Source organism: Phyllobates terribilis, unplaced genomic scaffold, assembly GCF_046119375.1.
Source record: "Phyllobates terribilis strain yellow unplaced genomic scaffold, ASM4611937v1 Scaffold_515__1_contigs__length_1257859, whole genome shotgun sequence".
NCBI lineage: Eukaryota > Metazoa > Chordata > Amphibia > Anura > Dendrobatidae > Phyllobates > Phyllobates terribilis.
The window spans coordinates 759,919-904,097 of NW_027363275.1; the positions used below are offsets into that span (position 1 = coordinate 759,919).

The 144,179-nt window shown below is 46.3% G+C and overlaps 1 long non-coding RNA gene and 1 pseudogene across 1 annotated transcript; both read right to left on the minus strand.

Annotated features, from left to right (window-relative positions):
* Positions 1-58,734: 58,734 nt before the first annotated feature.
* LOC141231529 (pentatricopeptide repeat-containing protein 1, mitochondrial-like) lies at positions 58,735-111,839 on the minus strand (annotated as a pseudogene).
* Positions 111,840-127,951: 16,112 nt separating this feature from the next.
* On the minus strand, positions 127,952-143,278 carry LOC141231528 (uncharacterized). Its single transcript, XR_012297865.1, has 4 exons — positions 142,895-143,278; positions 141,329-141,428; positions 136,759-136,977; positions 127,952-128,025 (listed from the first exon to the last, which is right to left on the minus strand). It is a non-coding gene; the product is annotated as an uncharacterized lncRNA (long non-coding RNA).
* Positions 143,279-144,179: the final 901 nt, after the last annotated feature.

Here is a 144,179-nt window from a genome sequence, read left to right on the forward strand (position 1 = left end):
ATGAGGCTGATTATATGGTATTACTATGAGGCTGATTATATGGTATTACTATGAAGTTGATTATATGATATTACTATGAGGCTAATTCCATGGTATTACTATGAGGCTGATTATATCCTATTACTATGAGGCTGATTCTATGGCATTACTATGAGGCTGATTAAATTCTATTACTATGAGGCTGATTATATCCTATTACTATGAGGCTGATTCTATGGCATTACTATGAGGCTGATTATATGATATTACTATGAGGCTGATTCTATGGTATTACTATGAGGCTGATTATATGATATTACTATGAGGCTGATTCTATGCTATTACTATGAGGCTGATTCTATGGTATTACTATGAGGCTGATTCTATGCTATTACTATGAGGCTGATTCTATGGTATTACTATGAGGCTGAGTCCATGGTATTACTATGAGGCTGATTATATGATAATACTATGAGGCTGATTATATGATATTACAATAAGGCTGATTATATGATATTACTATGAGGCTGATTATATGATTCCACTATGAGGCTCATTATATCCTATTACTATGAGGCTGATCTTATGGTATTACTATGAGGCTGATTCTATGGTATTACTATGAGGCTGATTCTATGGTATTACGATGAGGCTGATTCTATGGTATTACTATGAGGCTGATTATATGATATTACTATGAGGCTGATCTTATGGTATTACTATGAGGCTGATCTTATGGTATTACTATGAGGCTGATCTTATGGTATTACTATGAGGCTGATTATATCCTATTACTATGAGGCTGATCTTTGGTATTACTATGAGGCTGATTAAATGGTATTGCTATGAGGCTGATTCTATGGTATTACTATGAGGCTGATTAAATGGTATTACTGTGAGGCTGATTATATGATATTACTATGAGGCTGATTCTATGGTATCACTATGATGCTGATTATATGGTATTACTATGAGGCTGATTACATGGTATTACTATGAGGCTGATTATATCCTATTACTATGAGGCTGATCTTATGGTATTACTATCAGGCTGATTTTATGGTATTACTATGAGGCTGATTAAATGGTATTACTATGTTTCTGATTCTATGGTATTAATGTGAGGCTGATTCTATGGTATTACTATGAAGCTGATTAAATGGTATTACTATGAGGCTGATTAAATGGTATTACTATGAGGCTGATTCCATGGTATTACTATGAGGCTGATTAAATGGTATTACTATGAGGCTGATTCCATGGTATTACTATGAGGCTGATTAAATGGTATTACTATGAGGCTGATTATATGATATTACAGTGAGACTGATTCCATGGTATTACTATGAGGCTGATTATATCCTATTACTATGAGGCTGATCTTATGGTATTACTATCAGGCTGATTTTATGGTATTACTATGAGGCTGATTAAATGGTATTACTATGTTTCTGATTCTATGGTATTACTATGAGGCTGATTCTATGGTATTACTATGAAGCTGATTAAATGGTATTACTATGAGGCTGATTAAATGGTATTACTATGAGGCTGATTCCATGGTATTACTATGAGGCTGATTAAATGGTATTACTATGAGGTTGATTATATGATATTACAGTGAGGCTGATTCTATGGTATTACTATGAGGCTGATTAAATGGTATTACTATGAGGCTGATTATATGATATTACTATGAGGCTGATTGTATGATATTACAATGAGGCTGATTCTATGGTATTACTATGAGGCTGATTCTATGGTATTACTATGAGGCTGATTCTATGGTATTACTATGAGGCTGATTCTATGGTATTACTATGAGGCTGATTCTATGGTATTACTATGAGGCTGATCTTATCGTATTACTATGAGGCTGATTCTATGGTATTACTATGAGGCTGATTCTATGGTATTACTATGAGGCTGATTAAATGGTATTACTATGAGGCTGATTCTATGGTATCACTATGATGCTGATTATATCCTATTACTATGAGGCTGATCTTATGGTATTACTATGAGGCTGATTATATGATATTACTATGAGGCTGATTCTATGGTATTACTATGAGGCTGATTCTATGGTATTACTATGAGGCTGATTATATGATATTACAGTGAGGCTGATTCCATGGTATTACTATGAGGCTGATTATATCCTATTACTATGAGGTTGATCTTATGTTATTACTATGAGGCTGATTCTATGGTATTACTATGAGGCTGATTCTATGGTATTACTATGAGGCTGATTCTATGATATTACTATGAGGCTGATTCTATGATATCACTATGAGGCTGATTATATGATATTACTATGAGGCTGATTATATGGTATTACTATGAGGCTGATTCTATGGTATGACTATGAGGCTGATTCTATGGTATTACTATGAGGCTGATTCTCTGGTATTACTATGAGGCTGATTCTCTGGTATTACTATGAGGCTGATTCTATGGTATTACTATGAGGCTGATTCTATGGTATTACTATGAGACTGATTCCATGGTATTACTATGAGGCTGATTCCATGGTATTACTATGAGGCTGATTATATGATATTACTATGAGGCTGATTATATGATATTACTCTGAGGCTGATTATATGATATTACTATGAGGCTGATTATATGATATTACTATGAGGCTGATTCTATGGTATTACTATGAGGCTGATTCTATGGTATTACTATGAGGCTGATTCTATGGTATTACTATGAGGCTGATTATATGATATTACTATAAGGCTGATAATATGATATTACTATGAGGCTGATTATATGATATTACTATGAGGCTGATTCTATGGTATTACTATGAGGCTGATTCTATGGTATTACTATGAGGCTGATTCTATGGTATTACTATGAGGCTGATTCTATGGTATTACTATGAGGCTGATTCTATGGTATTACTATGAGGCTGATTATATCCTATTACTATGAGGTTGATCTTATGTTATTACTATGAGGCTGATTCTATGGTATTACTATGAGGCTGATTCTATGGTATTACTATGAGGCTGATTCTATGGTATTACTATGAGGCTGATTATATGATATTACTATGAGGCTGATTATATGATATCACTATGAGGCTGATTCTATGGTATTACTATGAGGCTGATTATATGATATCACTATGAGGCTCATTATATCCTATTACTATGAGGCTGATCTTATGGTACTACTATGAGGCTGATTATATCCTATTACTATGAGGCTGATTATATCCTATTACTATAAGGCTGATTATATGATATCATGAGGCTGATTCTATGGTATCACTATGAGGCTGATTATATGGTATTACTATGAAGTTGATTATATGATATTACTATGAGGCTAATTCCATGGTATTACTATGAGGCTGATTCTATGGTATTACTATGAGGCTGATTCTATGGTATTACTATGAGGCTGATTAAATTCTATTACTATGAGGCTGATTAAATCCTATTACTATGAGGCTGATTATATGGTATCACTATGAGGCTGATTATATGATATTACTATGAGGCTGATTCTATGCTATTACTATGAGGCTGATTCTATGCTATTACTATGAGGCTGATTCTATGGTATTACTATGAGGCTGAGTCCATGGTATTACTATGAGGCTGATTATATGATAATACTATGAGGCTGATTATATGATATTACAATAAGGCTGATTATATGATATTACTATGAGGCTGATTATATGATTCCACTATGAGGCTCATTATATCCTATTACTATGAGGCTGATCTTATGGTATTACTATGAGGCTGATTCTATGGTATTACTATGAGGCTGATTCTATGGTATTACGATGAGGCTGATTCTATGGTATTACTATGAGGCTGATTATATGATATTACAGTGAGGCTGATTCCATGGTATTACTATGAGGCTGATTATATCCTATTACTATGAGGCTGATCTTATGGTATTACTATGAGGCTGATCTTATGGTATTACTATGAGGCTGATCTTATGGTATTACTATGAGGCTGATTAAATGGTATTACTGTGAGGCTGATTATATGATATTACTATGAGGCTGATTATATGATATTACTATGAGGCTGATCTTATGGTATTACTATGAGGCTGATTAAATGGTATCACTATGAGGCTGATTATATGATATTACTATGAGGCTGATTCTATGGTATTACTATGAGGCTGATTATATGATATTACAGTGAGACTGATTCCATGGTATTACTATGAGGCTGATTATATCCTATTACTATCAGGCTGATTTTATGGTATTACTATGAGGCTGATTAAATGGTAATACTATGAGGCTGATTATATGATATTACTATGAGGCTGATTCTATGGTATTACTATGAGGCTGATTCTATGGTATTACTATGAGGCTGATTCTATGGTATTACTATGAGGCTGATTCTATGGTATTACTATGAGGATGATTATATGGTATTACTATGAGGCTGATTATATGGTATTACTATGAGGTTGATTATATGATATTACAGTGAGGCTGATTCTATGGTATTACTATGAGGCTGATTAAATGGTATTACTATGTTTCTGATTCTATGGTATTAATGTGAGGCTTATTCTATGGTATTACTATGAGGCTGATTCTATGGTATTACTATGAAGCTGATTAAATGGTATTACTATGAGGCTGATTAAATGGTATTACTATGAGGCTGATTCCATGGTATTACTATGAGGCTGATTAAATGGTATTACTATGAGGTTGATTATATGATATTACAGTGAGGCTGATTCTATGGTATTACTATGAGGCTGATTAAATGGTATTACTATGTTTCTGATTCTATGGTATTAATGTGAGGCTTATTCTATGGTATTACTATGAGGCTGATTCTATGGTATTACTATGAAGCTGATTAAATGGTATTACTATGAGGCTGATTAAATGGTATTACTATGAAGCTGATTCCATGGTATTACTATGAGGCTGATTAAATGGTATTACTGTGAGGCTGATTCTATGGTATCACTATGAGGCTGATTATATGGTATTACTATGAGGCTGATTCTCTGGTATTACTATGAGGCTGATTCTCTGGTATTACTATGAGGCTGATTCTCTGGTATTACTATGAGGCTGATTCTATGGTATTACTATGAGGCTGATTCTATGGTATTACTATGAGGCTGATTCCATGGTATTACTATGAGGCTGATTAAATGGTATTACTATGAGTCTCATTGTAATACCATAGAATGAGGCTGATTCTATGGTATTACTATGAGGCTGATCTTATGGTATTACTATGAGGCTGATTCTATGGTATTACTATGAGGCTGATTATATGATATTACTATGAGGCTGATTCTATAGTATCACTATGATGCGGATTATATCCTATTACTATGAGGCTGATCTTATGGTATTACTATGAGGCTGATTCTATGGTATTACTATGAGGCTGATTATATGGTATCACTATGAGGCTGATTATATGGTATTACTATGAGGTTGATTATATGATATTACTATGAGGCTGATTAAATGGTATTACTATGAGGCTGATTCCATGGTATTACTATGAGGCTGATTCTATGGTATTACTATGAGGCTGATTCCATGGTATTACTATGAGGCTGATTAAATGGTATTACTATGTTACTGATTCTATGGTATTAATGTGAGGCTTATTCTATGGTATTACTATGAGGCTGATTCTATGGTATTACTATGAAGCTGATTAAATGGTATTACTATGAGGCTGATTCTCTGGTATTACTATAAGGCTGATTCCATGGTATTACTATGAGGCTGATTATATGATATTACTATGAGGCTGATTATATGATATTACTATGAGGCTGATTATATGATATTACTCTGAGGCTGATTATATGATATTACTCTGAGGCTGATTATATGGTATTACTATGAGGCTGATTATATGATATTACTATGAGGCTGATTCTATGGTATTACTATGAGGCTGATTAAATGGCATTACTATGAGGCTGATTCTATGGTATTACTATGAGGCTGATTATATGATATTGCTATGAGGTTGATTATATGGTATTACTATGAGGCTGATTATATGATATTACTATGAGGCTGATTATATGGTATCACTATGAGGCTGATTATATCCTATTACTATGAGGCTGATTATATCCTATTACTATGAGGCTTATTCTATGGTATTACTATGAGGCTGATTCTATGGTATTACTATGAGGCTGATTATATGGTATCACTATGAGGCTGATTATATCCTATTACTATGAGGCTGATTATATCCTATTACTATGAGGCTTATTCTATGGTATTACTATGAGGCTGATTCTATGGTATTACTATGAGGCTGATTCCATGGTATTACTATGAGGCTGATTAAATGGTATTACTATGAGTCTCATTGTAATACCATAGAATGAGGCTGATTCTATGGTATTACTATGAGGCTGATCTTATGGTATTACTATGAGGCTGATTCTATGGTATTACTATGAGGCTGATTATATGATATTACTATGAGGCTGATTCTATAGTATCACTATGATGCGGATTATATCCTATTACTATGAGGCTGATCTTATGGTATTACTATGAGGCTGATTCTATGGTATTACTATGAGGCTGATTATATGGTATCACTATGAGGCTGATTCTATGGTATCACTATGAGGCTGATTATATGGTATCACTATGAGGCTGATTATATGGTATCACTATGAGGCTGATTATATGATATTACTATGAGGCTGATTAAATGGTATTACTATGAGGCTGAATCCATGGTATTACTATGAGGCTGATTCTATGGTATTACTATGAGGCTGATTCCATGGTATTACTATGAGGCTGATTAAATGGTATTACTATGTTTCTGATTCTATGGTATTAATGTGAGGCTTATTCTATGGTATTACTATGAGGCTGATTCTATGGTATTACTATGAAGCTGATTAAATGGTATTACTATGAGGCTGATTCTCTGGTATTACTATAAGGCTGATTCCATGGTATTACTATGAGGCTGATTATATGATATTACTATGAGGCTGATTATATGATATTACTATGAGGCTGATCTTATGGTATTACTATGAGGCTGATTAAATGGTATCACTATGAGGCTGATTATATGATATTACTATGAGGCTGATTCTATGGTATTACTATGAGGCTGATTCTATGGTATTACTATGAGGCTGATTCTATGGTATCACTATGAGGCTGATTATATGGTATTACTATGAGGCTGATAGTAATATCATATAATCAGCCTCATAGTAATACCATAGAATCAGCCTCATAGTAATACCATTTAATCAGCCTCATAGTAATATCATATAATGAGGCTGATTAAATGGTATTACTATGAGGCTGATTCTATGGTATTACTATGAGGCTGATTATCTGGTATTACTATAAGGCTGATTCTCTGGTATTACTATGAGGCTGATTCCATGGTATTACTATGAGGCTGATTAAATGGTATTACTATGAGGCTGATTCTATGGTATTACTATGAGGCTGATTATCTGGTATTACTATAAGGCTGATTCTCTGGTATTACTATGAGGCTGATTAAATGGTATTACTATGAGGCTGATTCCATGGTATTACTATGAGGCTGATTAAATGGTATTACTATGTTTCTGATTCTATGGTATTAATGTGAGGCTTATTCTATGGTATTACTATGAGGCTGATTCTATGGTATTACTATGAAGCTGATTAAATGGTATTACTATGAGGCTGATTAAATGGTATTACTATGAGGCTGATTCCATGGTATTACTATGAGGCTGATTAAATGGTATTACTATGAGGCTGATTCTATGGTATTACTATGAAGCTGATTAAATGGTATTACTATGAGGCTGATTAAATGGTATTACTATGAGGCTGATTCCATGGTATTACTATGAGGCTGATTAAATGGTATTACTATGAGGCTGATTTTATGGTATTACTATGAGGCTGATTCTATGGTATTACTGTGAGGCTGATTCTATGGTATCACTATGAGGCTGATTAAATGGTATTACTATGAGGCTGATTCAATTGTATTACTATGAGGCTGATTCTATGGTATTACTATGAGGCTGATTCTATGGTATTACTATGAGGCTGATTCTATGGTATTACTATGAGGCTGATTAAATGGCATTACTATGAGGCTGATTCTATGGTATTACTATGAGGCTGATTATATGATATTACTATGAGGCTGATTATATGATATCACTATGAGGCTGATTCTATGGTATTACTATGAGGCTGACTATATGATATTACTATGAGGCTGATTATATGGTATTACTATGAGGCTGATTATATGATATTACTATGAGGCTGATTCTATGGTATTACTATGAGGTTGATTATATGGTATTACTATGAGGTTGATTATATGATATTACTATGAGGCTTATTCTATGGTATTACTATGAGGCTGATTGTATGATATTACTATGAGGCTGATTCTATGGTATTACTATGAGGCTGATTATATGGTATTACTATGAGGCTGATTATATGGTATTACTATGAGGCTGATTATCTGGCATTACTATGAGGCTGATTATCTGGCATTACTATGAGGCTGATTATATGGCATTACTATGAGGCTGATTATATGATATTACTATGAGGCTGATTATATGACATTACTATGAGGCTGATCTTATCGTATTACTATGAGCCTGATTCTATGGTATTACTATGAGGCTGATTCTATGGTATTACTATGAGGCTGATTCTATGGTATTACTATGAGGCTGATTCTATGGTATTACTATGAGGCTGAGTATATGGTATTACTGTGAGGCTGATTAAATGGTATTACAATGAGGCTGATTCTATGGTATTACTATGAGGCTGATTCTATGGTATTACTATGAGGCTGATTAAATGGTATTACTATGAGTCTGATTGTAATACCATAGAATGAGGCTGATTATATGATATTACTCTGAGGCTGATTATATGATATCACTATGAGGCTGATTATGTCTTATTATGAGGCTGAGTATATGATATTACTATGAGGCTGATTATATGATATCACTATGAGGCTGATTATATCCTATTACTATGAGGCTGATCTTATGGTATTACTATGAGGCTGATTCTATGGTATTACTATGAGGCTGATTCTATGGTATTACTATGAGGCTGATTCTATGGTATTACTATGAGGCTGATTCTATGGTATCACTATGATGCTGATTATATGGTATTACTATGAGGCTGAATCCATGGTATTACTATGAGGCTGATTAAATGGTATTACTATGAGGCTGATTCTATGGTATTACTATGAGGCTGATTCTCTGGTATTACTATAAGGCTGATTATATGATATTACTATGAGGCTGATTCTATGGTATTACTATGAGGCTGATTCTATGGTATTACTATGAGGCTGATTCTATGGTATTACTATGAGGCTGATTGTATGATATTACTATGAGGCTGATTGTATGATATTACTATGAGGCTGATTATATGGTATTACTACGAGGCTGATTATATGGTATTACGATGAGGCTGATTGTATGATATTACTATGAGGCTGATTCTATGCTATTACGATGAGGCTGATTCTATGGTATTACGATGAGGCTGATTCTATGGTATTACTATGAGGCTGATTCTATGGTATTACTATGAGGCTGATTCTCTGGTATTACTATAAGGCTGATTCTATGGTATTACTATGAGGCTGATTCTATGGTATTACTATGAGGCTGATTAAATGGTATTACTATGAGTCTGATTGTAATACCATAGAATGAGGCTGATTATATGATATTACTCTGAGGCTGATTATATGATATCACTATGAGGCTGATTATGTCTTATTATGAGGCTGAGTATATGATATTACTATGAGGCTGATTATATGATATCACTATGAGGCTGATTATATCCTATTACTATGAGGCTGATCTTATGGTATTACTATGAGGCTGATTCTATGGTATTACTATGAGGCTGATTCTATGGTATTACTATGAGGCTGATTCTATGGTATTACTATGAGGCTGAATCCATGGTATTACTATGAGGCTGATTAAATGGTATTACTATGAGGCTGATTCTATGGTATTACTATGAGGCTGATTCTCTGGTATTACTATAAGGCTGATTATATGATATTACTATGAGGCTGATTATATGGTATTACTATTAGGCTGATTCTATGGTATTACTATGAGGCTGATTCTATGGTATTACTATGAGGCTGATTATATGATATTACTATGAGGCTGATTCTATGGTATCACTATGATGTTGATTATATCCTATTACTATGAGGCTGATCTTATGGTATTACTATGAGGCTGATTCTATGGTATTACTATGAGGCTGATTCTATGGTATCACTATGAGGCTGATTATATGATATTACTATGAGGCTGATTCTATGGTATTACTATGAGGCTGATTCTATGGTATTACTATGAGGCTGATTCTATGGTATCACTATGAGGCTGATTATATGGTATTACTATGAGGCTGATTATATGATATTACTATGAGGCTGATTAAATGGTATTACTATGAGGCTGAATCCATGGTATTACTATGAGACTGATTCCATGGTATTACTATGAGACTGATTCTATGGTATTACTATGAGGCTGAGTCCATGGTATTACTATGAGGCTGATTATATGATATTACTATGAGGCTGATTATATGATATTACTATGAGGCTGATTATATGATATTACTCTGAGGCTGATTATATGATATTACTATGAGGCTGATTATATGGTATTACTATGAGGCTGATTCTATGGTATTACTATGAGGCTGATTGTATGATATTACTATGAGGCTGATTATATGATATTACTATGAGGCTGATTCTATGGTATTACTATGAGGCTGATTATATGATATTACAGTGAGGCTGATTCCATGGTATTACTACGAGGCTGATTATATCCTATTACTATGAGGCTGATTATATGATATCACTATGAGGCTGATTATATGATATTACTATGAGGCTGATTATATGATATTACTATGAGGCTGATTTTATGGTATTACTATGAGGCTGATTCTATGGTGTTACTATGAGGCTGATTCTATGGTATTACTATGAGGCTGATTATATGATATTACTATGAGGCTGATTATATGATATCACTATGAGGCTGATTCTATGGTATTACTATGAGGCTGATTATATGATATTACTATGAGGCTGATTCTATGGTATTACTATGTGGCTGATTCTATGATATTACTATGAGGCTGATTATATGGTATTACTATGAGGCTGATTATATGGTATTACTATGAGGCTGATTATATGATATTACTATGAGGCTGATTATATGATATTACTATGAGGCTGATTCTATGGTATTACTATGTGGCTGATTCTATGATATTACTATGAGGCTGATTCTATGGTATCACTATGAGGCTGATTATATGGTATCACTATGAGGCTGATTAAATGGTATTACTATGAGGCTGATTCCATGGTATTACTATGAGGCTGATTCTATGGTATTACTATGAGGCTGATTCCATGGTATTACTATGAGGCTGATTCTATGGTATTACTATGAGGCTGATTCTATGATATCACTATGAGGCTGATTATATCCTATTACTATGAGGCTGATTCTATGGCATTACTATGAGGCTGATTAAATCCTATTACTATGAGGCTGATTCTATGATATTACTATGAGGCTGATTCTATGCTATTACTATGAGGCTGATTCTATGCTATTACTATGAGGCTGATTCTATGGTATTACTATGAGGCTGATTCTATGGTATTACTATGAGGCTGATTCTATGGTATTACTATGAGGCTGATTCTATGGTATTACTATGAGGCTGAGTCCATGGTATTACTATGAGGCTGATTATATGATATTACTATGAGGCTCATTATATGATTCCACTATGAGGCTCATTATATCCTATTACTATGAGGCTGATCTTATGGTATTACTATGATGCTGATTATATGATATCACTATGAGGCTGATTCTATGGTATTACTATGAGGCTGATTCTATGGTATTACTATGAGGCTGATTCTATGGTATTACTATGAGGCTGTTTCTATGGTATTACTATGAGGCTGTTTCTATGGTATTACTATGAGGCTGTTTCTATGGTATTACTATGAGGCTGATTCTATGGTATTACTATGAGGCTGATTCTATGGTATTACTATGAGGCTGTTTCTATGGTATTACTATGAGGCTGTTTCTATGGTATTACTATGAGGCTGTTTCTATGGTATTACTATGAGGCTGATTCTATGGTATTACTATGAGGCTGATTCTATGGTATTACTATGAGGCTGATTCTATGGTATTACTATGAGGCTGATTCTATGGTATTACTATGAGGCTGATTATATGATATTACTATGAGGCTGATTATATGATATTACTATAAGGCTGATTATATGATATTACTATGAGGCTCATTATATCCTATTACTATGCGGCTGATCTTATGGTATTACTATGAGGCTGATTCTATGGTATTACTATGAGGCTGATTAAATGGTATTACTATGAGGCTGATTATATGGTATTACTATGAGGCTGATTCTATGGTATTACTATGAGGCTGATTCTATGGTATTACTATGAGGCTGATTCTATGGTATTACTATGAGGCTGTTTCTATGGTATTACTATGAGGCTGTTTCTATGGTATTACTATGAGGCTGTTTCTATGGTATTACTATGAGGCTGATTCTATGGTATTACTATGAGGCTGATTCTATGGTATTACTATGAGGCTGATTCTATGGTATTACTATGAGGCTGATTCTATGGTATTACTATGAGGCTGATTATATGATATTACTATGAGGCTGATTATATGATATTACTATAAGGCTGATTATATGATATTACTATGAGGCTCATTATATCCTATTACTATGCGGCTGATCTTATGGTATTACTATGAGGCTGATTCTATGGTATTACTATGAGGCTGATTAAATGGTATTACTATGAGGCTGATTATATGGTATTACTATGATGCTGATTATATCCTATTACTATGAGGCTGATCTTATGGTATTACTATGAGGCTGATTATATGATATCACTATGAGGCTGATTCTATGGTATTACTATGAGGCTGATTCTATGGTATTACTATGAGGCTGATTCTATGGTATTACTATGAGGCTGATTCTATGGTATTACTATGAGGCTGATTCTATGGTATTACTATGAGGCTGTTTCTATGGTATTACTATGAGGCTGTTTCTATGGTATTACTGAGGCTGATTCTATGGTATTACTATGAGGCTGATTTTATGGTATTACAATGAGGCTGATTATATGGTATTACCAAGATGCTGATTATATTTTATCACTATGAGGCTGATTACATGGTATTACTATGAGGCTGATTTTATGGCATTACTATGAGGCTAACACTATAAAGTTGACATGGTCATTACTAAGAGGGTGACATGGTATTATTATAATCATGAAAGCGCTCATTATATCATGTGGTGCAAGTGTACCTCTCTATATTCCTACAACTTTCAGAGAGGAATGGTGAGAAAATAACTTTCTTCCTCGAGTAAGACAAGACTGGCATCACCATTGCCAACAAGCATCTTAAGCAAACTAATCCCATATCTCACTGCCAAAAAGTATGTCATCCTTTCTTAAATTATCTTTTTTTTACGCTACTACCACTCTTACTTTAGAAAACCCAATGTTATACAGAATTGTTAAATGTGATCATTCAAATGGCATTAGATGTGATTTTTAGCAGGGCAATAATACACACAAAATACAAGGTTTTATCTCTTTTTTGAGATTGTGAGCATGTGCGACCACCAATCCTATAGTAAATAGAGCTGTGGTCGCACATGCTCACTAAGGCGTCATTCACACGATGCTCTTTGGGATCCTCGTTCTCATGATCGGAGACGGTCCCAGCGATCAGACCCTCATTGATCGTACATTCATCACCTAACCTGTGCATAAGTGATATATGTGTTGATTATGAGATAGCCCCTTTAATAGGCAGCCATATTTGGTTTCAAGATCATTCTAAAATAATAGGGAATCCTTTTTCCTACCGAGACAGAAGAGTAAGAAGACGCAGAGAAGACACAGACCTCCCATGGCGCCCTGGAGTCGTTCTCAGTAACGATTCCAGTAATGTGAAAGCCGCTGGTGAATTTAATGTGCGGGGGAGGTGACACCTGCAAGGCAATAGCAACTGAATCCTCTTAATTGCATTGTATAAAAATTGCATAGAAATCACGTGTCTCATTAAATGTAGAATTTATATTTATTTTCTATTATTTTTTTTTTCTTTTGGATCCCAGCCAGGGAAGAAATGAGTGTGGATCCTTATTTACCTCGAAATCTGATGCAATTTAACCCATGCATGCCCTGGACCATAGGCGGATTATGAGGGCAATCTGGGCTACCGCCAGGGGTCTGATGCTACAGGGGAGCCCATGGCCAGATTGCCCTCAATATGGTGGTGCACATATCCCGGCAGGGAGCTTTCCTGGAGCTCCGCTGCCGACAATACAGAATAGCAGCGCAGCTCCGGGAGAGCCCCTGTCACCTGTGCTGTGACGCGCCGACTCAATGACATCATCAGCCTGCACGTGCCATGCAAGGGTAGCATCTGTTTTTTTTTTATTAATATGTGTATGAAATGTGTGCCTATATATATGGGCTATGTGAGGGCTCGTACTGTATATAGGAGCCTATGTGGGTGCTTATTCAATATAGGAGGCTATGTGGGGGCTTATACTGTATATAGGAGGCTATGTCAGGGCTCATACTGTATATATGGAGGCTATGTGGGGCTCATACTATAGATAGGGAGCTATGTGCAGGCTCATACTATATATTGAAGGCTATGTGAGGGCTCATACTGTATATAGGAGGCTATGTGGAAGCTCATACTGTATATTGAAGGCTATGTGGGGGCTCATACTGTATATTGGAGGCTATGAGGGGGCTCATACTGTATATTTGGGGTTATGTGAGGGTTCATACTGTATCTAGTGGGCTGTGCGGGGGCTCATACTGTATGTAGAGGCTCAAACTGTATATAGGGGGACTGTGTGTGGGCTTATATTGTATGTAGGGGCCATGTGGGGGCATACTGCCCTGGGCTTCTGAGCTGTTATCCTTATTGCAGTACGGCTTATGGTGGTCTCCTTTTCTTGTCCTGATTGAAGGAATTCCCTGATGAACCACTGAATGACCAAAAGAGGGGAAAACGCATCGGAAGAAGATGCCATTAAGCTAAGTACACAACTGTTTAGGCCATATAGGGTATATATGTATATGTATGTAAAAACACATCTGTTTAGACAAGCCTATCACCTCAACTCACCAACCTAACTCTCCCCTGTCCCCTCCTAAATGTTAATCTTAATCTGCTCCTGCCTATTCACCTGTCTCCACATCCTCCATGCCCCCAAATACCACAGGGTAACTGCCCTTAGACAAATTCTAGCTGATGACCATGTTCTTCCTATTGTGTCCCCCTATTTCCATATAGATTGTAAGCTTGCGAGCAGGACCCTCACTCCTCCTGTAAGTGTTGAAATGTCATACATTGTATTGTTTATATTGTCTGTACATACATTATATATATATATATATATATATATATATATATATATATATATATATATACATACACACACACACAGTACAGACCAAAAGTTTGGACACACCTTCTCTTCTGCTAAGGACAGGCAGCAAGCAGAAGAGGCTTGTTTGGGCTAAAGAACACAAGGAATGGACATTAGACCAGTGGAAATCTGTGCTTTGGTCTGATGAGTCCAAATTTGAGATCTTTGGTTCCAACCAATGTGTCTTTGTGTGACGCAGAAAAGGTGAACGGATGGACTCTACATGCCTGGTTCCCACCGTGAAGCATGGAGGAGGAGGTGTGATGGTGTGGGGGTGCTTTGCTGGTGACACTGTTGGGGATTTATTCAAAATTGAAGGCATACTGAACCAGCATGGCTACCACAGCATCTTGCAGCGGCATGCTATTCCATCCGGTTTGCGTTTAGTTGGACCATCATTTATTTTTCAACAGGACAATGACCCCAAACACACCTCCAGGCTGTGTAAGGGCTATTTGACCAAGAAGGAAAGTGATGGGGGCTACGCCAGATGACTTGGCCTCCACAGTCACCAGACCTGAACCCAATCGAGATGATTTGGGGTGAGCTGAGGGGGGAAGTGTAGGGCAGGCAAGACAGGTTCTGGTAGTGGGTGACTCTATTATTAGGGGGACAGACAGGGCAATCTGTCACAAAGACCGGGATCGCCGAACGGTGTGCTGCCTCCCTGGCGCTCGAGTCCGGCACATCGCGGATCGGGTTGACAGGTTACTGGGTGGGGCTGGCGAAGACCCAGCGGTCATGGTCCACATCGGCACCAATGACAAAGTGAGTGGTAGATGGAGGGTCCTTAAAAATGATTTCAGGGACCTAGGTAGGAAGCTTAGGGCAAGGACCTCCAAGGTAGTTTTCTCAGAAATACTACCAATCCCGCGAGCCACACAGGAGCGCCAACGGGAAGTTAGGGAGGTGAATAAGTGGCTAAAGAGTTGGTGCAAGGCAGAAGGGTTTGGGTTCATGGAGAACTGGGCCGACTTCGCGGTCGGCTACAGGCTCTACCGTAGGGACGGGCTGCACCTCAATGGGGAGGGTGCAGCGGTGCTGGGGAAGAAGATGGCTAATAGGTTGGAGGAGTTTTTAAACTAGAGACGGGGGGGGGGGACCAAGGAAATAGGTGGGATGTGAGGCAAGCAAGGGGGAAGGGGAGAAGTGAATATAATGAGGGTGTAGAGGGGGGTGGGGATAGTACAGTTAGATCGTTAGAGAAGAATAGGATGCTAAATAACCCCAAAGTTTTATCTTGCATGCTGACCAACGCAAGAAGCCTGACCAATAAGGCGGATGAGCTGCGGGCGCTTATATCGGAGGAGAGGTATGACATCGTATGTATAACAGAGACTTGGCTAGACGATAGCTACGACTGGGCGGTAAATTTATTAGATTATAGTTTATTTAGAAGGGACCGGAAAGAGGGGAAAGGCGGAGGAGTCTGCGTATATGTAAAGTCATGTCTAAAACCCAGACTAAGGGAAGATATAGGAGAGGGAGAAGAGGGGGTCGAGTCCATGTGGGTAGAGATAGAGGGGGCAAAAAATAATAATAAAATATTACTGGGGGTCTGCTATAAGCCACCCAATATAACAAAGAAGAATGAGAATCTGCTATTAGGACAAATAGACAAAGTAGCAAAACATAATGAAGTGATTGTAATGGGGGATTTCAACTACCCGGATATTGACTGGGAAACAGAAACCTGTAGATCTCAGAAAGGAAAAAGGTTCTTGACAAATATTAAGGATAATTATCTCTCCCAACTAGTGCAGGAACCAACGAGAGGGAAGGCCGTGTTGGACTTAATATTGACTAATAGGCCTGATAGAAAAACTGAGGTACAGATAGGGGGGCACCTAGGTAATAGCGACCATAATATTATCGCCTTCAAAATGCCCTTCAGTAGGGTTATCAATAAGGGAACAACAAAAACATTAAACTTTAGGAGGGCGAAGTTTGATCAGCTGATAGAAAACCTTCAACTTATTGACTGGGACAAAGTACTTAATCAAAGGAATACGAATAGTAAATGGGAAACCTTCAAAAGAATTCTGAATACTCAGTGCGAGAGGTATATACCGTATGGGAATAAAAGGGCCAGAAATAAGAGGAAACCAATATGGTTGAACAAGAACGTAAAAGGGGCGTTAAATAGCAAAAGAGAGGCATTCAAGAGATTAAAACAGGAAAACAGTAAGGAGGCACTAATGTGTTACAAGGAAAAAACGAGAACCTGTAAAAAACAAATAAAAATAGCGAAGGAGGAAACAGAGAGACGTATTGCTAGGGAAAGTAGATCAAATCCCAAACTGTTCTTTACGTATATAAATAGTAAAAGGATTAAATCGGATAATATTGGACCGATAAAAAGTGAGGAAGGCAAAATCATAGAGAAAGATGAGGATAAAGCTAATCTATTAAATAATTTTTTTTCGACAACTTTCATAAGGGAAATCGAACTAACAGGTGAAATGAGAAGTGACAAGCTTAATCCTCCACTAAGTATGACAAATCTAACCCAAGCTGGGGTACAGAAACGCCTCAGTAACATTAAAATAAACAAATCACCAGGACCTGATGGCATACACCCACGGGTACTAAGGGAACTAAGTAATGTGATAGACAGACCGTTATATCTTATATTTAAGGACTCTGTTGAGACTGGATCTGTACCACTTGATTGGTGACAGGCGAATGTAGTGCCAATATTCAAAAAGGGAGCGAAAAGTGACGCCGGAAACTATCGGCCGGTGAGTCTGATGTCCGTTGTGGGCAAAATTTTTGAAAGCTTCATTAAAGAGGCAATTACGGAGCATCTTGACGCTAATAATCTATTAACCCCGAACCAACATGGATTCATGAGGAATCGCTCCTGCCAAACAAACCTGATTGACTTCTACGAGGAGGTTAGCTCTCGAGTAGATCAGGGGGAACCAGTGGATGTCGTGTATCTCGACTTCTCAAAAGCGTTCGATAGCGTGCCACATAATAGGTTGGTATACAAAATGAGAATGATGGGGCTGGGGGAAAATGTCTGCAAGTGGGTAGCTAACTGGCTAAAGGATAGAAGGCAGAGGGTGGTTATAAATGGAATATACTCAGATTGGGTAAGCGTCACTAGTGGGGTACCACAGGGGTCTGTACTAGGCCCAATGTTATTTAATATCTTTATTAACGACATAGTCAACGGGATAAATAGTAAAATATCAATATTTGAAGATGACACAAAGTTATGTAAAACAATTAATACAAAAGAGGATAGTGAAGACCTACAGAGGGATTTGGATAAGCTGGGTAGGTGGAGCATTAAATGGCAAATGAGGTTTAACGAGGAGAAATGTAAGGTCATACATATGGGAAGGAAAAATGGAAGTCACCAGTACTCACTGAATGGGAAATCATTGGGGAATTCAGAGATGGAGAAGGACTTGGGCATCTTGATTGATAGCAAACTAAATTGGAGTGCCCAAAGTCAGGCTGCTGCTGTAAGGGCAAACAGGGTAATGGGATGTATCAGAAGAGGTATAGCTGCAAAGGATGAGAACATTGTTCTTCCACTGTACAAAGCACTGGTCAGACCACACTTGGAATACTGTGCTCAGTTATGGGCCCCAATATATAGAAAGGATATAAATGAGCTTGAAAAGGTACAAAGGAGGGCAACAAAATTAATAAGGGGAATGGAGGGACTGCAATACCCAGAGAGGTTGGCAAAACTAGGACTATTCAGCCTGGAAAAGAGAAGGTTGAGGGGGGACATAATAAATGTGTACAAATATGTTAGGGGACAGTATAGAGATCTTGCCCGGGATTTGTTCAAAAGGAGGGATATTACGGTAACAAGAGGGCATTCACTAAGACTGGAAGAGAAAAGGTTCCAGCACCAGCATAGGAAGGGGTTCTTTACGGTAAGAGCAGTGAGAATATGGAATTCACTGAGTGAGGAGACGGTAATGTCGGATTCACTAAACCAGTTCAAGCGGGGACTGGATGCTTTTCTAGATACCAGGCAGATTTCAGCATATACTTAAAAATAAAATAAAATAGTAGGTTGATACAGGGATTTATTCTGACTGCTGGTTTCAGAGTTCGGAGGGAATTTTTCCTCAGGTGAAGATTGGCCAAATCATTTGGGGTTTTTGCCCTCCTCTGGATCAACTTTAGCAATTACAGAACTAACAGGTCGAACTTGATGGACGCAAGTCTTTATTCGGCTTTACAAACTATGTTACTATGAGCTGGACCGCAGAGTGAAGGCAAAACGGCCAACAAGTGCTAAGCATCTCTGGGAACTCCTTCAAGATTGTTGGAAGACCATTTCCGGTGACTACCTCTTGAAGCTCATCAAGAGAATGCCAAGAGTGTGCAAAGCAGTCATCAAAGCAAAAGGTGGCTACTTTGAAGAACCTAGAATATAAGACATATTTTCAGTTGTTTCACACTTTTTTGTTAAGTATATAATTCCACATGTGTTAATTCATAGTTTTGATGCCTTCAGTGTGAATGTACAATTTTCATAGTCATGAAAATACAGAAAAATCTTTAAATGAGAAGATGTGTCCAACCTTTTGGTCTGTACTGTATGTATGTACAGTGGGGAAAAAAGTATTTAGTCAGCCACCAATTGTGCAAGTTCTCCCACTTAAAAAGATGAGCGAGGCCTGTAATTGACATCATAGGTCGACCTCAGCTATGAGAGACAAAATGAGAAAACAAATCCTGAAAATCACATTGTCCGATTTGGAAAGAACTTTTTTTTTTAAATTTTGGATATCATGGATGGCTGAAAGATAAGGGTCTGTTGATGACAGTGGATGTATGGATGAATACATGGAAAGATTGAAGAACTAGGAGACGGATGTTACAGACTGACAAAAAAAACAGTATGCCAATAGGACCAGACCCGTAGATGCAGAACCCAATAATGCAGCGGCCGGAGTCCTATTCGCAGCAGCGTTGGTAAAGGCATGTAAAGACAGACAGGCAGAGAGGCAGGTTACACTAGAAGACCGGGTTCAAGGTAAGGAAGAAGACCCCAAAGATTACTTTTGGGCATTAAGGAGAACTTGGTCAGAAATGGGATTTATTCCCGAAAATAAGACTAGTGAGAGGGTATTAGCAAGTGCTTTCATGAATGGACTAAAGAAGGAGATTGCAGAGAAGGTAAAAGCAAGTAGACCAGACTGGAGATCAGTGAAGGCACAAGATTTAGCTAGAATAGCTCAGGGGGCACAGCATGACATAGCGCAGGCAAAGAGAGCTGCCAGAATACATATAGCAGAGACGACCCCCAGAAAGAACAGAGGCAGAGGACGGACTGAAGGAGGAGCACAGAAACTGTGTTATGGATGTAAAAAGCCAGGACATTTTAGAAAGGACTGTAGGACCAACCTGTATCCAAATGCTCAGAGTACGGGTCCTCCAGCCAACCAAACAACACCCCCACAGGATGAGGGTGGCTTGCACATGAACCCCCTCATCTCCTTACCCCCCACTCCCAGTTGTATAGTGCAGGTGAACCTACCAGGGGGACATGAAATCGATTTTCAAGTAGATACGGGGGCCGACAATTCAGTAATTAGGCAAGGTGATTGGCCATACACTGACACTGATTTTTCACATCATGTCATTGCCACCCCCTTCAATTCCCCTTCTGTCCTGCTCCCTGTCACTAAGAGAATTCCCCTGCAAATTCAAGGAGCTACTGTACATAGCCAGCTCATGGTATCGCCCCGAGGCCAATGTAATCTTTTGGGAAATGATGTGTTGTCCCAATTACAAGCACATATTGAGTATCATCCCGATGGCACTGTCACCATGACCCCAGGTTTAAAACCAAGTAGCCTTTTCAAAATTATGTCACTAGATATTGCCAGCATAGAAGAGACAAATGAGTTTCCCCCGATATTGGAGCATGCTGTACCACATGATTTTTGGGCCTCAGACAAAACAGATGTCGGTAGGTTAAGAGTTCAACCAGTAATGGTGAAATTAAAACCAGGAGCAATCTTGCCTCAACTGAAGCAGTATCCCCTTAGCTCGGCTCAGGAGAATGCCATAGCCCAGCAAGTCCAAAAATTACTACAGAGGGGAGTCCTAGTCAAAACCCAGTCCCCTTGCAACACTCCCCTGTTCCCAGTAAAGAAAAAGAGCGTGCCAGGACAACCAGCCGCATATAGAATGGTCCATGACCTCCGGTTGGTTAACAAAGCCACAGAACTTCTAACACCAGTTGTGCCCAACCCGCATACTCTTCTGTCACAGATACCTTCTAACTCTCTTTGTTTTTCAGTGGTCGATTTGGCAAATGCATTTTTCAGTGTACCATTACATCCTGACTGCCAGTACCTGTTTGCTTTCACGTTCCAGGGTAAGAGCACATACCAGACGCACCGACTAGGTGAGTAGAGGAAACACGATGGCAGATGCTGCAGCAAAAACAGCAGCCTGTAAGCTGCAACAAGGGCCAACAGTACGTCAGTTAAGTGCCCCTAAAAACCCCTTTGTGTCGGAGGACATCTTATCCCAAATGCAGGCTCAGGCTCAAAAGGAGGAGGTTGATAAGTGGTTAAAGGAAGGTGCATGCCTGAATGAAGCGAATGGGGTATGGGGGAAAGGGACACGACGATGCCTTCCAAGGGCACTGTACCCAGCAGCTGCCCAGATGCTACATGGGCCGGTACACCAATCTAAAACGGCTGTGATGAGTGTGATGCAGAAACATTGGGTGGCACCAGGATTCTCCACCTGTATTGAACAACTAATAAATGGGTGCATGATATGTGCTACACATAATCAGGGTAGAGTAGTTAAAACACCACCCAAACACCCCCCTCCTGGCCCCTCTATCCATTCCAGAGACTGCAAATTGATTATATTCAGCTGCCAAAGTCAGGATCATGGGAATATGTGTTGGTCTGTATTGATTTGTTCTCAGGATGGCCAGAGGCTTTCCCGATTGCCAAAGCCACGGCTGCGGCAACCGCAAAGAAACTGCTTGCGGAGGTGGTCTGCAGGTATGGGGTACCAGAGGTAATTGAGAGTGACAGAGGTACACACTTCACAGGTGAAATAATGAATGAAGTCATGTCAGCTCTAGGAATTCAACAAGCCTTCCACACCCCATATCACCCGCAAAGTAGTGGTAAAGTGGAAAGACTGAATGGGACATTGAAATTAAAAATTCAGAAAGCCATGGCTGAGACAGGAAGACCATGGCCGGATTGTTTACCGCTTGCTCTGTTTTCAGTAAGATACACGCCTAATAGAAAGACTGGACTCTCTCCATATGAGATATTGTTTGGCAACGTACCCAGCCTAGGGTGTTTCTATCCGCAAGCATTAGAAATGAACAACCATGTGCTAAGTTCCTACGTGAGGGCTTTACACAAAAAGATCAAGCAAATACATGATAATGTCTTCAGTTCTCTTCCAGATCAAGACTCTAGCAGCCATACGCTGCAACCTGGAGACTGGGTGGTTATAAAAAGGCACGTGAGGAAAAGCCTAGATCCACGGTTTGACGGACCCTTTCAAGTTCTGCTGACCACAAGTACAGCCGTTAAGCTAGAGGGAAAAGAGACCTGGATCCATGCGTCCCATTGCAAAAAGATACTAGGAGAACCAGCGGACAAAGAATGAAGACATTGTTTATACTTACCTGCATCCTTGCGACCACAGGTGCATGGACTACGTTGGGCACTACAGATGGAGGCGACAATAGATTCATTAAACACCATCTTGCTCTAATCGATGGACTAAAGGAGCAAAACCAGACTATTGCTAATTGTTGGATATGAACACATGCCCCTGTGACATCCACTAGCATACCCTTTCTCGCCGTCCCAGTCTCATGGGAAGAGATAAACTTTTGGGTGAACTGTTCAGATACTTGGGCCAATAATGCCACACAGAGACTGTGGAATACCACTGTTGAGATTCCCGTAGTAGGATGGACAAAATTTCCCAGGTGGCAAGGGAACCTGACGGGTCAAATAATTCCCAGGTTGTATATAGCATTTAAAGGAGGGGAGTGGGTACCTCGTAACAAAACAAAAATTACTGATCTAGGGAAAATACCTGAATAAGGATTAAAAATAAGTTTTAATGCCACTTCAGGAAGCAGTGATGCCTTTAAACCTTCCCTGTTGGAAAGATATCTACACACTTCTAATTGAGTGAATAATGTTTATTTTAAAAACGGGACAAGTGATACCTGTGCCAAAATATCTGGCAATCTACAGTGTAATGAAAGCTCAAGTTATCAGAAAGGTGCACCTACGTGTGGCAATCCTGATGCTGGCTATTGCTCCCCTATAGGTCAAGGGCCTGGGTGGTGTATGATGTCAAATGTCTCTAAGTTTGTTGATTTAGTTCACCGTCTAATACTGCAACATTCAGCATTATGGAATCTCCCCTTATCCATGTATTGGGTATGTGGAGACAAGGCTTTCAAGTGGCTCCCAGTAGGAGTAACAGGAACTTGTACCTTAGCCAGATTGACACCCGCAACTTATATTGTTACTCCAGACCAGCTAGATCCTTTGTCTATCCCAAAACATACACTGCATAAGCAATCAGCAGACAATAAAGAAAGACCAAGTGGGAGACCCCATATAGTTCAAATGGGAGGGGTAAACACATTTTTCAGTGCATTGTTTATATACCCTATGTTGACACAAATGTGGGATAAATTAGTAGAAGCTACAGACTATCTTGATGATCAGATTTGGGATATTTTAGAAGTAGTTAACGGATCTCTTGCAGTACAGAATCAATTGATTATTGTCACGAACCAACATACCCTTGTACTAGATTATTTAACAGCAGCACAAGGAGGGATGTGCCAGATAATAGGGCTCGCATGCTGTCATTATATAGACAATCCTAGTGTATTGACGCTGAAACATAAGTTAGAGGACGTTGTAAAATTGAGGAAGCTTTATGATGAGGCCAACCTCAAGAATCAGGATTCCTGGTGGGCAAACACCTTTTCCTTTCTAAATCCTGCTAATTGGTTTAAAGGTATCGGTGGGTGGGTGGCTGGTATAGTGTAAGCTATTATTCAGATTTTGCTAATGTGTCTTGTGGTTTATTTGGTTTTTAAGCTTTTTCTAATGTGTATTCAGTGTTGTACTAAAAGAAAATATAGAGATTCATATTGATAAATGAAGGAACCAAAGGATGGAATGTTATAGCAGAAGATGAGGCCCCTTAAGTTCAAAGACCCCATCTATGCTATATAAGTCTGAAAGTTACTTTAGGTAAAAAAAAACACCAGCTGTGAATGTTCCTTCTTGAATCAATAATGCGTCCTTGCTAGTCATCAGAATGTATCTGATTAAATGTGTCTAATCAAATGCGTCCGATTGAATGTTTCAACACAAGCACGAGAATAGAAATCAGTCTTTGTGTGCTAAAATTGTATAATCAAACCATATATGGTAAATCCGTTTTCTGCCTTCAGGGTGAATATAAAACCCATGCTTTGTAATAAAGTTTAGAGCTTGTTTGACACACATCCTGTCCTGTGTCTCAGTCTCTCTGAGCTCGTAATCCAAAGGATAGAAGACTCAGAATGCAGTGACCACAACAGTGACTGGCTGGCAATCCCTGCATGTTCATTGGCTCTGTAAAGAGCGCCAAACATGCAGGGCGGAGACCCGAGCTCACGCCCGAGTAACCCGAAAATGCTCGGTGCTCGCCGAACATCCCGAATAGTGAGATGCTCGAGCGAGTACCGAGCAGTGTCGAGCATGCTCACTCAACACTATTTGCTCTTGTCCTCCTCCTTCTCCTGATCCTCCACCACCATATCACCAGGGTGACCGTGGTCCGTGATGCAACACCCACAGAATTTTTTTAAAGAGTGTTTATGATGCCCGTAAAATTTTTTTTTTATACAGTATGTTCATGTATACCCCCAGGACTAAATGTTGGTCAGCCCATACACTTAGTGCATGGGCATTACAAGTATAGGACGCCAGCTCCTTTCTAATGGAAATATTTTTTTATGAGGCCCTCCTCCACGACTCTTCCAAGGGGCATTGAAGTGCCTCCAAATTTTTGGCAGCCCTTGCATTCACTGCATAGGCCAACACTATGGGAGACTCTCTCCTTTCTAATGGGAATTTGTCGTTACTGTGGCCCTGCTCTATGTGTCTTTAATTTCTTAGTGGGGTTTTTCCCAAATTTGTTCAGCTGTTAGACTCTTGCATACCCTATAACTGTATAGCAGACCCTCTCCTTTCTAAGGGGAACATGTCGTACTCGTTACTGTGGCCCTGCTGTATGTGTCTTTAATTTCTTAGTGGGGTTTTTCTAAATTTGGTCAGCCGTTGGACTCATTGAATACCCTATAACTGTATAGCAGACCCTCTCCTTTCTAATGGGAACATGTCGTACTTGTTACTGTGGCCCTGCTCTATGTGTCTTTAATTTCTTAGTGGGGTTTTCCTAAATTTGGTCAGCCGTTGGACTCACTGCATACCCTATAACTATATAGCAGACTCTCTCCTTTCTAATGGGAATTTGTCGTTACTGTGGCCCTGCTCTATGTGTCTTTAATTTCTTAGTTGCGTTTTTCCTAAATTTGGTCAGCAGATGGACTCACTGCATACCCTATAACTATATAGCAGATTCTCTCTAATGGGAATTAGTCATTACTGTGGCCCTGCTCTATGTGTCTATAATTTCTTAGTGGGGTTTTTCTAAATTTGGTCAGCCGTTGGACTCATTGCATACCATATGACTGTATAGCAGACCCTCTTCTTTATAATGGGAACATGTCGTACTTGTTACTGTGTCCCTGTTCTATGTGTCTTTAATTTCTTAGTGGGGTTTTTCCTATATTTGGTCAGCCGTTGGACTCACTGCATACCCTATAACTGTACAGCAGACCCTTTCCTTTCTAATGTGAACATGTCGTACTTGTTACTGTGTCCCTGCTCTATGTGTCTTTAATTTCTTAGTGGGGTTTTTCCTAAATTTGGTCAGCCGTTGGACTCACTGCATACCCTATAACTGTATAGCAGACTCTCTCCTTTCTAATGGGAATTTGTCGTTACTGTGGCCCTGCTCTATGTGTCTTTAATTTGTTAGTGGGGTTTTTCCTAAATTTGGTCAGCCGTTGGATTCACTGCATGCCCTATAACTGTATAGCAGACCCTCTCCTTTCTAATGGGAACATGTCATACTTATTACTGTGGCCCTGCTCTATGTGTCATTCAGAGTCCCTCCATCATCAATGAAACAGGATGTGTCTGATGATGTGTCACACACCACATTGCCAGATATGGTTGTAGAATGTAAATATGACATTTCCCTGTAAATGCATTTGCCTTAAAAATAACGTAAAACAAAACAAAACAGTAGGATCTTTCTTTAGTATAAAAACAAAGTCGCCAATGTAACCTCAATGTAATCACATTGTTCAGCTCCTGCACCTCCTCCTCCATCTCTGAAATTACCACATCAGTCACAAGCTGAAAGCACTGCAGCACTGCCTTGGCCAAGCGGCAACAGGCTGTGCTGAAGATAACATGCTTAATGCTTAGGTGACAAACCACCTAGCGCTGTAGAGATGTTGAAAGCTGTAACACAGCAGCTTGATGTGTTGCTCTCACCGCTGAACATACAGCCAGGCATGGTCGTGTGTGACAATGGGCGGAACCTGGTGACGCAGAAATGACAGCCGGAGTAGATACAGATTCCCTCTATGCCAGTCCTTTCACCGAGCTAAAGAATATGGCTGTGATGAAATACAACTCCCACTGAGAAGCTGTTTCAGATTGAAAAACATTGGGCCCACCAGAGGATTTGATTCTGAGGGTTCACCTTTCTCCCCCGCTCAAGAGCCCCATAGCAGCTGCAAAGTTAGCGCTATCATGAACTCTCCTGATGTAGAAGCCAGGGCACACCAGAGGATTCTTCGTGGGACCGTCCAACCCTGCCAAGAAGCAGTCCTGGCTAAAAAAAAGTGTGTGGGAAGATTCCCGGACACTCTATGGCTGCTTTTTTACTGAGGTGGAAACCCACGCAAACACGGGGAGAACATACAAAATTCTTGCAGATATTGTCCTTGCTGGGATTTGAACCCAGGATCCCAACGCTGCAAGGCTTCAGTGCTAACCACTGATCCAATGTGCTGCCGTTCACCCTCTGATATCTAACAGGCTGGGGAAACTTGCACCTACTGCCACTCTATCTTCAGCTCCTTTGTGAGAAACTAATGTATTTGGGCAGCCACTCAGTCTACCAAATAAAATTCCTGAGAAGGAAATTGTGGAAGGCTTCGCTACTGGTACTGGGACAGTGCTAATACCATGGTGTTGTACCATAGTTTACTGGAAATATTCCAGGCTGGTAGGAGGTAAGCAGATTCCCACAGAAAAGTACCAGCAGTAATGTTCAGGGACCCGCGCTTGTAGAAGGCGGAGACAACACCGGGAGAAATAGTGACGACTGGGGACAGAGTATGGACACGAGGCATGAGGTTGTGAAAAGCTTCCGCCTTCACGGGCCTAAAAGGCCACATTTCAAGTGAAAGCAGCTTTAGAGGACTTCCTGGGAGAAATCACAGCTGGAGTAGATATGGTTTCCCAAGTCCTTTCACCAAGCTTAAGAATATGGCTATGGTGAAATACAACTCAGCAAAAGAAGCTGTGGACTGGCTCCATACCGTCCCTGGCCACATTCACTTGACCACGTGTTTGTGCGCAGGCGGTCCTTCCCAGTAAGTGCACTGGGAAGGGCACGGGTAATGTTGTGGGACCCGTGCTTGTGGAAGGCGGAGACGATACCGGGAGAAATAGTGGTTGCTGGGGACCGAGTATTGACGCCCGGACGCCGCCGGCATGAGGCTGTGAAAAGCTTCTGCCTCTACGAGCCTAAAAGGCTCCATTTCAAGTCCAAGCAGCTGCCCAGAAATCTGGCAGTTTAGTATTGCAGCCTGTGGGTGGGTGGCTGGCTGCATACTTGCGCTTGCATTCCAAGTAACAGAAAAATAAGCAGATAGTGGCCTCTATCATTATCATGGCCTCACCTCGGCACTAAGAACTCTCCTGAAGGAGAAGCCAGGGCCCACCGGAGGAGTCTCCGGTTTTCAGGTGGTTCCGTCCAACCCTGCCGAGAAGCAGCCGTGGCTAAGAAAAGTGTGGGGGAAGATTCCCGGACACTCTATGGCTGTTTTTTTAATGTGGATTGGACGTGCTTGTGCATGTTATTTCTTAAACTGGATTGCAGATCAGGCCATTGCCCAACTCTGTAGTCCTGAAATTAAATGCGCAAAGAAAGATGTTTGTGTGTCAAAGCACCACCGAGAAGTGCTAGTTGATGTTAGATGGGCTGCCATTCCTTCTGCAAAAGCTGCTTCAGAGGACTTCCTGGGAGAAATGACACCCAGAGTAGATAGGGTTTCCTTTTATGTCAGTCTTTTCACCGAGCTAAAGAATATGGCTGTGGTGAAATACAACTCAGCAAAAAAAGCTGTGGACTGGCTCTGTACCGTCCCTGGCCACATTCACCTGTCCACGTGTTTGTGGTTAGGCGGTCCTTCCCAGTAAGTGCACTGAGGAGGGCACGGGTAATGTTGTGGGACCCGTGATTGTGGAAGGCGGAGACGACACCGGGAGAAACAGTGGTGGTTGGAGACCGAGTAAGGACACCCGGCCGCCGCCGGCATTTGCTTATGAAAAGTTTCCGCCTCCACGAGCCTAAAAGGCCACATTTCCTGTGCAAACAGCTGTCAAAAATTTGGCAGTATAGTATTGCAGCCTGTGGGTTGGTGGGTGGCTGGCTGCATACTTGCGCTTGCATTCCAAGGAATGGTGTAGGGACAACTGAACGCTGCACTGGAACAAGGACGTGGACGGTGATTGTTGCAAGTCTGCAACGACAGGTGCATGGCGGGAGGCATCTACGCATGCGCCAAGGAACACTTATGATGGGCACACTTTTAGGCAGTGACCTGGGAGTCAGAAATGCTTCCAGAGGTCTTCCCCATGCTGTTCCCATGTCTTTTCAGCACTGTATGCATGTGTCTGATGATGTGTCACACACCACATGGCCAGATAAGGTTGTAAAATGTTAAAATGACATTTCCTGGTGAATGCATTTGTCTTGGTTGAAAGCAATGCAAAAGTGCAAAAAAGCATCAAAAATGCTACGTGTGAACATAGCCCAAGGTGTGGAGGAGTATTTTTGGTTACTTATTTTGCCTTATATACAAGTCATTACCCTGGAAAGGATGTTCCTTAACATATTTCTCAGGAAAATCCATTTTGGTTTCGTTTTTGTATGTTTATGAGTCCGTAAAAGTGGCATAATACTCTGACATTGTTGTTGACAGCAGTGATATGAGAGTCAGAGATGCTTCCAGGGGTCTTCCCCATGCTGTTCCCATGTTACTTGAGCTCTGTTCCCATCGATTTGGGCAATTTTTAGGCCCTCTGCAGACCGAAGGGAGGAGCCGCCTGAAAAATGCTCGAGATTCCCATAGACTTACATTGGGCTCGTTGCTCAGGTCGAGCACCCGAGTATTCCAATGTGCTCGACCCGAGCAACGAGTACCCGAGCATTTTAATGCTCGCTCATCACTACTAGACACTTATAAGAAAGGGGACAATATGAACAATCTGTCTTCAGATATTTCTTGGCCAAGTCTAGATGTTTCCATTTCTGTGTCTTGTTCAGTGGCGGCTGGGTTTCGGCCTCCTCACCTTGGTTATGTCTCTGAGCGCCTTGTACTTCTGGTCCTCCAGGGAGGTTGCAGATCTGGAATATGACAGCACTGGAGGACAATTTCTTCTTTGTCCCTTCATGTTTGATTCTTCTCAAATATTTGGTAGTTAATGTGAGTCTTATTTTTCTCACCATGTTTTTTGTGTCCCTGTTGACTATAGGCAACAAAACTTTTGCTGGTTTTGTGATCGTACCTCAATATCTTAGCAATTTTAAGAGTGCTACATCCCTCTGTAAGACTTTTCAGTCAGTTAAATCTCTTTTTTTAGCCCATTTTGTCTGAGGAAAACAAGCTGCCTAATAATTCTGCACACCTTGATAATCGTATCCTTAGTCCGCACCCCCCTCATTACAGAAATACACATCACCCTGAGCCATAGTTTTTTTATTATGATGCAGGGTAAACCTGTATTTATTACCTTTGGGTGTTTCTTCTAAATATGCAATATACAAATGTTCCTATCCGAGAGTGGCTTCGTGATCCTGCCTTGCAAATGGAGGCAAAGTTGTTGCTTCAAGAGATGTAAATTTTGAATTAATAGTTCACATTTATCGAGACTCCAGAGATTAATTTTCTGTACATCAAAATGTTCATATGGTCACCTAAGCACCTTCAGCCCTGAATTGATTGAATGACCAAACACCATTGATCCTTTCCAACCATTGGATTTACTGGTGACATATGTTGGGAGCGGGCTCAGGATATGAACCTGCTCTGTACTCTGCAGGTGTCATCTGTGTTATACAGTCAGTGCCTGTGTGAACAGCAGCAACCAGAGCTAGCTTAGACAGCTGCTGATTTAACCATCTAAATGCCGCTGACACTCACACAGCTGTAGTAAAATATAACTTCTGTGGCGCAATCATCAGCAGATGATATAAGGAGAGCATGTAGGAGGGACGCATATGTGGGTGTATTTAAAGGGGTTGTCCAGTCAAAACTGATAAGTCTGTAATCACACAGAATGACTCCAGACTTATGAATTATGCAGGCACTGTGCGCTGTGGGGATTCGCCGGTTTCAGACTCGGGAACAGAGGGTATGTATGAGTTATACATGCCCTCGACCAGTGGGTGCAGCTTCGCTCTCCATACACTTGTATAGAGCCAAGGCCGCACCCCATCTAGTGACACGGATGGCCAATAAGCGTGTCCGACTAGAGGGGGCAGCCTTGCTCCTTACAAGTGTATGGAGAGCGACTCTGCGCCCACTGGCCAGGGGTATGTATATCTCATACATGCCGGTCTGAAACCAGCCAACCTGGGGGATTCATAAGTCTGCAGTCACACAGAGTAACTGCAGACTTATCTAGTTTGACCAGACAACCCCTTAAAGTGAAAATTGCAGGTGTTGTGGGAAGAAGGCTGTTATAATTACTTTTTGGAGGCTCTTGTGACAATTCTGGGTAAGAGGCTGCTTGTAACCACCATGGGGTGGGTGGAGGTGGCTTTGGCTGCTTTGTTGGTGGGAATAGAAATTGCATCTAGTGACTAAGACCATTTTGTTATAGTGCTGCTGAGATTACCTAAGGGTAACTAACTTTTTGAGGAGTGGGATATAGTACTGTGATATGAGGGTAGCTGAAATTCCTCAGTGTGCATTATCAAGCACTACAAAAAAGAAAAAGGAAAAAATATAAGGCCCGGACACCTGAAGTGTTAAATTAATACACAGGTGCACAAATACGCTACACGGCCAATATACACACATATACTGTATATTTCTTCCATACGGCACTGTTGGTTTGGTATGAGTCGGACATATTTCTGTGTATAATACATGAACCATGAGACTGTTGTCTTTGTGGCAGCTCTAGCGTGATCTATATATACTAGTGTCTATCAATTATTTTTACAGATGGTTGTTGTGGAGGTCCTGCTATGTGGGATGTGCTCTTCTTTCTCTGACTGTTTTACATCTGCCACTATTGGTCATTTCTCTCACCTTAGCCACTTAGTGGACCGTATATATCTTTCTATTTTGTGGATAATAAATATATATTTTTATTAATAGCTCTATCTCTGGCAGTTTTTTTTAGATCAGCGCCATTTACAAATATTGTTTATATATTGGCTACAATTCTCTCTCCTTCGGTATTATATTCTGATAAGAGATAACTGTAATAGGTCTAAATGAGCCGGGAGAAGAGCTGAGTCGAGACGGGACGCAGGACAGTCCCGCCGAATACGGGACGGTTGGGGGCTATGGCTCCTGTCAGTCAGCTTTCCCACACTCTGTAATATGAAATCTACCCAACTAAGCAGGTAATGTGAGGGGACGTGTCATTACACCATGTACTATTCAGGATGTATGAGAGCTTAGTGATGCCCCCTGTAAGAGCAGTAATGGCAGCCATATTGGTTGTCATCCTGCATTCCCAGATAGAGATACCTGGGGAATGAAACAATAACTGCTCCTATCATGTACCTCGCTGTGGACGCCTCTCTACAGGGGATTCTCCTTCTTCATGAATGTTCTCTGGAGGATCTGATCATGTGGCGTCAATGATATGTGGGGTCCTGACTGCAGGGGGCAACATTGTTGCAGATCCACCATCTCCCACTGAGCCACATCCAGCGTATCCAGTCCAGGCAATGCTCTGTGAGTTTCATAGTTCCCAGCTGCACTGACACATTGTAACAAACCCTCTCCCCTATTATATGAGCAGTGCAATTACTGTCTGGTTTAGAAAACCCATTCTTTCCAATGTCCTTTGAGGAACATCTGGGTAATTAATGGAGGAACCCAGCTCAGTGTTCTCATTTATTAGCCAAAATGGAGAAAGGTAACAGCATCTCCTGCTCCGGACCCAACACTCCCAGGAATCACAGCAATTAGCTGATTTATCACCATAGGATAGTAACGATATCAGGGGCGTTCAAGCAAATTTATTCTAATGTGTATTGGGCCTTAAGACATAAGGGGCAGCATAATAATGACTACATGGACGTCCAATGAAATAAAGACAAGCACAAAGATATAAGGGGGGTAAAAAGAAGATTTTATTTATAGATTGAATTATTTTATATTTTAGTATTATGTATATGTGAAAATTATTCATCTATCAGACTTAACCTATTTATGGGCCGTGTTGATCCAGAGGAAGGCGAAAACCCCCTGTGAGGAATAAGCCAATTGTCCTCATATCAGGGGGGAAAATTCCTTCCTGACCCCAAATAAAGTATGGCGGTCAGAATATATCCCAGGATCAAAGGCTGATACCTAATGTAATGTAAATACAAATGAAAAAATATATAAATTATTTTTGTAGGTTTGGATTTGATTATTTCAATGTCTGAAATTACATATCTTTTCAACTAAAATTATTGTAATTTTATACCTTTTTTGTTCTGCTACTATAGTGTGAGTCTCCTTACTAACCTAACATACTAAATGTATTATTATTTATTGTATTTATTTATTATTATTTATTACTTTTTGTATTTATTTATCAGACTTAACCTATTTATGGGCCGTGTTGATCCAGAGGAAGGCGAAACCCCCCCGTGAGGAATAAGCCAATTGTCCTCGTATCAGGGGGGAAAATTCCTTCCTGACCCCAAATATGGCGATCAGAATGAATCCCAAGATCAAAGGCTGATACCTAACCTGTGTAATGTACCTAACCTGTGTAATGTAAGTGTGATATATAAAAATCATTTTAGTTACTTAGACTAATTATCCTTTTTATTTTTGAGAACTAATTTTAATTGTCAACAAAGAAAATTTAAATTTTTCTAAAATTTCTCTTTTGCTACTAGTGTGTGAATCTACTTATTAATTTATGATACCAAACCTATTTAAGGCCGTGTAGATCCAGAGGAAGGCGAAAAACCCCTATGAGGAATGGGCCAATTGTCCTCATATTAAGGGGAAAAATTCCTTCCTGACCCCAAATATGGCGATCAGATTAAATCCCAGGATCAAAAGCCAATCTATGTCCTATATCTATGTGCGGAAATGTACGGTGTGCTATATGTATGCCTATAGTAGTGTGGGTGATGTGATGTGTGATGGGTGCGGTACTTACCAGGCCTGTGCTAAGGTGATAATGGCCGCTCTATACATTCTTCTGCTCAGCTGCCCAGGACTATTGCTTTTGAACACATCAGATGGAAACTTAGCACAGGCCATTCCTGGGGTAGAAGATCTTCTGGATGGAGGGATGTCAGTTGCCAGCCCAGTATTAGAGGAGGCCAAGTCAAGGGTCTGGGGCAGCAAAACAATGGCAGTGGTCCGGCATGAAGATGTTTTGGAGAGATATGATGTTGAAGGGCAGCCGAGGTGAAGTACACCAGCAGAGACGAGGTACGGGTCAGGAGGCATGAAGTTCTGGGCAGTTGGCAGGGGCTCATCCTGCAAGACAAAAAAGGAAGACATTGATTATTCTCTCTGCCAGATCTTCTGTTATATTAGGGGAATGGTCTTTATAATGAACCATTCCCCTATGTAACATCAGATACAATGTACTGATATCATAGGTGTCCTGTGTGAACAGAGGTCACTCACCAGATGGTCGTGGATTCTTTTACAGTCCAGATCTTTTCATCCACCTAAGAGAAACAGAGACATAAAGTCATTGTTAGAAAATGTGAAAAAAGACAAGATGAATGATGATGATTACCACAATGTGAGAACACCTGATGGGAGTTATCCCCAGATGAAGAGATCCTTACCGGGCCCAGCTTGGTGACATGTACGTAAATCTGTCCACGGGGTGAAGGACTGTATGCTCCGGCCACTGCAGATGATGGTTCTCCAGAACTTGCCTGAATGGTGAAAATGGTGGCTCTGCTCTCCTTTCCTCCAATTCCTCCCAGCCGATGGTGGTAAAGAATGGATGCTCCCGGATGTTCCCGCTCACACCCAGGCGTGTCTGAGGGTCTTTGCGCAGCAGCTTCTTAATGAGATGTTTCACATGAGCATCAAGCCAAGATGGAAATTTTGGCTTTTCAATGATGATAGCTTTGAAAGCCATTTGCTTGATGGGGCCGTTGTAAAATGGGAATCGTCCTGCTGCCATCCTGGAAACGACAATCCCCAGGCTCCACCAGTCCACTGCTGCGCCGTATCGTTTTCTACGAAACACCTCAGGGGCCATGTAGTGGAAAGTGCCCGTCACTCCAGAGATGTTTTTGGAGGAGGTAACGCCATCTTGGGCGAGCCCAAGGTCGATTATACGGATGTGGCCATCTGCATCCAACATGATGTTATCTGGCTTTATGTCTCTGTAATGAAAAAAAAAAAAGAGAAATCTGTCCAGTGATAAAAGAGATGGAAATTGAGTCATTGCAAGATCAGATAGAATAAGTGGCAGGACACAAGGAAAGCTGGGGGTCATATCTCTAGAATGTAAAGGGGACAGAGAGAAGGAGGAACGTCCTGCTTACCGGTGGACGATGTTGTGTCCATGGAGGAACTGGAGGCCACATACGATCTCTGCTGTGTAGAATCTGATGGAGAGAACAGAGTGTAGTATCAATGTCATCAAATCCTTCTCTAGCAATCCCCAAATACCATGGCACCCCACCTGCTGCATCCAGCACACTAAATACTGTATATGACCTGCCATTGCTACCTTAGCTACATCCTGACCCCAGATTTTTTTTCCATCTCCTTAGTTCTCTTTTACATACATTCTCCACTTTCTCACCTCACATTGCCGATGTTCAGGCAGCCGCACATCCTGATCAAATTCTCTAGGCTGCCACCGGACAGATACTCCGTGATGAAATATGCCCTCTGCAGAGACTGGTGTGCGGAATAGAGGTGGCATAAGAATGGGCAGTCTCTGGCAGCCAGGAGTATCTGCCGCTCTCTCATGATGGTGTCCTCATTGTCCTCTTTTTTGGTTATCATTTTGACAGCCACTTGGATGTTTCGGCCGGGGACTGATGCCAGGACCACCTAAGAGAGACAAATGGAGAATATTTAGAAGGCATCTGCAGGGAGTGGAAGTAATCTGGATTTTATAGCATACAAGGCACATGAGTAAACTGAATGGTCGCTCAGTCTGCTGGTAACCAGGTCTAGGTAGAGGAGCAAATCCATCTATCAGCATAATGCACTGCCTGCTCCATGGATGGGCTATGGAAAGGTCTTAAAGGGAACCTGTCATTCCCTGTGCAGAATCTAAACTGCTCCTATTGCGTTAGTGATACAATGTGTATCACTAACACGCTTTTTTCATTAAAATTGGCGCTAATATAATATGTAAAATCCACTTTATATGTTTGTATCATACCTGCTCTTTTAGTCATAGAGGTGCGATTCCTCGCATTCAGTCAGAGTTTGTGCCGCCCACGTATTTAAATTCTGCTCCTGGCTTGTGCTGATGTAAGTATGGGGCGCTTGCGCAGTATGTCATGCCAGCAAAGCTTGTAGCGCTGGGAGCCGCACATGTGCTGTGACGAGCGTCTCCGGCCGCACACAGTGAAGCTGGGAACTACACAGCAGTGTCACTGTGCAAGCGCAGGGAGCCGCTAGTCACAGCGCATGTGCGGCTCCCAGCGCTACAAGCTTTACTGGCATGACATACTGCGCAAGCGCCCCATACTTACATCAGCGCAAGCTGGGAGCAGAATTCAAATGCGTGGGTGGCACAAACCCTGAATAAATGCCAGGAATCACACCTCTATGACTAAACGAACAGGCTCCTAGCCTTTCATCAATGAGAAGCAAAGGAGAGCCAGGCTGAAGTTTGCCAAGACCATAGGGATTGGATCATAGAGGACTGGAGTAAGGTAATCTTCTCTGATGAGTCTAATTTTCAGCTTTGCCCAACACCTGGTCGTCTAATGGTTAGATGGAGACCTGGAGAGGCATATAAGCCTCGGTGATCGGTGATGATCTGAGGATGGTTCAGCAAGGCTGGAATTGTGCAAGTTAATCTTTGCGAGGGACGTATGAATCAAGCTGCATACAAGGTTATCCTTGACAAACACTTGCTTCCTTCTGTTCAGGCAATGTTCCCCAACTCTGAGGACTGTTTTTTCCAGCAGGACAATGCCCCATGCCACACAGCTAGGTCAATCAATGTGTGGATGAAGGAGCACCACATCAAGACCCTGTCATGGCCAGCCCAGTCTCCAGACCTGAACCCCATTGAAAACCTCTGGAATGTAATCAAGAGGAAGATGGATAGTCACAAGCCATCAAACAAAGAAGAACTGCTTACATTTTTGTGCCAGGAGTGGCATAAGGTCACCCAAAAGCAGTGTGAAAGACTGGTGGAAAGCAGCCAAGACGCATGAAAGCTGGGATTAAAAATCATGGTTATTCCACCAAATATTGATTTCTGAACTCTCCCTGAGATAAAACATGAGTGTTGTTGTTTCTAAATGAATAAGAACTTGTTTTCTTTGCATTATTTCAGGTCTGAAAGCACGGCTTCTTTTTTATTTTGACGATCTCTCATTTGCTACAAATAAATACAACATTTTTAGCTTTGAATTTTGGAGACATGTTGTCAGTAGTTTATAGAATAAAACAGCAATGTACATTTTACTCAAAAATATACCTAGAAAGAGAAAAATCAGAGAAAATTAACATTTTGCAGTGGTCTCTTCATTTTTGCCAGAGCTGTATTATATTAGCGCCAATTTAAATGAAAAAAGCGTGTTAGTGATACACATTGCATCAATATCAACGCAATGGGGGCAGTTTACATAGTACACAGGACAAGACAGGTTCCCTTTAATGAATAATTATCATTTTAATTTGTATTTCATAAATCAATAGCACACATGAAAATAAGCAACTTTGCAATAAATCTTTTCAGAGAAATCTGTTTTTTCTCCGCCAGGACTGATTTTTAGCTTTCAAAATTCTCTATTTCATGGTAAAATCTATATTCAGCGAAGACAGATTGTTACATTACTGAGATAGGAGATGACAGTTGGTGCTGAAAATATTCTATGTAAGAGGGATGGGTGAGGAGGGGAAAGTGGAGGGAGGAGTTCTGCATTTAGCTCCTCGATCTCCCTCCCTCCCCTTTACATGGAATACTATCAGCACCAACTGTCATGCTTTGAGTTGCCATTAGTGTGGTCAATATCAATGTCTATCTATATTTAATAAAAACACAGAGATCAATGTCATTCACAATATGGCAGCCTGATTGTAGCCTATATTGACAATGACGTGAAAAAAAACAATGTCCCATACCCCCTACAGCTGTGACCCCTGAGGAAAAACATCCAGCATAAAAAATACCATGTTACAGCAGCACTAGACCTAACTATGGTGATATCTTAAATGTAATCTCACAGAAGAACGCTACAATGACAAACAACAAAGCATGACATGGCTGACAGCAGAGAAGAATACATGGGGATATAATAAATGCTTCAGATTTCAAATAAATAAAAAAAGATGCAGGACTTACTTTGCCAAAGGCGCCCCTACCCAAGACTTGGTGGATGTTGAAGCGGCTGATGTTAAGCCTGGCATAGGGGCTGGATGATCCACGGTCTCCGCTGCATCCAGGTGTTGGCTCGTCCAATCGCCTCTTCTTGAATCCGGTCACGCTGGGCTCTTCTCTCGCTCTCTTCCCTTCGTTCTCTTGTCCATGTCCAGTAGACGCCATTCTCATAATTATCTTCCCGCCTGCAGACCTCGGTCAGATCGCTTCAGTCGACAGTTGAAAGTAAATGGCAGTTGGTCGTGTGCAGGTGATGCTAGAGGTGACGGAACCCTCCTGTGCTACCTACCAGGCAGCGGCTCATGGCCTGCTCTGCCCTATACACTGATGTGGGCATCATGGGTGACAGTTTAGAGTCCAGAGGAACGGCAGAGAACTTCATGGCGACTGGTAGTGATTTTTTTTTTTATATTTATTCCCATATACATCAGAAATAAAAAAAAAATCATATAAAAAATAATACTATTAATTTACTAGCTCTTCCCCTTACCAATATAATTATTCCATATTCCAGAATTTTTTTCTTCTTTTCATCTCATTATAAGATGCCACTTTTTATATGTCGTAGTTAGAGATTATTTTTCTATACACTATGTGGACAATTATTAGGCAATTTATATTTTTGATGATTACTTTTAATATTAAACAACTACAGTGCTGTCGGTCAATGCAAAAGGTTAATAAAAGTAAAACCTGAATATTTAAGAAAGTAAAAGTGCGGTTTTGTCTTTCTTTGGAGAACAATGTGTGCAGAATTATTGGGCAACTAAATAAAAAAATATATATTTTCCATCTCAATTACAGTGTACTTATTTTCATCTGTTAAAATAGAATAAGAACCAAACAGCTCAAAATGTACAAAATATATATCAGATGTTCAAAAATAATATCAGTGACCAATATATTAATATAGTCACCTTACGTCCTTGGAGTCTGTCAGTTTTTTAATCTGTTGATGATTAACTTCATAGGCGACACCAACCAGAGTTTTCTAGACACTAGTGATGAGCGAGCATGCTCGCTACTGCTCGGTGCTTGCCCGAACATCTCACTGCTCGAGATGCTCAGCGCTCGCCGAGTATTTCCGGGGTTGCTTGGCGGGAGCTCGGGTCCCCTTCCTGCATGTTTGGCGCCCTTTAGAGCGCCAATCAACATACAGTGATTGCCTGCCACTCTTTATAATGCCGCAGCCATGATGGTTGTGGCATTACAGTGATTGGCTGGCCGCACAGCGTCATCAGGTCTATATCAGACCTGGCGCCGCTGTGCTCGTCACAGTCACTCTGTAATCAGACAGTGTAGGGAGAGGTGCTGCTGCGTCACGGAGAGATTTGCTTGTGTATTAGGTAGTGTAGGGAGAAAAACCGTACATTACGCATATCCATCTTATCAAACAGTCATTTTGAGGACTAACTAATCCATCTGCAGAGATATCAGGCAGGCAGTGTATATAGGCAGGCAGGCAGGGTATATAGCAGACTGCAGTGCATATAGCACAAGAGGCTCCATTCCAATTCTGCGTCCTGCTGCTGTTAGATATTTCTATACTAAGGCCCAGGTCTCAGAGGCCAGGAATGCTTTTTTTGGATCTTAATCCTCATTATTTGCTTAAAAAGCAATCCAGGGAACACCATTTTTCTGTCCTTTCCATATTACAGCGCTAAAAATCCAGCTATTTAAAACTGTGGTTTCTCCGTCAAACGGATCACATATACGTTGTCAGAAAATACTGCCATTTCTGGCCTCCATTAAAAATTTCTTTCAGTGTGTCAGTGAAGCAATTCACAGCAGTTTGCTGTTCACACTACTTACCTACAGGCCAGGTATTTAAAACTGTGTTTTTCTCTGTCACACGGATCACATATAAGTTCCCTCCAAACTCAGTCATTTGTAGTGAGCGTGGAAGATACTGTCCTCCATTTAAAATGGGCAAGGCACGTGCAAGGGACGGGGTACTGGATGTGATGGTGATGGTGCATGCAGAGGCCGAGGACAAGGCCGTGGGCAAGCTGAAATTGTGCCACAACAAACACCCACATCTTCTCGCCTGACCTTCCTGTCCCAATTTCTAGGGGACCGCAGCACACCACTATTGAACCCAGAGTAGTGTCAAAAGGTTGTTGGTTGGATAGCGGATAATGCTTCCAGTCACTTAGCCACCACCACCACCCTGTCTTCCACATGGTCAAGTCTCAGTAGCCGTGAGTCTGGACAGCATATTCCTCAACCTGATCCTCCTTCCTCCCACCTTGCCGAGTGCCCGGAGACAACTGATCCCACACTTGGACACTCTGAAGAGCTGTTTACTTTTACATTTATAGATTTGGGCCTCTCGCCCGGTCCACTTGAAGCGGGGCAAGAGGAGATCGCGTGTAGCGATGCCCAAATATTTGAGCAGCCACGGTCACACAAAGGCGACGGTGGGAAAGTGTCACAAGAGGTGGACGATGATGAGACACAATTGCCAGAAACTCAGGAGGAGGACCAGGGTGCGGAAGTGGAAGACGAGGTGGTGGATGATATAGTAACTGACCCAACCTGGCAGGAGGACATGCAGAGCGAGGACAGCAGCACACAGGGGGAGCGAGGCAGAGCACCCCAAAAGGCAGGAAGAAGCAGTGTGTTGGCCGCAGACAGAAGGCAGGCAACCGTTCCCCATAACACCAATATGAAGGAAGTTGCCAGTACAACTGTTAGGTCTTCCCAAGTCTGGTTGTTTTTAAAAGACTCTGCCGATAACCCCAAAAGGCCATTTGCACCACCAGCCAGGCCAGCATCAGCAAGGGTGGCAAAACGACCAGCCTGACCACCACCAGCATGATCAGGCACATGGCAGGAAAGCACCTGACTTTGTGGGCCGAACCCCAGAGTCCAGGAACAGTGTCTGCAGGTGACACCATTGCTTCTTCCACTCTTGTGCATTCAAGCCAATCCCCTGTCCATGGTGCATGCGAAGATGCCTCCTGCCCTGCACCATTCGTTGAGCACTCTCAAGTAGCAGCCTCAGTAAGCACGTCCATGTCCTTGTCCCAGCAGCGTGCGTTCAGTCGTCCATACCCCTGTCCTTGGAACGCAAGAGTAAATATGCAGCCAACGCCCCACAGGCCACACTACTAAATTCTCACATTTCATGACTGCTTGCGCTCGAAATGTTGCCTTTTACGCTCGTGGAGACGGAAGCGTTCCCCAACCTGATGGCGGCTGTCCCTCGGTACTCGGTCCCCAGCTGCCACTATTTCTCCTGGTGTGCCGTCCCCGCATTACACAAGCATGTGTCCCAAAACATTAGCTGTGCCCTCAAATACGCAGTTACTGGGAAAGTCCACCTAACCACGGACACGTGGACAAGTGCTTGAGGGCAGGGACGGTACATCTCGCTGACGGCACACCGGGTTAACATAGTGGAAGCCGGGACCCAGTTGGACCTTGGGATTAGAGATGAGCGGTGTTCGAATTGAACTGTTTGCCAATCTCAAATTCGAGCTGTTTTGGGCGGTGTTCGAGCCGTTCGACGAACCCGAAAGATTTGAAAAAAATCCGGCTGTTCGAGGTTATGTTCGATAACTGTTCGTGCACCAAAATCGTAACTGGATTTTTTCACAGTAATGCTGATAATCAATGTTAATACACAGTTTGAGTGTACAGCGGGGTGGGGGGAGGGGCATGGGATGGATCTCTGCAGAAATAATGAAGATCTCCATTTTTTTTTCTCTTTCCCGCATTTACAGTGGGGAGGTGCAGTCTGTCAGCCTATCAGCAGCGCACACACGGAGCAAAGTGCTTTTTTTCACACAAGCAAGGGCATGTGTCATTGGCTGTGTATGTCACATGTCCTTGCCCTATAAGACACAGCCATTTTCCCCGTCGCCACCATTTTCTCACTGCTGCAGCTGAGTGTTAGCCCGCACCGCTGCTGCTGTGTGCGCGCTATACAGTATAACTGTGAGAATTGCAAGCGAATTTTATCTGAAATAGACAGATAGCTTGGAAGTAGGGACTAGTTCTAATTGCAGCCCTATTGAGGGCTAGGTTACAGCATTTCCTACGACTTTTAGCAGGCAGGTCTGTGCTCTTAAATAGACAGATAGGTTGGGAGTAGTGACTAGTTGTAATTGCAGCACTTTTGAGGGCTAGGTTACATCAGTTCCTATCACTTTTTCCTAGGCAGGTCAGTTTTAGTGCTGTGCAAGTGTTTTTCACAGCATTTGGCTAAAACTAGCTAAGCAAATCCTTTAGGGCCTGTAATACACATTTTTTACTGCACGTAGCCAAGTAAAACCTTTTGGGCATATTAGCAGTGTGTGGTACTCATTCTATCAGGCCATCTATACTAAGCTCCACCAGCTTTCAAATTACTAATAATTTTTAGCTGCATCTTGCCTGGAAAATAATTTTGGGCCTGTAGCAGTGTGTGGTACTCATTCTATTAGGCCATCTATACTAAGCTCCACCAGCTTTCAAATTACTAATAATTTTTAGCTGCATCTTGCCTGTAAAATAATTTTGGGCATATTAGCAGTGTGTGGTACTCATTCTATTAGGCCAGTGATTTTCAACCAGTGTTCCGCGGCACACTAGTGTGCCGCGACACATGGTCGGGTGTGCCGCGGGGAAAGTTCCCCAAACTATGGTGCCCCCTGTGTTTTGTTTCCCGGCAATGCGCTCGATGCGCAGTCACGCCTTCTTACAATGTAGGAGACGTGTACAATAACACATGCGCAAGCTTTGAACCTCGTGCGACTTAATGACGTCACCGAGGCCGGTGCGTCATCCTGAGAGCGGAGAGACTCTCGCATTTGCCCGCCGCCAAGGTAATGCCCGCCAATAATGCTGACTATATGAGCTTTTGCCTGAGTATATGAACTGTTGGCAGAATACTCAGCATATGAGCTGGTACTTTTAGTACTCCAGCAGTATACTGCATATAACAATGAGAAATGTAAAATGAGAAATACTATAGTCATGAGGCTGGAGTACTACAAGTACCAGCTCATATGCTGAGTATATGAGCTGGCACTTGTACTCTGGCCTCATGGCCATAGTACTTCTCATTGTACCCCTTTATATTGCAGTATATGAGCCACATAATAATCAGCACCATATACTGTGGCGCTGTACAGTGCACATCACCACAGTATATGATGCTGATAATCATGTGCTCATATACGTGGGACTGTATTTATGAGGTTACATGGGATTGAATATATGAGGGGGTTATCCTTTTTTATTTCACTTTTTTAAAATAAATAATTTATTGAAAGGACCTTTGCCAGGCATATTTCACTCTTGAGGGCTAAAAAAGTAGCTCTTGTGGTGGTAAGAAGCTGATTTAAAACCCCCAAGAGTGAACTCCGTGAGAGTTGTATGTATGGAATAATAAATGATATTAGTACCGTTCTTCAGCAGTCATGTCCTGCTTGAATTGACTCTAGTGGCGTAGCACTTGGCAGCCGGCTCTATTCTACTTATAGAGAAAGCTGAATGCTACGTCACTAGTGTCAATTCAAGCAGGAAATGCAGACCGTAGTAATAGAAGTTATTATCACACACATACAGCTCTCGCGAAGTTCACTCTTGGGGGGTTTAAATCAGCTTCTTGTCACCACGAGAGCTGCTTTTTAAGCCCTCAGGAATGAAATATGCCTAGCAGAGGTCCTTTAAGTGTGGCAGATAATGTAATACTCTTCTATTTTAGTGTGTGGCTGCGCACACTATCTCAGCAGTGATGGAGAAGTATTTGAGAATGGAAAGGGCGAATGCCGAACAGGACCCTGGACACAATTCTAACCCAAATGAAGGCCCTAGTATGAGAGTTCGACAAAAGAAAAAAGACAAGACGGTGAGCTCAAGGCAATACAGTGAAAGCTATCTTTCATTTGGATTTACTTCCACTGGGGATGCGACAGCACCAACACCACTGTGCTTGGTGTGCGGTGAGAAGCTTTCCAATAGCGCTATGGTGCCAAGCAAACTTAAACGCCATCTCCAAACGAAACACCCTTCCGTTCAAAATAAACCGATGGAGTATTTTGTACGCTTACGTACAAACAATGAGAAAGGGGCAACTTTTTTGAGAAAAAGCACAAAGGTAAATGAGAGAGCCCTCAAAGCTAGCTACCTTGTTGCTGAACTCATAGCTAAATCAAAAAAGTCCCACACTGTGGCAGAAACATTAATACTACCAGCTTGTAAAGCTATTGTAAATGAGATGCTTGGCCCTGAAGCAGCTAAAGAGATAGCTAAAGTGCCTCTCTCTGATAACACAATTGCCAGACGGATTGATGACTTGTCTGCGGACATTGAAACAGTTGTTTTGGAAAAGGTGCGCATCAGTAAGAAATTTGCCTTGCAACTTGATGAGTCGACAGATATCAGTGGACATTGTCAGTTGTTGGCCAATGTGTGTTTTGTGGATGGTGAAGCCATTAGAGAAAACTTCCTATTTTGCAAGGCACTGACAGAAAAATCAACAGGAGAGGCAATATTCCAAGTCACATCGGAATATCTTGATAAAAGTGGACTTACATGGGAAAACTGCACAGGTGTCTGCACTGATGGAGCCGCAGCCATGGTCGGGCGCATCAAAGGCTTTGTAAGTAGGGTTAAAGAAAGAAACCCAGATGTTCTTGCTACCCACTGTTTCTTGCACCGTGAGGCCCTCGTTGCAAAGACCTTACCAGCAGATCTAGCTCCTGTGTTGGATGATGTTGTGCGCATAGTGAACTTTGTGAAGACGCGACCTTTGAGATGTCGCTTATTTGCGTCTTTGTGTACAGAAATGGGAGCGGAACATAAAATCTTATTGCTCCACACGGAGGTCAGGTGGCTGTCACGCGGCAAAGTGCTGGCCCGTGTGTATGAGTTGCGAGAGGAACTTAAAATATTTCTTACAAACGAGAGGTCCGATTATTCAAAGCTGCTTGCAAGTGATGAGTGGTGTGCAAAGCTGGCATACCTGGCTGATATATTTCAATATCTGAATGAACTAAACACACGGATGCAAGGTCGAAATGAAAACCTGCTTACAAGCACTGATAAAATGAACGGATTCCGTTTAAAGGTGCAGCTCTGGCAACAACATGTGCGGGATGGCAACCTTCAGATGTTCCCACTCACCGAGAAACTGCATGATGACAATACTGCTGCAATGTGCGAAGCGATTGGCAGACATTTGAAAACTCTTGAGGAGAAGTTATCGTTCTATTTCTCTTCAGCCTTCACAGAATGCCTTGACTGGGTTAGGGACCCATACAGCTCATTATCCATTGCTGGAAAGGACATGACTTTAAAGGAGCAAGAGGAACTTGTTGAACTGAAGCAAGATCGCGGTTTAAAGCTAAAGTTTGCTGATCTTCTTTTGGACAGTTTTTGGTTATCTGTTGCCAAGGAGTTCCCCATTCTGGCCAACAAAGCTATTTTGACATTGCTCCCATTTTCAACCACATATCTATGTGAGCTGGGCTTCTCAAGCTTGACTGCGATAAAAGCTAAAAACAGGGAGAAACTGAGAACTGTTGAGGAAGAGCTTCGTGTGTGTCTTTCCACCATTCCTGCCAGGATATCCCTTTTGTGTTTATCGAAACAGGCCCAGGTTTCACACTGAGTGAGTAAAATAAATTTAGAATCTATATTATTAACTATATGTATAATATGACTGTTTTAGTGTCATTTTGTGCTATTTTGTTTGGTGGTGTGCCCCAGGATTTTCTAAGTATAAAAAGTGTGCCGCGGCTCAAAAAAGGTTGAAAATCACTGTATTAGGCCATCTATACTAAGCTCCACCAACTTTCATATTACTAATAATTTTTAGCTGCATCTTGCCTGTAAAATAACTTTGGGCATATTAGCAGTATGTGGTACTCATTGTATTAGGCCATCTATACCAAGCTCCACCAGCTTTGAAATTAATAATAATTTTTAGCTGCATCCAGCTCGGAAAATAATTTTGGGCATAGTAGCAGTGTGTGGTACTCATTGTATTAGACCATCTATACCAAGCTCCACCAGCTTTGAAATTAATAATAATTTTTACCTGCATCTAGCCCGGAAAATAATTTTGGGCATAGTAGCAGTGTGTGTGGTACTCATTGTATTAGGCCATCTATACCAAGCTCCACCAGCTTTGAAATTAATAATAATTTTTAGCTGCATCCAGCTCGGAAAATAATTTTGGGCATAGTAGCAGTGTGCGGTACTCATTGTATTAGACCATCTATACCAAGCTCCACCAGCTTTGAAATTAATAATAATTTTTAGCTGCATCCAGCTCGGAAAATAATTTTGGGCATAGTAGCAGTGTGTGGTACTCATTGTATTAGGCCATCTATACCAAGCTCCACCAGCTTCGAAATTAATAATAATTTTTAGCTGCATCTAGCCCGGAAAATAATTTTGGGCATAGTAGCAGTGTGTGGTACTCATTGTATTAGGCCATCTATACCAAGCTCCACCAGCTTCGAAATTAATAATAATTTTTAGCTGCATCTAGCCCGGAAAATAATTTTTGTTCCCAATAGTGGTAGCAATAGAAATATGGGGCGCGCGCCTGGCTAACAAAAATATACGCTTCATAACAAAAAACACCAGCCTAGCGCACTGCATTAATAAGATGGCATCATCGTCTCTCCCCGTGCTAGGCCTACTACGCCGGCTAGCATTCCTGTGCCTAAAACACAATGTATGGGTCCGCGCTAGCCACGATGCTGAGGGGTCTAACCCTGCTGCTAACGCTTTATCACAGTTCAATTGGCAGATTTTCACAGAGCTCCCCCCCAACGCCCACCCATAGGGCAATAGTTACCCACCCTCCCTATGGGATCTAGTGGCGAATAGTTGATGCCATTAATCAGAGCGTCAGTTGCCCCGTTGACGTGGCAAGCATACGGTAAGGCATGGGAAGAGTGGACACGACTACTAGCAGGCAGACGGGTTGACCAATGTGAACAAGCCAGATTACAAGTCACCATAGAATTTCTCCACCAGCTAATGATGATGGGCATATCAGGGGCGTGAGCACAGCGGTGTCTGACCGGAGTAGCATTTCACTTCCAACTACTGAATTGGGGAGATGTGACAAAGAGATTCATCATCAGACAATCCATAAAAGGGTGGAAAAGGGGTCAGCCAAGTCAGGAGTGTAGACGTCCCGTCTCGTGTCACTAAAACTGATTTCTCACATCATATCCCTAACACCATTAACATGACACTCACAATTTGAAGCAACACTACTGTCTACTGCATTTGTGATCGCCTTCTTTGGGGCTCTATGCATAAGCGAATTAGTCCCTCAATCCAAAATTACCACCAGTGGAAGCTTATTACAGCAGGACGTAGTCATAGCCAATAATGCGATACGTCTACGCATACGCAAATCGAAAACGGTTCCAGCGGACAGGGGCACTTGGGTACTTCTACAACCCACAAACGGTACACTGAGTCGGGTAACAATAGTAAAAACATATATAACCATCAGATCACAAGTAATTTCTTCCTATCACACATTGATGGAACGCCATTATCAAGATACCAGTTCCAAGCTATATTTAATAAATGCCTAACATCGGCAGGGAACCACCCGAAAGATTATGGGACACACTCATTGAGCATAGGCGCGGCCACGGAAGCAGCAAGAGCAGGACTGTCAGAAACGGAAGTTCAGAGGACAGGGACATGGCGATACACATGTTTGGCGAGGTACATAAGACGGGACTTGTTATCCTAACGTGGTTTGTTTCTTTTACAGGTGACGCTAAGCCAACAGTGTGGGTGATAGGCCACTCGTATTTATATTGGGCAGAAAAAAGGGCGAAAGTCCGCCCAGGTGGGAGGAAATTAGAATTTCATAACACATATTTCAACTGGAGAGGTATTAGAGGCCTGCAATGGCCACAGGTACTAATGGAGGTAATCAAGGTAGGGAGAGAGGCAAGAGGTCCGGTCATCTTAGTCATACAGGCCGGGGGAAACGACCTAGGTCATCACAAGAGCGCATAATTAATGGCAGTAATGAAACTGGACACTGAGCGCTTCAGAGAATTTTTCACAAAACTAACTATAGTATGGTCAGAGATTGTGCCGATAGCGGTATGGCAAGGTGCGCAAAACATCACGGCCATCGAATGGACAAGGCGGGTAATAAATATTTGGATGGCAAAATTTAGAAGAGACAGAGGCGGTGTAGTGATACGACACCGACAACTGGAAGGAGATAAAGCAGGCCTCATAAGGCCCGATGGTGTTCACTTAATGGATATTGTACTGGACATATTCCTGTCAGGACTCCAGGACGGAGTGGAACAAGCGTTAAGAGTGATGGATGGGGGTCAGAGTCCTGCATACGAGTACGCAGGATCCTTCGTGGCCTGGAAATAGAAAGGACATGTTGGAGAGTTACACTTGTTGACCAACTTGCCCATGTGGAGACACAGGGCATGCTGCAACAAGCTGAATTATTTTAGAAATAAAATGCCTGTCTAATGGAATGAGTAAAAAGAGTTAATAAAGCTGTGACCGATCCTCACCCATCCAGTTGTAAGAGTTACATTATTGTATTGTCAAGGAAAGGGGGGCGGTAGGGGGGCTGAGCATCTGTATTTGGTCGGGGGTCCCCACAGTCTGCTTAGGCTAGATGCAGTTAAAAATTCTTATTAGATACACAGGCGGTGTAGCTTGCTTCAGAGCTGGGCTACTACGCTGATTAGCAGACACTGAAGCTTTGGAGCAGACATCTGAGTAAACAGTTCTTCAGACTCAACCATCTATGTTACCCCAAGCCATAGTGTATGTAGTTTCTTACGGTTAAAAGAGGGGGGCGACCCAACCCACCTGGAATTGACGATGCCAACGTCACGTAAAACACAGCAAGGGGACTCCAAAAAGAGTCTCCATTTTTTCCAAAAATTGTGGCACAGACACCACTTAAGTGGCATCAATTGCCCCAGAGTTGCTTAAAACGGTTGGTGAGGTGATTTTACCAAATCCTCAAGCTTTTAGTCTCCCCAGGATGACACAGGGGTAGAAAAGTCCTTGCGGATCCATGATTTGTTCATCTTTATGAACGTGAGTCTGTCTACATTCTCAGGGGACAGCCCGATGCGCTTATCTGTCAGCACACCACCAGCAGCGCTGAACACACGTTCAGAGAGAACGCTGGCTGCAGTGAATGACTAGATCTCCAAAGCGTGAGTGGCGAGCTCCGGACATGTTTCCAGATTAGAAGCCCAAAATGAGCAAGGGTCCAGTGACACAGTCATGGCTTTGATGTTCACTTGGAGATACTCCTGTACCATCCTCTCTAGGCGTTGACTATGTGTCAGACTTCTTGTCTCCTGTGGCCTTGCAAAGGATGGTCTAAAAAAGTGGTGAAACGATTCCACAAAATTGCTGTTACCAGCAGATACTGTGATACTGTTACGGTTTGAGTGATGAAGACTTGACAGTCCCACGGTTTGCAAGTTAGAACTGTGAGATTCACTACGTGCACCACTGATGTTTTGTGGAAAAGCACATGTAAGATACTGCAACAGCCTCTGCTGATACTCCTGCATGCGTGAATCCCTTTCTATGGCAGGAATTATTTCGGCAAATTTACTTTTGTACCGGGGATCTAAGAGTGTGGCAACCCAGTAGTCGGGATTACTTCGAATTCTGACAATCCGAGTGTCATGTTGCAGGTAGTGCAGCAAGAAGGCACTCATGTGTCTTGCGCATCCAGGAGGAACAAGTCCTTGTTGTGTTGATAGCGAGGTAAGAATCATGCTTCCTTCCTCTGCCCTCTCCCCCCAACCTCGCACAACAGAGATGTGATCAAGGTCTCCCTCATCTGATGAGTCTTCCATGCCCATCGCCAGTTCGTCCTCCACTTCTTCCTCGGCTCCTGCACCTTCCTCAACAGTTTGGCTGCTACCTTGCGCCCTGGTTAATCCCTCTCTCCCACCCTCCCATGCCTGCCGCCTTGGTGCTGCCGACCGTCTGGACCTTGGAGATGTTATCCCTTCCGCATACGACTCCTCCTCTACTTCCTCCACCTCCTCTTGTCCCACCACCTGACTCCGAATTCTGTTTAACGTGTCCTCCAGCATGTAAATCACCGGAATAGTCATGCTGATAATGGCATCGTCAGCACTAAACATCTTCGTCGCATTTCAAAACTGTGCAGAAGGGTGCATAGGTCCCTGATCTGAGACCACTCCTGCAGCGTGATTTGCCCCACCTCTGGATCTCGTTTGCCCAGGCTATACGTCAGAACGTATTGCACCAGGGCTTGTCGGTGCTGCCACAGTCGCTGAAACATGTGCATTTCAGCCGGTGAACTGGCAGGCCCAACGACTTCTTTAGAGATGTAAGTTGTTGAGCTGCGAACGGCGGAAGTGAGCACACAGCGACCGTGCCCTCTGCAGAAAGCCATCTAGTCCGGGATAGTGGGCTAAAAATTGCTGGACAACCAGGTTCAACACATGAGCCATACAAGGCACGTGTGTGACATTGCCCCGGCGAAGGGCCGCACCCAGGTTTGCAGCATTGTCGCACACAGCCTTACCTGGTAGCAGGTCCAGTGGAGACAACCATTCATGAAACTGGGTCTACAGAGCTAACCACAACTCCTCAGCTGTGTGACTCACATTTCCCAGACATTTCAAAGTAAACACCGCCTGATACCGTTGAGTCCTGCTGCCAGCATCGTAAGGAGGTGTGCAAGATTCCTTCTGCGCAGTTAGAAAGCGGGTGGCATTACCAGACAGGCTTTGGGTGCAGGTGGAGGACCGAGAGGAGGCTGAGGAGGCAGAAGCAGTGGAGGAACTTCTAGATAAAGAGGATTGACGCACAACTCGTGGGGACGGCAAGACTTGGACAGCAGCCCCTTGTCCTGCTGTCACCATAGTTACCCAGTGCCCTGTCAGCGACATGTAACGCCCCTGTCCATGCCTACTCGTCCAAGTGTCTGTGGTGAAATGCACCCTATCACACACAGAGTTTTTCAAAGAAGCAGTGATGTTGTGTGCGACATGCTGGTGTAGCGCAGGCACACCTTTCTTTGAGAAGTAGTGCCGACTGGGCATCTGGTACTGGGGCACTGCGACAGACATAAGGTCTCGAAAATCCTCTGTGTCCACCAGGCGGAAAGGCAGCATTTTTGTAGCCAACAGCTTGCAGATGGTGAAATTCAACCTCTTAGCTTTGTCATGGCTAGGAGGAAATGGTCTTTTACTTGTCCACATCTGAGGGACCGAGGGCTGGCTGTTGTGCATAGACTAGGTTGAGAAGGGTGTCCCCAGCAAACTGCCGGTCTGTGAGGAAGATGCAGGCAGAAAAGTTAGGTTGCCTTGATCCAAAGGTGGTGCTCTTGATGTCTGAGAGCGCTCAACACCAGCTGGTGTTTCCACTTCCAAATGAAATGATGACCTGCCAATCACACTGGCTGTTGCGGGTAAAGAGTTGGCAGGTCTGCGTCCAAAAACATGTGACTGCTGACCCCCCAGTCACAGATGATGAAGAGGCCGCGGATGCACAAGATGGGGCAGACGGTGGTTGGCCCAGCCCGCTAGGCTGCATTGTAGCACAGTGAGCTTCCCACTGTAACTTATGCTTCATATCCATTTGACTTTTCATGCATGAAGTACTCAAACTATGGATTTTTTGGCCTCTACTTAGCTTTTGGTGACAAATATTACAGATAACACGAGTTGGGTCATCCTTATCGATCTGAAAAAATGCCCAGGCTATGCAAGGCTTAGAGCCCATGCGACCTGAACAGCCACCACGACTTCTGGTCAGAGGCAGAGTTGTGGTTGAGGATGCAGTAGTTGACGTGCTTCCAGTACTCCGTCTCTGTCCAGTAAGGCGCAACCTAACCTCGTCGTCAATAGCATCTGTGACGCCCAGCTGCGCTTGGTATCACAGATCCTAAAAGAGTGCATTGATGGAATCCTCCACAAGAGGCCCCCATAAACATTCACACATCTCCACCTTCCACATCAGCCGAGCAGAGGAAGCCCGTTAGGGATATAAATAGGGAAGGTGGAGCTAGGCAGTTCAGTTCGTCTGAAGAGTTCCTGCAGTAGAGAAGCCTAAGAGAGGTCAGTGTGCAGTGGAGCTCAGTCCAGTCTAGAGAACTCAGTTAATAGTTCAGCAGTGGAGCACGAGGCTCCTGCTAGCTAGATTCAGGGAGCCCAGTTAGAGCTTAAGGTGTGCCGGTGCCATAAGATCGGTGAAGCGCGGCAAGCTGCCGTTAGTGTGTATAGCTTAGTGAGGGCCTGAGTAGGCCGAAGGCGAGTGGAGAGTTAGTACATAGGGGGCAGAGGAGCTTAACCAGCTCACCCCAAAGCTTTACCGGACACCGGATCCGAGTTTACCGGGATCTCTATGACCCAGTAAGGCATAACCGGAATCCCTGGAGAACTACAAGTCCCAGGATTGCTAAGGTGCTGATACGTAACAGAGCCAGGAGACGCTTAGGCCCCGCATACTGAGAGCGTGTACTCCAAGACAAGGCCCTACCACAAGGTCAGCCATCGCAGGACAGAGACAAAGTTAGGCCTAGCTCCAGCAAGGTCAGAAACTTACTACGCAGAGGCAAGAAACAGGAGGCCCTACACCCGCTCATTGGGTAGGATCCTGATATGCACCCTTCACCCTACAGTGCTCCCGGATGTGCCTGAATTTCCACCAGTAAAAGGTACTGAAGTGACTACCGTGTCCGTTCCCATTCTTGCTCTGACCCAGCTGGGTCTCGCCTGTCCGGCATTCCCCCTGCATAAGCTGCCCTGAGGCCTAGCTTCACCTGTGGGGAGCTATACCATCGAGCTGCCTTATCACCGGCCTCAGTGGACTGCTGCAGCGCTGGGGCTTCTCACCAGATACCACAGGTGGCGTCACGAACTCTTATAAAAGTAACAATTATCCACCCTTTTAAAGAGTGACCCCAGGGTACAGGCCCGGGAGCCGACCACCGCGACATCCCCAAGGCCAGGCAAAGGCCCGGGTACCGAGTCATCCCCATCCCTTGGGCTAGTCACATTCTCCTCCACCTCCTCTGCTGACCTCATCGACTGGCTGACTGTGGGTTGACAGTAAGTGGGATCTCCAACCTCGTCATCATCACCCTGTGTGTTGTCACACCCATCGTCCTCAGAGCCAACCTCTTCCTGCCCTGACCGAAAAGTCAAGTTGTCGCTCCAATCAGGTATTTGAGTCTCATCATCGTCTTCATCGCTGTCTCCACCAACAGGAGTTACAGTTTGGGAACGAGGGTCTACATTATGCTCAGAACCTTCTTCATCTGGTCCTGGATCCGACTCAAAGATTCTGGGCATCAGTGCAGATCATTTCCTCGTCTGGATTAATAGAAGCTCTGGAGCAGACCTCCGTTTCCCAGGCTATAGTATGAGTAAACAGCTGTGCAGACTCAACCATCTGTGTTACCCCATACTCAGATGGGCAGCTGGAGACTTGGGAGCTGTGAGGAAGCCAGTGCGATTGGGGTGACACCTCTGAGGACTGGAGTATTTGTGATGTTGAAGTTGAGGTGGAGGAGAGCCCACTTGAAGGAGCACTTGACATCCGTTGAAGCACCTGCTGTTTTTGTGCCTCATCTGGAATTTGTAGCGATGGGCGTGTCCGTAAGAAAGGGATCGTACCACATTGTCCACGAAAAGAAGTAGACATCTTAGTTTGGCTGGAAGATGGTCTTTCTTCTGCAGATGTTACCCCCCCCCACCGTGGTTGGGCTCGACCCACCAGCGGACAGACACCAGTATTGGGAGAGGGGGCTGGCTGTCAGGGTCCACCGCGGCTCTGGCACAAACCTGGGGACACGGAGGTCGCATGGGCAGGAACGGACTGGCCGTGTCGGCTTCGCACTCCAGCGTAGTCCCTCTGCCCGCTCGCTCCCGTAACCTCAAAGGGATGCGCAAGCGGCTTTTCTTCCCAGGGCTGTTCCCCGTCCAGCAGGAACGTGGGTGAGCTCAGGTCGGCCTTCCACTGTACTCCCTTACCTCCCTCGCCCTCTTTCCTTCTTTCATTCTCCATCTAACCCCTCGGCTCTGTGGTGTCCGCTCTCCCTCCAGCTCTCTCCTTCTCACAGGTGGACTACCACGTGTATTCACACTGTGGCAAATCTTTTGGGCCCAGACATAAGAAGTTGTCGAGGTAATGGATAATATGTGCCCCCTTAGAAACGTCCATTACAACCCATTCGAGGAAGCAACTAAACGCCTCCAATAGTGACCAGGATCTGGAGCACCCCATGGGCAAACAGCGATCTATATAGTATGCTCCTTCCCAGAAGCAGCCCAATAGGTGGACACTATTCGGAGGCACAGGTAGTAAGTAATCGGAACTCCGCATCTATGTCTGTTTTGGCCATTAGGGTGACCCTTCCCAACTTCTTGATCCGCCTGATTGCCTTGTCAAAGGATGTACAGTATATACTACTGTACTTGGTTCCGCGTCGATGTTGTCGTTTACGGACCTGCCCCTTGGATATGACAAATGGTGGATTAGTCCGAATGTATTGGGTTCTGTTTTTGGCACAACTCACAACGGGGATACCACTACGTCTTGTAAGGAAAGTGTTCTGAATGGAACCGCCATTCTACCTAAAGATATTTCTTTTTTAAATTTTCTTGTCACGACGTCTGGGTGTTGGTAGGCTGATTTTAGATTTTTTCTCCAGCCTTTCTTGATTTTAGAATGTCATGACATGCCTATATCTGTGTCTCCCCCTCCTTTTACTCCTCCACCTCTTTTCTTTTCGCATGACTATATGTACTTGTCACTTTTCCTTGTGTTAGTTGTGTCTTCTGAGCAGTTTGTCAGCTTTTGGACACCTTTGAAGTGTTTTCTATGTGTTTTCTATGTGTTTCTATGTGTTTTTGTTTGCCTGCCATTGGTTTTAACAGTGTTCGAAGGTGTTCGACGAACATACAGGGGTGGCTCAACACTACTTTGGATGGAACACATCCTCCCGACGCCAAGGATTGCGGGCCGTAGGTCAATCAGGGTTGCCCCCACGGTCTACAGCTCCTGCACCTCATCCTTCTTAGCCTCCTCCTCTTCAGCCTCCATCTCCGAAATGACCACATCAGTTGCAAGCTGGAAACACTGCAGCACTGCCTCGGCCAAGCGGCAATAGGCAATGCTGAAGCTAATATGCTTAGATGACAAACCGCACAATGCTGAAGAGTTGTGGACAGCTCTGAAAGACCAGGCAGATCTGTGGCTCACACCGCTGAACCTACAGCCAGGCATGGTCGTGTGTGACAATGGCCGGAACCTGGTGGCGGCTCTGAGACGAGATGAGCTCACACACGTACCATGCCTGGCCCATGTGCTTAACCTCATGGTTCAGCGGTTTCTCAAATCCTACCCGGAGCAGCTGGATCTGCTTGTTAAAGTACGCCGCCTTTGTGCCCATTTTAGAAAGTCAGCTACAGCTTCCGCCGCCCTTGCCGTGTTTCTGCAGCGTTTGCAGCTTCCGGCTCACAGACTGGTGTGTGATGTCCCCACGCGTTGGAACTCTACACTGCAGTTGTTGGGAAGGATATTTGAGCAGAAGAGGGCAGTTGTTGAGTACCAGCATCAATAAGGCCGTCAGTATTCAGTTCAGACTCCACACATAAGACCTCTGGAGTGGACCTGGATGTCAGACATATGTACCATCCTCCAAAACTTTGAGGACTCCACCACGATGGTGAGCGGAGATGACGCCATAATTAGTGTCACCATCCCGCTTCTCTGTCTTCTGAAATGCTCTCTGCTCACAATCAAAGAGGATGCATTGCAGGTGGAGCACAATGAGATGGAGCAAGGAACCATACAGGTTGATTACACACAGCCAAGCCTCATCTCATCCCAACGTGGATTGGGTGAAAATGAGGAAGAGGAGGAGGAAGGACAGGAGCTAGTTTCATGCACTATAGACTGTTCTACCTGCACAGCTGTCATACCGTCTGTTCAGCGTGGATGGCCAGAGGACAGAGAGGAGGATGAGGAGGAGAGCATGGTCAGTCATCCTCTTTGTGAGGACACGGAAGTCTTGCCTGTTAGTAGTCTGGCACGCATGGCTGAGTTTATGTTACGCTGCCTTTCCCATGACCCTTGCATTCTCAAAATTTTGGGTGACAGTCATTAATGGTTGGTGACACTTCTAGACCCACACAACAAGGAGAACTTTATATCTCTTATTCCTGAGGTGGACAGGCCTGCAAAAATGGGGCTGTACCAGAAGGCCTGTGTTGCGGCACTATTAAAAAAATTCCCATCTGAAAACGCTGGCAGCAGAGGGCACACTTCATTGGACAACCAAGGAGTACAAGCGAGAGAGACGCAACTTCAATCCAGCAGAGGCAGGGGAACACTGTCAAAGTTCTGGGAGAGTTTTCTCAGACCCTCCCATCGCAGAGGGCCTGAGGCGCGGGGTACTCTCACAAGGAGTTCAAAGTTTGGGAAGATGCTGAGGGAGTACCTTGCCGAACGTACCAACGTCCTCTGTGATTCCGCTGTGCCTTATAATTATTGGGTATTCAAGCTGGATATGTGGAATGAATTGGGTCTCTATGCCTTGGAGGTCCTGGTCTGCCCTGCCGCCAGCGTTTTATCAGAGCCGGTTTTTAGTGCCGCTGGTGGAATTATAACTGATAAGCGCATCCGCCTGTCAACTGAAAATGCTGACAGGCTGACTCTTATAAAAATGAACAAGTGCTAGATTGGGCCAGACTTCTCAACACCACCGAATAATAGCAGCGTAACATAAACTCAAATCCAGTGTCTTTTCTTGGGAGGTGTATTCCCATGCACCTTTTCACACCCACACATGGGTATACACTTCCTGATTTTGACTATTTGCTCTTGTCCTCCTCCTTCTCCTCATCTTCCACCACCATATCACCAGGGTGACCGTGGTCCGTGATGCAACACCCACAGAATTTTTTTGAAGGAGTGTTTATGATGCCCGTAAAAAAAATGTTTTATACAGTATGTACATGTATACCCCCCAGGGGAGAATGTTTGTCAGCCCATACACTTAGTGCATGGGCATTACAAGTATAGGAGGCCCGCTCCTTTCTCATGGGAACATTTTTTATGAGGTCCTCCTCCACGTCTCTTCCAAGGGGCATAGAAGTGCCTCCAAATTTTTGGCAGCCCTTGCATTCACTACATAGGCCAACACTATGGGAGACTCTCTCCTTTCTAATGGGAATTTGTCATTACTGTGGCCCTGCTGTATGTGTCTTTAATTTCTTAGTGGGGTTTTTCCTAAATATGGCCAGCCATTAGACTCACTGCTTAACCTATAACTGTATATGTGGCGCCCTGCTGCGCTTGGTGCCACAGAACCTAGAAGGGTGCATGATTGGATTTCTCCACAAGAGGCTCTCACTACATCCAAACACCTCCACCTTCCACCTCTTACCAGCAGAGGGAGCCCAGATAGGGATATATAAAGGGAAGGTGGAGCCAGGCAGCTCAGTCAGTAGTTAGAATCTAGCTAGAGTTGAGAGTTAGTGCTCAGACAGTGTCACCAATCTGTACACAGTAAGCAATGGTTGTAAGCACGCCCCAGCCCTTTGACTGACAGCTAGCTCTACAGTACATCAGTGCAGAGCCACCTGTCAGTGGCTCACGGGAGGAATAAAGTTAATTTACTCCCATGTGCTACACATTCAGTATAGTGGCCAAGCACTTCCTAATGGTATTACCCTGCAGATTAACCCTACATCAGCAGGTTAATAGCGTTATCCAATGTGACAGGTTCCCTTTAACTTAAAGGATCATGTTCACAACAGGAAAAGTCTTCAAACGCTTGTTTCTAATCTATTACTAGTTATTGGACTTCTTGGTTGATGGTGTGTGGTGTGGAGTATTTTTATCGAATACAATTTTCCATTTTGATAAAAAACAACACATTTTTACCCACATGGAGGCGAATTCCCTCCTCTTCACCAGCCTCCATTATTGGTTTTATCAGATCGTATACTCACTTTATCAAAGTTTAGTGGGTACTGTGCTGCAAACTCCAGCTGACGGACCACCACTTCATTAGGAGCCACGTTTCTGTTCCTCATGTCCCGCAGAATATTGGTCAAGTAGACGTCATCTAACCTCTTTATGGCCGCATTAATCAATGTGCTGTATACATTGATATTTGGATGGAATCCACAAATCTGTAAAACAAGTTACCGATCAGATATGCAAAAAGATCCTTGTCACTTGTTTTCTATAAAAAGGCAAATCAGTTTAAAAATGACATTATTTTCTAGACTTTATCAAGTAGGAGTAAAAAAAAAAGACATTAAATAAACTATGTAAACCAGCAATGTCATTACCGCCATGTCTTCCAGGAGCTGTAAACCATCTTTTTCTTTAAGGCATGCCCTAGCGAGATTGCAAAAGGTATGGATGTTTGGTGCAATGCCTCTCTGTGCCATCATAGGCAACAGCTGCTGTAAAGAAACCATTCAGACGATCAGTTTTTACACTGTACGTGTGGCATGAAGTGTGGAAGAATCTGCACTAAGTTTCAGAATGTGTCAGTGTTCTCCATGACAGCCAACCAGATGCCACGTTTCATTTTACCAGGGCAATAAAAGAAGAGCTCTGATTGGTTGTTATGGGTATCACTGTCCGTTTCGACAAAAAGTTTGTTTCTGCATGAGGCCCGACGCATTTTCAGAAAAAGGGAAATGCTAAAATCTGTATTAAACAGTATTCACACATAAAATATTGCTGCGTCCAACTGAATGTTGCATTTTGGCGGCAGCGCACAAAACGCCTTCATATAGGCTCAGTGCACAATTCCCTGCCGAAGCGCAAATTCACACAAGCACAATGCTTTGTGTTCAGGGGAAAAAAAGGCCATTTTTGATCCGTACAGCGTCCATTTGTCATCCATAACTAAAAAAAAACCTAATAGAAGGCCAGACACACTTTCCTATGTAATCTATGCAGTGCGTCCGGTAAAACATACCTGCCACACGGATTGTGTCTGATTGTTGTGCAGCCTTTGAAATCTACGGTTATATCTCATTAAAAAAACGGATGGATGAGATAAGCGCCTGTAGCCATTATTCCCCCACAGTCTGGTGGTCAATCCATTCATGTGGAATATTACACTGGGTGACATGGACATCACACCGACCAAAAACACAAATGGAGGAAATCTTCCTTGATGGTGCGGCCAGAAAAAGCAAAAGGCCTCATTCACACATCATGTTGCACGTGGAGGTTGATCCCTTTTTTTCATGGATACATCACATACCCAGTATAATCTATGGTGCTATTCACATGTCCGTCTGTCTGTCTTTTTCCGATATCACAGATGAAAAGAGCCGATACAAGTCTATGGGTCTGTGCAAAAACATTCAGCACCCGGATGGCAAAGAATAGGAGAAGCTCTGTAATTCAAGGATTTATTTATCCATCCGTCAAACATTGATGGGAAAAACGGACACACAGACCAAACACTGATGACACACGGAACAAACACTGCTGACACCAGGGCCATTTTTTCCATGTACGTGGTTAAATATGGACATGTAAATGAGAAAATGTGTCATACTTTAGACTCTTTTGCTGGCTTGCCTTGCATCACTTTTTTTGCCCCCCAATTTTCAAACAATTTAGTGCATGCTGTTGTATTTAAAGCCATGCCCCTTCTGTCAAAGCCATGCCCCTTCTGTCAAAGCCATGCCCATCTTTCAAAGCAATGTCCCTTCTTTCAAAACCATGCCCCTTCTTTCAAAGCCATGCCCCTTCTTTCAAAGCAATGCCCCTTCTTTCAAAGCCATGCTTAGAAACAATTAGGCCGATATAAAAAAGTGTAGTTTCTATATGAATCGGTTGGAACTGTGGCGTCCCAGAGGGTTCAGTCGCCACAGGGGTACTGCACCTCAGATCGAGGTGTGGTATCTCCTCTCCGAGGTAAGGATGGAGCACCACACGGGACCCAGCCTCAGCACTCAACACTACACCACTCCTGTCCTGTGGGGGGCTTATATGCACCAGGGTGCTGCCCCAGCCAGGATAGAGGAGATGGGGGGGAGACCAAAGATAGGGGGAACCATGTAGTGGGTGAGGGTGGAGGACACACTTTTAGGTTACACTTACTGATACATATTTAATACATGGCCATCTTAGGTTCAAGGTCTTTGATTGTGATCTTCATCGCTGATAGTGGCTTTCTGCTGGAACCTGCAGCTTGTTGAAGATACACGGTCCTCGTACTCTGGGCTTGAGGTGAGGAATGGGTTAGAGTTAACCGCTGTCTCTACCTGGTCAAGGTCCCTACCTAAGAAGGCCTGGAGGGGAGCGGAGGAGTAAAGCTCCACAGGCAAAAGGATCCCAGGGGATACGGACGGAGCAGCATACACCACCTGTATTTCTTACTCTGGCCTAGTCAGAGGGATTCCTGCTGCAAGAGGGGTACCGGCCCCCGATATCTGACTCTGTTACTTCACGTCTCAGTCGGAAAAGCCCAGAGGCCTTCTGGATCCCTAAGGGGGATATGGACGGAGCGGAGTACGCCACCCGTATCCCTTAAACTGCGCTGATGCAGCGGGAACCGGCGTTTCACCAAGTTCATACCACACACACAGTCAGGAGGAGACTTAATGGGAGAACTCACCAAGGAGAGGAACATTCTGGTCCAGGGGTCTCGTTAAGTGCACCTAAACTACCCGGAGTGTGCTGAACCCCTTCCTGGTGGTCGCAGCGCGCCGTGAGGAGCAAGGAGAAGCTTTGTGCTTACTACTGAAACAATGCGAGTAAAGCTTGGAAGACTTCACCCCTTGCCTCCGTTATCCTTTCCTGCGCGGCACCGCACACACACCACCAACCTCCAGACTTTCCTCTCTCTCTGCCCTGAGGCCCTGCTCCGCCTGTGGGGAGTAGTACCAGCTGAGCTGCCACGACACCCGCCTCAGAGGACTGACGCAGCGCTGGTGGTACGTGAAAAAAGGGAAAAGAGGTGTGCTATGAAGCAGTGATCACCCAGCAATACTTCAATAAATTATCAAACGTTATAATAAGTGACAATAAATTTTATTCATTACAAATATAAATACATACAAACAACGTAAAAAAAACCAAATTGCTAAAACACAAGTAAAATCAATATAGTGGGGTTACCCACTAATTTGAAGCCCACCTGCTCCAAAAAAAACATCCCTAGTTACAACAGAACAAGCAGTACCATAATACAAGTGCCAGTATTATCCCTGGTGATCAATATCGTACACATGCAAATTAGTTATGACTGCCTGACATTAGTATACAAGGAGGTGTACTATAGTCCAGAAAGATGAAGAGGGAAATATGTGCCTACTACAGCAGAGTATATATTGAAAAATACAAAGAGTCCCAAACATAAATGAAGCCCATATAGAATATCTGAGCTGACAAATACTATATACTCACATACCACAAAAAGTACTATTCAGGGTATAAATAAATACAAAACCCTTTCATGCTGTAAGTATCCCTCCTGCACATAATAGCGCTACGATCAATCACCTCCCTGAGCACAAAATCCTATGCTGGGATGAAGCAGGCGGGCATTCAGTGCCCAAGCGCTGGTGGTAATCACCGGGAACCACAGGTGGCGTAGTCGACAAATAACCACTCATCTGCTAGCCCATATTTTTAATGTGTGCGCCCTGGGCACAGACCGGGTCAAGGCTACGACTGCATCCCCCTCTTCCACCGGCCCATCGTCCAAGTACACCTTTCCCAGGGAGGGCTAACGCTATCTGAGTAGTAGTGGGTCACACAGAACCATTTGCTTTGGATCGTTATTAAGCCATAGTAAAAAAAAAAAAGGTATTCACTTTTAAGAAAAAAATATATATAAAAAGTCAGGCAGATCTGTCACACGCTTTACAAATGATTTCATGCAGCAAATATAATCCCACAATGCGGTAACATCATTCACCTACTGTACCTCAGCCTCTTTACTGTCAGATAGCGTGGATCTTCTCACAAGCCGTGTTAATTATTTTATGATGGCTTTTTAACATTTAAATGATAAAATAAAAACCATTCCCTTACCAAAGCCGACTGCAGCTTCAGAGTTTTACTCCTCTTCAACACCAAAGTGTTAAAAAAGGTGAGATCTGGCTGTACTCCGTAGGCGTCCATAGTGGCCCGGACGGCAGATTCTGACCCCACTTCTGCTCTCATGACTGCCGCTAGGAGGGTGAAGGTCTTTATTGTAGGACAGACGTTGTCTTCTTTCATCTTCTGAAGAACGCCCCCTAAGTCGCCAATCACTGCCAATCGGTCAGATGGGGTATTGACATTTACAAGTGACACAATTTTTCCCGTATTTACAGACAGGTCCAGGAGGTTTGGCACATTACTGGCATCAAAAGAGGGCACGCTGGGAAAATGGTCAGCCGTACTCACCACGACCAGTGCCTGTGAGCCTGCCAAGTCCTCAGCTGTGCCATAGTTGCCACTTGGAATTGAGGAATGGCCCAGGAGCATGGGCTGCCCACCTCTCCAGGACTATCCTTTCTTTTCTTCACTTGCTGGCTTTTCCTGTCTTGCTTCTCTTTGCCTGCACTTAAAGTCAGGGCTGCCAGTTCCTTAGAGTGCGTGAGTAAATGTAGAGCGTCAGCGGTGTCTCCAATCCCACAGTCTCGGGGGGCACAAAGAAGCAGGTTATAGGTGATTACATCCGACTTTACCCCCATGTGCCGCATCTGCCTCCAGACCTGAAGCACAAGATGGCGTATACAGTCATTATCCACATTACATTCACGCAAATATGTACACCCCGTCACAGAGAAAGCAGTAACTGGACACGGACTAGCTGGCATGTAAAGGCAGTACCCTATTATAATGATGCTCCCATATGTCAGAGGGTCACATTGGTAAAGCCGGTGCCCTCCAGGATGAAAAGCTTTGTGGAGGGCTTGGGCCATCTACTTATGTCATTTCCAAACGTGTGTCTACATAATAAATAGGCAACTCCTACTAGTAAATTCTGTGCTATTTTCTGTATCTGTGAAGCCTTGCCCACTGGTTTTCCCATTGTCTCCGAACAGCGCGCTTACCCGTGTAATAAGACCCCGATGCCAGAGCGCCTACCCGTGTAATAAGACCCCGATGCCAGTGCGCCTACCGGTGTAATAAGACCCCGATACCAGCGCGCCTACCCGTGTAATAAGACCCCGATGCCAGCGCGCCTACCGGTGTAATAAGACCCCGATACCAGCGCGCCTACCCGTGTAATAAGACCCCGATACCAGCGCGCCTACTCGTGTAATAAGACCCGATGCCAGCGCGCCTACCCGTGTAATAAGACCCCGATGCCAGCGCGCTTACCCGTGTAATAAGACCCCGATGCCAGTGCGCCTACCAGTATAATAAGACCCCGATGCCAGTGCGCCTACCCATGTAATAAGACCCTGATGCCAGCACGCCTACCCCTGTAATAAGACCCAGATGCCAGCGCGCCTACCCGTGTAATAAGACCCCAATGCCACAGCGCCTACCCATGCAATAAGACCCCGATGCCAGCACGGGTATTCCGACTGGCCGTTACAGGTTGCAGATGGAAGTGCCGTTGGGAAGGGGGGGGATATGCCAACCGAAGACAGCGAAAATCATGCAAAACGTCAAAAAATAACTTATCAGCATGCTGCCTACTGTAACAGTCCACCTAAAGTGGCCGACCGCTGTATTCCCTTTGTTACTAAAAATCTGGCACAAAATCCTTATCTACTAGCCAGTCTAATCACCGGCCAGTCTAATCACTGGCCAGTCTAATCACTAGTCAGTCTAATCACCAGCCAGTCTAATCACCAGCCAGTCTAATCACTAGCCAGTCTAATCACTAGCCAGACTAATCACTAGCCAGACTAATCACTAGCCAGTCTAATCGCTGGCCAGTCTAATCACTGGCCAGTCTAATCACTGGCCAGTCTAATCACTAGCCAGTCTAATCACTGGCCAGTCTAATCACTGGCCAGTCTAATCACTAGCCAGTCTAATCACTAGCCAGTCTAATCACTAGCCAGTCTAATCACTAGCCTTGCGCCAAACTTCTAACAGAAATCTCCTATCAGAATCGCAAGAAAGGAATCAGCAGGCGATCTCTTAGACCAGTCTGAACTAGGACTAAGTAAAGGAGCTAATACAATATAAAGAGGTGAAACTGTTACCAAAGCCTTGTTATTCCGCTCACAGTAACGTCTGAGCCAGCGTCGCTGACACCTCTGCAGGCCGATTTATGCTTTTAGAAAAGTCACATGAGTATCACTACACATGAGACTTCTGCAGCCGGACAGGAGTCCTGCCCCGGCTTCTGCCCTCCGCCACGCGTCATCTACAAATATGACAGGCGGGTGGGAGACGCCACATCACTACTTAGATAAATGTCCTGCTTTATCTCCTGTGCATTGGCACAAGGACGGGTATGTGCCTGCGGGCCGTCAGCATCTTCCCTGAGGAGAGCGGGCACCTTCCCGGCCGCCGCACACCGGAGATGCAGGTCCGGTGCAGGAATAACTGTGCTCCTTTGGCAGGATTGCCAGAACTTGTTCCCTCTACTTGTCGGCACCACCTGGACTAACTACACAGCAATAAATCTCCCCTCCTGGCAGTGATGTGGAGCAGGTTGCTCTGTAGCTGCACGCTCCGGCCCCCCAGAGCCTGAGTAGTACAGACATACACTACATGGCTGCACTGACCACCAGAGGGAATAACGGACATAATAAAGGTGGACAGGATAGGGGGAAAATAACCACATGGATGCAATTAAAGGGTTATTGCCAAAATAGAAAATCATCTCTTATCCAAAGGTTAGGGGATAACTTACTGATCACTGAGGGTCTGACTGCTGGAACCCCTAGCAAACCCAAGAACAGGCAGCATGCTCAGCCTCCCCTCCATTCACTGTCTATAGGACTGCCCAAAAATAGCCAAGAGCAGCGCTCCACTAGTTCTGGCAGTCCCACAGACGATGAGTACGACGCGCCCAGGGGATGGGGACGACTCGGTACCCGGGCCTTTGCCTGGTTTTGGGGATGTCGCGGTGGTCGGCTCCTGGGCCCGTACACTGGGGTCACTCTTGAAAAAGGGGATTGAAACTTGGATAAAATAAATAAACAGTTTGTGATGCCACCTGTGGTACTTGGTAATGATTACCAGCGCTGCTTCAGACCTCCGGGGGGGTGATGGGATGGCAGCTGAGGTGTTTCTGCTCCCCACAGGTGGAGCGGGCCCCCGGGGCAGTGTGGAGTTTGGTGGGTGGTGATGCTGGGACTTGTAGTGCAGGCGGGATGGCGCAGCAGGAGTAACTGACAGAGACAGGGGATTCGCTTCAATATCTTTACTGGTGCGGATGTCAGGTACGCTCCAGGGTACTCAGTAGGATGGGTGCACTTCAGGACTTCTCACCAGTGAGCGGGTATAAGGCCTCCTGGTCCGTGTCTGCCTCTCTGTATGCTCCTGGCCAGCCTGCAACTGGGCCTAGCTTATGTGTCGTGCTGTTCCTTCACCTGTCGCTCAGTAGTAGGACCTTCTGCTGGCAACCACTATCCCTGGTCGTCGGGGCCATCATGGTTCCTGGTCCTGTAATGGGTCTAGCTTCAGGTCTGCCGGTGGTCCCTACTGGGTATAAAGGACCCTGTAGGCGCGGACCCGGTGTCCGGTTTGTATCTTTGGGGTGAGCCTTGTGATGCTCCTCTGCCCCCTCAACTCCTCTCATCTCTCCTCTTTACCGTCGGCCACACTCGTGGCCCTCAGAACCCAGCAGCAGACGCGCCGCGTCTTCGCTGCTCTCAGCGTCAGCACGCTCTCAGACTCTCTCAGTCTGACTACTAACTCTGACTGAACTGCCTGGCTCCACCCTCCATATATATATATATCCCTAACGGGCTCCCTCTGGTGGTATGAGGTGGAAGGGTGGAGGTGTTTGTATGTAGTGAGGGCCTCTTGTGGAGAAGTCCATCCATGCACCCTGGGTCCTGTGGTACCTGTTGTAGCAGGGTGCCGCAAATGGAGTGGTGGTTGAGTATACGCACTGCTCCGTTCATTCTTAATGGGAGTGCTGAAGACCAGCCAAGCACAGAGCTTCAGTCGTCCCATAGAGAATGTATGGTGCAGCACTGATCGACCATCACATCAGTCACAAAGGACTCTTCAAATCCCCAGTTTTCAGGATTGGTGAGGCTCCCAGCAGTCAGACCCCATCCATCGGGAAGTTATCCTATGGATAGGAGATATCTTTTAAACTTTGTACACCCCCTTTGAAGGATTATTCAATCTAATTCTAAAGTCGGGGGATACTGACAGCCGCCCTCCACTAATCACACCATGTTGGCATATTGTAGTGATATCCCACCGCATTGTGATGGAAAGAAGACTATAACTGTATACAGAATAACATGGAGATGTTTGATAGAATCCAGCAGCCCGGAGGTTATGGGAGCGCCGCCAGCTTCTGTACCTCTGTACTAGATGGTATACAGCAGTGACCGTCCCTACACGGGACCCTGATCATCAGGAATATTGCCTCTTACACCCGAGCCCAGGGAATTCTAATTACTAGTGTACACTGTTATATCAGTTTATTATCACCTCCGGCCATGAAAGAATTGTCAAATTATTTATTTTATAGAATTTTGTCTAGCATGGAAGTTATGAAACCTTACAAATCCATGCTCAGTACTCTCTATATACATGTATAAATTAGATACATTGTAAATGAAAACATCATATATTTAGGAGTTTGTGAGCTACATATCCATATAATAGATGGTGGCCCGATTCTAATGCATCGGGTATTCTAGAATAGGTATGCGGCCGACCGGGCGCAGTCAGCAGAGCTGTGTTTAAATTTTGCACCAAAATCGCTGATTGGTCACGGTTGCCGGCCTCGACCAATCAGCAAAGCGGTGTTTAAATTTTGCGCCAATACTGCTGATTGATCTCGACCGGCGGCCTCGACCAATCAACGATTTTGGCGCCAAATTTAAGCAACGCTCTGCTGATTGATCTCGGCCGGCGTCCTCGACCAATCAGCAGAGCGTTGCTTAAATATGGCGCCAAAATCGTTGATTGGTCGAGGCCGCCGGTCGCGACCAATCAGCGATTTTGGCGCAAAATTTAAACAACGCTCTGCATCGCTCTGCTCATTGGTCGCGGTCGCCGGTCTCGACCAATCAGCAGAGCGTTGTTTAAATTTGGCGCCAATCTCGCTGATTGGTCGCGGATGGCGGCCGCGACCAATCAGCAGAGCGCTGTTTAAATTTGGCGCCAATCTCACTGATTGGTCGCGGCTGGCCGCCGCGACCAATCAGCAGAGCGGTGTTTGAATTTTGCGCCAAAATCGCTGATCGGTCGCGGGCGGCGGCCGTGACCAATCAGCAAGCCATGTTAGTGAGGACTGGAGAGCGTGTTTAAATTTGACACCAAAATCGTTGATTAGTCGCGACCGCGACCAATCAGCATAGAGGTGTTTAAATTTGGCGAGAATACTGCTGATTGGTCGCGGCCGGCTTCCGCGACCAAACAGCAGAAAGATGCAGAGCGGGGTTTAAATTTGGCGCCAAAATCGCTGATTAATCGCGGCTGACGGCCGCGACCAATCAGCAGAGCGTTGTTTAAATTGGGCACCAAAATCGATGATTGGTCGCGGTCGGCGGCCTCAACCATTCAGCAGAGCGTTGTTTAAATTTGCCGCCAATTTCGCTGATTGTTCGAGGCTGGCGGCCGCGACCAATCAGCAGAGCGGGGTTTAAATTTGGCGCCAATAATGCTGATGGGTCGCGGCCGGCTACCGCGACCAATCAGCAGAGCGTTGTTTAAATTTGGCACAAAAAACGCAGATTGGTCGCGGCCAGTGGTTGCGACCAATCAGCAGAGTGAGGTTTAAATTTGGCGCCAATACTGCTGATTGATCTCGGCCAGCGACCGATCAGCAGAGCGGTGTTTAAATTTGGCGGCAAAATCGCTGATTGGTCGCAGCTGGAGTCCGCGACCAATCAGCAGAGCGTTGTTTAAATTTGGGGCCAATCTCGCTGATTGGTCGCGTCCGGCGTCCGCGACCAATCAGCAGAGCGTTGTTTACATTTTGCGCCAATACTGCTGATTGATCTCGGCCAGCGACCGCAATCAATCAGCAGAGCGCTGTTTAAATTTGGCGCCAATCTCACTAATTGGTCGCGGATGGTGTCCGCGACCAATCAGCAGAGCGTTGTTTAAATTTTGCGCCAAGCCCGCTGATTGGTCGCGGCTGGTGTCCGCGACCAATTAGCACAGCAGTGTTTAAAAGTGGCGGTAAGATCGGTGATTGGTCGTGGCGGCTATTTAAATGTAGCGCCCAAATTGGTGATTGGCCGCGGGCAGCGGCCGCGACCAATCAGCAGAGCGGTGTTTAACTTTAGCGCCAAGATCACTGATTGGTCGCGCTCTCCGCACGCGACCAATCCGCAAATCGTATTGGTGAGGAGCAGGGAGCGTAATCGTATTAGTGAGGACCGGTGGACATGAGCGGGCGCTCGGAGCAGAAGTATCCCGACCCGCAGCGCCGCTGCCCGGTCCTCTCTTCACACCCTAGCCGCTGATGTCCCCACAGTATCCGCATGGTGTTACAGAGGTCCAGACATTTGTGTTAAAAATCGGTGATTGGTCGCGGGCAGCGTCGGCGACCAATCAGCACAGCGATGTTTAACTTTTGCGCTAAGATCAGTGATTGGTCGGGTCCGAAGACCGCGACCAATCATCGAATCGTCTTGGTGAGGACCGGCGCTGCCTCTGCGGCTACTTCCGCTGCGAGAACCCGGGACATAGCGGGCGCTCGCAGGAGAAGTATCCCGACCCGCAGCGCCGCTCCCCTGTCCTCCGTTCTGCATGGAGGTCAGAGGCGCCGGCGGTCCTTCCGCTGATACCGGCCGGGAGATGAGCGCCTCGCGCCGCTCATTTCCCGGCTGCATCTCCGTCCCGCAGATGGGTCCGGCGGTCGGGGTCCTTCTGCTGGTACCGGCCGGGAGATGAGCACCTCGCGCCGGTCATCTCCCGGCTGCATCGCCGCTGAGCTCCGTCCCGCAGATGAGCTGCTAACGGCCGCCATCTTTTTTCAGAAATCCCGCGGCGCTGATTGGCCGCTGGCGGACCAATGAGCAATGCGGGATTTCCTGGACAGACAGACAGACAGACAGATGGGATAAGACGATTATATATATAGATACTCCCTGCAACCACTTTGATGTTGCACTTTACTGCAATGCTGTGGCAGCCAAAAAAACGTCATTCTGGCATTTTGATTTTTTCCCCATTACAATGTTTACTGATCAGATTAATTAGGAGACTTGAAGCGGCGATCGTCTGATCGCTTGTGCTGTACATACACTGCAATCTATAGCAGAAATCACCATCTTCTATGAACGCCGGCCCATAGGAGGGTCATAATGACATGTATGGGAGGTCATCAGCAGACCCCCAGCTGTCATGACAACCCATCGGTGCCCCACAATCACGTGGCAGGATGTATGACGCGCTTCCAGCCGACGTGCGTTAAATCCCGCTGTCAGTGATTGGTTAATAGCAGCAGGCGGAGCAACAGTACATCAGCAGCTATTAAAGGCAGATGATGGTTGATTAAATCAGTCATCATGTGCAGGGAAATATGTGGGCTCGGTGTGCGAGATCACATCAAAGGCAGGGACACGACCTTTGACGTAAATATACGTCAAAGATGGTGAAGCGGTAGAGCAAAGCACAGGTTGCAGCCTCTTCTCTAATATTCAAAGACTGGCTAAAAATACTCCTGAAAAATACTATGAGGAGGATTTTTACTCTTCTGTAAAAAATGTAGAGCGACCTCTGCAATGCGGTATACATTTCTTTACAATGGGTCCCAATAGTGGACGGATGCCTCATCATCCATCCTGACAGTGGCCACTAGGGGGCCACACACCTTCTATGTGTATGCGCCCAACAATGGCCACAAACGTAATGTGCACCGAGCCCAACAGAGTCATCAGAGAATCCAAGAGTCCCACCCTCAGCCGGCATGCCCCATCGTCACTTCAGCAGAAATACTGCAGCAAGAAATATCTGTATTAGTAAAATGAACAGTTGCTCCATGATTCCTCAATGTTTTTGCGTATCTCATCATGTCGGAAGTGTGAGACATAATTCCCAGATAAGTGTGCACTGTACGGATATAGGATGTAGGATGTGTGCAGCAAGCCATACCTGCAGAGCTTGTAGGAAGCCCAGCTCTTCATCCCTTATGCATCCCATAAACAGGACGCTGAATGTTTCAGGGCCAACGACACGGAATTTTTGTGCAATTTCCTATAAACCCAAGAAGACCATATTAGCTTGTTATTATCCAGCTCGCGACATCACTGCTTGAGTATTGCAAGAAAAATCTAACAAAAATCAAAATCTCAGGGAAAGCGTCACTTTGCCGTTCCCAGAACAGCCGGGTGGCCAGTGAAAAACACAGTGAAGGGGGCGCAGTGCTGCACCAGTGCCCAGGATCAGTGGGGTCCAGCGCCGGACTGGAGTACCTGGGGCCCACCAGGAAAAAATCAATCTTGGGGCCCACCAGCACCATGCAGATACCGTATATAGGAATAACATAAGTCCACAAACTCTTTCAAAATGAATCAACTTTATTAACCAATAAATAACCAATATAACGAATAAATAACAAACTAAAGAAACACTCCTGGCGAAAGAGGAACACTGTTATCTTATTCACACCAGTGTGTGATAAAGTGCCATAACAGAACAATAACAAGAAATACTTTCAAGGTACATTCTCTTAAAGTGTAAGTGCCACAAATTGAACCTGCATCCATCTGGCATCCCAGCAGCCGGCATCATTGTAGCAGCACCAAACTTGGCCGCTGGGAAAAGTAAAAGAATTCTGTAAGCATTTTGGAAGTTTGTATTGCACGATTTCCTCTCCTCTATAATACAATACCATTCAATTGTTAGTGAAAGGCCCAAAACAACAAATAAACTCACACTAACAGTCAATCAGCAGCAAAATTACAAACGTTTTTTTTCAGAACAGAAGATGACATTGCATACGTATTAATAATGTCATCATAGTCTAAGTTCCTTGAAATGTCACACTCAATGTTCAACAGAAGGAGGGACTCTAAAAGCTCCTGTCCAATCGAAGCCCTCAGACGATTTTTTACAATTTTCAGCTTTGAGAACACTCTTTCACATGAAACCTGGGTGCAAGCAAGTGTAAGAAGGGTCTTGTAAACTGCAAAAATGTTTCCATAAGCAGCAGAATGTAAATTGTAGTCATATAAAAGTCTGTAGCAGCAGGAAAGACAGTTTTTTTGCGGGACGAGTTGTACTTTCAGATGCAATCATTTATTTTACCATATAGTGTACAGGGAAATGGCAACAAAAATTCCAAGTGCAGTAAAATTGCAAAAAAAGTGCAATTGCACGTTTGTTTATTGGGTTTTTTAGTCACCATGTTCACTATATGGAAAAACCGATGTGACAGGGTGATGCCTCGGGTCAGTACGAGTTTGTAGATACCAAACATGTATACCTTTACTGGTATCTAAGTGGTGAAAACAAATTCATAAGTTTGAAAAATCACACTTTTCACGCCATGTTCTGCGCACCGTAGTGTTCTCATTTTTTTGGATCTGGGGCTTTGTGACGGCTTATTTTTTGCGTCTTGAGCTGACGTGCATCTCTGCTGCTCTGTAGTAGTCACAACACAGGGAGAGGTTAACCATCCAAGTATTTAATATGTATTGCAAATAAAGAATGTTCCCATTCTTAATATCCGAAAAAACAAATGACTGACAACTATCCCTAGACTAATAATACCATATAGAAGAGAGAAATACCGCCACACCATGACCAGAACACATACCACCACATAGTGATGAAATACTACCAAGTACAAGGTATATATACTGCCACACCATGAGAAGACGACATATTACCACCACATAGTGACTGTCCGAATAATACCACATACAAGGGACAAATTCCGCCACGCCATGACCATGGCACATAATGGCACCAGATAGTGACTGATAATGAAAATGTAAAAAAGCTCTGTATATAGTGTCAGTGTACAGATAATGTAGAGATTATCAGTGACATTATGCACAGGACTCCTGTGTATAGGGTCAGTGTAGAGGTAATACAGTGATCACCAGTGACATTACACACAGGAGCTCTGTATATAGTGTCAGTATGTGTGTATAGGTAATACAGCAATCACCAGTGACATTACACACAGGAGCTCTGTATATAGTGTCAATGTGTGTGTACAGGTAATACAGTGATCACCAGTGACATTACACACAGGAGATCTGTATATAGTGTCAGTGTGTGTGTATAGGTAATACAGTGATCACCAGTGACATTACACACAGGACCTCTGTATATAGTGTCAGTGTGTGTGTATAGGTAATACAGTGATCACCAGTGACATTACACACAGGAGCTCTGTATATAGTGTCAGTGTGTGTGTATAGGTAATACAGTGATCACCAGTGACATTACACACGGGAGCTCCGTGTATAGTGTCAGTGTATGTGTATAGGATGTACAGAGATCACCAGTGACATTACACATTGGAGCTCTGTATATAGTGTCAGTGTGTGTGTATAGGTAATACAGTGATCACCAGTGACATTACATACATGAACTCTGTATATAGTGTCAGTGTGTGTGTGTACAGGTAATACAGTGATCACCAGTGACATTACTCACAGGAGCTCCGTGTATAGTGTCAGTGTGTGTGTATAGGTAATACAGTGATCACCAGTGACATTACACACAGGAGCTCTGTATATAGTGTCAGTGTGTATGTATAGGTAATACAGTGATGACCAGTGACATTACACACAGGAGCTCTGTATATAGTGTCAGTGTGTGTGTATAGGTAATACAGTGATCACCAGTGACATTACACACAGGAGCTCTGTATATAGTGTCATTGTGTGTGTATAGGTAACACACATACTCACCAGTGATGTCTCTAGGTGAAGTTCTTTATCTGCCGCAGACCGATATATCTCATCTTCTATGCAGGACTTATCTCTGCAGAAAATAACATAGTTTGCTATAACTGATCACTTCCAGAGCACAATCTACACTTTTCTCAAGATTTCTACACTGCATGAAATGACAAAAAAAGAAATCTAGTGCCGCACTACACAGTAACATTGCTCCGGTGTCATTCTGTGCCGGCTCATCTCTGTCAGCAGACATATTGTCAGATGGCAAAGATGCAGCAGAGCTGAAGACAGAAGACCTATGGATTACGTTGGATTGAGGATTTTTCTTTATTAAAAATGGAGTCCCTAAATGTGTTTTATTTTTAATAGAAAAAAAAAAATTCTGTCTTTTTTTTCTGTTTACTAGAAATTCATGGTGGCTATGTCTAATTTGGCGTGACACCATGAATTTCGGGCTTAGTACCAGCTGATAATACAAAGCTGGCCTGGTACTAACCCGATTATTACCCAGGGTGCCACTCACCACCAGGGCCGCTGGAAGAGCCGGGTAAAGCACCTGGAAATGGTGCTATGAGGAATGCGCCACTTTCAGGGGTGGCTGCGGGCTGAGATTTTCAGCGTGGGGGGCCAAGAACGCTTGGGCCTTACCATGCTGCGAATCCCAGCCCCCAGCTGCCTTGTTTTATCTGGCTGGCGATCAACATATGGCGGGAGCTGGGCAATGGGCATGATTATCAAATAATATATACCTGACAGGGGCCCATAGATTCTGCTGCCTCCAATAATATATACCTGACAGGAGCCCATAGATTGTGCTGCCTCCAATAATATATACCTGACAGGGGCCCATAGATTCTGCTGCCTCCAATAATATATACCTGACAGGAGCCCATAGATTCTGCTGCCTCCAATAATATATACCTGACAGGAGCCCATAGATTCTGCTGCCTCCAATAATATATACCTGACAGGAGCCCATACATTCTCCTGCCTCCAATAATATATACCTGACAGGAGCCCATACATTCTCCTGCCTCCAATAATATATACCTGACAGGAGCCCATACATTCTGCTGGCTCCAATAATATATACCTGACAGGGGCCCATAGATTCTGCTGCCTCCAATAATATATACCTGACAGGGGCCCATACATTCTCCTGCCTCCAATAATATATACCTGACAGGAGCCCATAGATTCTCCTGCCTCCAATAATATATACCTGACAGGAGCCCATAGATTCTGCTGGCTCCAATAATATATACCTGACAGGAGCCCATACATTCTGCTGCCTCCAATAATATATACCTGACAGGAGCCCATACATTCTCCTGCCTCCAATAATATATACCTGACAGGAGCCCATACATTCTGCTGCCTCCAATAACATATACCTGACAGGAGCCCATAGATTCTGCTGCCTCCAATAATATATACCTGACAGGAGCCCATACATTCTCTTGCCTCCAATAATATATACCTGACAGGAGCCCATAGATTCTGCTGCCTCAAATAATATATACCTGACAGGAGCCCATAGATTCTGCTGCCTCCAATAATATATACCTGACAGGAGCCCATACATTCTGCTGCCTCCAATAATATATACCTGACTGGAGCCCATACATTCTCCTGCCTCCAATAATATATACCTGACAGGAGCCCATACATTCTCCTGCCTCCAATAATATATACCTGTCAGGAGCCCATACATTCTGCTGCCTCCAATAATATATACCTGACAGGAGCCCATACATTCTCCTGCCTCCAATAATATATACCTGTCAGGAGCCCATACATTCTGCTGCCTCCAATAATATATACCTGACAGGAGCCCATACATTCTGCTGCCTCCAATAATATATACCTGTCAGGAGCCCATACATTCTGCTGCCTCCAATAATATATACCTGACAGGAGCCCATACATTCTGCTGCCTCCAATAATATATACCTGTCAGGAGCCCATACATTCTGCTGCCTCCAATAATATATACCTGACAGGAGCCCATACATTCTCCTGCCTCCAATAATATATACCTGACAGGAGCCCATACATTCTCCTGCCTCCAATAATATATACCTGACAGGAGCCCATACATTCTGCTGCCTCCAATAATATATACCTGACAGGAGCCCATACATTCTCCTGCCTCCAATAATATATACCTGTCAGGAGCCCATACATTCTGCTGCCTCCAATAATATATACCTGACAGGGGCCCATACATTCTCCTGCCTCCAATAATATATACCTGACAGGGGCCCATACATTCTGCTGGCTCCAATAATATATACCTGACAGGAGCCAATACATTCTCCTGCCTCCAATAATATATACCTGACAGGAGCCCATAGATTCTGCTGGCTCCAATAATATATACCTGACAGGAGCCCATACATTCTGCTGCCTCCAATAATATATACCTGACAGGAGCCCATACATTCTCCTGCCTCCAATAATATATACCTGACAGGAGCCCATACATTCTCCTGCCTCCAATAATATATACCTGACAGGAGCCCATACATTCTCCTGCCTCCAATAATATATACCTGACAGGAGCCCATAGATTCTCCTGCCTCCAATAATATATACCTGACAGGAGCCCATACATTCTCCTGCCTCCAATAATATATACCTGTCAGGAGCCCATACATTCTGCTGCCTCCAATAATATATACCTGACAGGAGCCCATACATTCTGCTGCCTCCAATAATATATACCTGTCAGGAGCCCATACATTCTCCTGCCTCCAATAATATATACCTGTCAGGAGCCCATACATTCTCCTGCCTCCAATAATATATACCTGTCAGGAGCCCATACATTCTGCTGCCTCCAATAATATATACCTGACAGGAGCCCATACATTCTCCTGCCTCCAATAATATATACCTGACAGGAGCCCATACATTCTCCTGCCTCCAATAATATATACCTGACAGGAGCCCATAGATTCTCCTGCCTCCAATAATATATACCTGACAGGAGCCCATACATTCTCCTGCCTCCAATAATATATACCTGACAGGAGCCCATACATTCTCCTGCCTCCAATAATATATACCTGACAGGAGCCCATACATTCTCCTGCCTCCAATAATATATACCTGACAAGAGCCCATACATTCTGCAGCCTCCAATAATATATACCTGACAGGAGCCCATACATTCTGCAGCCTCCAATAATATATACCTGACAGGAGACCATACATTCTCCTGCCTCCAATAATATATACCTGACAGGAGCCCATACATTCTCCTGCCTCCAATAATATATACCTGACAGGAGCCCATACATTCTCCTGCCTCCAATAATATATACCTGACAGGAGCCCATACATTCTCCTGCCTCCAATAATATATACCTGACAGGAGCCCATACATTCTCCTGCCTCCAATAATATATACCTGACAAGAGCCCATACATTCTGCAGCCTCCAATAATATATACCTGACAGGAGCCCATACATTCTCCTGCCTCCAATAATATATACCTGACAGGAGCCCATAGATTCTGCAGCCTCCAATAATATAAACCTGACAGGAGCCCATACATTCTGCTGCCTCCAATAATATATACCTGACAGGAGCCCATACATTCTCCTGCCTCCAATAATATATACCTGACAGGAGCCCATACATTCTCCTGCCTCCAATAATATATACCTGACAGGAGACCATAGATTCTGCTGTATATACCTGACAGGAGCCCATACATTCTCCTGCCTCCAATAATATATACCTGACAGGAGCCCATACATTCTCCTGCCTCCAATAATATATACCTGACAGGAGCCCATACATTTTCCTGCCTCCAATAATATATACCTGACAGGAGCCCATAGATTCTGCTGCCTCCAATAATATATACCTGACAGGAGCCCATACATTCTGCTGCCTCCAATAATATATAATATATACCTGACAGGAGCCCATACATTCTCCTGCCTCCAATAATATATACCTGACAGGAGCCCATACATTCTCCTGCCTCCAATAATATATACCTGACAGGAGCCCATACATTCTGCTGCCTCCAATAATATATACCTGACAGGAGCCCATACATTCTGCTGCCTCCAATAATATATACCTGACAGGAGCCCATACATTCTGCTGCCTCCAATAATATATACCTGACAGGAGCCCATACATTCTCCTGCCTCCAATAATATATACCTGACAGGAGCCCATACATTCTCCTGCCTCCAATAATATATACCTGACAGGAGCCCATACATTCTCCTGCCTCCAATACTATATACCTGACAGGAGCCCATAGATTCTGCTGCCTCCAATAATATATACCTGACAGGAGCCCATACATTCTCCTGCCTCCAATACTATATACCTGACAGGAGCCCATAGATTCTGCTGCCTTCAATAATATATACCTGACAGGAGCCCATACATTCTCCTGCCTCCAATAATATATACCTGACAGGAGCCCATACATTCTGCTGCCTCCAATAATATATACCTGACAGGAGACCATAGATTCTGCTGCCTCCAATAATATATACCTGACAGGAGCCCATAGATTCTGCTGGCTAAAATAATATATACCTGTCAGGAGCCCATACATTCTGCTGCCTTCAATAATATATACCTGACAGGAGCCCATACATTCTGCTGCCTTCAATAATATATACCTGACAGGAGCCCATACATTCTCCTGCCTCCAATAATATATACCTGACAGGAGCCCATACATTCTCCTGCCTCCAATAATATATACCTGTCAGGAGCCCATACATTCTGCTGCCTTCAATAATATATACCTGACAGGAGCCTATACATTCTGCTGCCTTCAATAATATATACCTGAAAGGGCCCATACAGTGCTGCCAATATGATTAGCGAACCAGGGGGGCCCTCTGTTCTCTGTACAGGGCCCAGGGGGGGTAGGGGGCGGGGCTTGGGGGCGTGGCCAATGGGACCCAGGGCCCACCGGTGGATTTCCTGATCCTCCGTTGGGCCAGAACGCCCCTGGTGGGGTCCCTGTGCCCCCCTAACAGGTGACATACTAACTAGCTGAAAATTTACACCCCAGCATCATCTTTCTATCTCTTAAGCTGACAGTGGATGTGTTGGTAGTGTGGCGCCCCTGAGGGTTCAGTCGCCACAGGGGTACTGCACCTCAGAAAGAGGTGTGGTATCTCCTCTCTCAGGTAAGGATGGAGTATCACACAAGACCCTACTTCACACTCAACACTACACCACTCCTGTCCTGTAGGGGGCCTAAATGCACCAGGGTGCTGCCCCGGCCCGCGATAGAGGAGATGGGGGGGAACCAAAGATAGTGGGAACCATGTGGTGGGTGAGGGTGGAGGAAGCACTTTACTTTAGCATCATATATATATACAGTGGCCATCTTTATAACCTAGTCTTTTGCCGTGGTTCCTTGGGAAAGTCAGTCAGCACAAAGCTGCGGCCGGCTCAGGGGTCACGGTTCCCGGTCTCAGGCCTCGAGACGGGGGGTTGGGGCAGAGTTGAGTTATAGCTAGCTCTGTCCCCGGTCAGAGTCCAATCAAGAAGGCCCAGGAGGGGAGCAGAGGAGATAGGCTCCACAGACGAAAGGATCCCAGGAGGGTACGGACGGAGCGGAGTCGCCACCTGTATTCTTCACTCTGGCCTAGCCTGAGGGACTCCTGCCGCAAGAGGGGACCGGCCCCCGATATCTGACAGTGTACTTCACGTCATCGTTAGAAAAGCCCGGAGGCTTAGTGGATCCCAGGGGGACACGGACGCAGCGGAGTCGCCACCTGTATCTCTCAACCTGTGTATATCCAGTGGGACCCGGCCTTACTCCACGTTCACATCACATACCGTCAGGAGAGGACTAAGTGGGAGAATCTAGGAAAGAGAGGAACACCCCAGCGGGGTCTTGACAGGTGCTCCTGATCTACCTAGGAAGAGCTGAACCCCCTTCCTGGTGGACGCAGCGCGCCGCGAGAAGCAGAGAGAAGCTTCGCAGCTGCTACTTCATCAAAGTGAGTAAATCTTGGATGACTTCACATACTGCCTCCGTTTGCTCATTCCTGCGCGGCACTGCACCCACCACAACTCCCCAGATCCTCCATACTGCCCTGAGGCTTACTCCGCCTGTGGGGAGTAGTACCAAACAAGCTGCCAGAACATCAGCCTCAGAGGACTGCTGCAGCGCTGGTGGCCATCACCAGAAACCACAGGTGGCGTAGTCGAACATCCACTCATCCAATAGCCCATTCTTTTTATGTGACAGCCCTGGGCACGGACTGGGTCGCGGCCACGACGACACCCACATACCCCCACCATATATTGACCCAGCACCGAGTAACCCCACCGCTCAAGGAGGGTGTCGCAACGTGGCGTAGTCGGCAGGATCGCGTGCCCGCAGCAACGGAAGAAGATAATCCCATTGCCGCCGGGTACTGTGCGCCTTTCACAAAAGACTGTCGTTACACACTCAATGTGGTGCCCGCCCAAGAAGAATGGACACCATTAGGTGCCAAAACAACAGCAACTTAAGACCTCCTATCGTGGGCCAGGTTTCCCAATGGTGCGTAGAGCTAAGACCGCTCCTTGCATTAGAGACTGTCCGCATAGTTGTGTCCGTCAAAACGGATGGGACTTCCCAAGGAGTGCCCGTCAGCCAGCCGCCCGGGAGCCTCCCAAAAAGGAGGAGGCAAAAAAGGCCGCACCTTGCAGCAGAGATGGACGCAGCCAAGGAGATGTCCTCCGACGCTGGCCCACCAGCTGCCACCTCCCTCGGTATGGAGGGAATGTACCTGACCCAGGAGGAGGCCGAGTTCCTCCGCGGTGAAATCCAGGACCTGACCCGGAGGGTCGAAGAGGCCAAGCGACTGGCCGCTGCGGAGTGGAGAGAGGAGGTGCTGCAAAAGATCCAGGCCTGCCGCCAGAGCTTGTCATGCCTGTCTACAAAGGCCTTGGCCCAGGGGGAGGAAGCCCCGGAGGCCTTGTGCAGCCCAAGAACGGGTAAGGCGGAAACCCCTATCCCGGGCGCGGGGCGCACCAAAGCCCTCCTCGATCTCCTGCCGGCACCCCTTTCCCCGGGTGCCATCATTTGGGAGCAACTCTTGGCTCTGACGGCTGAGACCCAAGCCACCGCCATCACTGGAGGCCTGATATGCCACACGACTCCCGGTCCAGAGATCCCTGCACTTTCTGGGGTGTCCACCTGCCCCAACCCGGACTGGTCCGCACCAGCAGAGGGCCCGCAGCAACCCCTCCTGTCGCCGCTGCCCGCGCCTCCGGTCGCCTGCCCGGCGGCAGAAGAGTTTGCCTGGGACAACCAGGAGGGTGACCTGATGGGCTTCCCTCGGGAGACCCGGTCTGAAACGCGGAGGCGGGAGGAGTTCTGCCGCAGGGAGCTTCTCCAGCTCGAGAAGGAGCATCGACAGAGGGAGATCCGCTGCGAGCACCTGGAGGTGCGCGCCAAGGCCGCAAAGTCGCAGGCCCGCCAGGCAGAGACCGCCCGTTCAAGCCCCCGGGAAGAAGGCCTTATTGTGCGCTTCCACCAGGAGGCCGGATGGGGCTTCATTCGCAGCCCACAGTTCCACCGGGACGTCTTTGTCAACCGGCGGGACGTTGAGCCGCGGCTGGAGCAGGGCCACTAATAATTTTTTTATGTACAATCAGGAATTTTATCTCCAATGTAGAGGAGTATCCATGGGATCTAGCTATTCTCCATCGCTAGCAAATATGGTAATGTCCCATTCGGAATATGTTGCACTGTACACTTTCGCTAATCCATGGGCCCGTGATGTTTTCTGGTATGGCAGATACATAGATGATTTGATCTTTATCTGGCGTGGGGATGTGTCTGCCATACCGGAATTCATCAAGTATTTAAATAACAATGAATTTAATCTTTCTTTCACTTACACCTCTGATTCTAAGTGTATATCATTTCTTGATCTAAAATTGGAGATTCTTGACGGTTCCATCACTACTTCCACATTTTCCAACCCATATCTGGGAATACCATTCTACATGCCAAAAGCGGACATCCGCGCCATACTATAAAAGCTATACCTGTGGGGGAACTGACAAGAATCAAACGTAATTGTAACAATGCCAACAAATTGGATGAAGAATTCATCAGGTGTAAAAATAAATTGAAATCTAGGGGTTATCCGGATTGGTCTCTAAAGAGAGCAGAAAAAATTGTGGACAGTAAAAATAGACTGGATCTGATTGATCTGTCTAGGACAAGGATTAATCGCAATGATATTACAGCACATAAAAATCGAAATGTTATTTCCTTTAGATATAGTTCACAATTTCAACTGATCAAAAATATAATACTGAAACATCTTCCTATTTTATATGAGGATACTGTATTATCTAAAATTCTTGATTCTGGAGTTTTGGTGGTGGCAAAAAAAGCGCAAACAATAGGGGGGCTATTGGCATCTAGTCGCCCAAATAATCTACAAAAACGGCATACCTGCTTAATTGTAAAGGGTTTTACAAGTGTGGTTACACCAGATGCGGCATTTGTCGCTATGTAAAAATCACTAAAAACTTCCTAATGCTGATTCTAGTGAAACACACAATATAAAAAGCTGTCTGAATTGCAACAGTAATTCTGTGGTTTACATCATAAGATGTGCCAGTTGTGATCTGTTATATGTGGGATGCACCATAAGAAAACTAAAACAGCGAGTGGCAGAACATCTTTCTGATATTTTTAATGTCACTAATCAGAACATTTCTTGCGCCTCCAGACATTTTATTGAGCAGCATAATAGAGAGACATCCTCATTTCAGGTCTTTGGCATTGAAAAACTTACCTTTGATCCTCGAGGCAGGGATAATAGGAGACGCCTACTTGATCGAGAAGCATTTTGGATGTATCATCTGAACACTTGCCAACCAAATGGACTAAATTTACGGAGGGAACTGCTGTTCCATTACAGCGAGTAACTTTTCTATGCATATGTGATTTCTTCTTTGTCATGTGATTGTTTTTACTATGCATATACTTTGGAAATCGGTTTTATATTTCTGTATGCTAATATATGCATCATGTGACTTCCATTTTGTATGTGATTGGTGAACAATGGTTTATATACCATGGGTATGCCATTTGCAAGCCAGTCTTGACAAAGAACGCATCTTTAGCGTTCGAAACGCGTTGCCCTGGCTACACTATGTGACTATGGAATCTGTTTTTAAAGAGCTTTTTTCACAATAAAGTAACCTAATTTTTGAACTATTCATGAAGCTGGTAATCCTTTCTCTTTATGCTTTGTTTGCACCCGGTTTATTTAGGATGACATTGTGCCTGCGGATGATGAGCAGTCTACAGACTGGATTGTGGATGGTTTGCACCTGTTTAGGTGATCACTATTGGTTTTATACAAAGCCTCTGACCTCAGAAGTAAAACCTGTCTGGAGTGGCTCTCCTGGAGGTCCAACTCAGGATCTCCATGCCCTGCAGCCACCCCCCCAGGGCCTACGTTGAGGGTTTTGGGCAGGTCCTTCATGCTGCTGAACTGACACTTTTGTACAAGTATTCTATATCTATAATGTCTTCCTAATGTTTTATATGTTTATACTATATCTATATAACCTGCAACGTTAAAAGTATTTGAGCCTCCCATAAAGGGAAGATAGTTATTTGTTTAAAAAGCATTTAAAAAGTTTGAATTTCTGTACCAATCTTTTGCTCTATTGCAGCCCGCGGACATGCTGTGTTTCACCAGGGGAGAATGTGGCGCCCCTGAGGGTTCAGTCGCCACAGGGGTACTGCACCTCAGAAAGAGGTGTGGTATCTCCTCTCTCAGGTAAGGATGGAGCATCACACAAGACCCTACTTCACACTCAACACTACACCACTTCTGTCCTGTAGGGGGCCTAAATGCACCAGGGTGCTTCCCCGGCCCGGGATAGAGGAGATGGGGGGAACCAAAGATAGGGGGAACCATGTAGTGGGTGAGGGTGGAGGAAGCACTTTACTTTAGCACCTTAAGCATCATATATATACAGTGGCCATCTTTATAACCTGGTCTTTTGTCGTGGTTCCTTGGGAAGGTCAGTCAGCACAAAGCTGTGGCCGGCTCAGGGGTCACGGTTCCGGGTCTCAGGCCTCGAGACGGGGGGTTGGGGCAGAGTTGAGTTATAGCTAGCTCTGTCCCCGGTCAGAGTCCAATCAAGAAGGCCCAGGAGGGGAGCAGAGGAGATAGGCTCCACAGGCGAAAGGATCCCAGGAGGGTACGGACGGAGCGGAGTCGCCACCTGTATTCTTCACTCTGGCCTAGCAAGAGGGACTCCTGCCGCAAGAGGGGACCGGCCCCTGATATCTGACAGTGTACTTCACGTCATCGTTAGAAAAGCCTGGAGGCTTAGTGGATCCCAGGGGGATATGGACGGAGCGGAGTCGCCACCTGTATCTCTCAACCTGTGTATATCTAGTGGGACCCGGCCTTACTCCACGTTCACATCACATACCGTCAGGAGAGGACTCAGTGGGAGAATCTAGGAAAGAGAGGAAAACCCCAGGGAGGTCTTGACAGGTGCTCCTGATCTACCTAGGAAGTGCTGAACCCCTTCCTGGTGGCCGCAGCGCGCCACGAGAAGCAGAGAGAAGCTTTGCAGCTGCTACTTCATCAAAGTGAGTAAATCTTGGATGACTTCACATACTGCCTCCGTTTGCTCATTCCTGCGCGGCACTGCACCCACCACAACTCCCCAGATCCTCCAAACTGCCCTGAGGCCTACTCCACCTGTGGGGAGTAGTACCAACCAAGCTGTCAGAACATCAGCCTCAGAGGACTGCTGCAGCGCTGGTGGCCATCACCAGAAACCACAGGTGGCGTAGTCGAACATCCACTCATCCAATAGCCCATTCTTTTTATGTGACAGCCCTGGGCACGGACCGAGTCGCGGCCACGACGACACTCCCATACCCCCACCATATATTGTCTGGTACTGAGTAACCCCACCGCTCAGGGAGGGCGTCGCAGTAGCAGATAGTTCAAAGCTGTCCACCTTTCTCGAATTTAGTAAGTGACCCCCTGGTCCCCACAGAAGAACTGAACTCTGGTGGTGCCATCTGATGGCTGCTAAGTCCCCGGCCAGACATGGTGCACTGGTGATTCCCCGTGGAATGATTACAATGATGCTGTTCCCTCCCGGTTAATCTACGATACGGGCATCTTATAAGGACTCCATTGTGGGTGAACAGGACTGTGACCTTGACTTACCTTAAATAGCTCACAGCTCCCCTGCAGTCCTGAGCTCAGCGTGCAGACCTTCAGCGAGCTCCGGTAAGTGATGGGATTAAGCTCAATGTTCTTGTCCATCAATTCTTTCCGCAGCTTCAGTGCGTGCTGCAGACCCGAGTCTTTCCATGGCGACTCCGCGCAGGCGTTGAACAGGGCAGTATATGTGGCATCTGTGGGAACCAGACCTCGCTTTTTCATCTAAATGATGTAACAAGAAATGAGTCTGTACTGTAAAAACTGTATGTAATAATAGCAATAATAATGTAAGTACATAATATACAGGGCATTATCAGATAATGTAAAGGTAATTTACTGTATTACGTTATTAGTCCTCCCAATTAACAGAACAAATGGTCCATGGTGCTCACTGGGGCGCTGACGCCCCTTCACAGCAAGATCCATATAAGTGTGTGCGCCTCGTACTGCCGGCCTCGGCCAGATCCCCACAGCTTGTACACTGATGGACAGCGTACACAATGAATGTTATATTGAGGGCATAACAGTCATGTCAGGTGGCTACTGCTATGTGTATATTCTATTCTGGCCCCTGTGTGTCCTGCAATTGTCACCAGTTCTCCCCTCTGCAGGCTCTAGCGCTAAGCTTCAGTTATCTCTCAGCTAGTGGGTAGAGAATGCTGCACTGACTGCTCACGTACACATCGCACACAGGCGGGAGGGATTCCCGCTTTCCATTCAGCACATGTTCAGAAGCAGTGGCAGTGATATGGTTGTGTAGAAGTGCTCAGCACTGAAGTGAGATAAACTCCTTACTAGAATAAGCTGCAGCACGATCTGCCCGTGTCTCCCTCTGATTGTCCTATCACTGTGCTCCTGCTCCAGCCTAACCTGATTTCATTAATCAATAGTGCAAGTAAAGATAAGACACTTTGTAATATACATTATCAGATAAACCTTCTTCTTTTGTCACTTAAAAGACATTTTTTGGTCTCCTGCACTAATCATTCACTCTCAATATCTGCTAAATCTGTGGGAGAAGGGAAGGGAACCTGTCACGTGAAAAAACGCTATCAACCTGTAGATATGGGGTTATTCTGCAGGTTAATAGCATTCTGAAACTGCCCGGTGCCGGCATTTAGACTCCCTCTGCCAGGAGGAAATTAACTTTATTGTACCTGGTAGTGTTTGGGTATCAGTCATGGGGGCGGCACTGGTTCAGTCACCTCTCTGTGTATAGAGAGTGACGGCTGTCACCGTGCCCTCAGCCCTGATTGACAGCCGGCCCTAATGCTGAGCTGCCGTCAGTCACTACAGGGGTCGCAGTTACAGGCGCCACTTTCTATACACAGAGCAGTGCCACCCCGGTGACTGGAAGTCGAACGCTACCGGGAGGAACGCGACAGGTTCATTTCAACAAAAATGTCTGCGATGCCCCTATAAACCTATGGAAGAGGGAGCTGGAGGGAGGAAAAGCAGAGCACAGAAAAGGTAAATGCTGAGGCTTATAATGCAGAGAAAAAATGCAGGATACCCATCATATAATGTACACTCCCCATACATTCATGTACACTCAGGAGCGTATAATGAGTGGCAATTATTCCTTATATAGTTCTCCTTATTCTAAAAAGTCATCTGAAAGTGCTGTTAAATCGTAAGGGAATCTGCCACCCGGTTTTAGATGCCCCATCTGAGAGCAGCATGATATAAGGGGTGAGACCCTGATTACAGTGATATCTCACGCTTTTTGCTGCTTACTGCTATTTTGATAAAATCAGTATTTTATCTGCTGCAGCTCTAGTAGTTCTCTGAATGCTGAGCTTTGTATAACCCCACCCACACCACTGATCGGCAGCTTTACTCCAGTCAGTGGTGGGGATGGGGTTATACAGAGCACATGAATACCGAGGACTACCTAGCAGCAGGCTTACTAGTCCTCTAGTGATAATCTCCTGCTGATAAAACTGTGATTTTATAAAAACTACAGCAAGCAGCCCAGTAAATGACACATCGCTGGAATCAGGGTCTCTGCCCATACATTATGTTGCTGTCAGATTAGATAACAAAAACCTGGTGACAGATTCACTTTAAGGGGGTCATCCTATTTCAGACAACCCCTATTCCAACACAGCATTTTTTTTTTTTTAAGAAACAAACCGTGCTTCAAGCCACATATCCAAGCCCTTTCCACTTCCTGCCAACGTCAACTCAAAAACATCTCCCGGATCCGCACATTCCTCAACCACGAATCTGCAAAAACACTAGTGCACGCCCTCATCATCTCCCGCCTCGACTACTGCAACCTCCTGCTCTGTGGCCTCCCTTCCAACACTCTTGCACCCCTCCAATCTATCCTAAACTCGGCTACCTGACTAATCCCCCTGTCCCCCCGCTGTTCCCCGGCCTCTCCTCTCTGTCAATCCCTGCACTGGCTCCCATGTACCCAGAGACTCCAGTTCAAAACCCTAACCATGGCATACAAAGCCATTCACAACCTGTCTCCCCCATATATCTGTGTTTCAATGTTTTTTATTGAATTTTTTTTTTATAAACCTTCATACATCTCTGACCTAGTCTCCCAGTACTTACCTGCACGCAGCCTCCGATCCTCACAAGATCTCCTTCTCTACTCCCCTCTTATCTCCTCTGCCCACAATTGCATACAAGATTTCTCCTGTGCTTTCCCCCTACTCTGGAACTCTCTACCCCAACATGTCAGACTCTCGCCTACCGTGGAAACCATCAAAAGGAACCTGAAGACCCACATCTTCCGACAAGCCTACAACCTGCAGTAACCACCGCTCCACCACACCGCTGCATGACTAGCTCTACCCTCACCTGCTGTACCCTCACCTATCCCTGGTAGACTGTGAGCCCTCGCGGGGAGGCCCTCTCTCCTTCTGTAACAGTTTGCCGTTGCGTTTTTGTTCAGGATTATTGTACTTGTTGTTTGTTATGTATATCCCCTTTTTCACATGTTAAGCTCCATGGAATAAATGGCGCTATAATAATAAATAGTAATAATAATAATGCTTTGGTGTCAGTCATTGTCTGCAGCGCTGACGTGACGGTGAAAGCACTGCAGTCAGTCAGTGAGCTCTGAAGGTCGGCCCGAGTTAACGGCACGAGCCGCTGAGCGTAGCTACAGGCTGCAGAGCTGTAGATGTGTTGTCAGCGCTGCAGACAATAACAGACAGCGGGAGCAGCAGGAGAAACTTTGCGCTGGACCTGGGGAGGATGAATAGAGAACAGACGGTTTTTGTAATTTCTTTAAACAAACTGCAGCCAGGAACAGCGGTTTTGTGAAACAAGAAAGTCCCTTTAAAGGTTGTTTCACAGAGTAAATAAGATCATTTTAGTATTAAATCATTAAAAAGCTACAAACATGCCACAGTTAATGTGACCATTATCTGGGCTTTGTTATAAATATTTCAGAATAAGCTGCAACATGCTGTACAGATCTGACTAATGTGTCCAGGGCCTGATGAGCACAGCCACCACGGCATGGACCCCGGCTAATCTCATCCATGTGAACACAGGCAGAAGGACTTTACTGGCCACTCCTTGGAGCTTACCCAATGCTGCTTTATCATGGCTCATTATCAAGGGGTCACAGATCAACCTTATAAAGCCCGCCACACACATTAGATGGCTCTTGGATGAAAGACGGCCCGCGCTTAACAGTTGTCTGGCAGCCATCTCTCCCATACACTCCTGTGTTCTCTATGAGAGTCACCACCAGACATGTCTACTGGCACCTTATCTCCAGAACATAATGATCAGCCAAATTAAATGATCAGTTATGCTGTATCATTAACTCCCCCAAAAAATTGTCCGGGACCCCATACATATTAGACTGTCAGACAGAGCCGTCAATACGTTATATATAGGATATATCCAACTCTTCCGCAGCCTCCGATGAGAACAGTGTAGTTACTTTCCTCCGGCTGCAGCCGCTCCTCTTTCAGCATCTGTTCCTGGAAGAGGTCCAGGGCTTCGGCCAGCTGCACACAAGAGGGACATGTCTTCAGAGGAGAGCAATAGAAGTGCTAGAAGCAGTGCAGGATATACAAGCAATCAGGACCCAGCACTTCACACTTATGTCCTTACTCACCTCCTCCCTCTTTACTCTACTAAATAAATAGATGAGACCCCAAGACAACTCTGACACATACAGACATGTGTATGATTTTTTAGGTGCATTTTCTAATGGTAAAATTTATAGAAAAAGTAAAGAAAGAAAAAAAAATAAGTAAATCACGAAACTTAGAACATGCTGTGATTAGCAACAAAAGAAAAAAACGTAAAAATGCACAGATGCAACAAAAGAAGCAAAAAGACAAAATAATGCAAAATAATGCAAACATAAAAAAATAAATAAATAATCCAAGCAAAAAAAAACCAGTCGCAATTTCTTAAAAACACTTGTGAATATTTTTCTTTATTGCTCTTGGACATGATTTCCATAATCGCAGCAGAGCCGGGCTGTGTTGTGAAGACTGCAATAGTTTTGCTGTGATTACAGACATTGCTTGAAAAAAGGAGAACAACATGGCACAAGGGCGACTGATGCAAATGCTATAACAGTCATGGCTATGATCCTAGAAAATAATGCTTCTCATCAATGGCTATCTCCTCCGTCCGGACACTTACCAGGCTTCACTGTGTTTCTTAGGTGCTAGTGGTGATGTGGCACCCCAGGGGTCTGGTTACCACAGTAATAGAGATATTATGTCTGAGAGCAAGTGGGAGGTTTCTCTGGCCAGGAGCCCTAAGCATGCAACACGGTCCGCCCAGACCTGGGAGGGGAGGAATCTGCCCTTATAAACTGGGTCTGGTGCGGGATTAGTGAGTGAAGCTAGAGATAGAGCCTGCAGAACAAGCAGAGCAGTCAGAGCCTGGAGAGGGAAAGTGAGAGCAGGAGCTCTGTAGGAGCAGCAGCTGAAGGCCAGGGGCTGTGAGCAGAGATATAGCTCGCCCTGGCTGAAGTTACTAAAACCGGACACAGGAGTCCGAGGCTGTGGGGACTGATATATACCCAGCAGCAGAAACCAACCAGCAGGGGATTCCAGGTCCTCTGGCCATAGAAGCCCGGAGGCTCAGTCACAAAGAAGGGACCAGCGCCGCCATCCAGGAGCGGAGGCTAACAGAAGGCCCCAAGTCACCAGCCATACGGGTGAGCACCACACGGTATACTCAGGGACGTGGGCTACTTGTAACCGCTGACATCAAGGTAGCCAGGAAGAGTGCAGATAAACGGGGAGGCCTACAACTCCACCTGGCCAGGGGAACTCCTGCTTGCTCGCAGACTGACCAGGCCCCTTATACTAGCCAGTACTCCCGGGAGGGTCTGCCTTGTACCATCAGTAAAGACCCTGAACTGCACCTCACGTCTCTGTGATTCCTTGCCGCACCAGCACCATTAGCACTGGGACCCTCACATCATCACTCCCATCATCTCTCACATTAGCTGCCCTGAGGCAATACTTCTCCCGTGGGGAGTTATCCCATACTCGGCTGCGCAAACAACATCAGCCTCAGCGGTCGGCAGCGCAGCGGCGGTCCCCACTGACCGCAATCCACGGGTGGCGTAGTCGGACATTTGCTATACATTAAGACTGCCACTGGTTTGACCACCCTGGGCACGGACCGGGTCACCGCCACACGGAGACTACAACCCCCAGCATTCTACAATAGGCCCGGTTCCGGGTTCCCCTGCACAACACAGGCCCAGGGGGCGCGTCAACTTTGGCGTAGTCGGCAGGATTTCGTGCCCGCAACCACCGGGTACTGCGTGCCTGAAAAAGAGACTTTTATACTTACCTGTGGTGAAGTTTCCCGCCGTCCGGAGTCGTTTCCCGCCATCCGGAGCCGATTCCCGCCATCAGACGCCATCTTGGATCGTTTCCCGCTGTCTTCTGCCTTCTTCCCGCCATCCGCAGCTGCTTCCCGCCTTCGGACGCCATCTTCGGGAAGCCGCACGGGAAGAAGAGGGGCGTGGACGCCGAAAGCGCGCGAGATCCGAAGCTCCGCCCCACGCTCTGACGCTGCGCAAGGTCCTGGAAGGGAGGAAGAGCGACGCTGACGTCATCGGAGCGCGACGCCAGGTCCTCAACCCCGACGATCGACTGCGGAGCCGCGGCCTACGGAAGAAGAGCATCGCAAGGTAGGCCACGGTCCACTAGGGGGGAGGAGGATGCCGGATACCGAGGGGAGCTCCACTGCCACAGCCACCGCCAGCGCAACCGCTGCAGCAGTCATGCCATTCACCATGCCTTATATCCCGGGGGCAACCTGGCTACCCCAGTACTCAGGGGAGTCACATACTCTAAATGACTTTAGAGAAAGACTGGATAGCCTCTTCCAGGTGTACCCCCTCACAGAAGAGCAAAAAGTGAGCATCCTGGTGGCCCAATTAATCGGGGCAGCCCAAAGGGAGGTAAAGTCCTGGTCACCTGGGAGGAAGAGGACTGTCAGGGAAATACTAGCCCGGCTGATACCCGCACCTCAGCCGAAATAAAGCTCAGATTTTACGGGTGTAAACAACGGGCACATGAGAGTATAAGAGACTATGCTCTAAACCTACAAGAGGCCCTGAGAGCCATTAAGCAGGCAGACCCTGACAGCGTGGGAAATGAAGATAAGCTGTTGACTGAACAATTTATTGAGGGTCTACTGTGCAATGCCCACCGAACCCAGTTGCGGGCAATGGCCTTACAGGACCCTGACCTGGACTTTGCACAGTTCAAGGACAGAGCCATCCGGGTGCTCCGAGAACCGGCACCAGGTGGCGCTGTGACCCACAGGCCCCCTGCTATCACTTACCACCAGGAGACGGCGCCCTTGTCTGCAGGGCCTGTGGGAGCTGATGCGCAGGCTTTAAACAGTGACCCGGCTACAGACCTGCACCATCAGGTCCAAGAGCTGACTAAGAGCGTTGCCGCGCTAACCAGAACTGTGCAGTCTTTACAGGTCTCTTCTCCAGGAAAGATCCAGCTGGCATCCGGACTGGAGGACGTCCCGTGGCGCCGACTGAGGAGGACCCCACCGGCCAGAGGAAGACCCAGCGACAGATACAACGAGGACGGACGACCCATCTGCCGCCGCTGCAATTAACCCTGACATGTGGCAAGGTACTGTCATTTAAACGGGCACAACCTGGGGTAGAGGGCCAACCCCCAGGCATAAGACCATCAGGCCCATCAAACTGGCGTGATAAATACATAGGGGGACGTCCAATCTTGCCTGTGGTACTGGATGGCATTCCTATGAGTGCCCTACTAGACACTGGGTCACAGGTGATCACAATCCCGTACGTGCTCTTTAAACAGTACTGGAATGACTCGGACATAACCCGCTACCCAGATGACGACCTGAGTATCATCGCCAGCAATGGTCAGCCCGTGCCGCAATTGGGATTCAAAGAGGTGACCATTAACATCGGTAAAGTCGAACTGGCGGTACAAGGACTGATTATAGTGGACATAGACCGTCATGAGAGTCACCCTAGAATAACCTTGGGAACTAATGTGATTGAAAATTGTCTTGCAGAGGTGATTCTCATTTTACAGCAGGTTGCCAAGAACGCCAGTTCCGGCCAGCAGCGTGTGCTCCAAAAAGAGATCCGGGCACTGATGAAGCGGCAACAGGTGGAACTATCTGGTGGTGAGATAGGTAGCGTGAGAATGTGTGACCCGTTCCCTATTGCCATGCCCCCAAAAAGTGAGATGATGATTTGGTGCCGGGCAGCTATTGGTCTAAGAGGTAGAGACTACCAAGCAATGGTAGAACAAGTCTACTCAGACAGTAGGCCCACCATTTTGACGGCACGAGGGGTGGTCGATGTACGCCATGGGAGGGAGCCCGTTCGCATCATAAATATCGGGGAGAGAGAAGTACACCTGCCCCGGTATGCCACGCTAGCCAAATTGTTCACCATAAAGCAGAATTCTGTACAGGCCGTGGAACCCTTGCCTCCATCTCAACCAGAGGAAGGTAACGGCTCTAAGAAACCAATGGAGGACTGGAGTCAGCAACTGCATTTGGGTACTGACTCCACTCCCTCACACCAGAAACAGGGAGTCTATCGGGTGGTTCAAGAGTACGAGAGAGTGTTTAGTAAACACCCGCTGGACTTCGGGCGAGTAACGGGGGTAGAACATCACATCCCCACGGGAGACCATCCTCCCATAAAGGAGAGATACCGACCCGTACCCCCTGCACACTACCAACACGCCAAGGGGATGCTAAAAGACATGAAGGAGGCTAGGGTAATTAGGGACAGCTGTAGCCCCTGGGCAGCTCCACTAGTCTTAGTGAAAAAGAAAGACAACACTATGAGAATGTGTGTAGACTACAGGAAGGTCAACCGTATCACACACAAAGATGCGTACCCGTTACCAAGGATAGAAGAGTCCTTAGCTGCATTAAAATCTGCTAACTTCTTCTCTACTTTGGATCTCACTAGCGGGTACTGGCAGGTTTCTGTAGTAGAGGCAGACCGGGAGAAGACCGCATTCACCACCCCGATGGGTCTCAGCGAATTTAACTGTATGCCGTTCGGGCTCTGCAACACACCAGGAACCTTCCAACGGTTGATGGAATGCTGTCTGGGACACCGGAACTTCGAGACGGTCCTGTTGTACCTGGACGATGTCATCGTCTATTCCAAGACCTACGAGGACCACCTGAAACACCTGGCAGAAGTGTTTGAAGCTCTGGCAAACTACGGCCTAAAAGTGAAACCCTCCAAGTGTCACCTCCTGAAACCAAAAGGTGCAATACCTGGGACACGTGGTGAGTGCTGACAGAGTGGCTCCTGACCCTGATAAGATCACCGTGATTAAGGACTGGCCAAGACCCTCCAGCATAAAGGAAGTGCGGCAGTTCCTCGGGTTGGTAGGCTACTACCGAAGATTCATTCCCGGTTTCACCAAAATGGCAGCCATAGCAGGACCTCCTGATAGGTCAATCGCGGAAAGCCAAAAACCAGAAGCCGCCCTTTAGGTGGGAAAAGCTGGAAGAGGAGTCCTTCTGCCAGCTGAAGATGGCCCTCACGGGGGATGAAATCCTGGCATATCCAGACTACAGCCAGCCCTTTATCCTCCACACGGACGCAAGCAACATCGGGCTAGGAGCCGTACTGTCCCAGATCCAGCAAGGGAAAGAACGGGTAATCGCTTAAGCCAGCCGAAAGCTACGGCCCACGGAGAGGAACCCTGAGAATTATAGCTCATTCAAGCTGGAGTTCCTGGCAGTAGTGTGGGCAGTGACCGAACGTTTCAAGCATTACCTTGCCTCCTCCAAATTCACCGTGTACACGGATAACAACCCGTTGACACACCTGGACACTGCAAGGCTCGGTGCCCTGGAACAGAGATGGATGGCCCGCCTGTCCAACTTTGAATTCACCATCAAATACCGGGCAGGACGCTCAAATGCCAACGCGGATGCCCTGTCTAGAATGCCGAACTTACCGGACGTAGGGGAAGATCCAGAAGAAGTTGAGCTCCCTGCATTCCACCGTCATGGGATTACCCTGTATTCCCACCGTGTGAAGGACAGGCGCTCCGTGACGTTCAATCCCTTGCCCCACTACAACTGGGCAGAGACGCAAGACAGTGATCCCGCAGTCCATTTGGTGAAGGAAATGCTGACCCAGGCCGATGCTCGTCTTGACCCAGATGCTCCGGAGGAGACCAAGCAACTGTGGAAGGAGAAAAGTAAGCTGTTCCTCTACAGGGAGAAGCTGTGCCGGAGAATGGTTAACTCTCGAACACATGAGTTGACCTGGCAGGTAGTGGTCCCAAGACGAGACGCGGCTATGGTTCTGGAGGCATACCACAACGGAGCAGGGCATTTCGGATGGAAGAAGCTGGAGTTCTTGTTGCGTGAACGGTTCTACTGGGTAGGCATGAGAGGAGCCATCGAGAGGTGGTGCAGAGACTGTGGCCCGTGCCACCTGAGAAGAAAAGACCGAGCCAGCCAGAAGACTCCCCTGCAGCCCATCATCACCAGACAGCCACTGGAACTGGTAGCCCTGGACCATGTGAAACTGGCTCCAAGCAGATCTGGGTATGTCTACGCCCTCACAATCGTAGATCATTACTCCCGGTTCCTGGTGGTGGTCCCGGTCAAGGACTTAACGGCTCAAACAGCAGCTAGAGCCTTCCAGCAGCACTTCTGCCGTCCACACGGGTACCCGGACCAAGTGTTGACAGACCAAGGACCAGCCTTCGAAGCGGAGGTCTTCCAGGAGTTCTGCAACCTGTATGGCTGCAAGAAGATAAGAACAACGCCCTATCACCCTCAAACCAATGGACTCTGCGAGAAGATGAACCAGGTGGTGATAGATCTGCTAAAAACATTGCCCCTGGAAGAACGCAGTCTGTGGCCTGAGAAACTGCCCGATCTGGTGGACCTGTATAACCACATCCCTGTAGGTTCCACCAACTGTACCCCGGCTTACCTAATGAGAGCAAGACCTGGTAAGCTGCCTATTGACCTGGATATGGGAGTCCTGACGCCTGAGGACACCTCGCCAGAGGCAGACTGGGATACAGAACGGCAGCAGCAGTATCGGAAAGTACAGGAGAGCGTCGAGCGAAGTCTGTCTCAAGCTAGAGAAAGGCAAGAGAAGGCTTATAACCAGTATGCTCCCGCTGTTCCCCTGGTACCTTGAGATCAGGTCTTGAAGAGGAAGAGGCGGCTCCACAAGTTGGACGACCAGTGGGAGAAGGACCCGTACACCGTACTGCCATCAAGCCATGAGAACCCAAAAATCTGCGTAATCAGTAAGGATGGAGGAGAAACCACAGCCATTGTCTCCAGAGACCACCTGAAGAAGTGTCCCGAGCAGCTGCAAAGCCCTGAAGAAGATCAAGGAAACCCTCAACCCGCAGAGGAAAGGGAAGAAATGATCAGTACCGTACTCGGAGACTTCCCCCGGTCTTGGACACAAGTAAACGGCGCTGTCGTGGTACCCGTCCTCACCTTTCTCCAGCCAGCCCCGCAAGTGCCTACAGAGGAACCAGTAGAGCTGGAAGAGCAGCCGGCCCAAGAGGCAGAAGAGTCCACACCAGCAGTACAGGAGGATCAACCCTCTGCTAGTAGTGAGCCTGCCGTGCCCCTAGTGAGCCAAAGAGTGCGCAGACAACTGCCCAGCTTACCCATAACACCTCCTACACCCTGTAGTGCAGAACCAGTTAGTGAGCTCCGTAGGTCCACTAGAGTCACTAGAGGTCAGATGCCCGCTCGCTGGAGAATCTAAACTAATGCACTGTGAATTTATCTGTTAACTGTTTATGGTTTATGTTTGTTGCCTGTTATTAATTATGTTTCTCAGTTACCCTGCAGATTTTTATGGACTAACAGGTTATGGACGCTGGATAACCGGAACAGTTTTGTAGATAGTTGCACCTTGGTGCCTCTTGCGAAGACGGCCGCGGAAGAGAAAACCTGTCTGGCGTGGCCTCCTTGCGGCCCAAAGTAGTTAGTCTACCCTTGCAGCCACACCCAAGGACAACGCAAGGGGTTTGCTTTGGACAGGTCCCCTACTTCGCTTAAAGCTTCACCTTGGGTGATATGGACACCCGGTTGCGGACACGCCGTGACCTTTAAAGAACTAAAGCTTCTTGTAAATATGTTATCGTATTATTGTTTATACCCTGTTATTATGTTTCTTTAAAAATGTGTTTAGTCCCGGAGTACTAAAATTTACTAGGGGGGAATGTGGCACCCCAGGGGTCTGGTTACCACAGTAATAGAGATATTATGTCTGAGAGCAAGTGGGAGGTTTCTCTGGCCAGGAGCCCTAAGCATGCAACACGGTCCGCCCAGACCTGGAAGGGGAGGAATCTGCCCTTATAAACTGGGTCTGGGGCGGGATTAGTGAGTGAAGCTAGAGACAGAGCCTGCAGAACAAGCAGAGTAGTCAGAGCCTGGAGAGGGAAAGTGAGAACAGGAGCTCTGTAGGAGCAGCAGCTGAAGGCCAGGGGCTGTGAGCAGAGATATAGCTCGCCCTGGCTGAAGTTACTAAAACCGGACACAGGAGTCCGAGGCTGTGGGGACTGATATATACCCAGCAGCAGAAACCAACCGGCAGGGGATTCCAGGTCCTCTGGCCATAGAAGCCCGGAGGCTCAGTCAAAGAAGGGACCAGCGCCGCCATCCAGGAGCGGAGGCTAACAGAAGGCCCCAAGTCACCAGCCATACGGGTGAGCACCACACGGTATACTCAGGGACGTGGGCTACTTGTAACCGCTGACAGCAAGGTAGCCAGGAAGAGTGCAGATAAATGGGGAGGCCTACAACTCCACCTGGCCAGGGGAACTCCTGCTTGCTCGCAGACTGACCAGGCCCCTTATACTAGCCAGTACTCCCGGGAGGGTCTGCCTTGTACCATCAGTAAAGACCCTGAACTGCACCTCACGCCTCTGTGATTCCTTGCCGCACCAGCACCATTAGCACTGGGACCCTCACACCATCACTCCCATCATCTCTCACATTAGCTGCCCTGAGGCAATACTTCTCCCGTGGGGAGTTATCCCATACTCGGCTGCGCAAACAACATCAGCCTCAGCGGTCGGCAGCGCAGCGGCGGTCCCCACTGACCGCAATCCACGGGTGGCGTAGTCGGACATTTGCTATACATTAAAACTGCCACTGGTTTGACCACCCTGGGCACGGACCGGGTCACCGCCACACGGAGACTATAACCCCCAGCATTCTACAACAGGCCCGGTTCCGGGTTCCCCTGCACAACACAGGCCCAGGGGGCGCGTCAGTGACGCTACCATCATACCGTTAAGGTTACGATCAGCAAATACAATCATTTAGGACAATGTAATTGCATAATATTTGCCACAATAGGAAATTATATGAGGATATATTATAGAAGGACATATATTGTCTGGTATGCTTCATTGTAAACTAGCATTGTGATGTGCGATCCCTCCCCTGCGGATCCCCAGTAGAATAACAATATAGACATTCTTACCTTGCCCTCCTTTATATTGGCCTTACACTGGAGGAAGTACCAGTACGGAGTGTTTCTTCTTCCCCTGTACCTATTATGAGCGGGTTGTGTGCCCCAGTAATGTCCTCAACCTCTTCATATTTCAAGTCCTGGACCTCTGGAGACTATTTCTTAAACACAGTTCTTGAGGAGTATGTCTTGGACAATGTCCCAAAGTTGTCCTCCTCTGGTACCGGTGAATTATGACCAGCACCGGCATGGTCGGAGATAGTCCTGAATCGCAGTACTCTCTGCTGGGATCACAGCCGATGGTTGCTGGAGTCCGGTAAGGAGTCAGACAAATCTGTCTGCACATGGGTTGTACTGTTATTAACCATCCTGATGCCAGGGAGTAAGATGGCAACTTAGCGAGGATCTGCAGCATGCCCATGGTAGATGGCGAGCAATGGTCTTCAGGCAGCTGAAACTATTCACAAAAATAAAAATACATCAGCTCTAAAGAGCACGGCTGCTCCGTGGTCAGTAATGTCGCCTTACTGCACTGAAGTGGTGCAGACATACACAGTATATAGTGGGTGTACATATCCAGGCACAACCTAGAAGGAGGTAGATGCATACAATCTACATACTGTATATATATATAATTATATACACAGTGGGGGAAATAATTATTTGATCCCCTGCTGTCTTTCTTAGTTTGCCCACTGACAAAGACAGGAACAGTCTATAATTTTAAGGGTAGGTTAATTTTAACATTGAGAGATAGAATATCCAAAAAAAAATCAAGAAAATCACATTGTATAAACTAGATAATTTTTTTGCATTTTGCAGTGAGAAATAAGTATTTGATCCCTCTGGAAAACAACACTTAATACTTGGTGGTAAAACACATGTTGGCAGCACAGCAGTCAGACGTTGTTTGTAGCTGATGATGAGGGTTGTGCACATGTCGGGAGGAATTTTGGTCCACTCCTCTTTGCAGATCATCTCTAAATCATTAAGATTTTGAGGCTGTTGCTTGGCAAATCGGAGCTTTAACTCCCTCCATAAGTTTTCTATGGGATTAAGGTCTGGAGACTGGCTAGGCCACTCCATGACCTTACTGTAGTTCTTTTAGATCCACTCCTTTGTTGCTTTGGCTGTATGTTTTGGGTCATTGCCTTGCTGCAAAGACCTAGCCACGACCCATCTTCAATGCTCTTACTGAGGGAAGGAGGTTGTTGGCCAAAATCTCGCGATACATGACGCCATCCATCTTCCCTTCAATACGGTGCAGTCGTCATGTCCCCTTTGCAGAAAAGCACCCCCAAAGTATGTTTCCCCCACCATGCTTCACGGTTGGAACGATGTTCTTAGGGTTGTACTTCCTTCTTCTTCCTCCAAACACGGCCAATTGAGTTAATGCTAAAGAGCTCAATTTTTGTCTCATCTGACCACAGCACCTTCTCCCAATAACTCACAGAATCATCCAGGTATTCATTGCCAAACTTCAGATGGGCCTGCACATGTGCCTTCTTGAGCAGGGGGACCTTGCGGGCACTGCAGGATTTTAACCTTTAAAGCGTAATGTGTTACCAATGGTTTGCTTGGTGACTGTGGTCCCAGCTGCCTGGAGATCATTAGCAAGTTCCCCCCTGTAGTTTTAGGCTGATCTCTCACCTTCCTCATGATCAAGGATACCCCACGAGGTGAGATTTTGCATGGTGCCCCAGATCAATGTCGATTGACAGTCATTTTGTATTTCTTTAATTTTCTTACAATTGCACCAACAGTTGTCTCCTTCTCACCCAGAGTCTTACTTATGGTTTTGTAGCCCATTCCAGCTTTGTGCAGGTCTATGATCTGGTCCCCGACATCCTTAGAAAGCTCTTTGGTCTTGCCCATGTGGTAGAGGTTAGAGTCTGACTGATTAATGGAGTCTGTGGACAAGAGTCTTTTATACAGGTGACTATGTAAGACAGCTGTCTTTACTGCAGGTAACGAGTTGATTAGGAGCGTCTAACTGGTCTGTAGCAGCCAGAACTCATAATGGTTTGTAGGGGATGAAATACTTATTTCTCACTGCAAAATGCAAAAAAAAATATCTAATCTATACAATGTGATTTTCTTGATTCTTTTGGGCAGGGATATTCTATCTCTCAATGTTAAAATTACCCTTAAAATTATAGACTGTTCATGTCTTTGTCAGTGGCCAAACTTAGAAAAACAGCAGGGGATCAAATATTTATTTCCCCCACTGTGTATGTGTATATATATCTGTAGCTTTGTCGCCATAAAAAGATGGGGGCTCGGACACATTTCTTGCACTTGGGCCCCAAGCTGTTAATGTCCACCCCTACTTTTTTCAATCTATGTAACTATGTAGAATGCACATTAGGAAAATGCTTGAAATGCAATTCCCAATAATATTATTTTACAAGTAATTTCCTCTTTTTTTTTTTTCTTTGTAAAGTGCTAGTAATAAACCCAATCTCTGGATCTAGAAAGTGCAAAACACTCATGACAAACTTGCACATTTAATTTGTAATCTGTATTTCTTATGGTGCCTAAGGGAAGCAATAATGATAAGGTCCCTGCTTGGTAACAAGTGCAGTTATCTGCCTCTATAACAATAGCAAATTACCAATGATGAAAGGGTTAATACTTGTGCCCTGCATCAGTAATAGACCCTGTAGTCACCATGACAACTGTTATGAGGTCATAAACCAGTGTCATAAAGAAGATTCCATAAAAGAATTCCGCGCTGCCACGATCAGCGCCATTACTGATGCGCCTGAGGACCTTGAGCTTGACCACCCACGTAATGTGCCAAACTTGGTGTAATTTGGAGGTTCTAGCAGGGAAAGGGGTTGTCTGCTTTAGACACCCCTAGGGCATGGGAAGGTAACAAAGGGGGGTCCCTAGACCAGGATCCCCTTCTGTTACCCTCTATATAGAGCAGCTCTCCTTTGGGAGTTCATGGACTGATCTATGGCTCTAATGGGTGATAAATTGGGAGGGATTATTTATCCTATTAGGGATTAGGCATAACGAACTGTAACCAAATGTCCAATTTTTTGAGAGGCGGACCTGGATCTGTAAGGGAGAAATTATACATCCACCTGGCCAATCAGATCAACCAAATTCGCTCCATCAATCAATGTGGTGACAGATATCGCAGCCAGATCTCTCCCACATCCGCTTTATCACATTTATAGTCTGTATTTGTTATGTCATTCTCTGTAAATCTGGTAAAATGTACAAATTGTACAATTCTGCAGTTACATCTGTTATATATTGGCACTAACTCTCTAAGCCCAATGGAAGGGCAGCCCTCCATCCATGGTTCCATAGAGGTTTCCTCCACAGGGGGTTTTCCTCTCCTGAGTGCTGGAGGGTGACTCTTCGTGAGTCGGGGGTTGTGCTATTTTCGGTGTCATGTAAATTTAAATAAAATTTTGACCATTTGACACCTAATTGCAATGCTTCGTGTATTTATTTTGTGTGCTTCTGTCTGATTAATTTTGTTTGGGGGTCGGGGTCTATCACATACGGCTGGACATCTGCCGGCTGCACAGAACCCAGTAAGCACATTTTGCCCCAGGGGTCGCCCCTGCTCCGATGATGATGGTGAAGAGGAGACAAACATTACAGCACAACTCCTGGACGCATGCTCTCATCATTGGATAAAAGAATTGTATTACAGCAGTATAAGCAGATTACTCATCTATTCCTGTAATTTCCGTAGTCTTCAATGGAGAAGGCTGCAAGCAAGATGGTCTATAGGAACAGAGGCTACACAGAATCTTCTTTATCCTGATAGGTGATGGTTCAGTGTCATGTAAATTTAAATAAAGTTGAAAACGCTTGACACCTAATTGCAATGCTTCATGTATTTATTTTGTATGCTTCTGTCTGATTTTGTTTGGGAGTCGGGCTCCATCACATATCACTGAGTGACACGTCTGACATCTGCCGGCTGCAGTTTTGCCCCAGGGGTCGCCCCTGCTCTGGGGAGTATGATGGAGCAGAGAAGATAAGCATTACAGCACAGCACCTGCAAGTGAGCGCTCATCCTCAGAATAAGGACTTATATTACAGGATTACAAGCAGCTTCCTCGCCTCATTCACACAGTGAGCATTTTGGGCAGTAATTTACATTAGTATTTGTAAGCTAAAAACCAGAGGGGAACAAACACAGAGAAAAATAATAACTGTACCACTCTCACCTCTTCTGTGTTTTGGATCCACTCCTGGCGTCTGTTAACAAATACTGATGCAAAATATCGCCATGTAAAAGGGCCCTAAATCCTTACTGACTGATTTGACAATTCTTTACAAAAAAACAATATATGCCTCACCATGCATTTAATCCATCCTGCTGCTCATATCTTCTGGGCTCAGACCCACAATGCCGTGACTCTCGGCCAGTGTACATAAGGAGAAAGTGGGGAAAGTCTCCAATAAAAAATAATTCTCACTTTATTGGTGCAAAATATTAAAATATATAAAAGTCCATGATAGCGGAGATGCAATCTCGACGCGTTTCTGGTTACGTCCTTAGTCAGTGATCCTGTTGTCATGACAACCCGAGCCTCCAGGTATCCCAGCGACGGTGGCCTGCTTAGACCGAGCTAGGAGCATGGTCTCAGAGGCTTCTATCACTGTAACACTGACAGGTAGAATTCATTGCAATGCTTTATAACAGCGATTATACTAATAAAAGCTAGTCCCATAGAGGGACTAAATGAAAAAGTAAAAAAAAGAATGTGAAAAAATATTTAAAAAAAAAAACCTAATCAAAAAATAAACTGAAAAGAAAATGAAAATAATGTTATATCAATAAATGGGTAAATTCATACAAAAACTAAAATAAACCAAAAAGGTCCACATATTTGTTATCATCACTTCCACGGCCTATAAAACGGTCACACTACTTAACGCCTTCAGTGAACATTGAAAAAAAAACTATTCTTTTTCATCTTACCACCAAACAAAGAGCGGAATAAAACACGATCAAAAAGTTGAATGGAAATAGAAATGGTATAGCTGAAAACTAGTGACGAGCGAGCGCTAAAATGCTCGGGTGCTCGCTGCTCAAGTCAAGCAAATTGGAATACTCGGCTGCTCGGTCCAAGTAACGAGCCCAATGTAAATCTATGGGAAACTCCAGCATTCTTTCAGCGCCTCCCCCCCCCCCCGGCGGTCTGCAGAGGGCCTAAAAATTGCCCAAATCGATGGGAACAGAACTCAAATGACATGGGAACAGCATGGGGAAGACTCCTGGAAGCATTTCTGACTCCCAGGTCAATGATGTCAACAATGTTGTCAGAGGTATTACGCCACTTTTACAGACTCACAATAAAACATACAAAAACTAAACTAAAATAGATTTTCCTGGGAATTATGTTAAGGAACATCCTTTCCAGGGTAATGAATTGTATACAAGGCAAAATAAATAACCAAAAACAAAAATGCTCCTTCACACCTTGGGCTATGTTCACACATAGCGTTTTTGATGCATTTTTGCATTGCTTTCAACCGTGACAAATGTATTCACCGGGAAATGGCATTTTAACATTTTACAACCTTATCTGGCCATGTGGTGTGTGAAACATCATCAGACACATCCTGTTTCATTTATGAAGGAGGGATTGTGAAAGTCACAAACACTATTTTTACTGCCTTACTATTCTTAAAGGGCCAGCAGTCGGCTATGCTTTGTTGTTCCCATTATTAAAGAGTGGGTCTCCTATACTGTTATTGCATATGCAGTGACTGCAAGGGCTGCCAAAAATTTGGACGCAACCCAATACCTCTTTGAAGAGACATAGAGGAGGGTCTCAGTAAAAAAAAATATTCCCATTATAAAGGAGTGGGTCTCCTATAGTGGTAATGCCCATGCTGTGACTGCAAGGGCTGCCAAAATTTGGGAAAAACCCCACTAACAATTTAAAGACACATAGAGCTGGGCCACAGTAATGACATGTTCCCACTATAAAGGATAAGGATCTGCTATACAGTTATAGGGTATGCAGTGAGCCCAATAGCTGTAAAAATTTAGGAAAAACCCCACTAACAATTTAAAGACACATAGAGCTGGGCACAGTAACAACATGTTCCCATTAGAAAGGAGAGGGTCTCCTATCCAGTTATAGGGTATGCAGTGGGTCCAACGGCTGCCAAAATTTAGAAAAAACCCTATTAACAATTTAAAGACACATGGAGCTGGGCTACAGTAATGAGTACGACATGCTCCCATTAAAAAGGAGTTGGTCTCCAATACTATTTGCGTATGCAGTGAATGCAACAGCTGCCAAAAATTACGAGGCACTCCAATGCCCCTTGCAAGAGATGTAGAGGTTGGAGGGCCTCCTGAAAACAATGTTCCCATATTTAGGAAGTGGGTCTCCCATACTGTTTGCCTATGCAGTGAATGCAACGGCTGCCAAAAATTTGGGGGCACTCCAATGCCCCTTGCAAGAGACGTAGAGGTCGGAGGGCCTCCTGAAAACAATGTTCCCATTATTAGGAAGTGGGTCTCCCATACTCTTTGCCTATGCAGTGAATGCAACGGCTGCCAAAAATTTGGAGAAACTCCAATGCCCCTTGCAAGAGAAGTAGATATGGTGATATGGTAGATATGGTAGTGATATGGAGGAGGATGTGAAGGATGAGGAGAAGGAGGAGGACAAGAGCAAATAGACAAAATCAGGAAGCGTATACCCATGTCTGGGTGTGAAGACAGAGGTGCATGGGAATACAGTTAGACCTCCCAAAAAAAAGACACTGTATTTGAGTTTATGTTACGCTGCTATCATTCAGTGGTGTTGAGAAGTCTGGCCCAAACCAGCCTTTGATCATTTTTGTATGAGTCAGCCTGTCAGCATTTTCAGTTGACAGCGGCAGGGCAGGCCAGGACCTCCAAGGTGTAGAGAGCCAGTTCATGCCACGTGTACAGCTTGGATACTCAATAATTATAAGGCACAGAGGAATCAAGGACTACGTTGGCACAGTTGGCAAGGTACTCCCTCACCATCTTCCGAAACTTTCCCCTCTTTGGGAGAGTACCCCGCGCCTCAGGACCTGTGCGATGGGAGGGTCTGAGAAAACTGTCCCAGAACTTTGACAGTGTTCCCCTGCCTCTGCTGGATTGAATTTGTGTCTCTCTCGCCTGTACTCCTCCTTGGTTGTTCAACGAACTGTGACCTCTTTCGCCAGCATTTTCAGATGGGAATTTTTTAAATAATTCCGCAACAAAAGCCTTCTCGTACGGCACCATTTTAGAGGCCTGTCCTGCAAGGGAATAAGAGACAGAAAGTTCTCCTTGTAGCGTGGGTCTAGAAGTGTCACCAACCAGTAAGGACTGTCATCCAAAGTTTGGACAATGCAAGGATCACGGGAAAGGCTGCGTAACATAAACTCAGCCATGCGTGCCAGATTGCTGACAGGCAAGACTTCTGTGTCCTCACCAAGAGGATGACTGACCATGCTCTTCATGACTGGAAGCCATGGGATTTTATGAGCTGTCCCAGGCCAAGGGTATAGATTGAGAAGAGTAGGGGTCCTAGTCCTAGGACAGAACCTTGAGGGACTCCAACAGAGAGGTGGCGGGATGAGGAGGTAGTGTGGGAGGGGGGGGCTAAATGTGCGGTTGGAAAGGTATGAGGAGATCCAGGATAGGGCAGGGTCTTTGACTCCAAAGGAAGACAGGATCTGCAGTAGGAGGCAGTGGTCAACTGTGTCGAAGGCAGAGGACAGGTCAAGAAGAAGGAGTACAGTGAATTGTCTGTTAACTTTGTTGGTAAGTAAGTCATTAGTAATTTTGGTAAGGGCAGTTTTGGTGGAATGGTGGGGGCGGAAACCAGATTGTTGGTTATTGAAGAGAGAGATAGATGAAAAGTGAGAGGAAAGTTCAGCGTGAACGTGTTGCTCAAGGAGTTTGGAGGCAAATGGGAGAAGCGATATGGGTCGGTAGCTGGACAAGGCGGTTGGGTTGAGGGATGGCTTTTTGAGGATGGGAGTGATTGTGGCATGTTTGAAGGCAGAGGGGAAGGTACCAGAAGTTAGTGATAGGTTGAAAAGATGGGTTAGGGATGGGATGAGTGTGGGGGTGAGGTTGGGGGGGATGGGGTTGAGTGCACAAGTGGTGAGGTGTAATTTGGAAAGGAGACGAGTGAGTTCTCCTTCCATGATGTTGGAAAGGGAGGTTATGGGGGAAGAGCAATGGTCTGGGAAACAAAGGGGTTGTGGTGGTCGGACAGTAAAGATTTGCCGTGTTTGGTCAATCTTGTTTTTGAATTGTGTGGCAAACTCCTCAGCAGGGATGACGGAGTTTGGAGGGGGCAGTGGTGGGTGGAGGAGAGAGTTAAAAGTGTTGAATAACGGTTTGGGGTTGTAGGATAAGAAAGATATGACGGTTGTGAAGTAGGCCAGCTTAACAGAGGCGAGGGTTGATTTGAATGCGAATGTTGTTGTTTGAATGCAGTGAAGACATCTTGCGAATGTGTTTTCCTCCAACGCCGTTCCGCAACCCTGGACGCTTGCTGAAGCGGTTTAGTGAGGGTGTTGTGCCAGGGTTGCCTATTGACTCGTCGCGCTCTGCCATGCACAAGAGGGGCGACCGAGTCAATAGCTGATGCGAGAGTGGTATTGTAGAAAGCAGTGGTGCTGTCAGTGTCGTGGAGTAAAGATGTCAGTGGTAGAACAGAGTCAGAGAGTGTGTGAGTGTCTAGATATGCAAGGTTTCTGAGGGGGTGTGCTAGTTGCTGGACATGTGTGACAGGTGAGGAGGATAGGGGTAGGGGGGAGGTTGTAAGGTTAGATAGGGAGCAGAGTTGGGTGAAGAAGATGAGGTCTAGTATGTGTCGGTCTGTGTGGGTGGCTGAGGAGGACCACTGAGTAAGTCCAAAGGATGAAGTAAGTGACAGGAATTTGGATGCTGTTGACTGGCGAGTGTCAGTGGGGATGTTGAAATCGCCCATGATGATTGTGCAACGTCAGCAGAGAGAAAGTAAAGAAGCCAGGTGGAGAATTGGTCAATAAAGGCAGTGACTGGGCCTGGAGGTCGGTATATGACAGCTACTTGGAAGGAGAGTAGATGAGGACAGAGTGGACTTCAAAAGAAGGGAGAGTAAGGGAGGGTAGAGGTGGGATAGGGCTAAAGGAGCAGTTGGTAGAAAGGAGAAGACCCACTCCTTCACCATGTCTGTTACCAGGGCGAGGAGTGAGCGTGTGTGTGAAGTGGTGGCCACCGTAACACAGCGCAGCAGGGGAGGCAGTGTCGGAGGGTGTCAACCATGTCTCTGTGATGCCCAGGAAAAAGAGATGACGAGAGGTAAAGAGGTCGTGGACAAAATGGAGCTTGTTGCAGACATAGCAGGCGTTCCAGAGTGCTCCAAAGAGAGGGAGCAGGGTGGGTGGTCATCAGCGGCACGGGTTTTACGTAGGAGAGGTTGCTGTAGTTTGCAGTTGGTTGGAAGCAATAGGAGGGGGTATTGGTGGGAGGTGTGAGCTGTTTGGGTCCAGGATAGGACTGGATAGGACTGTCGCCAGCAGTGAGGAGAAGCAGAGAAAGGGAGAGCAGGTGGGAGAAGGAGAGTGTCCGGCTTGTTTTATGTTTTGGTAGGATAGCTCTGAGTTTGAGGAGCAGGTCTGCAGATGAGGTCAGGTGGGGAGGTAAGAGGGAAGGAGAGATGATTATTTGGTTAGAGGGTGCTGGGGTTTGAGGACAGCAAAGGAGAGTAAGGTTTAGTGGTGCCAAGAAACTAAGGGCGTATGTAAGCATAATGAAGGTTTAAGCGTGAATGAGAAAGAGAAAGAAAAGAGGATCATATCTCATTAGACTACCATTCACTGGTGTACACCACCATAATTATATCGAGTATAGACTGGGAAGGGAAAAGAGGAAAAGATGTGAATGGAAAATAAAATATAATGTTTATTGAAAATTACTTTATTTACTTATTTTCTAGACTTTATCAAGTAAGGCTGAGTTCACACGATGCGTATTTCATGCGTTTCCGCGGCGTTTTTGCAGTTGCGTAAACGCCACGGAAACGCATGAAAAACGCATGGTAGAAGGGAAGCAATGTTCCCCAATGGAAATCCGCATGTGCTGTGCCCATGATGCGGATTTTTCCGCAGCGTAAACGCTGCGCTCAAAAATCCGCAGCATGTCATTTAATCTTGCGTAAACGCGGCGTTTTCGCCGCCATTGACTTGCATTAGAACGCGCCAATACCGCAAGACTGCATCTGTACTTGTGTAGCACCCCGAGGACTCGGCTGCTACAGGGGTATTGCACCTCAAACCAGAGGTGTGGTATTCCACTCCCGGGTAAGGATGGAGTGTGGAACAGAGCTCAGATAGCTGCATGCACTACACTCACCCCATTTCCGGGGGACAGAACAACGGTACTCCCACCAGGTAGATGTGCAGGTACGACAGCGTCTGTCCCTGGCTGGAGTGGGGAGGAACATCCTAGTGGTGTAGGAGCAGATAGGGGAGGGACTCTGGGCATAGGTAGGAGCCCATTGGGTGCTAGTCACCTGGGCTCGGGTGTCAGAGGGAGTATATAAGGTGGGCACCATCTTAAGACAGGGTTCAGTTCAGCCTGGAGGAGTTGTGAGAGGAGCTCAGCCAGAGAGGGCTGACAGGGAGCTGTGGCTCCGTCTGGGCCCAGCTCCAGAGCCAGGCCTGAAGCCGAGAGAGAGAGAGAGAAGGAAGAAGAGGAACACAGAGAAAGGCCCAGAGACGCAAGCATAGAGGGAACCCTGAGATCCCACGAGAGAACCAAAACGGGTGAAGGGTTGGCAGAGAAGGGTACCGGATCCCAAACTGGTGGAGGCCAATTATCCTTAGCCAGGAACCGGAGGTCGTGGTCAAGTTTTGGCACGACCCCTCACCACATCCACCAGGAAGGCACGCCACATAGGGTCAGGGAAACCGGAGAGAGGTTTTACCCCCATAAGGCCCGAGGAAGCCGGACAAAGGTGGGTCCCTGGTGGGGACGGCCAGTAGGAAGGAAGAGAGGGGAGCTCTGGACCACGCTCTGGAATTTCCTGGGAGTTGGCCGAGTCCCTGACCTGGTGGACGCAGCATGACTCGGGTGGTCCTACTGTGCACAAGGACCTGATAAAGAACTGTGAGTAAAGCTTTTGAAACTGCACTTCCCGCCTCCGTGTTCCGTCGTCACACCTGCACCATCGGCACTGGGACGCCCGCACCATCACTCCCATCATCATCTCTAGCATATCTGCCCTGAGGCCATACTCCTCCCGTGGGGAGTCATCTCATTCTCAGCTGCACAAACAACACCGGCCTCAGCGGTCTGCCGTGCAGCGGCGGTTTCGTAACCGCAATCCACGGGTGGCGTAGTCGAACATTCTAACATCTACTGCTAAATACTGCCACTCAGTTTGACTCCCTGGGCACGGACCGGGTCACCGCCACGAGACTACTACCCCCATCTGATCCGGCTCCGGGTAAGCCCCCGTGCGCGCGATGCCGCACGACACAGGCCCAGGGGCGCGTCAACTTTGGCGTAGTCGGCAGGATTACGTGCCAGCAACCACCGGGTACTGCGTGCCTGAAGAAAAGTTCACATTTACCTCAAAAAGGAGTCTCCCGCCAATTCCGGAGGGTTCCCGCCATCGGACGCCATCTCGGATCGTTTCCCGCCGTTTGCCCGCCATCTGCAGCCTTTTCCCGCCATCCACGGAGTTTCCTGCCATAAGGAGACGATTCCCGCCATCTGAGACGATTTCCCGCCCTGGCAGAGCGGACTCCATTATGGGCGTGCCAGAGGGTGGCAAGAAGCCACCTCCCATCGTGGGCCAGGTCCAAGAATGGCGCCAAAAGCGGAAACCGCCCCCGCCAGCAGAGACTGCAATGATAGAAATGTCCATCAGCGTGAGGGGGCTGCCCCTGGAACTGACTGTCACCAAGTTGCCCCGGGACCACCCTCAATGGGGGCGGATACCGAACAAAAGAGAGAAGATGGATGCGGCCTGGAGGAGTCTGGACAGATTGCACCCGGAGATGGAGGAAGAGTCGATCAGCACCGACCCTGTGGTCCGGAACCTGTTGCAGGCTGCCACCCCAGAAGGCCTGGTGGAGATCCTGGCACAGCTCCCCAGAGATCGGGAGCGTGCACAGACCGCGCTGGAGGCCTTGGCCCGGAAGATGGCCCGGGTACAGCAAGAAGCGCTGGCCGAGTGGAGAAGAGAGATGGTCCAGCAGGCTGGAACCCGCCAGCAGAGGACGCCACCCGCAACGTGGAGCATGTCTGCCCCTGAGGATGGTGCAGGAGGGACGAAGGCCGGAGACGACGCCGCGGAGGGAGCCGCAGGGATGGAAGCAGGTAATGGGGACGTCATCACCCCGTGCCCAGTAGCCGCAAGCATGCCCCAGTTCCCCGTCGCAGAGCCCGAAGTTCCACTCACCGCGCCCGTTGCTGCACCGCCGCTGCTCCCGACTAGGCCTCAAGCGGAAGGAGCCGCGGTCGCGCCCTCTGTTACGCCACGCCCCTTGACCCAAAGCGCGGCAAAAGAGGAAGTACCCCCGGCCTGGTCGCAGGGCCGAGTACCCCCGGGCGCCGCAGTCTCCACAGCGCCCTCTACCTCCACAGTGCCACCGGCCTGGTCGCAAGGCCTAGGGAATCCGGGCGCCGCAGCCCCTCCAGCGCCCTCATTCCCAAAGGTGCCATACCTGGATCCAAAGAGGATGCCCACGTCCTGGACGCAAGGACGAGTACCTCCGGGCGCCGCTGCCCCCACAGCGTCCTCAATTTCCACAGTGCTGCCCCTGGGTGAAGATCTGTTTGCGCAGCATACTTGCCCGGATGGACAGCCCTTCGTGTGGCCACCGGAGTACGTAAACCCCCGACTCCGGAAGGAATGGCCCCTGTGTGAGCCTCTGATCCCGGCTCCGGCACCCACCAACATTGTCCCGCTCCCATTGGAAGAGGCCCAATTTGCATGGGACCCCACCGGTGAAAACCTCATGGGGTTCACCCAAGAGACCCGGGCGGCCGCAGCCCAGCGTGAGGAGTGTTGCCGTCAACAGCTGGAGGTCTTTGGGAGAGAACGGCGAGAGAGGCGGATCCGCGAGGAACAACTGCAGGTCCAAAGCGCGGAGCAGAAACGCCGGGCCCGACGAAACCCCCGTACGGCCCACGGTCCCCGCGCCACCGGGACTGTGATAAAGTTTCAACTAGAGAACGGCTGGGGCTTTATCCGGGATCACCGAACCCCCGGCGACGTCTTTGTTACCCGCAGGGATGTCGAGAGCCACCTACCGGAGGGACACCGTGGACGTGATCTCTACCCGGGTGACGTGGTCACCTTCACCCGGCACCAGTGTGCCAAGGGACCGTACGCCCTTCACGTACACCGGTTAACCGAGGAGGAGCTGCAGTACGAGGAAAGCCAAGAGGACCCGGACGGGTCTGAAGACTACCCTCAGGAGGGAGCACAGAGAGGACATAGCTACTGAAGGGAAGTAGCATGAACAAAGAACTGTATATAGTTACCCGTCGGGGTACCTAAGTTGCTGCTAATCGGAGTGTGGTCCCCGTTGGGACTAGTATGGAACTATTAAAGAACTGTTACCTGTGTGCCCCTAATCCCTTACCAGGCTGAGGACTGTGAGCAGCCATTCCCCTGTTACCACTGGCCGAGGACTGAGAGCGGCCATACCCTGTAAATAGTTGCGCTTCCTTAAGCGTCCCCTTCTGGTTTTATAAGAAACTGTTTTTCTCTAGTGACTGTTGCACCTTACCTGGTCACAAGTTGCACCGTGGCCAGAGGATCAAGAACGTTTTATATGGAAAAAGTTTTATATTGCAAGTTTACGCTGCTAAAATAATAATGTTTTCGTAATGTTTATACCTGTAACGTTCTAAGAGAAAAGTAACTCCCATAAAGGGATGAGTTTAGTTAATGTTTTATATGTTAGTGTATATTTTAAAATTTTGTATGTTTTATTATGTTTTGCTCTTTTCCAGCCCGAGGACGTGCTGTGGTTTACCGGGGGGGAATGTAGCACCCCGAGGACTCGGCTGCTACAGGGGTATTGCACCTCAAACCAGAGGTGTGGTATTCCACTCCCGGGTAAGGATGGAGTGTGGAACAGAGATCAGATAGCTGCATGCACTACACTCACCCCATTTCCGGGGGACAGAACAACGGTACTCCCACCAGGTAGATGTGCAGGTACGACAGCGTCTGTCCCTGGCTGGAGTGGGGAGGAACATCCTAGTGGTGTAGGAGCAGATAGGGGAGGGACTCTGGGCATAGGTAGGAGCCCATTGGGTGCTAGTCACCTGGGCTCGGGTGTCAGAGGGAGTATATAAGGTGGGCACCATCTTAAGACAGGGTTCAGTTCAGCCTGGAGGAGTTGTGAGAGGAGCTCAGCCAGAGAGGGCTGACAGGGAGCTGTGACTCCGTCTGGGCCCAGCTCCAGAGCCAGGCCTGAAGCCGAGAGAGAGAGAGAGAAGGAAGAAGAGGAACACAGAGAAAGGCCCAGAGACGCAAGCATAGAGGGAACCCTGAGATCCCACGAGAGAGCCAAAACGGGTGAAGGGTTGGCAGAGAAGGGTACCGGATCCCAAACTGGTGGAGGCCAATTATCCTTAGCCAGGAACCGGAGGTCGTGGTCAAGTTTTGGCACGACCCCTCACCACATCCACCAGGAAGGCACGCCACATAGGGTCAGGGAAACCGGAGAGAGGTTTTACCCCCATAAGGCCCGAGGAAGCCGGACAAAGGTGGGTCCCTGGTGGGGACGGCCAGTAGGAAGGAAGAGAGGGGAGCTCTGGACCACGCTCTGGAATTGCCTGGGAGTTGGCCGAGTCCCTGACCTGGTGGACGCAGCATGACTCGGGTGGTCCTACTGTGCACAAGGACCTGATAAAGAACTGTGAGTAAAGCTTTTGAAACTGCACTTCCCGCCTCCGTGTTCCGTCGTCACACCTGCACCATCGGCACTGGGACGCCCGCACCATCACTCCCATCATCATCTCTAGCATATCTGCCCTGAGGCCATACTCCTCCCGTGGGGAGTCATCTCATTCTCAGCTGCACAAACAACACCGGCCTCAGCGGTCTGCCGTGCAGCGGCGGTTTCGTAACCGCAATCCACGGGTGGTGTAGTCGAACATTCTAACATCTACTGCTAAATACTGCCACTCAGTTTGACTCCCTGGGCACGGACCGGGTCACCGCCACGAGACTACTACCCCCATCTGATCCGGCTCCGGGTAAGCCCCCGTGCGCGCGATGCCGCACGACACAGGCCCAGGGGCGCGTCACTTGCGTAATTGGTGCGTTCTAATGTGCGGATGGTACCCGGGTGTGGAGGAGAGGAGAGTCTCCTCCACACCCAGGTACCATTAAAAAAGCTGTAAAACAAGAATAAAATAAAAAATATATATATACTTACCATCTGTCGGCCCGCGCAGCGCTCCTGCTTGCTTCCCGGCACTTGCAGTGAGTTGTAGGACCTGCGGTGACGTCAGAGTCATGTGACGGGTCACGTGACGCTGACGTCGGCAGGTCTTTCAATTCAAAGTTGCCGGGAGAACGGAGTGTAAAGCAGGACAGCGCGGGCCATCGGAAGTAAGTATATACACTCTCTCGGGTCACACTATATAAATCCATGCTGTTTGCATGGATTTATATACTGTGACCTAGTTGTCAAGCACTTTCCAGGTGATGCTAAAATCACCTGGAAAGCGCTTGTCAATCTGCATGCGGAAACGTATGTGAATCTGCATGTGGATCCGCATGTATTCTGCAGGAAAAACGCATGCACAATCTGCATGCATTTTTTCTGCCAGGGAGATGCAGAAATGATGCAGAAATTTTCTGCTTCATTTCTGCATCGTGTGCACATAGCCTTAGAGTAAAAAAAAAAAAGACACTAAATAAACTATGCAAAGTAGCAATGTCATTACCGCCATGTCTTCCAGGAGCTGTAAACCATCTTTTTCTTTAAGGCATGCCCTAGCGAGATTGCAAAAGGTATGGATGTTTGGTGCAATGCCTCTCTGTGCCATCATAGGCAACAGCTGCTGTAAAGAGACCATTCAGACGATCAGTTTTTACACTGTACGTGTGGCATGAAGTGTGGAAGAATCTGCACTAAGTTTCAGAATGTGTCAGTGTTCTCCATGACAGCCAACCAGATGCCACGTTTCATTTTACCAGGGCAATAAAAGAAGAGCTCTGATTGGTTGTTATGGGTATCACTGTCCGTTTCGACAAAAAGTTTGTTTCTGCATGAGGCCCGACGCATTTTCAGAAAAAGAGAAATGCTAAAATCTGTATTAAACAGTATTCACACATAAAATATTGCTGCGTCCAACTGAATGTTGCATTTTGGCGGCAGCGCACAAAACGCCTTCATATAGGCTCAGTGCACAATTCCCTGCCGAAGAGCAAATTCACACAAGCACAATGCTTTGTGTTCAGGGGAAAAAAAGGCCATTTTTGATCCGTACAGCGTCCATTTGTCATCCATAACTAAAAAAAAACCTAATAGAAGGCCAGACACACTTTCCTATGTAATCTATGCAGTGCGTCCGGTAAAACATACCTGCCACACGGATTGTGTCTGATTGTTGTGCAGCCTTTGAAATCTACGGTTAAATCTCATTTAAAAAACGGATGGATGAGATAAGCGCCTGCAGCCATTATTCCCCACAGTCTGGTGGTCAATCCATTCATGTGGAATATTACACTGGGTGACATGGACATCACACAGACCAAAAACACAAATGGAGGAAATCTTCCTTGATGGTGCGGCCAGAAAAAGCAAAAGGCCTCATTCACACATCATGTTGCACGTGGAGGTTTATCCCTTTTTTTCATGGATACATCACATACCCAGTATAATCTATGGTGCTATTCACATGTCCGTCTGTCTGTCTTTTTCCGATATCACAGATGAAAAGAGCCGATACAAGTCTATGGGTCTGTGCAAAAACATTCAGCACCCGGATGGCAAAGAATAGGAGAAGCTCTGTAATTCAAGGATTTATTTATCCATCCGTCAAACATTGATGGGAAAAACGGACACACAGACCAAACACTGATGACACACGGAACAAACACTGCTGACACCAGGGCCATTTTTTCCATGTAAGTGGTTAAATATGGACATGTAAATGAGAAAATTTGTCATACTTTAGACTCTTTTGCTGGCTTGCCTTGCATCACTTTTTTTGCCCCCCGATTTTCAAGCAATTTAGTGCATGCTGTTTATTTGTATTTAAAGCCATGCCCCTTCTGTCAAAGCCATGCCCCTTCTGTCAAAGCCATGCCCTATCTTTCAAAACTATGCCCCTTCTTTCAAAGAAATGCCCCTTCCTCAAAGCCATGCCCCTTCTTTCAAAGCAATGCCCATTCTTTCAAAGCAATGCCCCTTCCTTCAGAGCCATGCCCCTTCCTTCAGAGCCATGCCCCTTCTGTCAAAGCCATGCCCCATCTTTCAAAGCCATGCCCCTTCTTTCAAACCAATGTCCCTTCTTTCAAACCAATGTCCCTTCTGTCAAAGCCATGCCCCATCTTTCAAAGCCATGCCCCTTCTTTCACAGCCATGCCCCTTCTTTCAAAGCCATGCCCCTTCTTTCAAAGCCATGCCCCTTCTTTCAAAGCCATGCCCCTTCTTTCAAAGCCATGCCCCTTCTTTCAAAGCAATGCCCCTTCTTTCAAAGCCATGCTTAGAAACAATTAGGCAGATATCTAAAAGTGTAGTTTCTATATGAATCGGTTGGAACTGTGGCGTCCCTGAGGGTTCAGTCGCCACAGGGGTACTGCACCTCAGATCGAGGTGCGGTATCTCCTCTCCGAGGTAAGGATGGAGCACCACACGGGACCCAGCCTCAGCACTCAACACTACACCACTCCTGTCCTGTGGGGGGCTTATATGCACCAGGGTGCAAAACCAGCCGGGATAGAGGAGATGGGGGGACGACCAAAGATAGGGGAAACCATGTAGTGGGTGAGGGTGGAGGACACACTTTTAGGTTACACTTACTGATACATATTTAATACACGGCCATCTTAGGTTCAAAGTCTTTGATTGTGATCTTTATCGCTGATAGTGGCTTTCTGCTGGAACCTGCAGCTTGTTGAAGATACACGGTCCTCGTACTCTGGGCTTGAGGTGAGGAATGGGTTAGAGTTAACCGCTGTATCTACCCGGTCAAGGTCCCTACCTAAGAAGGCCTGGAGGGGAGCGGAGGAGTAAAGCTCCACAGGCAAAAGGATCCCAGGGGACACGGACGGAGCAGCATACGCCACCTGTACTTCTTACTCTGGCCTAGTCAGAGGGATTCCTGCTGCAAGAGGGGTACCGGCCCCCGATATCTGACTCTGTTACTTCACGTCTCAGTCGGAAAAGCCCAGAGGCCTTCTGGATCCCTAAGGGGGATATGGACGGAGCGGCGTAGGCCACCCGTATCTCTTAAACTGCGCTGATGCAGCGGGAACCGGCCTTTCACCAAGTTCATACCACACACACAGTCAGGAGGAGACTTAATGGGAGAACTCACCAAGGAGAGGAACATTCTGGTCCAGGGGTCTCGTTAAGTGCACCTAAACTACCCGGAGTGTGCTGAACCCCTTCCTGGTGGTCGCAGCGCGCCGTGAGGAGCAAGGAGAAGCTTTGTGCTTACTACTGAAACAACGTGAGTAAAGCTTGGAAGACTTCACCCCTTGCCTCCGTTATCCTGTCCTGCGCGGCACCGCACACACACCACCAACCTCCAGACTTTCCTCTCTCTCTGCCCTGAGGCCCTGCTCCGCCTGTGGGGAGTAGTACCAGCTGAGCTGCCACGACACCCGCCTCTGAGGACTGCCGCAGCGCTGGTGGTAATCACCGGGAACCACAGGTGGCGTAGTCGACAAATAACCACTCATCTGCTAGCCCATATTTTTAATGTGTGCGCCCTGGGCACAGACCGGGTCAAGGCCGGGACTGCATCCCCCTCTTCCACCGGCCCATCGTCCAAGTACACCTTTCCCAGGGAGGGCTAACGCTACCTGAGTAGTAGTGGGTCACACAGAACCATTTGCTTTGGATCGTTATTAAGCAATAGTAAAAAAAAAAAAGGTATTCACTTTTAAGAAAAAAATATATATGAAAAGTCAGGCAGATCTGTCACACGCTTTACAAATGATTTCATGCAGCAAATATAATCCAACAATGCGGTAACATCATTCACCTACTGTACCTCAGCCTCTTTACTGTCAGATAGCGTGGATCTTCTCACAAGCCGTGTTAATTATTTTATGATGGCTTTTTTACATTTAAATAAAATAAAAACCATTCCCTTACCAAAGCCGACTGCAGCTTCAGAGTTTTACTCCTCTTCAACACCAAAGTGTTAAAAAAGGTGAGATCTGGCTGTACTCCGTAGGCGTCCATAGTGGCCCGGACGGCAGATTCTGACCCCACTTCTGCTCTCATGACTGCCGCTAGGAGGGTGAAGGTCTTTATTGTAGGACAGACGTTGTCTTCTTTCATCTTCTGAAGAACGCCCCCTAAGTCGCCAATCACTGCCAATCGGTCAGATGGGGTATTGACATTTGCAAGTGACACAATTTTTCCCGTATTTACAGACAGGTCCAGGAGGTTTGGCACATTACTGGCATCAAAAGAGGGCACGCTGGGAAAATGGTCAGCCGTACTCACCACGACCAGTGCCTGTGAGCCTGCCAAGTCCTCAGCTGTGCCATAGTTGCCACTTGGAATTGAGGAATGGCCCAGGAGCATGGGCTGCCCACCTCTTCAGGACTATCCTTTCCTTTCTTCACTTGCTGGCTTTTCCTGTCTTGCTTCTCTTTGCCTGCACTTAAAGTCAGGGCTGCCAGTTCCTTAGAGTGCGTGAGTAAATGTAGAGCGTCAGCGGTGTCTCCAATCCCACAGTCTCGGGGGGCACAAAGAAGCAGGTTATAGGTGATTACATGCGGCTTTACCCCCATGTGCCGCATCTGCCTCCAGACCTGAAGCACAAGATGGCGTATACAGTCATTATCCACATTACATTCACGCAAATATGTACACCCCGTCACAGAGAAAGCAGTAACTGGACACGGACTAGCTGGCATGTAATGGCAGTACCCTATTATAATGATGCTCCCATATGTCAGAGGGTCACATTGGTAAAGCCGGTGCCCTCCAGGATGAAAAGCTTTGTGGAGGGCTTGGGCCATCTACTTATGTCATTTCCAAACGTGTGTCTACATAATAAATAGGCAACTTCTACTAGTAAATTCTGTGCTATTTTCTGTATCTGTGAAGCCTTGCCCACTGGTTTTCCCATTGTCTCTGAACAGCGCGCTTACCCGTGTAATAAGACCCCGATGCCAGCGCGCCTACCCGTTTAATAAGACCCCGATGCCAGTGCGCCTACTCGTGTAATAAGACCCCGATGCCAGCACGCCTACCCGTGTAATAAAGACCCCGATGCCAGCGCGCCTACCCGTGTAATAAGACCCCGATGCCAGCGCGCCTACCAGTGTAATAAGACCCCGATGCCAGCACGCCTACCCGTGTAATAAAGACCTGATGCCAGCGCGCCTACCCGTGTAATAAGACCTGATGCCAGCGCGCCTACCCGTGTAATAAGACCCCGATGCCAGCGCACCTACCCGTGTAATAAGGCCCCGATGCCAGCGCACCTACCCGTGTAATAAGACCCCGATGCCAGCGCGCCTACCTGTGTAATAAGACCCCGATGCCAGCGCGCCTACCCGTGTAATAAGACCCCGATGCCAGCAAGCCTACCCGTGTAATAAGACCCCGATGCCAGCAAGCCTACCCGTGTAATAAGACCCGATGCCAGCGCGCCTACCCGTGTAATAAGACCCCGATGCCAGCAACCCTACCCGTGTAATAAGACCCCGATGCCAGCGCGCCTACCCGTGTAATAAGACCCGATGCCAGCGCGCCTACCCATGTAATAAGACCCCGATGTCAGCGCGCCTACCCGTGTAATAAGACCCCGATGCCAGTGCGCCTACCAGTGTAATAAGACCCCGATGCCAGTGCGCCTACCCATGTAATAAGACCCTGATGCCAGCATGCCTACCCCTGTAATAAGACCCCAATGCCACAGCGCCTACCCATGCAATAAGACCCTGATGCCAGCACGGGTATTCCGACTGGCCATTACAGGTTGCAGATGGAAGTGCCGTTGGGGGGGGGGATATGCCAACCGAAGACAGCGAAAATCATGCAAAACGTCAAAAAATAACTTATCAGCATGCTGCCTACTGTAACAGTCTACCTAAAGTGGCCGACCGCGGTATTCCCTTTGTTACTAAAAATCTGGCACAAAATCCTTATCTACTAGCCAGTCTAATCACTGGCCAGTCTAATCACTGGCCAGTCTAATCACTGGCCAGTCTAATCACCGGCCAGTCTAATCACCGGCCAGTCTAATCACCGGCCAGTCTAATCACCGGCCAGTCTAATCACCAGCCAGTCTAATCACCAGCCAGTCTAATCACCAGCCAGTCTAATCACCAGCCAGTCTAATCACCAGCCAGTCTAATCACCAGCCAGTCTAATCACCAGCCAGTCTAATCACCAGCCAGTCTAATCACCAGCCAGTCTAATCACTAGCCAGTCTAATCACTAGCCAGTCTAATCACTAGCCAGTCTAATCACTAGCCAGTCTAATCACTAGCCAGTCTAATCACTGGCCAGTCTAATCACTGGCCAGTCTAATCACTGGCCAGTCTAATCACTAGCCAGTCTAATCACTAGCCAGTCTAATCACTAGCCTTGCGCCAAACTTCTAACAGAAATCTCCTATCAGAATCGCAAGAAAGGAATCAGCAGGCGATCTCTTAGACCAGTCTGAACTAGGACTAAGTAAAGGAGCTAATACAATATAAAGAGGTGAAACTGTTACCAAAGCCTTGTTATTCCGCTCACAGTAACGTCTGAGCCAGCGTCGCTGACACCTCTGCGGGCCGATTTATGCTTTTAGAAAAGTCACATGAGTATCACTACACATGAGACTTCTGCAGCCGGACAGGAGTCCTGCCCCGGCTTCTGCCCTCCGCCACGCGTCATCTACAAATATGACAGGCGGGTGGGAGACGCCACATCTCTACTTAGATAAATGTCCTGCTTTATCTCCTGGGCATTGGCACAAGGACGGGTATGTGCCTGCGGGCCGTCAGCATCTTCCCTGAGGAGAGCGGGCACCTTCCCGGCCGCCGCACACCGGAGATGCAGGTCCGGTGCAGGAATAACTGTGCTCCTTTGGCAGGATTGCCAGAACTTGTTCCCTCTACTTGTCGGCACCACCTGGACTAACTACACAGCAATAAATCTCCCCTCCTGGCAGTGATGTGGAGCAGGTTGCTCTGTAGCTGCACGCTCCGGCCCCCCAGAGCCTGAGTAGTACAGACATACACTACATGGCTGCACTGACCACCAGAGGGAATAACGGACATAATAAAGGTGGACAGGATAGGGGGAAAATAACCACATGGATGCAATTAAAGGGTTATTGCCAAAATAGAAAATCATCTCTTATCCAAAGGTTAGGGGATAACTTACTGATCACTGAGGGTCTGACTGCTGGAACCCCTAGCAAAGCCAAGAACAGGCAGCATGCTCAGCCTCCCCTCCATTCACTGTCTATAGGACTGCCCAAAATAGCCAAGAGCAGCGCTCCACTAGTTCTGGCAGTCCCACAGACGATGAGTACGACGCGCCCAGGGGATGGGGACGACTCGGTACCCGGGCCTTTGCCTGGTTTTGGGGATGTCGCGGTGGTCGGCTCCTGGGCCCGTACCCTGGGGTCACTCTTGAAAAAGGGGATTGAAACTTGGATAAAATAAATAAACAGTTTCTGACGCCACCTGTGGTACTTGGTAATGATTACCAGCGCTGCTTCAGACCTCCAGGGGGGTGATGGGATGGCAGCTGAGGTGTTTCTGCTTCCCACAGGTGGAGCGGGCCCCCGGGGCAGTGTGGAATTTGGTGGGAGGTGATGCTGGGACTTGTAGTGCAGGCGGGATGGTGCAGCAGGAGTAACTGACAGAGACAGGGGATTCGCTTCAATATCTTTACTGGTGCGGATGTCAGGTACGGTCCAGGGTACTCAGTAGGATGGGTGCACTTCAGGACTTCTCCCCAGTGAGCGGGTATAAGGCCTCCTGGTCCGTGTCTGCCTCTCTGTATGCTCCTGGCCAGCCTGCAACTGGGCCTAGCTTATGTGTCGTGCTGTTCCTTCACCTGTCGCTCGGTAGTAGGACCTTCTGCTGGCAACCACTATCCCTGGTAGTCGGGGCCATCGTGGTTCCTGGTCCTGTAATGGGTCTAGCTTCAGGTCTGCCAGGGACTTGTAGTCCTCCTGGAATGCCGGTTGTCCCTACTGGGTATAAAGGACCCTGTAGGCGCGGACCCGGTGTCCGGTTTGTATCTTCGGTGTGAGCCTTGTGATGCTCCTCTGCCCCCTCAACTCCTCTCATCTCTCCTCCTTACCGTCGGCCACACTCGTGGCCCTCAGAACCCAGCAGCAGATGCGCTGCGTCTTCGCTGCTCTCAGCGTCAGCACGCTCTCAGACTCTCTCTGTCTGACTACTAACTCTGACTGAACTGCCTGGCTCCACCCTCCATATATATATATTCCTAACGGGCTCCCTCTGGTGGTATGAGGAGGAAGGGTGGAGGTGTTTGTATGTAGTGAGGGCCTCTTGTGGAGAAGTCCATCCATGCACCCTGGGTCCTGTGGTACCTGTTGTAGCAGGGTGCCGCAAATGGAGTGGTGGTTGAGTATACTCACTGCTCCGTTCATTCTTAATGGGAGTGCTGAAGACCAGCCGAGCACAGAGCTTCAGTCGTCCCATAGAGAATGTATGGTGCAGCAATGATCGACCATCACATCAGTCACAAAGGACTCTTCAAATCCCCAGTTTTCAGGATTGGTGAGGCTCCCAGCAGTCAGACCCCATCCATCGGGAAGTTATCCTATGGATAGGAGATATCTTTTAAACTTTGTACACCCCCTTTGAAGGTTTATTCAATCTAATTCTAAAGTCGGGGGATAGTGACAGCCGCCCTCCACTAATCACAGCATGTTGGCATATTGTAGTGATATCCCACCGCATTGTGATGGAAAGAAGACTATAACTGTATACAGAATAACATGGAGATGTTTGATAGAATCCAGCAGCCCGGAGGTTATGGGAGCGCCGCCAGCTTCTGTACCTCTGTACTAGATGGTATACAGCAGTGACCGTCCCTACACGGGACCCTGATCATTAGGAATATTGCCTCTTACACCCGAGCCCAGGGAATTCTAATTACTAGTGTACACTGTTATATCAGTTTATTATCACCTCCGGCCATGAAAGAATTGTCACATTATTTATTTTATAGTATTTTGTCTAGCATGGAAGTTATGAAACCTTACAAATCCATGCTCAGTACTCTCTATATACATGTATAAATTAGATACATTGTAAATGAAAACATCATATATTTAGGAGTTTGTGAGCTACATATCCTTATATACTCCCTGCAACCACTTTGATGTTGCACTTTACTGCAATGCTGTGGCAGCCAAAAAAAACGTCATTCTGGCATTTTGATTTTTTCCCCATTACAATGTTTACTGATCAGATTAATTAGGAGACTTGGAGCGGCGATCGTCTGATCGCTTGTGCTGTACATACACTGCAATCTATAGCAGAAATCACCATCTTCTATGAACGCCGGCCCATAGGAGGGTCATAATGACATGTATGGGAGGTCATCAGCAGACCCCCAGCTGTCATGACAACCCATCGGTGCCCCACAATCACGTGGCAGGATGTATGACGCGCTTCCAGCCAAGGTGCGTTAAATCCCGCTGTCAGCGATTGACAGCTGGATTTAACGGGTTAATAGCAGCAGGCGGAGCAACAGTACATCAGCAGCTATTAAAGGCAGATGATGGTTGATTAAATCAGTCATCATGTGCAGGGAAATATGTGGGCTCGGTGTGCGAGATCACATCAAAGGCAGGGACACGACCTTTGACGTAAATATACGTCAAAGATGGTGAAGCGGTAGAGCAAAGCACAGGCTGCAGCCTCTTCTCTAATATTCAAAGACTGGCTAAAAATACTCCTGAAAAATACTATGAGGAGGATTTTTACTCTTCTGTAAAAAATGTAGAGCGACCTCTGCAACGTGGTATACATTTCTTTACAATGGGTCCCAATAGTGGACGGATGCCTCATCACCCATCCTGACAGTGGCCACTAGGGGGCACACACCTTCTATGTGTATGCGCCCAACAATGGCCACAAACGTAATGTGCACCTAGCCCAACAGAGTCATCAGAGAATCCAAGAGTCCCACCCTCAGCCGGCATGCCCCATCGTCACTTCAGCAGAAATACTGCAGCAAGAAATATCTGTATTAGTAAAATGAACAGTTGCTCCATGATTCCTCAATGTTTTTGCGCATCTCATCATGTCGGAAGTGTGAGACATAATTCCCAGGTAAGTGTGCACTGTACGGATATAGGATGTAGGATGTGTGCAGCAAGCCATACCTGCAGAGCTTGTAGGAAGCCCAGCTCTTCATCCTTTATGCATCCCATAAACAGGACGGTGAATGTTTCAGGGCCAACGACACGGAATTTTTGTGCAATTTCCTATAAACCCAAGAAGACCATATTAGCTTGTTATTATCCAGCTCGCGACATCACTGCTTGAGTATTGCAAGAGAAATCTAACCAAAATCAAAATCTCAGGGAAAGCGTCACTTTGCCGTTCCCAGAACAGCCGGGTGGCCAGTGAAAAACACAGTGAAGGGGGCGCAGTGCTGCACCAGTGCCCAGGATCAGTGGGGTCCAGCGCCGGACTGGAGTACCTGGGGCCCACCAGGAAAAAATCAATCTTGGGGCCCACCAGCACCATGCAGATACCGTATATAGGAATAACATAAGTCCACAAACTCTTTCAAAATGAATCAACTTTATTAACCAATAAATAACCAATATAACGAATAAATAACAAACTAAAGAAACACTCCTGGCGAAAGAGGAACACTGTTATCTTATTCACACCAGTGTGTGATAAAGTGCCATAACAGAACAATAACAAGAAATACTTTCAAGGTACATTCTCTTAAAGTATAAGTGCCACAAATTGAACCTGCGTCCATCTGGCATCCCAGCAGCCGGCATCATTGTAGCAGCACCAAACTTGGCCGCTGGGAAAAGTAAAAGAATTCTGTAAGCATTTTGGAAGTTTGTATTGCACGATTTCCTCTCCTCTATAATACAATACCATTCAATTGTTAGTGAAAGGCCCAAAACAACAAATAAACTCACACTAACAGTCAATCAGCAGCAAAATTACAAACGTTTTTTTTTCAGAACAGAAGATGACATTGCATACGTATTAATAATGTCATCATAGTCTAAGTTCCTTGAAATGTCACACTCAATGTTCAACAGAAGGAGTGACTCTAAAAGCTCCTGTCCAATCGAAGCCCTCAGACGATTTTTTACAATTTTCAGCTTTGAGAACACTCTTTCACATGAAACCTGGGTGCAAGCAAGTGTAAGAAGGGTCTTGTAAACTGCAAAAATGTTTCCATAAGCAGCAGAATGTAAATTGTAGTCATATAAAAGTCTGTAGCAGCAGGAAAGACAGTTTTTTTGCGGGACGAGTTGTACTTTCAGATGCAATCATTTATTTTACCATATAGTGTACAGGGAAATGGCAACAAAAATTCCAAGTGCAGTAAAATTGCAAAAAAAGTGCAATTGCACGTTTGTTTATTGGGTTTTTTAGTCACCATGTTCACTATATGGAAAAACCGATGTGACAGGGTGATGCCTCGGGTCAGTACGAGTTTGTAGATACCAAACATGTATACCTTTACTGGTATCTAAGTGGTGAAAACAAATTCATAAGTTTGAAAAATCACACTTTTCACGCCATGTTCTGCGCACCGTAGCGTTCTCATTTTTTTGGATCTGGGGCTTTGTGACGGCTTATTTTTTGCGTCTTGAGCTGACGTGCATCTCTGCTCCTCTGTAGTAGTCACAACACAGGGAGAGGTTAACCATCCAAGTATTTAATATGTATTGCAAATAAAGAATGTTCCCATTCTTAATATCAGAAAAAACAAATGACTGACAACTATCAATAGACTAATAATACCATATAGAAGAGAGAAATACTGCCACACCATGACCAGAACACATACCACCACATAGTGATGAAATACTACCAAGTACAAGGTATATATACTGCCACACCATGAGAAGACCACATATTACCACCACATAGTGACTGTCCGAATAATACCACATACAAGGGACAAATTCCGCCACGCCATGACCATGGCACATAATGGCACCAGATAGTGACTGATAATGAAGATGTAAAAAAGCTCTGTATATAGAGTCAGTGTACAGATAATGTAGAGATTATCAGTGACATTATGCACAGGAGTCCTGTGTATAGGGTCAGTGTAGAGGTAATACAGTGATCACCAGTGACATTACACACAGGAGCTCTGTATACAGTGTCAGTGTGTGTGTATAGGTAACACAGTGATCACCAGTGACATTACACACAGGAGCTCTGTATATAGTGTCAGTGTGTGTGTATAGGTAATATAGTGATCACCAGTGACATTACACATTGGAGCTCTGTATATAGTGTCAGTGTGTGTGTATAGGTAATACAGTGATCACCAGTGACATTACACACAGGAGCTCTGTATATAGTGTCAGTGTGTGTGTGTGTGTATAGGTAATACAGTGATCACCAGTGACATTACACACAGGAGCTCTGTATACAGTGTCAGTGTGTGTGTATAGGTAGTACAGAGATCACCAGTGACATTACACACAGGAGCTCTGTATATAGTGTCAGTGTGTGTGTATAGGTAATACAGTGATCACCAGTGACATTACACACAGGAGATCTGTATACAGTGTCAGTGTGTGTGTGTATAGGTAGTACAGAGATCACCAGTGACATTACACACAGGAGCTCTGTATATAGTGTCAGTGTGTGTGTGTATAGGTAATACAGTGATAACCAGTGACATTACACACAAGAGCTCTGTATATAGTGTCAGTGTGTGTGTATAGGTAATATAGTGATCACCAGTGACATTACACACAGGATCTCTGTGTATAGTGTCAGTGTGTGTGTATAGGTAATACAGTGATCACAAGTGACATTACACACAGGAGCTCTGTATATAGTGTCAGTGTGTGTGTACAGGTAATACAGTGATCACCAGTGACATTACACACAGGAGATCTGTATACAATGTCAGTGTGTGTGTACAGGTAATACAGTGATCACCAGTGACATTACACACAGGAGCTCTGTATACAGTGTCAGTGTGTGTGTATAGGTAATACAGTGATCACCAGTGACATTACACACAGGAGCTCTGTATATAGTGTCAGTGTGTGTGTATAGGTAATACAGTGATCACCAGTGACATTACACACAGGAGCTCTGTATATAGTGTCAGTGTGTGTGTGTATAGGTAATATAGTGATCACCAGTGACATTACACACAGGATCTCTGTGTATAGTGTCAGTGTGTGTGTATAGGTAATACAGTGATCACCAGTGACATTACACACAGGAGCTCTGTATATAGCGTCAGTATGTGTGTATAGGTAATACAGCAATCACCAGTGACATTACACACAGGAGCTCTGTATATAGTGTCAGTGTGTGTGTACAGGTAATACAGTGATCACAAGTGACATTACACACAGGAGATCTGTATACAGTGTCAGAGTACAGGTAATACAGTGATCACCAGTGACATTACACAAGGCAGCTCCGTATATAGTGTCAGTGTGTCTGTATAGGATGCACAGAGATCACCAGTGACATTACACACAGGAGCTCTGTATATAGTGTCAGTGTGTGTGTATAGGTAATACAGTGATCACCAGTGACATTATGCACAGGAGCTCTGTATACAGTGTCAGAGTACAGGTAATACAGTGATCACCAGTGACATTACACAAGGCAGCTCCGTATATAGTGTCAGTGTGTTTGTATAGGATGTACAGAGATCACCAGTGACATTACACACAGGAACTTTGTATATAGTGTCAGTGTGTGTGTATAGGTAATACAGTGATCACCAGTGACATTACACACAGGAGCTCTGTATATAGTGTCAGTGTGTGTGTATAGGTAATACAGTGATCACCAGTGACATTATGCACAGGAGCTCTGTATACAGTGACAGAGTACAGGTAATACAGTGATCACCAGTGACATTACACACAGGAGCTCCGTGTATAGTGTCAGTGTGTGTGTATAGGTTGTACAGAGATTACCAGTGACATTACACATTGGAGCTCTGTATATAGTGTCAGTGTGTGTGTAAAGGTAATACAGTGATTACCAGTGACATTACACACAGGAGCTCTGTATATAGTGTCAGTGTGTGTGTATAGGTAATACAGAAATCACCAGTGATATTACACACAGGAGCTCTGTATATAGTGTCAGTGTGTGTGTATAGGTAGTACATAGATCACCAGTGACTTTACACACAGGAGCTCTGTATATAGTGTCAGTGTACAGGTAATACAGTGATCACCAGTGACATTACACACAGGAGCTCTGTATATAGTGTCAGTGTGTGTGTGTATAGGTAATACAGTGATCATCAGTGACATTACACACAGGAGCTCTGTATATAGTGTCAGTGTGTGTGTATAGGTAACACACATACTCACCAGTGACATTACACACAGGAGCTCTGTATATAGTGTCAGTGTGTGTGTATAGGTAGTACAGAGATCACCAGTGACATTACACACAGGAGCTCTGTATATAGTGTCAGTGTGTGTGTATAGGTAATACAGTGATCACCAGTGACATTACACACCGGAGCTCTGTATATAGTGTCAGTGTGTGTGTATAGGTAATACAGTGATCACCAGTGACATTACACACAGGAGCTCTGTATATAGTGTCAGTGTGTGTGTATAGGTAACACACATACTCACCAGTGATGTCTCTAGGTGAAGTTCTTTATCTGCCGCAGACCGATATATCACATCTTCTATGCAGGACTTATCTCTGCAGAAAATAACATAGTTCGCTATAACTGATCACTTCCAGAGCACAATCTACACTTTTCCCAAGATTTCTACACTGCATGAAATGACAAAAAAAGAAATCTAGTGCCGCACTACACAGTAACAGTGCCCCAGTGTCATTCTGTGCCGGCTCATCTCTGTCAGTAGACATATTGTCTGATGACAAAGATGTAGCAGAGCTGAAGACAGAAGACCTATGGATTACGTTGGAGTGAGGATTTTTCTTTATTAAAGATGGAGTCCCTAAATGAGTTTTATTTTTAATAAAAAAAAAAAATTTCTGTCTTTTTTTTCGGTTTACTAGAAATTCATGGTGGCTATGTCTAATTTGGCGTGACACCATGAATTTCGGGCTTAGTACCAGCTGATAATACAAAGCTGGCCTGGTACTAACCCTATTATTACCCAGGGTGCCACTCACCACCAGGGCCGCTGGAAGAGCCGGGTAAAGCACCTGGAAATGGTGCTATGAGGAATGCGCCATTTTCAGGGGTGGCTGCGGGCTGAGATTTTCAGCGTGGGGGGCCAAGAACGCTTGGGCCTTACCATGCTGCGAATCCCAGCCCCCAGCTGCCTTGTTTTATCTGGCTGGCGATCAACATATGGCGGGAGCTGGGCAATGGGCATGATTATCAAATAATATATACCTGACAGGGGCCCATAGATTCTGCTGCCTCCAATAATATATACCTGACAGGAGCCCATAGATTCTGCTGCCTCCAATAATATATACCTGACAGGGGCCCATAGATTCTGCTGCCTCCAATAATATATACCTGACAGGAGCCCATAGATTCTGCTGCCTCCAATAATATATACCTGACAGGAGCCCATACATTCTGCTGGCTCCAATAATATATACCTGACAGGAGCCCATACACTCTGCTGCCTCCAATAATATATACCTGACAGGAGCCCATAGATTCTGCTGCCTCCAATAATATATACCTGACAGGAGCCCATAGATTCTGCTGCCTCCAATAATATATACCTGACAGGAGCCCATAGATTCTGCTGCCTCCAATAATATATACCTGACAGGAGCCCATAGATTCTGCTGCCTCCAATAATATATACCTGTCAGGAGCCCATACATTCTGCTGCCTCCAATAATATATACCTGACAGGAGCCCATACATTCTCCTGCCTCCAATAATATATACCTGACAGGAGCCCATAGATTCTGCTGCCTCCAATAATATATACCTGACAGGAGCCCATACATTCTCCTGCCTCCAATAATATATACCTGACAGGAGCCCATAGATTCTGCTGCCTCCAATAATATATACCTGACAGGAGCCCATAGATTCTGCTGCCTCCAATAATATATACCTGACAGGAGCTCATACATTCTCCTGCCTCCAATAATATATACCTGACAGGAGCCCATACATTCTCCTGCCTCCAATAATATATACCTGACAGGAGCCCATAGATTCTGCTGCCTCCAATAATATATACCTGACAGGAGCCCATACATTCTCCTGCCTCCAATAATATATACCTGACAGGAGCCCATACATTCTCCTTCCTCCAATAGTATATACCTGACAGGAGCCCATACATTCTCCTGCCTCCAATAGTATATACCTGACAGGAGCCCATACATTCTCCTGCCTCCAATAATATATACCTGACAGGAGCCCATACATTCTCCTGCCTCCAATAATATATACCTGACATGAGCCCATACATTCTCCTGCCTCCAATAATATATACCTGACAGGAGCCCATAGATTCTGTGGCCTCCAATAATATATACCTGACAGGAGCCCATACATTCTGCTGCCTTCAATAATATATACCTGACATGAGCCCATACATTCTCCTGCCTCCAATAATATATACCTGACATGAGCCCATACATTCTCCTGCCTCCAATAATATATACCTGACAGGAGCCCATAGATTCTGCTGCCTCCAATAATATATACCTGACAGGAGCCCATACATTCTCCTGCCTCCAATAATATATACCTGACAGGAGCCCATAGATTCTGTGGCCTCCAATAATATATACCTGACAGGGGCCCATACATTCTGCTGCCTTCAATAATATATACCTGACAGGAGCCCATACATTCTGCTGCCTTCAATAATATATACCTGACAGGAGCCCATAGATTCTCCTGCCTCCAATAATATATACCTGACAGGAGCCCATAGATTCTGCTGCCTCCAATAATATATACCTGACAGGAGCCCATACATTCTGTGGCCTCCAATAATATATACCTGACAGGAGCCCATAGATTCTGCTGCCTCCAATAATGTATACCTGTCAGGAGCCCATACATTCTGCTGCCTTCAATAATATATACCTGACAGGAGCCCATACATTCTGCTGCCTCCAATAATATATACCTGACAGGAGCCCATACACTCTGCTGCCTCCAATAATATATACCTGACAGGAGCCCATACATTCTCCTGCCTTCAATAATATATACCTGAGAGGAGCCCATACATTTTCCTGCCTCCAATAATATATACCTGACAGGAGCCCATACATTCTGCTGCCTCCAATAATATATACCTGACAGGAGCCCATACATTCTCCTGCCTCCAATAATATATACCTGACAGGAGCCCATACATTCTGCAGCCTCCAATAATATATACCTGTCAGGAGCCCATACATTCTGCTGCCTTCAATAATATATACCTGAAAGGGCCCATACATTCTCCTGCCTCCAATAATATATACCTGTCAGGAGCCCATACATTCTCCTGCCTCCAATAATATATACCTGACAGGAGCCCATACATTCTCCTGCCTCCAATAATATATACCTGACAGGAGCCCATACATTCTGCTGCCTTCAATAATATATACCTGACAGGAGCCCATAGATTCTGCTGGCTCCAATAATATATACCTGACAAGGGCCCATACATTCTGCTGCCTCCAATAATATATACCTGACAGGAGCCCATACATTCTCCTGCCTCCAATAATATATACCTGACAGGAGCCCATACATTCTCCTGCCTCCAATAATATATACCTGACAGGAGCCCTTAGATTCTGCTGGCTAAAATAATATATACCTGTCAGGAGCCCATAAATTCTGCTGCCTTCAATAATATATACCTGAAAGGGCCCATACATTCTGCTGCCTTCAATAATATATACCTGACAGGAGCCCATACATTCTCCTGCCTCCAATAATATATACCTGACAGGAGCCCATACATTCTGCTGCCTCCAATAATATATACCTGACAGGAGCCCATACATTCTCCTGCCTCCAATAATATATACCTGACAGGAGCCCATACATTCTCCTGCCTCCAATAATATATACCTGACAGGAGCCCATACATTCTGCTGCCTCCAATAATATATACCTGACAGGAGCCCATACATTCTCCTGCCTCCAATAATATATACCTGACATGATCCCATAGATTCTGCTGCCTCCAATAATATATACCTGACAGGAGCCCATACATTCTGCTGCCTCCAATAATATATACCTGACAGGAGCCCATACATTCTGCAGCCTCCAATAATATATACCTGTCAGGAGCCCATACATTCTGCTGCCTTCAATAATATATACCTGAAAGGGCCCATACATTCTCCTGCCTCCAATAATATATACCTGTCAGGAGCCCATACATTCTCCTGCCTCCAATAATATATACCTGACAGGAGCCCATACATTCTGCTGCCTTCAATAATATATAACTGTCAGGAGCCCATACATTCTGCTGCCTTCAATAATATATACCTGACAGGAGCCCATACATTCTGCTGGCTCCAATAATATATACCTGAAAGGGCCCATACATTCTCCTGCCTCCAATAGTATATACCTGACAGGAGCCCATACATTCTCCTGCCTCCAATAGTATATACCTGACAGGAGCCCATACATTCTGCTGCCTCCAATAATATATACCTGACAGGAGCCCATACATTCTCCTGCCTCCAATAATATATACCTGACAGGAGCCCTTAGATTCTGCTGGCTCCAATAATATATACCTGTCAGGAGCCCATACATTCTGCTGGCTCCAATAATATATACCTGAAAGGGCCCATACATTCTCCTGCCTCCAATAGTATATACCTGACAGGAGCCCATACATTCTGCTGCCTCCAATAATATATACCTGACAGGAGCCCATACATTCTCCTGCCTCCAATAATATATACCTGACAGGAGCCCTTAGATTCTGCTGGCTCCAATAATATATACCTGTCAGGAGCCCATACATTCTGCTGCCTCCAATAATATATACCTGAAAGGGCCCATACAGTGCTGCCAATATGATAAGCGAACCAGGGGGGCCCTCTGTTCTCTGTACAGGGCCCAGGGGGGGTAGGGGGCGGGGCTTGGGGGCGTGGCCAATGGGACCCAGGGCCCACCGGGGGATTTCCTGATCCTCCGGTGGGCCAGAACGCCCCTGGTGGGGTCCCTGTGCCCCCCTAACAGGTGACATACTAACTAGCTGAAAATTTACACCCCAGCACCATCTTTCTATCTCTTAAGCTGACAGTGAATGTGTTGGTAGTGTGGCGCCCCTGAGGGTTCAGTTGCCACAGGGGTACTGCACCTCAGAAAGAGGTGTGGTATCTCCTCTCTCAGGTAAGGATGGAGCATCACACAAGACCCTACTTCACACTCAACACTACACCACTCCTGTCCTGTAGGGCAGAGGTCCCCAACCTTTTTTGCACCAGGGACCGGCTTTAAGCAAGACCAGTTTTCCATGGCCCGGTGGGGGTGGGGGCGGGGCTTTGGTCATATGGGGGTGGGGTTATGGAGGGGTGGAGCTGTATGGGGAGGATGCTGGCGGGACCTCGGTGTACAGCGCTGCTAAGTAGCAGCATTGTACATTGAGCGTCAGTGTATACAGCGCTGCTGTTTAGCAGCGCTACACACTGAACACCGGTACCGGGAGCCGCGTCACTGAAGCCAGTCTGCTGCCCCAGCACGCCCCACATAACATGTTCTGCCGGGGGCGTGTCAGTGAGGAGAGCCTGCCGCCCCACCCCGTCAGGAACAGACCATGCTGTGCAGGAGGGCCGCGTCACTAAGACCCGCCCCGTGACGTACAACAGGTACCATGCTGTGCTGTGGAGGGCTGCGTCACTAAGACCCGCCCGACGCCCCACCCCGTCCTGCATAATGTTCTCTGCCGGGAGCTGCGAGCTGTCACGGCTATGGCAGAAAACATTATAAATCCACACAGAGCGAGTTCTGACCAGGCGCAGGGCCGCGGAGCTAGCTGTCAGCGGCAGGGCCGGCTCCAGGTTTTTCTGGGCCCCGGGCGAAAGAGTCTCAGTGGGCCCCTTTAACACATACCACGATTCATGATGCAGAGATACGGCGGAGAAATATATATATATAGTACAATGCAAAGATTTCACTTCATGAGTGATATCTATTGTAAATTCTACAATAGCTCAGAAACCGGTGAATCGCTCCACACAGAATAGTGGCCCCCATATAAGGCTCCATACGGAATACTGGTCCCCATATAACGCCCATACGGAATACTGGCCCCCATATAACGCTTCATACGGAATACTGGCCCCCATATAAGGCCCCATACGGAATACTTGCCCCCATATAAGGCCCCATACGGAATACTTGCCCCCATATAAGGCCCCATACGGAATACTTGCCCCCATATAAGGCCCCATACGGAATACTTGCCCCCATATAAGGCCCCATACGGAATACTGGCCCCCATATAAGGCCCCATACGGAATACTGGCCCCCATATAAGACCCCATACGGAATACTGGCCCCCATATAAGACCCCATACGGAATACTGGCCCCCATATAAGGCTCCATACGGAATACTGGCCCCCATATAACGCTCCATACAGGATACTGGCCCCCATATAACGCTCCATACAGGATACCGGTCCCCATATAATGCTGCATGCAGGCTGTTACCCCCCACATAATGCCCCATACAGGCTGTCCCCCCCTTATAATGCTCCATGCAGGCTGTTACCCCCCACATAATGCCCCATACAGGCCCCTCCCTTTTAATGCTCCATGCAGGCTGTTACCCCCACATAATGCCCCATACAGGCTGCCCCCCCCCTTATAATGCTCCATGCAGGCTGTTCCCCCCCACATAATGCCCCATACAGGCCCCCCCCTTTTAATGCTCCATGCAGGCTGTTACCCCCCACATAATGCCCCATACAGGCTGCCCCCCCTCTTTATAATGCCCCATGCAGGCTGTCACCCCTCCTCTTTATACTGCCCCATGCAGGCTGTCACCCCTCCTCTTTATACTGCCCCATGCAGGCTGTCACCCCTCCTCTTTATACTGCCCCATGCAGGCTGTCACCCCCCCTCTTTATAATGCCCCATGCAGGCTGTCACCCCTCCTCTTTATAATGCTCCATGCAGGCTGTCACCCCTCCTCTTTATACTGCCCCATGTAGGCTGTCACCCCTCCTCTTTATACTGCCCCATGTAGGCTGTCACCCCTCCTCTTTATACTGCCCCATGCAGGATGTCCCCCCCTCTCTTTATAATGCCCCGTGCAGGCTGTTCCCCACCTTATAATGCCCCATGCAGGCTGTTCCCCACCTTATAATGCCCCATGCAGGCTGGTCCCCACCTTATAATGCCCCATGCAGGCTGTCACCCCTCCTCATTATAATGCCCCAAGCAGGAATCCCCCCCTCTTTATAATGTCCCATGCAGGCTGGTCCCCACCTTATAATGCCCCATGCAGGCTGTCACCCCTCCTCATTATAATGCCCCAAGCAGGAATCCCCCCCTCTTTATAATGCCCCATGCAGGCTGTTCCCCACCTTATAATGCCCCATGCAGGCTGTCACCCCTCCTCTTTATAATGCCCCAAGCAGGATGCCCCACCTCCCCTCTTTATACTGCCCCATGCCTCCATACATTAAAAAAAAAAATCAAATACTCACCTCCCTTCTCCTCACCTGCTACCTGCTGCCCGCCGCTCGCTGCTCGGCTCCGAACTCCAGCGTTGTCGTTTCTTCCCACTCAGCGCTCCCTGTGACGGCTCAGGGGAGGGCGCGGTGTAAAGACGTCACCGCGCCCTCTGACCTGAGACGTCACAGGGAGCGCAGAGCAGGAAGACAGCTGATCTGCGGAGGCACGGGGAGAGGTAAGTATCGGGCTGCCGGGGCCCTGAGCAAGCGGCGGAGAAGGGCGGGCGCTGACACCGCTCTCCTCTCCTCCGCCCATAGCCCAGCGGGGTGCGCGACCGCCAGTGGGCCCCTCTGCCTGCTCAGAGCCCCGGCATTTGCCCGGGTGCTGACGCCGGCCCTGGTCAGCGGCGCCGCGGACCGGCTGAAAAACCCCAACCGCCTGGTCCGCGGACCGGCGGTTGGGGACCTCTGCTGTAGGGGGCCTAAATGCACCAGGGTGCTGCCCCGGCCCGCGATAGAGGAGATGGGGAGGAACCAAAGATGGTGGGAACCATGTAGTGGGTGAGGGTGGAGGAAGCACTTTACTTTAGCATCATATATATACAGCGGCCATCTTTATAACCTAGTCTTTTGTCGTGGTTCCTTGGGAAGGTCAGTCAGCACAAAGCTGCGGCCGGCTCAGGGGTCACGGTTCCCGGTCTCAGGCCTCGAGACGGGGGGTTGGGGCAGAGTTGAGTTATAGCTAGCTCTGTCCCCGGTCAGAGTCCAATCAAGAAGGCCCAGGAGGGGAGCAGAGGAGATAGGCTCCACAGACGAAAGGATCCCAGGAGGGTACGGATGGAGCGGAGTCGCGACCTGTATTCTTCACTCTGGCCTAGCCTGAGGGACTCCTGCCGCAAGAGGGGACCGGCCCCCGATATCTGACAGTGTACTTCACGTCATCGTTAGAAAAGCCCGGAGGCTTAGTGGATCCCAGGGGGATACGGACGCAGCGGAGTCGCCACCTGTATCTCTCAACCTGTGTATATCTAGTGGGACCCGGCCTTACTCCACGTTTACATCACATACCGTCAGGAGAGGACTCAGTGGGAGAATCTAGGAAAGAAAGGAACACCCCAGCGGGGTCTTGACAGGTGCTCCTGATCTACCTAGGAAGTGCTGAACCCCTTCCTGGTGGCCGCAGCGCGCCACGAGAAGCAGAGAGAAGCTTTGCAGCTGCTACTTCATCAAAGTGAGTAAATCTTGGATGACTTCACATACTGCCTCCGTTTGATCATTCCTGCGCGGCACTGCACCCACCACAACTCCCCAGATCCTCCAAACTGCCCTGAGGCTTACTCCACCTGTGGGGAGTAGTACCAACCAAGCTGTCAGAACATCAGCCTCAGAGGACTGCTGCAGCGCTGGTGGCGATCACTAGAAACCACAGGTGGCGTAGTCGAACATCCACTCATCCAATAGCCCATTCTTTTTATGTGACAGCCCTGGGCACGGACTGGGTCGCGGCCACGACGACACTCCCATACCCCCACCATATATTGTCTGGTACTGAGTAACCCCACCGCTCAGGGAGGGCGTCGCAGTAGCAGATAGTTCAAAGCTGTCCACCTTTCTCGAATTTAGTAAGTGACCCCCTGGTCCCCACAGAAGAACTGAACTCTGGTGGTGCCTTCTGATGGCGGCTAAGTCCCCGGCCAGACATGGTGCACTGGTGATTCCCCGTGGAATGATTACAATGATGCTGTTCCCTCCCGGTTAATCTACGATAGGGGCATCTTATAAGGACTCCATTGTGGGTGACCAGGACTGTGACCTTGACTTACCTTAAATAGCTCACAGCTCCCTTGCAGTCCTGAGCTCAGTGTGCAGACCTTCAGCGAGCTCCGGTAAGTGATGGGATTAAGCGCAATGTTCTTGTCCATCAATTCTTTCCGCAGCTTCAGTGCGTGCTGCAGACCCGAGTCTTTCCATGGCGACTCCGCGCAGGCGTTGAACAGGGCAGTATATGTGGCATCTGTGGCAACCAGACCTCGCTTTTTCATCTAAATGATGTAACAAGAAATGAGTCTGTACTGTAAAAACTGTATGTAATAATAGCAATAATAATGTAAGTACATAATATACAGGGCATTATCAGATAATGTACAGGTACTTTACTGCATTACGTTATTGGTCCTCCCAATTAACAGAACAAATGGTCCATGGTGCTCACTGGGGCGCTGACGCCCCTTCACAGCAAGATCCATATAAGTGTGTGCGCCTGGTACTGCCGGCCTCGGCCAGATCCCCACAGCTTGTACACTGATGGACAGCGTACACAATGAATGTTATATTGAGGGCATAACAGTCATGTCAGGTGGCTACTGCTATGTGTATATTCTATTCTGGCCCCTGTGTGTCCTGCAATTGTCACCAGTTCTCCCCTCTGCAGGCTCTAGCGCTAAGCTTCAGTTATCTCTCAGCTAGTGGGTAGAGAATGCTGCACTGACTGCTCACGTACACATCGCACACAGGCGGGAGGGATTCCCGCTTTCCATTCAGCACATGTTCAGAAGCAGTGGCAGTGATATGGTTGTGTAGAGATAAAATCCTTACTAGAATAAGCTGCAGCACGATCTGCCCGTGTCTCCCTCTGATTGTCCTATCACTGTGCTCCTGCTCCAGCCTAACCTGATTTCATTAATCAATAGTGCAAGTAAAGATAAGACACTTTGTAATATACATTATCAGATAAACCTTCTTCTTTTGTCACTTAAAACATATTTTTTGGTCTCCTGCACTAATCATTCACTCTCAATATCGGCTAAATCTGTGGGAGAAGGGAACGGAACCTGTCACGTGAAAAAACGTTATCAACCTGTAGATATGGGGTTACTCTGCAGGTTAATAGCATTCTGAACCTGCCCGGTGCCGGCATTTAGACTCCCTCTGCCAGGAGGAAATGAACTTTATCGTACCTGGTAGCGTTTGGGTATCAGTCATGGGGGCGGCACTGGTTCAGTCACCGCTCTGTGTATAGAGAGTGACGGCTGTCACCGTGCCCCCAGCCCTGATTGACAGCCGGCCCTAATGCTGAGCTGCCATCAGTTACTACAGGGGTCGCAGTTACAGGCGCCACTTTCTATACACAGAGCAGTGCCGCCCCAGTGACTGGAAGTCGAACGCTACCGGGAGGAACGAGACAGGTTCATTTCAACAAAAATGTCTGCGATGCCCCTATAAACCTATGGAAGGGGGAGATGGAGGGAGAAAAAGCAGAGCACAGAAAAGGTAAATGCTGAGGCTTATAATGTAGAGAAAAAATGCAGGAGACCCATCATATAATGTACACTCCCCATACATTCATGTACACTCAGGAGTGTATAATGAGTGGCAATTATTCCTTATATAGTACTCCTTATTCTAAAAAGTCATCAGAAAGTGCTGTTAAATCGTAAGGGAATCTGCCACCCGGTTTTAGATGCCCCATCTGAGAGCAGCATGATATAAGGGGTGAGACCCTGATTACAGTGATATCTCACGCTTTTTGCTGCTTACTGCTATTTTGATAAAATCAGTGTTTTATCTGCTGCAGCTCTAGTAGTTCTCTGAATGCTGAGCTTTGTATAACCCCACCCACACCACTGATCGGCAGCTTTACTCCAGTCAGTGGTGGGGATGGGGTTATACAGAGCACATGAATGCCGAGGACTACCTAGCAGAATTTCATACAATTTGCCCAACAGAAGAAAATTCATATGTAAAAGAATACAACGACTATAATACTGCTCCCTATGTACAAGAATATAACTGCAATAATACTGCTCCCTATGTACAAGAATACAACTACTATAATACTGCCCTCTATGTACAAGAATACAACTACTATAATACTGTTCCTATGTACAAGAATATAACTACTATAATACTGCCCCCTATGTACAAGAATATAACTGCTATAATACTGCTCCGTATGTACAAGAATACAACTACTATAATACTGCCCCTATATACAAGAATATAACTACTATAATACTGCTCCTATGTACAAGAATATAACTGCTATGATATTGCCCCTGTATAAGAATATAACTACTATAATACAGCTCTTATGTACAAGAATATAACTACTATAATACTGCTACTATGTACAAGAATATAACTGGTATAATACTGCCCCTGTATAAGAATACAACTACTATAATACTGCTACTATGTATAAGAATATAACTGCTATAATACTGCTCCAGTATAAGAATATAACTGCTATAATACTGCTACTATGTATAAGAATAAAACTGCTATGATACTGCCCCTGTATAAGAATATAACTGCTATGATACTGCCCCTGTGTAAGAATATAACTGCTATGATACTGGTATGAGTGGCGGTATTGCCATCATTATTTGAGCTGTTTTTCTACTGCATTAACCCCTCCTCGTCTTAAACCTGTTTTGGGCTTAGATGAGGGCTCAGCTCTGGGCGCTTGTATGCGGTGACTTCTCTGGATGCCACATTTCCGGGCACTTGCTCTACAATGGCCTCCCTTCTGTTCCTGTATGGCCTCCGCTGGGTGCGGCCTCACTCGCTGGGAGGAGGTCAGTTACCGGACTCTGGGCTTGGACCTGGTGCCCTGTAGGTAGCAGCTGTGACTTGGAGGACCCCTGCTATGACTGACTCCTGACAGTGTTCAGGGCCCATCCTGCCGCTATAGTGACTCGCAGACCCGGCCGTACAGGGTTACTGGGCGTTCGCCTCTGAGTGATGGAATCAGCGCGCAGACGATTATTGTCTCAGCCCGGAGCGGTGAGAGCCGGGGCCCTATAATCCGGCACATTCCAGCCGTTCATCCTAATCCGCCTACAGCAGCCGCTAATGTGCGCCCTCCAGGCAGGAGAGGAGGCGAGTCCCCACACCGGCCTCACATGGAGGCTCGCACCATGGGGATCGAAGCTTCAGCATCCCGCCCGGAATAAACTGCACTCGCTTTCTTATATACCTTGCGTTTTTATTCTTCACCATTTACTTCGTCAGGGAATAAAAACATTTAAATAATTGTTACGGAAAACAGCGCCACCCTGACCCATGGGTTGTATTTGGTATTACAGCTCAGGGTCCTGCAATACCGGCTGTGAGCAGATGTGGCGCTGTTTCTGTACCAGAGCAGCCATGTTTTTCCACTCTGAGCAGGGCTGTGTCCAGGAAGTCTCTAACCATAGGGATCTGGTTTGAGCGGGCATTTCCCCTTTAAATGTTATGGTCACCTTTGGGGACTTTCTTTTGTATTTAAATGCATTTATTTTTGAGCCAAATATTTTTTGCAAATTGGTTCCATTAAAATTTTTCACAGTTTGGCTTTTACAGGCCTTTTAAGTGGCTGTGGAATGAGTCAACTGAGGACCTGTCAGTGAGCTCCTCTCACTGACACAAAGTTCTGCTCAGCTTTCATGTAGGCTCAGTAAAATGACAGCTTAAAAAAAAAAGCTGCAAGCTCACTGATAAATTCTCAGTTAACTCATTCCGCAGATGTCAGACGCAAAAAATTTAATAAATCCCATTTTTAATAAAATTAAAATATATGCATTTAAGAAAATGTAAAAAATGCCAGGTAAGTGTGAACGATGTCTTGTACGTGGCTAGGTGGATTGTCTGTACTTACTGTACAGGCAGGGGCGTACATAGGAATCATGGGGCCCCATAGCAGAAGCTCTAATTGGGCCCCCCCCCCAAAAAAAAATGTAAATAATTGTCGGGGTCACCAAAGATCAGATCTCACAACTTTCTATCCTTTACATAGTAATTTTCCTCCTGCTGACGTCCTAGATCTCTCTTTCATTGCCCCATAAAGTGTGATGCCAAAAAAAGGGCCCCCCAAACACAGTATGAAACCCCCATGGTGAATTCCTCCATATGCACAGTATAATGACCCTACTGTACCCCAACTCAACTCCCAGGGTAAAGTATGCTGACCCCAACACAGTATGATCCCCCAACTGTGAGCCGCTAGAGAGGATGGTACATAATAAGGGACGGCTCTATACATAATGAGTACACTATATACTAAGGGACTGTGCTATACATAATAAGGCTACATTCCTGCATCTGTGCGCAGTGTCGGTGTGCTGGCCTGTTTTACTGACGCATTGAGCATGTCCTATTCTAATCCTCAAAATCGGATCAGAACAGGACATTCTCTGCCCTCTTAGATCTCATTCTCAGATCCGTGATTTTCATGGATGTGTGAATGGATCTATAAAACTGTACGAGTCCGTGGACCATCCGATAAAAAGATCTGGCAGCACACGGACATTTCACACAAATGTGAGAATGCAGCCTAAGGGATTTTACAGATAACATCATCACTGCAAGTCACACAGCGCAGATACAGAATAATATTTACATCCAGGCACTTACCGCTGACGTCTCATCTGATCAGAGCCGGTTTCTGCTGCTTCTTCTCCGTCTGGTCAGACCTTCATGTCGACATCTCCCAGCCACGATGACCAGTACAGCCCTAAAAATAACAAGGTCAGATATTGTCGGCATACATGTGTCTCCCCCGCTCTGCGTCCTCGAATACAGATATGTAACACCCCCCCATTAATATACTATTAGCCACTTAGTAATCAAAATATAAAGTGATAAGCAGCACTGTGCCCCCCATTAACTATAATCTGCACCGGCCAATAAAATAAATTATTCAGTCTCTGTGACTCTCCCCAATTAACTGTAAGGCTATGTGCACACGGAAAATATACAAGGCTTTACAGTACAAGCAAAGTGAAACCCCCATCATTGCTCTCTACCAGCACCCCATCATTACTCTCTCCCAGCACCCTCGCAATTGCTCTCTCCCACCACCTCCATCATTGCTCTCTCTCAGCACCCCCATCATTACTGTCTCCCAGCACCCCCATCATTGCTCTCTCCCACCACCTCCATCATTGCTCTCTCTCAGCACCCCTATCATTACTGTCTCCCAGCACCCCCATCGTTGCGCTCTTCCAGCACCCCCATCAATTCGCTCTCCCAGCACTCCCATCATTGCGCTCTCTCAGCACCCGCATCATTGCTCTGTCCCACCACCCCCATCATTGCTCTCTCCCAGCACTCCCATCATTGCTCTGTCCCAGCACCCCATCATTGCTCTGTCCCAGCACCTCCATCAATGCTCTCTCCCAGCCCCCCCATCATTGCTCTCTCCCAGCACCCCCATCATTGCGCTCTCCCAGCACCCCGCATAATTGCTCTCTCCCAGCACCCCGCATAATTGCTCTCTCCCAGGCCCCCACCATTGCTTTGTCCCAGCACCCTCATCATTGCTTGCTCCCAGCAACACGTCATTGCTCTCCCCTTCCCTACCATCCCCATCATTGCTCTCCCCAGCCCTATCAGCCCCATTATTGCTCTTCCCAGCCGCATCATTCCTCTCCCCAGCCCCATTATTGCTCTTCCCAGCCCCATCAGCCCCATTATTGCTCTTCCCAGCCCCATCAGCCCCATTATTGCTCTTCCCAGCCCCATCATTCCTCTCCCTAGCCCCATCAGCCCCATTATTGCTCTCCCCAGCCCCATCATCCCATCATTCCTCTCCCCAGCTCCATCAACTCCATTATTCCTCTCCCCAGCCCCATCAACTCCATTATTGCTCACCCCAGCCCCACCATCCCATCATTGCTCTCCCCAGCCCCACCATCCCCATCATTGCTCCCCAAAGCCCCATCATTCCTCTCTCCAGCCCCATCATTGCTCTCCGTAGCCATCCCCAGCCCCATCAATCCCATCATTCCTCTTCCCATCCCCATTATTGCTCTCCCCAGCCCCATCAACCCCATTATTCCTCTCCCCAGCCCCATTATTGCTCTCCCCAGCCCCATCAGCCCCATTATTGCTCTCCCCAGCCCCATCATTCCTCCACCCACCTCCCCTCCCCAGCATTTCAGTAAAAAAAAAAAACAAAACAAAAAAAGAACAACTTACCTCAGCTCGCTCGCCTGCAGCATCCTCCTGGTTGCCGGCAGCTTTCTTCCTGACCCAGGCGCGCGCTGCATGATGACGTCATCAAGCTGCGCGCGCCTGGGTCAGGGAGGAAGCAGAGGACGAACCCTCCAGCTCCGCGGCTATTCTCCTCCTGACAGCAGCGGAGCTGCAGGGATCGCTCCCTGACCGCCGCGTGCAGGGAGCAGCTGCATGGTGGAGACCCGGCGCTGCTGCACCGGCGGCGGTATGTCCACCCCTGGACTGCTATGGGAACCCCCCGGCTCACGGGCCCCATAGCAGTCGCGTGGTCTGCCGCCATTGGCGGTACGCCACTGCGTACAGGAGCTGGGAGCACTGGCTGTAGCCTCCTCCATCTCCTCGCACTTGTCTGCCGCCCTCTGGCGGTCGCTGTAGGTCATGGCGCACACGGCGGCTCCGGACTCCACCAGGAACTTACACACCTGGACGTTGTTGCAGGAGGCGGCGCAGTGCAGCGGGGTCCTGACAGCGACACCAAGCGGAGAAAACGACAGAAACCGCCACAGAAAACCCCCTGAAAAACTAGACCGTCTGTCCTCAATCACCCAGACCCTCGGGGGCTCAACTTTTCTATTTCTTGGGCCAAGATAAATCTGGCCGGGGGCTGAGTCACGTGCTGGCCGGGGGGGGGGGCGGGGTAGTGCTTAATAAGTGCTCTCAGGCCTCTAACAAGGGATGGGGGGTTTTCTGCCGACCCCTTTAATGCGAGCCGATATTCGGGGCAGCAGCCGGCGCTGTCTGCTGCGTTTACCTTCACTCCGAACTGGACGAGGAACTGGACGATCTCGGTGTGGGGGGCTGTGAGACCCTCGTCGTTGGGCTGGCTGGGGTCTTCCACCTGCAGATGAGGGGGATGGAGAAGATACAACATTAGTGCTGGCAGAAATCCAGAGCGCGGGAGTCATCAGCACAATAAGCGAAGGAGCGGGACGGGCTGGAGAGACGAGCGCGGTAATGAGGGGGACAAGGGCCGCATTCAGCAGAGGAAAGGAATGAGGGGGGCTTCTAATTCTACCAATCAGAGGTGGATAATATCTGGCTGCAGGACAGGAAGGACATCACCGCCCATCAGCTCTCATCACATTGCCCTCTGTTCACACCTGAGCTGTGTCCACAGTTTATAACTGAAGCAATAACTGTCATAAAGCCTCTGTAAATGGGACAGAAAATCTGCACCAAAATCTGTGCAAAACTTAACTGCAGATTTGGCCACAGATTTCACTCTTTGCAAACCATTAAGTGAAAT